At 44.5% G+C, this 127,500-nt stretch overlaps 5 protein-coding genes across 8 annotated transcripts in view; 3 read left to right on the forward strand and 2 right to left on the reverse strand.

Moving 5' to 3' along the window:
• The window catches only part of LOC136967650 (protein FAM124A), a 17,297-nt gene extending 13,659 nt beyond the window's left edge, over positions 1-3,638 (reverse strand). Inside the window, exons 1-2 of the mRNA XM_067261522.1 lie at positions 3,565-3,638; positions 106-137 (exon numbers count right to left, since the gene is read on the reverse strand). Coding sequence (XP_067117623.1) covers positions 106-137; positions 3,565-3,638 — 106 coding nt within the window. The remainder of the gene's footprint in view (positions 1-105; positions 138-3,564) is intronic.
• A 626-nt stretch (positions 3,639-4,264) lies between these two features.
• cops8 (COP9 signalosome subunit 8) lies at positions 4,265-14,444 on the forward strand. The gene is made up of 7 exons (XM_067255797.1): positions 4,265-4,373; positions 4,973-5,043; positions 5,158-5,206; positions 5,502-5,634; positions 11,293-11,400; positions 11,927-11,989; positions 13,488-14,444. Exons 1-7 carry the CDS (start codon positions 4,281-4,283, stop codon positions 13,565-13,567), a joined length of 597 nt encoding a protein of 198 aa, XP_067111898.1. The 5' UTR covers positions 4,265-4,280; the 3' UTR covers positions 13,568-14,444.
• trim63b (tripartite motif containing 63b) lies at positions 7,478-9,189 on the forward strand. The gene has a single exon (XM_067255785.1). It carries the CDS (start codon positions 7,658-7,660, stop codon positions 8,702-8,704), a length of 1,047 nt encoding a protein of 348 aa, XP_067111886.1. The 5' UTR covers positions 7,478-7,657; the 3' UTR covers positions 8,705-9,189.
• A 16,063-nt stretch (positions 14,445-30,507) lies between the features above and the next one.
• Positions 30,508-112,296, reverse strand: LOC136966408 (collagen alpha-3(VI) chain-like). 4 transcript variants are annotated; one of them, XM_067260937.1, is made up of 41 exons: positions 52,985-53,003; positions 52,116-52,697; positions 49,136-49,747; positions 48,293-48,916; positions 47,511-48,110; positions 46,729-47,337; positions 46,247-46,581; positions 46,064-46,142; positions 45,722-45,867; positions 45,536-45,628; positions 45,350-45,403; positions 45,166-45,237; positions 45,017-45,043; positions 44,882-44,926; positions 44,584-44,637; positions 44,425-44,487; positions 44,174-44,239; positions 44,015-44,068; positions 43,793-43,828; positions 42,975-43,037; positions 42,096-42,158; positions 41,591-41,653; positions 41,131-41,193; positions 40,955-41,005; positions 40,722-40,757; positions 40,466-40,528; positions 40,032-40,094; positions 39,712-39,744; positions 39,566-39,602; positions 39,461-39,472; positions 38,776-39,269; positions 38,461-38,563; positions 37,462-38,163; positions 36,744-36,840; positions 36,594-36,649; positions 35,956-36,216; positions 35,694-35,768; positions 33,621-33,806; positions 33,278-33,334; positions 31,912-32,097; positions 30,508-31,366 (listed from the first exon to the last, which is right to left on the reverse strand). In XM_067260937.1, exons 1-41 carry the CDS (start codon positions 52,986-52,988, stop codon positions 31,329-31,331), a joined length of 6,957 nt encoding a protein of 2,318 aa, XP_067117038.1. In that variant the 5' UTR covers positions 52,989-53,003; the 3' UTR covers positions 30,508-31,328. The 4 variants fall into 4 exon arrangements, with proteins under 4 accessions (XP_067117038.1, XP_067117016.1, XP_067117031.1 ...); XM_067260915.1 differs by lacking the exons at positions 30,508-31,366; positions 31,912-32,097; positions 33,278-33,334; ... (8 more) ...; positions 52,116-52,697; positions 52,985-53,003 and adding exons at positions 97,804-98,391; positions 98,493-99,116; positions 99,365-99,958; ... (1 more) ...; positions 104,410-104,521; positions 112,067-112,296 and having other exon boundaries at positions 39,424-39,472; XM_067260930.1 differs by lacking the exons at positions 30,508-31,366; positions 31,912-32,097; positions 33,278-33,334; ... (8 more) ...; positions 52,116-52,697; positions 52,985-53,003 and adding exons at positions 97,804-98,391; positions 98,493-99,116; positions 99,365-99,958; positions 104,410-104,521; positions 112,067-112,295 and having other exon boundaries at positions 39,424-39,472.
• Positions 112,297-125,391: 13,095 nt separating this feature from the next.
• The window catches only part of mlphb (melanophilin b), a 22,170-nt gene continuing 20,061 nt past the window's right edge, over positions 125,392-127,500 (forward strand). The window contains exon 1 of the mRNA XM_067261535.1: positions 125,392-125,485. The gene's annotated coding sequence lies outside the window, so the exon portion shown is untranslated. The remainder of the gene's footprint in view (positions 125,486-127,500) is intronic.

Genomic DNA, 127,500 nt, shown 5'->3' on the forward strand with positions numbered 1-127,500 from the left:
TGTGTGTGTGTGTGTGTGTGTGTGTGTGTGTGTGTGTGAGTGTGTCTGACAGATGACTGTGTGTTGCTAGCTGAGATGTTTTAATGCCGGCATTGGTTTACTTACTGCTCGCTGAGGACATGGGACTGTAATCAGACCTGCGAGAGAGAGAGAGAGAGAGAGAGAGAGAGAGAGAGAGACAGAGAGAGAGAGAGACAGAGACAGAGACAGAGAGAGAGAGAGACAAAGACAGAGAGAGAGAGAGACAGACAGAGAGAGAGACAGAGAGAGAGAGAGAGAGAGACAAAGACAGAGAGAGAGAGAGACAGAGAGAGAGACAGAGAGAGAGACAGAGAGACAGAGAGAGAGACAGAGAGAGAGACAGAGAGAGAGAGAGAGAGAGAGAGAGAGAGAGAGAGAGAGAGAGAGCACTGTTAAGAGTGATTTAAAACTTGTTTCTCAGTTCAAAGTACAATGACATCTGGCTAAACACTACTGCAGGAGGGAGAGGTTAGTGTGTTCTATCAGGACACAGCACATTACCTACACACTACCTACAAACCAGCACATCATGCGATGCATAGCCTAGCCTACACATCAGTCTAGACTGTACAAGTGGGTTTGAGGTTGACTAGTATCCATTCAGACAGGCGTTAAGTACAGGACACACACACACACAAGCGATGTCTTGCTATTTGAATGAGCAAGGTACTTCCAAACCAAATGGCAAGACAACTTCGTTTTCAGGCTTCATATCAATTATACAAATGTGGCATGGTTTCTGCATGCTCCTTTCCAAAACTGAGGAGAACAAATAAATTAACTCCACATGAAGATAATTCAAAGCATAAGCTCACCTTTAGAATGGGTTGTGTGTAGAATACACACAAACTCTAACATCTATGATATACCTTTATTTATTATACTTATTATATTAACCGATACTGCCTGTATAGCATCAAACAGAACCTACCACGCACATTGGACCTATGCTTGGAGAACGCTGCAATGATTGCATAATATGATAATGTAATAATGATTGCATAATATGATAACGTAATAATGATTGAATGATTCTTCCCAGCACTACCTGAGACAGTCCTGTGACCCAGCAGACAACCATGTGTCTCTCTCTCCAGACACAGACCCTCAGTGTCGCTCGACCCTAACCCAATAAGCCAATCGGAAGTGGAGGAAATCAAAGAGGGACATTTCCTAACGGAGGAGGTCATTAATCTGGCTAACAGGCATTAGCAGCCTAATGAGCACAAGAGATGGAGAGGGGGGGAGGGTTGGGGTGAAGAGAGATACACAGAGAGGTAGAGAGACATAGTGAAGGAGGGAGATCAAGGGAGAACGGGGGAAGAGAGTAGAAGTGAGAGGAGACAGACTAAATGACAGACTAAATACAGAGAGAAAGAAGCAAGCCCCCACAAAATGACCCGGGACACACAGCACAGGACACACAGCACGGTAGCAGAAACAGGGGGATGAAAACGCCAAGGACCTGAGGGGAAAAGAAGGGGAGAGGGGGCGCTAAAGCGCTAATACTCCAGGTTTATGGCTCCTCCGAGTGGGGGTCCGTATTGAGTGCTCTCTAAGGAGCTTTTGGCAGGCTAGATAGCGCCCTGTTAGCCACACTCTCTCGTTTCCAGTCTTGCTAAAGACCACGGCCACACCGCCTCGCTTCATCTCCGGCCAGAGAAATAAACAAAACTGAGGCTAAGTTCAACAAAAGCCAGTCATGCATATTAAGTTCCCCCCAAGAGCAAGTCGCTCAGGGGTTAACTGTGTTTAAATGGTTCAATATGAAGGACTTAGAGCCCTATTATTAGATTAATATATGTACTGTTGTCTATGCCGGAGAACAGGAGGATGGAGAGAGAGAGGTGTAGTGAGATTAAAGATGGACAAATGGAAGAGAAACTAAAACATTTAGATGCAAGAAGAACTAAATAAGAGAGAGAGAGAGAGAGGGAGGGAGGGAGGGAGGGAGGGAGAGACAGCGGGAGAGAGAGACAGAGAGAGATAGAGAGAGAGAGAGAGAGAGAGAGAGAGAGAGAGAGAGAGAGAGGGTGGGGGGGGGGAGAGAGGGAGAGAGTGAGAGACTTGGGTGGGTAAGAGGATAAATCTGGTAATATTCCAGAGAGGATCTGACCCCATGTGAGAGTCAGGTTATCAGAGGAGAATCCCTGGATTTCCCCTTTCCAGGCCTGTACAGCACCCTGCTTCCTACACACACACACATACACACCACCCCCTGACACACACACACACACACCACCCCCTGACACACACACACATACACACCACCCCCTGACACACACACATACACACCACCCCCTGACACACACACACACACCACCCCCTGACACACACACACATACACACCACCCCCTGACACACATACACACCACCCCCTGACACACACACACATACACACCACCCCCTGACACACACACACAGACACCACCCCCTGACACACACACACACATACACACCACCCCCTGACACACATACACACCACCCCCTGACACACACACACATACACACCACCCCCTGACACACACACACATACACACCACCCCCTGACACATACACACCACCCCCTGACAAACACACATTTTGTTTATTTAGCCACTATATGCTCTTTAAACTGATGAAGTCTGGATGGATGAAAATATCTACTATTTACCTTTTTGGCCAAAAACCTTTGTCGGGCATGACAAATTACAGAATGAGTTTTTGATCAAAAGAAATTGAAGAAATTGTAGAGGCTCATGGTTCTTCTTTCTTACCCTTCTCTCTCTCTCTCTCTCTCTCTCTCTCTCTCTCTCTCTCTCTCTCTCTCTCTCTCTCTCTCTCTCTCTCTCTAATCATGCACACACCCCACCCCTTAACACACACACACACACACACACATTACGGTATGACACCAAGCCATCAAAAACATACCAAAAGGCCAACCAGGGGACATCTTTGTCTAGTAGCTGAAAACAAAGTGAATTATATATTCAGATAATTTGACATTCAATCCCAATAGCCAATCTGTTATCAATTGGCATTTAATCATATTCCATACATTTTCCCTCACTAAGCTTAATTCCTCAGAAGAAAGCACTCTCATTATCCTAAATGTGTTGATGATTAAAGTAGCCTAATTTCCAACTACTTTCCATAAAAGCATTAGGGTTAAATCCCGGCAGAACAATCCGGATTTACTCATGGCATATGGATGAAATCTGAGCACGGGAACTTTTCCTATCAAAATTAAATATCGTGGCCCTGCTGCAAACATAATATTTTGCAGTCTTCAGCCCTTACGTTATTCTGTACACTGCCAACTAAAATTAGCTTCGTGAATTTGATTAGTAAATAGCTTTCTGTACTATTCTATAGGCTACATATATTAAACAGACAGCCATTGGTTGCTAGACAGTTGAATTAATTAATATCAACATATACACTGACGAACCACTATAAATATTTATGATCTTATGATCTATGAATATGATCAGAAAAACGGATTTTCAAGATTTGTTAACTTCAGTTTCCCCTCCCCTTCTCTCCCACGTTTTAACTCACCCTCCGGTCTCTGCGCCGGAATCCACGCAATCATCCTCTGTAGAAATCTTCTCCATCTCAGATGATAGAGACATTTCAGCTTTGCATTGTGTAAAAATCTAACCTATACGTTGTATGAATGAGCTACCGCTCAAACCGCTGTTTCCACTTTATGAAAGTTAAGAGGTGCAGGATGAAGGAAGAAAGTAGTCCAACTTGTATCTGCCAGCTTTGCGATGTAAGTAACGTTCCTAGTAACCTACTCTGAACGCTCAAGCAAGCAACAGGCTTTTGTTTAACTGCGTCTGCCTCGCCCGCGCCACCCTTGAGTTCATACATGTCCGCAGCAGGCAATCTGACGCCACCGTGTGGGGGAATTACATCAACGTCTTACATTTCACACCTTATTTACCGCCTTGTAGTAACGTAGACATTCCCATGATTAACGCGATATTTACGTGCTTTAGAACCATTTGTGCGATCTTCAATTTCAGCCAGTTGGATTATGTGATAGGCTACTGGAATCTGACTCTTTCCAAAAAGAAGCAATATATAAGCTTAATGCAATACATGCTGGCGTTAAAACATGCGCAAAAATACAATAAAGGCTAAATGCGATGGTTGTACACGCGATTTCGTGTGTCATTCCTACTCCAGCTCAGTAGGCGGCAGTAATTCTGATCGAATAAGTTGTCCATCCTGATAATATTCACTGAAGGAGAGGAAAGAGGAACTGTATGTTGGTACAGTCAGGCATCATGCCTGCTGCAGTGATTATGGATGAAAACTATGATAAGCTATTGGAACAATGTGAAACACAAGAACTCGAGGTAAAGTACGCCATTTGTTTTATCCATAGCAGCTAACCAGACAATCGGTATGCATTATTATCAACGCCATGGTCAGACTTCAGTTGTTTAGCTAAGCTAAGATTGCTAATGTTAGCTAGCACCACTAGCTAGTTACGTTAGCTATCGCGACCAAGACAGTGTCCGGAGCTAGATAACTACTTGCCTCTTATCAGTGTGCGAGCTCCCTTTTGCATTTCAAGAGTTATATATTATATAGGCTTACTGTAGCAGTTCATATTCTTTATTGCAGTGAACTGACTTTTTGCATGGGTAATTGACTTGTAATTGCTAAATGACTAAATGAATGAATGTAATTATAAAACTAGTTAGCTGGCGTAGTGGAAATCAACCACTAATGACAGTTCTCTTTTAAAAAGCCACGAAACTCTAGTCAAACTACATTTGTGCTGTACTTAGATGGAAGTGAACTATTAGGCCACTGGGTTAAATACATCACCCTTCAACATTAGAAGCCGTCCCCGGTGTAACTTGAAAAATGTATTCACATAGTCTAGTAATAATTCTAACATAGCTTAGCTTTGACGTTCTAACACTGTCGTTATGTATTTCTTTCCCAGGCTCCAGGTGGTATCGCGACCCCTCAAGTGTATGCACAGCTTCTGTCCCTCTATTTACTACACAATGACATGTGAGTAAATCCCAATGCTTGACAGTTGAGTAATGTCAATAAAAAGATTTGATGTTTTGCATTGTGTCGGTCGTGTACAAGGCAAAACAAAGCGTTTGTTTATCGTTTGAACAGGAACAATGCGAGGTATCTTTGGAAGCGGATTCCCCAAGCTATTAAATCGGTGAGTGGGGATTTAGAAACAATCGCGGTCAAAACAAGGAACATGTTTGTTACTGTGTTATCATTTATCATGAGATAGTGGATGATCATGCAGAATTTAATCAATTTTATATTTGTGAACGTGGCACTAAAATCACTGGCACTGAAATTGTAAATTTGACCAATTTGAAAAAATTCCTCCCCTTTCACGTGGTAACTAACATCATTGTACTATGTGTCATGTGTGCTTACTCAGTTATCCTGTACCCCAGTTTTCCTGTGTGTACATTCCTGTAAACTGATATTGTCTCTTCCAGGCTAATCCGGAGCTGACCGCTGTGTGGGCAGTGGGGCAGCGTATTTGGCAGCGGGACTTCCCAGGAATCTACACTTCCATCGCTGCGTATCAGTGGTCGGAGAACATCCAACCAGTAATGGAGGCTCTCAGAGGTACTGGAGCAACTACATGAACTACACACATCATCTACACACTTCATCTATACCCAGACTTCACACACAATCTATAAAGACAAACTATACCCAGACACATACTCTATACACTATAAACTGTACACATAAACTATACACATAATCTACACACTTCATCTATACCCAGACTTCACACACAATCTATACACACAAACCAGGGTTTCCCGCAGAAAATGTGTTAGTTAAGGTGGTGTTGGTGGGGGCTAGTTTGTGCGATAAACTAATGCGTTCTGCGGAGAAGGGAGACTGGCGTTGGTCACGGTTTGGAATGGAAAAGAGAAAACAAGACAACGGTGGATATTGCAAAAAGAAATTGACTACGTAGTTAAGGCGGCAGGCGTGTGTTGCTTAGGCGGCCTTAACTGAAAAGTGCGGCGAGGAACCCTGCAAACTACCCAGACTTCACACATACTCTCTACACTATAAACTTTACACATAAATTATACACACAAGCATTAAACAAGTACACAAATTGTATGCCTGTGCATGAGAGTCCGACTGCACACATTTGACACACAAATGATAGTATCCCTCAAGCATGTAGTAAAAGGTTGTCAGTGCCAAACAGCCTGACAGTTGTCAAGTTATTTCAGGAGGCATTGTAGCACAGAGTGATCAATAGGGGGCGCCACTTACATGTTGTTCTATACCTCTCCAAGTTATAAGGCAGTTTGGGGTAAACAAATATACAGCCAGATTATTACATCAGTTTGGCAACCATTTTGAATACTTTTATTGTTTAGGATCAACAAATGTTCCAGATGATATAAAAGGTTAAAGCAAAATACATTAAACCAATATTACTGTAATTATTCTGAACGACAAATTTGCCTCCAAATGTACAAATACTATAAACTACAGTTGAATCAAAAAAATAAATTAAAGTAAATGAATACCTTCATTATAAAGATAAAAATATTGCCTACATTTCAAAGTCTTTAGTTTGGTTAGCAGACTTGTTTCCACAATCAGACATTATTATTTCACATTTCCAGATCGCTCCAGGGCTTGCAAGCACCCAACACGTGTAGCCCCTTCTCCATCTCATCCTCGAACATGATGTCAGTCCAGTCGGTAGATGCTAAGAATAGGCTCTCGTGTTGAGAGTTGTTTTTTTGAACGTCGCACACACTGCCACATGTTCCCCGTTTGAGACATTTGCATGACCTGGGTTTTACAAACAAACACCATGATGCAATAGCAATCAAATCAAGCAATATTCTACACATGTTTAGTTATTGGATACAGAAGAACGTCTGGATGAAGCACAATATGACGCATCGGATTGTATGTATTTTACAAATAACGGTTGAATACCATTAAAGAAAAAAACAAAAAAAAAACATGTCAAGAACATGTTTTAGTAGCTCAACCCAAGATGGCTAGAGCGTCCATCGATATCAGATATGTCCCAAACAAAAACAGTTTAGTCAAGAACTCCCGGTGTGTATCGTTCCGAGAATCCTGGAAAACCAGGAAGTAAACACTGGCAAAGTTGTGTTGACGTCAAGGGCCCAGTTGTTTACCCATAAGGGGAACTCTCAGGTGTGACTGCCCCAGGGTATGTCACATGGGCTGTGTTTATCTGTGCTCAATATACCAGCCCTCTCAGGCCTCCACCACTGCAGAAAGGGACATTACTCCCCGTGCGACATGTGACACATGCAGCAGCCGGTGGGTGGGGGCCGTTTTCTCCGAAAAGACCCCGGGCCGACAAGCGGAGAGGAATGCAGCCCAGGGTTGGTCGTTGGGATCATGTGTCACCGGTTTTGAGAGGGCGGTATATAAGTCCAGGCTGGATCTAGGTTCTGTTCAGAACAGACATCGTCACCCCTCGACTCTGGAACACCAGCCACTAAAGACAAGAGGCTTGTGAATAGCTTTTGATTGCCATAGACCTTTTCAGGAACAAAAGTCTCTCGGGAGCCACTCGGTCTGCCTAAGAGGCCAGAAATAAGTTATCCAAGCTTCAAGCCTTCCCAAGATGGACGTACAGAGGGCTGGCTCGGTGGTGCGTCCACCCAGCCCCATGGAGAGTCTAGAGAAGCAGCTGAGCTGCCCCATATGCCTGGAGATGTTCACCAAACCTGTGGTCATCCTCCCCTGCCAACACAACCTCTGCCGCGGCTGCGCCAGCGACCTGTACGACTCCCGCAACCCCTACCGCTTCTCCGGCGGAGTCTTCCGCTGCCCCACATGCCGCTTCGAGGTGGTCCTGGATCGCCACGGCGTCCATGGGCTGCAGAGGAACCTGCTGGTGGAGAACATCATCGACATCTACAAGCAGCAGCAGGAGGGCAGCGGAGGATCCGGCGGCGGGAGCTCTGAGACCCCTCTGAAGCCCAAGGACTCCAATGAACCCATGTGCCAGGAGCACGAAGACGAGAAGATCAACATCTACTGCGTGACATGCCAGACGCCTACCTGCTCAATGTGCAAGGTCTTTGGCCAGCACAAGGACTGCGAGGTATCGCCGCTGGCCAGCGTCTATCAGGCTCAGAAGGGCGAGCTCAGCAACGCTATCGACACCTTGGTAGCCAGCAACGGTCGCCTGCAGGCCCTGCTGAACCAGATGGAAGAAACCTGCCGGGCCGTGCAAGACAACGCCCAGCGGGCCAAGCAAGGCCTGGGCGAGCGTTTTGACCTTCTGTATGCCGTGCTGGAAGAGCGCAAGGCTGTTCTGCTGGAGCAGATCGGCAAGGAGCAGGATGAGAAGGTCGCGGCTCTAAGGGCGCTGGCCCAGCGCTACGGCGAGAGGCTGCAGGCGGGATCCGAGTTGACCGATTCAGCGGTGAGGGCGTTGGAGCAGAGCAGTGCCGCGGAGTTCCTGATGGCTTCCAAGGGCCTCATCACGCAGACGAAGGACGCGGCCAAGGGTTCCCTGGGAGAGGAGAGGCCTGAGCCAGGCTTTGAAAAGATGGAACACTTCACGCTGGCCACAGAACATGTAGAGGCGATCCTGTCCAAGATGGACTTTGGAATTGTTGACGAGGAAGAGTTTGAAGACGCCGAGGGGGAAGAGGAGGAGTAGAGATGTTTGAAATCGCTGCAAACTTGACATTTGAAAATATTTTGAGGTTTTTAAACCTCTTATGTAATGGCAGGGACTCTAGTTGCAATGTTTTTCGAGGAGGTTTCTAAGGACGTTTTTATCTCTCTTGAAAAGGGAGAGAGGGGTTAGGTGTAATGACTTACCCCGATTCTGAGTGCACAGTCTTTTTTTTTTGTACTCAAACATTTTTGTAAACTATTTTTTTTATACTTTTCTATTTGTATATCAGATTTTTAATGATACTTGTAATATACTCACTATAGGTCACCACAACTTTGTTTACGCTCAGTAAGTAAACTGAAATTATGAGGTTTTGTTGATTTCACAGGCATCTACATTACTAGAATGTTTATGATCGTATCAGTGTTTTAATCATTGTGTGCACTTAACTGGTGAGATATTCAACAGATCAATGTCTTCATTGGAAGCTGAAATAAAGTCACCTCAAATGACAAAAAAAACTACATTTGCTTAGTTAGTGTTTATTCCTATTCATAAAAACATAAAAATCTGCAGAATTCTTTATTATAAACTGGTACTGGTAATCCCAATATATTTTTTTTCACTGACTTTGCACACACCAGCAAACAAAAACGCCCTTGCCAAAAGTCCTTTCCAGCCTGCCTGCTGGTGAAGAGCAGTGGCTATTTATAAAAGGTGGGAGGGTGAGAAGAGATAGAAGCCCTGGAATAGACCGTCAGTGAAGGGCAGGTGGTGTCCTGTTTCTCCTCCTGCCCCAACACCACCCCCCTCTCCTGCCCCCACCACCTTCCTCTCCTGCCCCCACTACCTTCCTCTCCTGCCCCAACACCACCCTACTCTCGTGCCCCAACACCACCCCCCTCTCCTGCCCCAACACCACCCCCCTCTCGTGCCCCAACACCACCCCCCTCTCGTGCCCCAACACCACCCCCCTCTCCTGCCCCAACACCACCCCCCTCTCCTGCCCCAACACCACCCCCCTCTCGTGCCCCAACACCACCCCCCTCTCGTGCCCCAACACCACCCCCCTCTCGTGCCCCAACACCACCCCCCTCTCGTGCCCCAACACCACCCCCCTCTCCTGCCCCAACACCACCCCCCTCTCCTGCCCCCACCACCTTCCTCTCCTGCCCCCACTAACCCCCTCTCATGCCCCAACACCACCCTCCTCTCCTGCCCCCACCACCTTCCTCTCCTGCCCCCACTACCTTCCTCTCCTGCCCCCACCACCTTCCTCTCCTGCCCCCACCACCTTCCTCTCCTGCCCCCACCACCTTCCTCTCCTGCCCCCACCACCCCTCTCTCGTGCCCCAACACCACCCCCCTCTCCTGCCCCAACACCACCCCCCTCTCGTGCCCCAACACCACCCCCCTCTCCTGCCCCAACACCACCCCCCTCTCCTGCCCCCACCACCTTCCTCTCCTGCCCCCACTAACCCCCTCTCATGCCCCAACACCACCCTCCTCTCCTGCCCCCACCACCTTCCTCTCCTGCCCCCACTACCTTCCTCTCCTGCCCCCACCACCTTCCTCTCCTGCCCCCACCACCTTCCTCTCCTGCCCCCACCACCCCTCTCTCGTGCCCCAACACCATCCCCCTCTCCTGCCCCACCACCCCCCTCTCCTGCCCCAACACCCCCCCCCCTCTCCTGCCCCCACCACCACCCTCAGCTGAGGCAGACCTCCTTGCTCAGCAGGCCCTGTCAGGCTGGGTAGCTGTAGGGGAGGCATGCAGACGGGCCGGCCGCCATGAGTCATCTCTGGACGGATCGTCCGGCAGGGCGTTAGGGTATAAATACCCCAGCTGCCACCGGGACCCTGTTACAGAAATCCCCTTGAGGTGACCGTCTTCACACAATTTACGTAGCAGTTTTTGTACAGATTGTTGCTGAGCTGATCTCCCTTAAGCATTCTCAAAGGGAAATATGACTGGCGGTTTGTACGTAGAATTGTACGTTGGCTGCATGTGTGGATTTGCCACTGCTACAATGACTACAAATTCACCAGCCTGATAACAATATGCCATTTCTCCCTCCCCTACAAGAAAAGCACTTTACACTAAATGGGACTTTGGTCCCTTATTCCGTTGTGAAGGTGCATACCCCAGCAAACAGGAAGCAGCTAGGACACTACCTAGCCTTGCAGCTGCCTCCTGTCATCCTGCTTGTTATTGTTAGCGCCCGCAACGCTGTTGCTGTTGAAGCTGTTGCTTCAGATGGGCTTTGATTGTTGGTACAAACAGACTGTTGCTAGGTGATAAAGCGAGGTAGGTCATGACCTCAAGCCATGTCCAACTGTATGTGGCATCTGTTAGACAAACAACATATCCCCTACACAAGGTATGTCTGGATTACCGTCAGCTGTGTGGCAACTAGGGTTGGGTAGGTGTGGGTACAGTTTCTGGAATTTGCTACCCAACAATACTTTTTTACCGGAACTTTACTATCTCTGTAACAATAACAATTTAATTTAAGTGGCAGAAAATAAATCAATTTTGTAAGGATGGATTTAACGATTTGTATGAAGCATTTTACACTTTTAACATTTGTACTTGAGCTGTTTTGCCGTGTCCGTGTTTTCCCCAGAGAGCACCCGTCGGAGGGCGTATGGTCTGGTGGCCCAGGCGTACACCTCCATCACAGCAGAGGACCTGGCGGCCTTCGTGGGTTACTCTGTGGAGGAAGCAGTGAAAGGTGGGTTACTCTGTGGAGGAAGCAGTGAGGTTACTCTGTGGAGGAAGCAGTGAAAGGTGGCTTACTCTGTGGAGGAAGCAGTGAAAGGTGGGTTACTCTGTGGAGGAAGCAGTGAAAGGTGGGTTACTCTGTGGAGGAAGCAGTGAAAAGTGGCTTACTCTGTGGAGGAAGCAGTGAAAGGTGGGTTACTCTGTGGAGGAAGCAGTGAAAGGTGGGTTACTCTGTGGAGGAAGCAGTGAAAGGTGGGTTACTCTGTGGAGGAAGCAGTGAAAGGTAGGTCGAAGCTGCACCGCCCTGAGCGGAACACGGCAAGGAAACTGTCAGCCATCGGATGTGCGGATTAAGTTATTGATTCGGCAGCACGAGAAAGTGTCTTTGTAGCTGTGTGGTTGAGAAGTTTTTATAGAGGGGAATATGGCAGTTTCTGAAGCAGTATAATTTTATGCTAAGAATTATCGGTTTGGCTGGTGTTACAAATGTTCATGCTCTCATTTCCTTCTCTCCCCTGTCTCTCCTCTCTCCCCAGGAGTGGTGAGCCAGGGTTGGCAGGCTGATCCAGCCACCAGGATGGTCATGCCCCAGAAGCCAGGTAGGGGGAGCTGTTGTTCTTCATGTCTGGTCAGTCAACCCCTCTCGGTCCCTCCCTCTCTCCCTGAATCTCTCCAGCCAATCACAGACTGTTCCTGAGCTCTCTTCACCATCGATCAACAGTCATTCCTAGGCTCTTGTTTCGTTTTTCCCATAAAGCCACAGCAGAAGGAGTTGAGTTATGGGTCATCTGTAATCCTCTCAGACTCCTGCTGTAACTCCTCTCCTGCCCCAAAACTCTCTCTCTGTGTCTCCTGCTCTGTAGTCCTCACTGGCTCACCCATCTTTGCCAGTCAGAGTGAGTCTCTACAAACACCAGTTTATCTCCAGTGTGGAGAGGTGTTCTGGCACAGAGATGAGTAGTAATGTTTTCGCTGGGTCTTAAATTAAAATGCTTCAGTTGATCATTTGCTTTGGCGTAGTGAAAATGGGCACTCAGTAAAGGGCAGAGTACCAGTAGGTCCAACACTGTCTCATGTTCTCTCACCAGCCATCTGCGCTGTGTTTGGTTTTTCATATCTGCCCTCCTGTCTTCCACCCCACCTCCTTCATTCCTTCCACCCCCTCTCCCTCCCTCTCTCCCTCCCTTTCCCCCTCCCTCCCTCTCTCCCTCCCTCTTTCTCTCTCTCCCTCTCTCGCTCTCCCTCCCTATCTCTCTTGGCTCTACCCTCTTTAAACCTTCTGTTCTCCTGTTTCATCCCACTTCATCTCATTTCCCTTCGTCATCCTTTCCTTCTCTCTCTCCCTCCCTCTCTCTCTACCCTTCTTGCATCCTTCTCTGTACACAGTACTTCCACCGCCCACCCTCTCTCCCACCCTCTGTCTCCCTCTTTCCCTGCGTTCAATCTCTCATCACCCCCCCTCTCTCTTTCCTCTCCTCCTGATATCTCCAAGCCCAGTGGGTGGCTGTTGATGGGTCATGTTTATTTATTCGTTCAGTCAGCTGCAGCCTTGTCTGGCCGTCTAATCAGTGGACCATCACAGGAGCCGGCATGTGCCACACACGTGTGCCAGTCCGGGCCTCGCCTCCTCATCCTGGATATTTTCAGTCCAGCACTCACTTTACATTCAGATCATGAAGGAGAATACTGTGACCTGTACGTGTCTTGTCATGTCTCACTGCAACCAAATTAAGCAGTTACAGTAGTCAGCATCTCATTCTCTTCTGGGCCCGCACACGTCTGAGGGACCACACCATGGTCTTAACATGATGATTACAGAGAGAAAGAGCACTGTGTTGTGGCCAGGAGGGGGAGGGGGGGGAGGGGGAGGGAGGAAGACTAATGGGGGTGTGAGGAGTTCACAAGCAGAAGGCAGGGCTTCTATTGTGATTTGTTTTCTAGCGATGCGCTTCATTCTCCAAGAGGGATGCTTCAAGAAAGAGTAAAATGTCTTTGGGAGGAATCCCCCTCTCACTCTTGTTCATCCTTCTCCCTCCCCCCTCTCTCTCTCTCTCTCTCTCTCTCTCTCTCTCTCTCTCTCTCTCTCTCTCTCAACAGATCCTCCTCCTGTTTCTCTGGTTCCAAATGAGCAGCAGCTGGCTAGACTCACTGACTACGTGGCTTTCCTTGAGAACTGATAAATTCCACTTGAGCCTGTCCTCTCGTCCCTGGCTTTACAAACACACACACCATCACACACACCATCACACACACACACACACACACACACACACTGTATATAGACATTAGCAGATACACAGTTGTGTACACACACTTGCATACACAAGCTCTCAAACATGCATAATCACACAAGATGATTTGTGGTTTGTACGTCCACATGCAACTTACATGTGATGATCATACATGTACACACATGCTCTTGTACGTATACATATATATATATATACAAGCACGCACACAGACTTGAACATCGTCTGAACCCAGGATCTCCATCTCTCGTGTGTGTATGATCCTGGACATGCTTCTGCAAGCCAGGCACCATTTCCCAACAGACCTCCTGTCCTGCGCTCATCTCTCACTCTCAGACTGTCCAACCAGATCTCCTTCACAGTCACTGTTACCTTACGAATGAAAGATCTGTGACATTTGTGACGTTTTTGGATTCATTAACCACCTGTTTTATCCAAAGAGTTTCCAGTTGGAGCAGTGCAGCCTTCCTAGATTTCCCAGTTATCCTTTCATTACTGAAATAACTTCCTTTTTTTTCTTTCAATATCTCCCCTGTTTTTATTTATATTTGCGTCCACCGTCTAAACACCTGCAGCTCGGCCCCATTTCAAATGGTTCCGGTAAACAGATCTGTTGGCTCGTCTCACCCCGACGAGTTCATATTTGGACATGTCTGACTCCTCACACAGTAAACCTGACCGGGCGCACACAAGCCCTTCTGCCTGTGACAGTGTATCTCTCTGAAAACCTTGCCGTCTTTAGACCTCACAGTTACTTGACACTTCATGTTGTAGAGTCGTTAATAAACGTTTTTATTTGTTTCTGGTTCTGAGCTTGTGTGTTTTTATTAATTCTCTGCCAATGTTCACGTGAAACACTGCCAAGTACTACTTACTATGTATCTTTGTATCTAAGTCAAACCTGCAAAATTGTAGTGGGAGCTCTCTGTAACGGCAGCTCTCTGTGTAAAGGATGGTACTTGGCAGTGTTTCACACCCCTGAGTTCATGAATGAACAACCGTAATGAATTTACATCTGTATACTGGCTTTATGACTGGATTCCATATGATGAAGTATGTTTTGGTGCTCTGCACAGCAGCCTGGATGCTGCAAGACCCCAAATAACAACGTTTAAAGGGTTGCCTATGTCTGGGTAACATGTGCTTTTCAGTTGTGTGCAATAAAAGCTGGGTCTACACAGACACGTGCACACACACACGCACAGCACACCATGCCAAAAGAAGAAGAAACACTTTTAACTCCGTTTCAATCTGCAGAGTAACTTGAAGTTCATAAAACTGAGAAAAAAGTGTTTTGTCTTGTTTTCCTAATGAGAAAGCACAAACAAGCAGATGCTCTCCACGTGGTCTTAACGTACAGGAAAACGTGTTGGTTTGATTCATGGGCCAGTTTTCATACCCATGAAGATGTGTCAGTGCCTCATCCTAACCTTCTGCCACAGGATGTGCTGCAAGACTAACATGTTACAAACCTTGAGATTATTTTCACATGAAGTGAGTGAGAAATCATTTCTTTTTGAAGTAATAAACTGAAAAACCCTCAGTGCTTTGCTTGGCCTGTTGGATCCAAAAGTATTCCAACCTACTCCCCACCACCCACATCTTCTTCTTAGACCCAGATTTTAGAAACTTCAGCTTACCTAAGCCCTTTTTGGAAAACTTTTCCACTCAACATGCTTGAATCTAAAGCTGACAATAGGCACATCATTCCAAAAGGGGTCATCTGAGTAAACAAGGTAAAAGTTAGTAGCAAAGTCTTTATATGTTTTACGACATTCAGAGACCACAGACATCCAGTCTGTCTTTAGGGGCCAGTCTGTTGACCTGTTGTCAACAGAAAGAACTGCAACAAAATTTATTGTTTTTATTTCTCGAAGATTACTTACTATAATTTATTATCTATGAATATAGCAACTTCCTAAATTGCATATCATTTGTGTTAGGATTTTATTTCATTTTCATTGGTCCCTGCCTTGCTGCTTCAGACTGCGTCTTGCCGATTCGAGTTCGCAGTAGTAGGCCATATGCCAAGTGTGAATGTGGGGTTAACCCCTCTCTCACAATGCAATGTACATTCATTGTACGTGTGAAAATATTAATACGCATGTTCGGAATGTTAATGTGATCAATGTAGATCACACAAATTTGATGCCAAGTGGGGCTGGCAGCTGGTAGCCCCACTACAGCGTAATTTCCTATTTCAGACCTGATTGGCTGTCTGTCTGGCGCCAACATTAGTCAGCAAGAAGAGTGAGTAGGGTAGATTGTCTTAGCTAGCTTGTTAGCTTCACAAACGCCAGATAACTTGAGAAAATGAATGAAGTGTATTTCATACTCGAGCACCGGTTTGAAACACTTAATTTGGAGGAGAAACTTGAAGTAAAGCGACGTGGTGCCCATCAGCCACGGCATATTGTCATCACTCAAACTGCTGGTAAAAGTAACAGCGGGTTTAACTTGTAGTGGTTTTTGAAGAAAAACTGGCAAACGGTTAGCATACAAAAGAAGGCACTATTTTCAGCTGATTGAGCAGCTACATTACTTAATTCCCAAAGTCATCAAAAATTGTGCCCAGAGGAAGAACCGCCGTGCCACCTTTCTCTTCAAGTGAGCCCTCAGCCTTGGTGAGTGAAAGCATGTTTTATCATCCTGCCTTTGTGGTGCTGGTCTGTGCATTGGTCATATTTTTGGTCTGGATCAATAGATATAACTAGATGGTGATGAGTGTCAGTGTGTCCATGCTTATCTATTAAGGCTGTTGTCATAGAATGGATCTGTATCCATAAAAAGTTGTCTTTCCACTTTGTGGCCTTCGGTGGTGTTGAGCTCATTGCTGTTCGCATATGGCCCTGTAGGCACATTGGTTCTGAGCATGGTTGCATTCCTAATTTCGGTTTGTAAATGTGACAGTGGTAATTTTACATGTGTGTGACAGAAATTACACAAAGGAGAGAAATTACACAAGAAGGTCTCTCTTTCTCCAGTATATATGTACTACCTGGTAGAAGCAAGCCGCTCTGTCGTTAAAAGTGTTTTGTGGAGCTATACGCTGTTTGTTGATGTGTTAAATAAACACATCAGTAGCAAGAGGGAGTTTTGTAGCTTTACTGGTAGATGCATGTATCCTATATTTTGAAATGGTTTGTGCCCCACCAATTTTTTACATATAAAAACGCCACTGCAGACATCTGATCACCGTCAGTAACTTGATTGATTCTCCGACTCGCGTGCTTTTCTTGCTGGGCTCGTCGATTTATAGTTCTAATTTGGGGGTTTGAATGCATGCAGGATCCTTATAGGCATTCTTCTCACAGGCACGTGGTGACGTATGTTATGGGATCTGTTTACGTACAGCACTTCCCAGGAAGCATGATAGGGTGAGCCTGGTGTAGGATGGCATCTGAACCTCTGCTATTCAGTGAATCTATACCGTGATTTCCCCCCTACCCCCCATTTGTAAATGGAACAAACTTTTAACATAACCATCAGTACACCTTTATTGATATGCATGTCATATTTTACTGTTATTTGTTTTGTCCAAAAATACAACTAAAACTGCTAAATAATGTCAAAATAAATGTTTTCTTAATCTTCAGTGTCTCCCACATAGAAAAGAGAGTCTTATGAGATAAATATGTTATTGGTAGGGACATTAATTATCTGATGGATTATACAGTATATGTTTTTCTGTTTGATTGTGAATCTTGAATGAAACAATTATTAGCCCTATCACTGGGGAGGCCTGGTTCTACCATTGCAGTGTCCCACGCTCATTACACTCTCTGGAAACTATTTGCAAAGGAGCCAGGAATTATCATCATGACTCACAGTAGTTAAAACCGGCCTGGGCTTGTAATCTTAATGATTTCCGAAACTTGATATTACCAGGTGTGGACACGAGAACGATTTTTACAACATTCAAATCGATATCAGACTGGAGATGCACTGGGGGCTGAAATCTGAAACAGAGCAGATTTGATGGAATATTGTACGTGCTTAGAGCAATCTGTTGTTTGCACAGTTGTAAACAATGATGTATTCTAGGATATATACACTCAGACACACACGAAGGCTCTCCCACAAATTCAGTTACTAATAGGCACATGTTCTCATACACACACACACCTGTATTTCCTGAATGTAAATCTATGACCAAACCTTTCCTCTGTTGTATTTACAGGAGCAACCAAAAGACTAAACATAGAAAATAACTCTGTGCTGGAAACACCAGATCACGGAAGCTTGACTAATTAGAGAAACGATCTAAATGAATATGGAAACCCCTGAAATATTGTTACATACATTAAAGTCAGATTTCACAATACCTCCTTCCTTGAAATCATGACACTGTCAGATCGAACTGCAGAGCAGTGTGATTGTGGAGAGCCATCTTGGGTTTACAGCTCTGTGCAACATCTTATTAGAAATGGGAGAGGAATGTGTATTGAGCCAGCTGGCGAGATCTTTGAAGTGAAGGAAGACTTGGAGGTCGGAGGTCGAAGGTGTGCAGACATGCAGACTGGTCCGTCTGACGAGTGTCTGGATAGTTTTCAGGTCGTTAAGGCCCCAGGTGTTCTGCACATATCATTTATATTGCAGGGGTGTCATACGAGAGTGACGTGATGTCTGATATCGCGGATACGATACAGATTCAATTATGCGGCAACAGCAAAGCAGACGCGACGGTGAAATATGTGACTATAGATATGAAGCTCTGTTGATGGAGCATTTGGCTGTGACTCAAAAGGTCACAGGTTGAAATCCCCCACCCCCCCCCACTTGTCGCTTTGGATAAAAGTGTGTTTCAGATAAAAACATTATCCAAACCGAAAAGGCGAAGAAATGCATGTGTTTTTTACTTTCAGTGGCAGTCCATCGCTATTATGTTACATCAGTGAGGTGTCTACTGCCCTGGCTTAGGCAGGTCTGACATCATGTGTTTAACCATGGGAGGTCTGCACATCACAGAGAAACAGCCTTGTTTATTTGTTAGAAAAGCTGTCTGGTTACAAGACTGTGGAGGAAACTGTTGCTAATATGTGTTTGTGTAAACAACACAAAACACAGGTAGGTTGGCTGAGTCCACATCAAGTGTATCTCTTTAACACAGATGTTCCTGAGTGCCCCGGGACGCTATTAACGAGGTCAGTGTTTCCAAGAGGGTCAAAGGTCAGGCCTGCCTAGCATCACGCTGCATGCCTGAGTAGTGATGGGAGAGGGAACCGCAAGACTCTTCTGGTGTTTACAGTGATATTCTAAAAAGGCAAACCCCTAACTCTAAAATCCTTCAATAAAAATGGACTTTCTTCTCCCATGGCTGTGTCATGTTTATGACTGAGACCATCATAAACTTAATTTTGGCCAGATTTTCTCCTGCTCGGGTATCACTTTGCACCTCTTCGGTTCAAACATCTAACGGTTGTCAACAGCAACACTGTCTTTGTTGTCTCATGATGCATGCAGTAAATGCGTCATGAGACATGCAGTAAATGCGTCAATACCTTTCCTGTTTCACGTTGTCACTTGACGTCAGGTTTAGCACATCCTTCATCCAGGTGGACTGGTGGCAAGCAGCCATATCATCCTTTTCTCTTGTGGTGTGTTTAGCAGGGAGGAGTCAGTGTCTGGATATACGTGGATCTCTGTTTCCAGAAGGTGCCGCTGCAAGGCCAGTAGAGGGCGCTCACCTCCATCAGACCACATGTAACCCTGAAGCCAACATTTGTTTGTTTTCACAGGCACTCAATTATGGAATTTGCACATTTTTATTATAGTGGAAAAACAATGAAGTAAATCACTCTAATCCCTGAAAGGTTCAATATTTTGATATGAAAAGATAAACCCATCAAAAACCTTCTGGTTGAGGTTTCCCCCCTAGTTCTGAGTTGAGAGGTTTGTTTAATTTTTCATTAACCGAAAAAAGCCCCCAACCATCTGAGGTGGAAATGTTTCCATGTGGGATGAGTCACGCTGCAGTCTGGGCCTGAGAAGGGTCCAGGAGGATGTGGGAAACTGGGAAGAGAGGGATGATGAGAAACAGGAGACAGCGAGAAAAGAACAGAGATAGAGAAAAATAGAGACAGCCAGTAGTCAGAGGACAAGGAGAGAGAGGGGGAGAGAGAGGGAGATACATAGAGAAGGAGACAGGAAGAGAGGGAGACGGAGAGAGAGAGACAGGGAGAGGGGGAGACACGGAGAGAGAGAGGGACAGGGAGAGGGGGACAGGGAGAGAGAGGCGAGAGAGAGGGGGAGGGGAAGGAGGACAATGGGAGGAAGAGGAGGAACAATGGACCAGAGAAAGCAATTGATTAAGATGCCGTAAGAATGAGCGACGGCTGAAGAGGTAGATGGGAGGTGGCATCTTATGAGCTCTTAGCTAGAAGAGTATTAGTATACAGCTGTCTGAGGGACAGATTTATGTAGTGTGTGAAAGAGGATCTTTGAAGTGTTCCACTGTTTTCAGATGTTGCCTCAAAACAACAAAGTAAGCTGCCAAAGATGCCATACCTTGTTTACTCAGCTTTATATGCTCTTAATGATTTATTGTAGGTTACTGAGCAACTGAGCCCCACGTTGGGTCAAAGGAAAAGTGCTTTTCTGGAGTGTGTACCAGATGGGCGGGGCTATTTCATAGGCTTCAATTTTCCAGGCTCAGTTAAGCACAGACTGTGGCCTAGTGATGCTAGGAAGAGGTTGGAACCCCCTGATGTGACTTGTAACACCCAAGAAGAATTGGTAGGGTGTTTTTCATAATCTTGTAAAACATTTTTAATGTTTGTCCAAGCTTCAGCAGTTTACTCTGTTTACATTCCCCGACAAGATGAATGTACACAGCTTGGCTACAAAATGCACGGTTGTTTAGCATGTAACCCAAATGAGAGATACCAGCTGTTAAGAAAATGTTTGTGAGCAATGAGCACAAGAGAAAGGTTTTGGACGAATGTGCTGGCCATTAAACAAAAAAAAAGCACCCGAAAACCGTGAGAATCCGTGAATCAATTCTTGACTTAACGAGAATGCGATGCACTTTTAGATGCAGCTGTTTTTCTCTGCGTTGGCTAACTTCTTTACTAAGACTTCCCAGAAAGTCCCCAGCTTTCACATCTCCGTTCCAGGATATTTCCTAATCCACAGTTAAAGTTGAGATGTCCTTCAGGAGTTACTTTTATAGCTCCACCATTTTAGCCTTCTGCATGGTCACAAGGGGAATCTATTCAAAAAGGGAACAGACAGGAAAAAACACAATTCGTCAAATTCAGAGCCGTGTGTGTGTTGGTGCTCAGCTTTTGAGAAGCAGTGAGGCAGAAATCTTGTCACACTAGCAGAAAGCTGTGTCATCATGACTCATGAGGCTGCATTGAAGTGTCCCGTTTTTCATGACATAAAAGATAAAAGCATGCTAGTTTCCCACCAATACAGGCGTCTGGCTTCCATCTGTGAGAGGCCTCCAAACGCGAGGCTGAGACTTGTCACGTCAGGTCAGTCTTCTGCATGAGTTGTGTTGTGGTCTTGAAACACAGACGGAGTTCATCATTTATGTCTTGTATCATTAGAAGTGTTAAGTATTTCTAATGACATAGAAATACTTAACACTTCTAATGACATAGAAATACTTAAGTATTGCTATGTCTAGCTTTATAGTAATTTATTCCTGCTCATGTCAACAACAACAGCAATCAATGCAACAACTTTGTAAACCTACACTTTACAGTAGGCCAACAACCAACTATCAAAGTGAATTTCATATTAGAAATCAAAACTCGATCACTCCTGTAAGGGCCTGAGATTATTTACTAAATATTTTTTTTAAATCCATCTTGTAATTAGGGTGACCAGATTTGAGTTTGTGAAAAAGAGGACGCTTTGCCGCATCGCCGGACGGACGGACGGGGGGAGGGGGACCTAATACATGGTCCCTGCCGGACCATTTATTAGGTCTTGAAAAGAGGACATTTCTGGGTAAAAGAGGACGTCTGGTCACCCTATTGTAATTGATTTATTTGGGGTAAAAAAACATAAAGATTCTGCAATCGTCTAGTGTTTCTCAAAGTTCTTAACAACTGGCCAACATGTTTTAGACGTAGAGACTTAAATTCAGATGTTTCCAATTCAGAACATCTTTGAAGTGTTTAAGGCCAAGGCTAATGTTGTGTGTTGTCTGGAAATCTTCCTGGATATTTGTGTTGTTGTTGATTTCTTGTCATTGTTGCCTCTCTGTAATAGTCTAGGAATTTGCCTCTTGCTGGGCCAAGATTGTACATTTGTGCCTAATTTACCTTGTAATAAATGTTATATTTTAGTTCATTAGTAAAATATATATATATAATGTATCTCTGTAGATGTAAATAATATACAATGTGAATGTCAAAACACTTTCTACATGTTGACAATATCCACGCTTCCTTCTCCTTCTTCCCTCTCCTTGCAGCCAGACACAGAGTCTGGGAAGAATCTGTGCAAGGATGCTCTTAATGGGAGTCAGATGGCTGAGCGGTGAGGGAGTCGGGCTAGTAATCTGAAGGTTGCCAGTTCGATTCCCGGTCATGCAAACTGACATTGTGTCCTTGGGCAAGTCACTTCACCCTACTTGCCTCGGGGGAATGTCCCTGTACTTACTGTAAGTCGCTCTGGATAAGAGCGTCTGCTAAATGTAAAATGTAAATGTAATGTAGTTACATTCGATTCAATCATTTATCTGGAGTAAGACTTTAAACCAAACAGACAAGCGTGATGCTACTAGTAGGTGGAGGGAGACCAGCCTGTGGAGACTACACAGTCTGCTTTTATTGTTGAACTCGTTAATTAGCGTAGAAATAAAACAACATAAGGATCCATTTCAAGAGGTTTTTGTCTCTATAGGAAAGCAACATTCACCTTCATCATGAAACCACTTAAAGCCAATTACCAAAAATACAAACACATTAAACCGGTGCTTGGCTGCGCTGACTACATTTTCCAAGACCTAATTTATGACTAGCAGCTTTTAATGCAAACTTGACTAATTTGTTTCAAGTGAAGACCTTTTTGATGAAGGAAAATAAATATTCACAGTGCATCTGGCTTTGAGTTCATTAGGTTGATAAAGAATATAAGTTTGAAAGAAAATATTTTCAAACCTCAAAATACTTTACCTTAAAAACTGGGAGTTTACTGCATATTTGTACGCACTGAGAATGTTTTCACACTCAGCTAAACAGCATGGCAGATTCATCATGGACTGAACATTATCTGGAGTAAAAGTTTTGGTCACCATGTCTTCACAGACATTCTCTAGGTCTACAATAACATGTACAAGTCTGTGCATAACCAAAGTTGTTTTTCAAACTAAAAGTGAGAAATATATTACCATTAAACCCAGGGGTGTTTTCCAGGTGTGCCTGGGTGTTTCTTCCATTAAACCCAGAGGTGTTTCTTGCTGTCCAGTGGACTGGGAAGATGGCTGCTTCTCATTGAGGATAAAAATAAGCTTCTACATCCATCTAGAGCAGATCTCAGACGATAAGCTATGCTGGGTTCAGAACCAACAGATGAATCTTTTTCACCTTTGAGGTCCATGAGACTTTATAGAACCCAGCAGCAGTTTCTCATTCTGTACGGTTGTGTGTGTTGGTTATATTTCCGGAACACAAAAGAAATGCAATTGGAAGCTGAAATAGTTTCCATTTCCCCAGCTTCTAGTGAACTTTAGCAGTGGATATGTGATGCGTGCGAGTATGAATCTCCAACGGTAAGGTTTGGACACAAACGTATTTATTTGTTTGACAGTCGGGCATGCGGATTGGCTGACTGGGACTCCTGAGGTCAACATAGATGGCTTCACAGCTCAGTCATGCAGGGTTAATAGTGGGTCGATGGTTTAGAGGTCGCACCTCTGCTGTGTTTTTTTTTGTCGGGCCTGCGGGGAGGGTGGGGTGAAGACATGACCTCACAGGGGTCAGTGGAAGAAAACACCATCCAAACCCAGTGTTGAACCTTTGACAGGAAATGAAAAGGAACCTGACGCTTAAATTAACCTGCGTTTTAGACTTGACCCTTGTTTGGGCTCTGTGTTTTCTACTGAAATGTGAGCGCTAAAATGAGGGCAAGGAAATGATTTGGAGAGAAGAGGAGAATGAGGCGGAGGAATGATGGAGAAATTAGGCTTTTGTACCAAAGAGGTGGGTGGTCTGTTCCTCATAAGACGAGTGAGTGAAGATCCAAAAGAACAGGAAATTACATCAATGTTTTCATCAGCCGAAACATTATTTATATGAATAATATGGATTAAAACAGCCTGGGTTGGATAGATGGAATGTCAGAGAAGTGTGCATTTGTAGAGATTAAAGTTTTGAAATATAAAGGTATCTTTTCAATCAATATGGAAAACTTGTGTACAAAAAGCTTGACATTGTATTTTGACAAATGTAACGATTTGAAATGTTATTCAAACCTAGTTGCGTTCAATGTGCAAGTTTTAATTAAATACCAACTCGGGTGCATATATTCACTTGAACACAAGTGAAAGAGCACCGATTGAATCCAACTGCATGGCAGCAGATCCTGCTGCAGGAAAGATCATGTGACTGCTCAGGAAGTAAACAAATTGGAAACTGTACACTCAGCTTGCCAGGCAAACCTGTAACTTTGAGCTTGCGCCAACCCTACGAAACCATTGGTGCCAACTGTCATTGATAATCTGTGCTTTGTTACTTCTGCCACAGTGAACCGATGTGTCCCTCTGATTTAAATTACATGAATGAAATTCAAAGTTTTGTACACAAGATCAAGCTGAATCTTCAAAGCTTGAAAATCCAATAGAAACTTAGCTGACGTAAATACAGCTCTGTAGTGAAGGTCGACATCTTGTTCAAGTGCTTCGCAGATGTTGCTTGTTGAAATCGATGAAATCTCCAAGTCACTGGAGACCAACATCTTTACAGCTGTACAGATCTGTATGAGCTGTGGACCGATGAACTACAGGGAGTAATTCAAATGTGTGTCTTGAAAGTATACATTCATGCAACAGAAAAAGTAAGGATATATATATATAGCCCTATAGCCTAACCCTAACCCTAATAACAATAACAAAAGAGAAAACAAATTAAATTTGTTTTCTCTTTTGTTATTGTTATTGCAATTTATTCAAATCAATTCTGTGCCAATAACTTTGGCACAATTTTTTTTTTGGGGGGGGGAATGAACTCCAGGTAAGTTAAGACAAAGAGTAACGGGTTGCAGTTAAATGCTGCAAGAAGAAGAACTCCACACAAGAAGAAGAACTCCACACAAGAAGAACTCCACACAAGAAGAAACACAAAATTGTTTCATTTGTTTGAGATGCCAACCCTGGAGTTTGTGCCCCAAAGTTGGCATCAGTTTTGGGATGGCAAAAAGTTGCAGATGTAAGTATTTCCTGTGGGGAGAAAACAGTTCCTTTTAGTCTCTGCCAATGTTCCCCTCTGTTGAAGGGCATTGAACCCACATAAATAAAAAGTGTTTCAATGATGAATTACAGCCACCAGAGACTAATGTTCTTCTCTTAATCGGTTTCATCACCACTGAAATCATCTAGTGTGGTGTCCATTAGGGCTAGTTACATTACAGCTATTACAGCTCTCTCCAATTTACCTCTTTTCCATAATTTAAAGATTTTGTTTTTTGTTTTTACATCTGAGCTGTTTATACCACACATCTTAATCCCCTGTCCCCACTTACAAGATATCAAATTCAAAGAGCGATGTTAGATTATCCATGTAAAAGATCAGTTTCATTGGTATCACAGTCGAGGACACACAAAAGTGATTCAGTGTGGAAAGAATGTTTCCCTCTTCACTGGAGTAGAAGCTTTGGGGTAGAAATACATGACTCTGATGTGGGTTTAGCTTTGGGGTTTGGCTTAGGGTTTTTAATGATTAGGGCCTTAACATGCAAATTAAAGTAAATAGGATAAAGAGACACAGCGAATTAAGTGACTGTACACGTCACTTGAGAAAGTTTAACCCAGCGCTGATATCTTTACTGTTGACACAAAATGAAAGTGTACATTTTGAAAGTCCATAATATGCGTGAACCGTGTTGTTATCCAGATACAGTTACATGTGATGTGATATTTTAGCGTAAACAGTATATCATGTACCTTTTATTGTTTTGTGTTTTTCAAGCGGGGTTTGACTCAAAGGTTGTCTGATAGAATACAGTTGATTTTGTCTTTGTAGATTGTTTGTAGAACGTAATGAGTAACGATCTCCACCCATTAGAATGTGTTTCTAATTAGTCAGGCTCTGGGGATTCACCACAGTTTCTTCGTTTCTTCCTTGACAACATGCCTGTGACCTGGAGCACAGGGGTCCTGAGGTGTAAGGAAGAGATGATTTTGCACCACACTCACAGGGACTTTGAGACCTCCGTATGACGGCGCCTCGTCCGTTAATTATAGCTGGACAAGTCATCCCTTCTCAGCGTGACAAATACAAGGTGTTGCGTTACAGCGGGAGAAATATGTTGAAATGCGTGAGTCTCACGGCGAATGCATGCGTGAGACTTGAGAGCCCTGAATACATAGTGAATTAGAAAGTAGGCTACTGATTCCAGAAAAATCGACTTATGTACAATAACGATGTATTTGTACTTAATTACTTCCCATCTCTGGGAACAACAAGGGTTTTCCACAAACCACCCATTGGAGGTTGGCGAAGCCTTTCAGAGTGGCACCGAACAAATTCAGACAAGGTCAACGGGCGAACACATTGGTTGTGGCACGGAATCCCAGGCTAAGCCCAAGAGGACGAAAGCAGAGATCAAAGAAGTGAACAAATCTGGAGTTAGTTTACACACAACTCTGGGCCTGCGGACTAAGTTAGTGTATTTACAGTGAAGGCTCCTCAATGCGAAAGCCATGTCGGGCTCTGACTTTTACGGCTATGATGGAAAGACGGAAGAGCCGGAGCAATGAGTCACCACTGAGCCCTCAGTGCGCGCTGCTTCTCGTTCAGTGGTGACGCATCTCTTCTCTCTGCTTTTCTCTCATCTCTCCTTCCTCCTCTCTTCTCTAGTTCTGACCACAAACAGAACTAGGCTACTGACAGACCAAAGCAGAAATCCCACAGTCCCACGTTACTTCTTGTACAAGTTGTATTCCACAGGATTATTCACACAGATGACTGAATTGATAATGCAGTGTGGTATTTTGCTTCAGAACTAACAAAATTATAAAATTATATTATTGTATTATATTTATTATGAAGTTCTTGTCCATACAAACAATGTAGTCATATAATCAACAATGTTGATTATATACACACAATTTTCATTGTTTTAGCCTAATAAAATGCACCCTTTCAATTACTTTTTAGCACTGCTAGTTCTGGCAGCTGTAGTTAGCTGTGACCCTGTCTTTCAATACATAAGCAGTCTTTATTACCCACTGTGACTCACCAGGCAGAGGTGGGGGAAGCGGACCACTGGTTTGGCAAAGTCACCATACTGGAGTTAAGGCCAACGAACTGAGTGTGCTGAGATTTGAGGGGGTGAGATCTCCCCTCCGCGTCTGGTTTCAATTAAGGGTTTGAATTAATCTGCCACGCTGGACGAAGGGAGAATGACACGTGAAGACATGAGGCTTAAATCAAGCATCCAGCTGCTAAAGGATTAAAAATCCAGTTGTGGAGAGACGTGTCTTTCAAAAGTGTTTTACGGATGGGAAAGCTTTGAAATAAATGCGTGCAAATGGTATTTGGGAAGTGAAAGTTGCAATAGTGTTAGACTTTCTGGGAAAGATGTTGACTTAACTGCTACATTTTCAGATGATTGAGCTGGCTGGAGCTATAGTGATCAGCTTGAACCCAACAAACAATCAAATTTTAATGATGAACTTTGGAGACCATAGTAATGATTTGAGGACTTGATAGAGCTGAAAAGTGCTATTTAATAGTGACATAATTAATTTTGAGGAGGGTGGAAAGTAAATGTTTAGAGTTTTTTTTAGCACTGTGGCAAGGAGAAGGTAGTGTTCCTAGTACTTTACTCCCTGCAGTACGGCCTACCCCGTTCTCAGTCTCTTTTCGGTGCCCAACGGAAATTCTGACGTTGGTCCCAGTTCGCGGTGGCTCTTGTTGTTCCCGACTAACCGCTGAGCTGTTAGCTTATTGTAACTAGCTCTTTTATGCTCAGTTAGAACCACACGCCTTACAGAGCCAGGAGAAACTACAGAACCTTTTCCAGAGAACAACATCTCGCTCCACTAACAACCCACATAAGATCCAAAAGCCTTCAGCAGAATGATGATCAGGAACCATTTTTTAAGTGATCATACTTAAGTTTCAGAGAAATACTCCCGACAGGCTTAAACATATTCAATAAGACTGTCCAATTTTTAACCAGTCAACAAAATGTGTGGCTTGGAGTTGATTTTGGACGAAATCCCAGTGTTAACCGGAGAGAAGTCTAATAAAAACAAGCAACGATCAGTGCAACATGCTGCTATCAGTCTGTGGAGCATCTGATGAGGGACTGCATGTGTTCCTCAAGCTGGCACTCTTGGAGAAGGGATGCAAAGCGATACTTTTAACACATGTTGGTTATTCATCACCGACTGTTAATCAATGCAGACAGTCCTTTGTGGTGTGAAACGTTGTAATGTAGTGGTAGAAGGATGTGTTGATAGATTTACAAACAAACAGCTTGCCTTGCTGGTGGGAGTCTGTTGTAACTGAAACTCTTGTGTTGAGTCTGTTTGTCGTACATGTGTCCTCGTATTTGCATAAATATACGGACGACTGCATTTTATGAGGGAGTCAGGTGGCTGAGCGGTGAGGGAGTCGGGCTAGTAATCCGAAGGTTGCCAGTTCGATTCCCGGTCATGCCAACTGACGTTGTGTCCTTGGGCAAGGCACTTCACCCTACTTGCCTCGGGGATTTACTGTAAGTCGCTCTGGATAAGAGCGTCTGCTAAATGACTAAATGTAAATGTATGTGTGTGTGTTTATTTGCATGCTAATTACGCCCCCCCCACCAGCACCACCACACATACAAGGTACGATCAACAAATCAAGGAACGCCAACATCTGTTTTTGAAACATTTTATTCCACATCTGTTCTCAACATCAACCGAACGGATATCTGCAGTCAAGCAGTTCCAGTGTCACAAGTTACAGTCCACGGGTGGACTGTTGTAACAGACGTGGCCGCGCACCTGGCCGACGTTCCCCGCACCTGGGATCGAACCTGCCAGCTCCGACTCCCCAAACGCGACCACCAACAACTACGCCAACTAAAAGCGAAAGATTCGCTGGTGAGAGTGCCTCAATACATACCTGAGGAGTGAGTTTAACCAATCTACATTAGCTACACGATCACCTGTGATTGTCAGCAGCTAGTTTTAGTTGGTATCATTTGCAAATGAACGGTCACATAAAGCCTCTTGAGCATGTGTGTCCGAGGGCTATGTGATATGCAAGTCTCTGAACACTCAGCCAGTTACATCTCACCCCACCCATGAGCAGACAGAGTATTATCATGGGCTCATTTCCTGAATGTGTCTCTAGGTACAAAAGGATATAACAGTAATGCTTACTTTTAATGTTGCTATATTCTGCAAATTGCTTGTTGTATGTCTGGCAAAACGACCAGAAAAAAGTAGTCACATTTTTGACTGTATGGGTGACTCCTATGTCAGTGATTTTTCCATCAGATAAATTATTTTGGGAGAAACAATTACTAACTAGTTCACTGAGGGGTCACCCTGTGATTGTGATGTTTATGGTCTGGAGTTGCCATGGCTATAAGTTGACAATTCATCAATGTCCTCCTATGTTCTTATAGCGGCAATGATTCCAAGGCTGGCAGCTGCTGTGAGATGAGCGAAGACAAACATCAGCATCAGTTACCTTCTGTTTTACTGATTGTGATGTTTATGGTCTGGAGTTGCCATGGCTAACAACATAAAATGTTGATCCAAATGTCTCTTTTTTGTGATATGACTTGAGCTCTTGCTCTGCTAAGGGGGCAGACTCTGGAAATCAAAACAACTTCAGAGTAAGGACATCTGGATGTAGGCTGAGTTGTAGAAGATGTCCCTGTAACCTCCCTCCTTCTAAACCCAGCCTCATAAATCTACTCTTATCCTCCCCTGGCCAGAGTACAAACTGCTGAGCCTGGACATGAATGTGACCGGTTTGTGCTGACAGACATTTTTCCAGTGTGAGAGGAACATTGGTATTCAGAAGCATATTTCTTTTCTATAAAAGTGATGTGCTTATTGTAAAATATGTGGACATGCGTGACAGGGGCCACTGCATCTTTCATACGTGTTTGGACATGATCATTGATGTGTCTTGGTGTAAATCTAACATTTCAAGATGTCTAGCGGTGTATTCCAACGGATCAAGTGGTGTGACACTAGCAAATGCTGTGTTTCTCATCCAGTCCATCAAGCACTAGTGTCAAGTGTGTGTTTTGAAGATGATCCTAGTCCAAGTCACTAGTATATTCTTATACTCTGTACTGATATTCAAGGTAGTTATTTTGCTCCAGTTATTCAAGTCCTTGTGGCTTCACGTACCTGTATCTTGCCTGTATCATTTTGTTGTGCCGAGTGTTTTGGATGCTCTCCAACATTCCTGATATGTCCCAGGCCCAAGGGACCAGGCATTACCCTAAAAGGCTATTAGCTACATATTTCACAGGCCAAAAGTTGCATTTCCCTTTTAAACTAAAATCTTACCCATTGATTTATGTTCTCAAAAGTTCAGAGATGATGAAGATACGAAGGACACATATTTTTTTAAATTCTTGCTCCTTTGATGCCTTCCTATGCAACCGTAGAAAATACACCGAAAAATGTTGCTCAGTTGGTGATTGGATCGAGTTGAAAGAAAAATCCAGTGCTCGAGTTTATTAGAAAGTCGAATTAATTTTTTATTTCCCCTTTCCCAGATGAGACACAAAAGATAAGTAAAACAAAAACAAAACATCTTTAACAGCTTGAAAAGTACATTCCTCTTTTTAAAATACTGGAACATATGTGTTTGAGGCAGTGGTTCCAGAAGTGCATTTAGGTTAAATGATGAATGCCATTAGACACTGATAATTGATCACTGTCATTATATACACACTGCCAGGAAGGACTTGTGTAAACATCAGCATGGATTCTGTTATTGTGATGGTCTTAAACATTGTGATTTGTGAAGTCTGGAGACTAGTGATTTTTTAAATCAATATATAAATTTAGGATGAGTAGGTCATTGTGGTGCTGTGTGTGTGTGTGTGTGTGTGTGTTATAAATGGTTACGGAGCTGAATAATATAATTCCTGCAAAGTTCGGATTTATTGATAATCTCTGTCCATTATATTCATACACATGTAGTTTTTAATGATAAAACGGTTTTGAACAAGTATGAAAAACAGATTGTGTAAATGTTACAATACAACATTGGATGTACTCTGCAACTCAACCCCCCCCCCCAAAAAAAAATAACTAACAAACAAAGGAAAAAACTATGTAGCACCAGTAGGAAGATAAATCATGCAGCAAATTGTGTTGCTTTCTTTTTGTGTGACAAAAAACTACTTCAAGATTTTTTTTTTTCTTCTTGTGGAATCCAGTGCAGCCACCTTTTTGCTTTGGTATAGCATCGCCTTCACGCTATTTTTAGTTGGTTGTCCTCAGAATTTCCTCAACAGAGGTATAAGTTGACAATTCATCAATGTCCTCCTATGTTCTTATAGCGGCGATGACTCCTCGGCTGGCAGCTGCTGTGAGATGAGAGAAGACAAACATCAGCATCAGTTACCTTCTGTTTTACTTCCTCATTTCCCCCCTTTCTTTTTCTGTGTATAATTATCAGACAGAAGTAGCTGAAAGAGTCAAAAGCACAGTGGAAGAACAGCACAGAGTAACAATAGGAATTTATTTATTCATCAGATGCTGTGATCCAGACACAGGGGGAATCGAACCTGCAAACCTCATGATCTGCAGTCAAATGCTCTACCCCTGAGCTCTACCCATCCTAGAAAGGATGACACATTTAGGATTCAGTCTTGATTGCTCTACTTGGCAACCTGCTATGTTTAGCTCTGACAGCAATTAGAGAAGGTACTTAAACCAACATGAGCTAAAACAAAAATACTATATTGAATAGAATGATTCAATGAATCAGCCCTGGAAGTACAGAAAACACAGAGATGGTCCTTACAGCCAAACCAACCAGACGACCTCATGCTCATGTTCCTTCCAACACCACCAGAGAGACGGCCAGACAATCAGAAAGACATTTTTATGTTTATTAAAAACCCACCTGCTTTTCCACAGGCCTTCTCACACTCCTCGTGTGTGTTGAAGCGGTTCTGGTTCCCTCCGCAGCCTCCGTACCAGAAGCGAGAGCAGCTCTTGCTCAGGGCGTCGTAGTGCCACTTGAGGACGAATTTGGCGCAGGCTCCCTCCTCCTTGGCCAGCTGGCAGATGTCACTTCCTGTTAGGGCCGCTGTGAACCGAAACACACACGGGATGTTATAATAACGATGTTGCAAACCAAACCGTTTACTGTCATTTCAACTTGGTGAGAGGTCGTGCTGACGTGATGTTTTTACAATGAGGTACATGTAGCAAATGCTGTAGATCTAGTGGACCATGGTATCAATTAGCAAGTCACTGAAACACTTGCACAATGTGAATGCAGTACTATTAGACTGTAGACACATGCATATAAAGTAGCTGTGTAATATGTAGTAGTTATGAAGTAGATGTATGTTTTTGTGAACAACAATCATGGTATAATTTGCTTGAAATCAACAGCAGCATGTAGAGGTGGGAATTGTGGGTGCAATAGACCAAAACCCAATAGTGCAAAACCCTCTTAAACTCTTTCCTTCCAACCATCATAATCTTCAAACACAGTTCAGACGTATCGTATGACACCCTCCCTGCCAATTCACTTCAAGAACTAGAATGAACTGACAGTGAAATTGTGCAATGGGCTGCGGAAATCAAGCTCCGTTTCATCCCCCAGTCCAGAATATGAACCAGCGAACAGCCCTCTGTATTCATTCACCCCACGATTATAATTGTGCCAGGTCCCATCTAGGGAATGACACAAGTTTAGCCTCTCTCTTTAACTCTCTTGGCTTTTCACTTGTTCCATAACTTACTGTGAAGATTCGAAAGGGGTTTGTGGTGGAGCACAAAAAGGGTTCTTTGTTTGCTAAATTAATGGAAGCTGGAGGGGGGGGGGGGGGGGGGGGATTGGATTGGATTGGATTACGCAACTACAGTGTAATCTGCTACATTCACAAATCCCTGTCAGCGTTTCCCGGGCATGAGCTCCCTCTCTGTCTGAGGAGGCAGGCTGGGCATGAGCTCCCTCTCTGTCTGAGGAGGCAGGCTGGGCATGAGCTCCCTCTCTGTCTGAGGAGGCAGGCTGGGCATGAGCTCCCTCTCTGTCTGAGGAGGCAGGCTGGCGCGTGAGAGAACTGAAGGCACGGTCCTCGAGGAGGAAGTCCTTGTTCTTTTAAGTGTCAGCTGTCCACAAAAAATATTTGGATGACGGACGGTGCGCACACCCCCGATCAAAGCGGACCAGATGAAAAGCGGACCAGATGGTACTTGGAATGGATTGTTCTGTGACATTATATGCTGTTAATATGCCGTTGATGATCTGAACTCACCGGGAGCTGGAAGGATCTCAGTCTTTACTTGCTCCATGTTCTGCTGAGGTTCTGGTGCTGTGGAACAACATTTAGAGTATTTTAGAAAGATATCCAGATTATGTCATTTTACAAACTAAGTTCCACAACTTTCTCTAATGCCGAACTGGTCCTACGGAATCCAGTGTCATAGTTTAGAGACAAATTCATGTTAGGATGTTCAAGTCCCCTACATACCCCGACAACTTACACAACACTACAATACAGTACTTTAACAACAGCTTGTTAGCAACACAGGTTAGGGTCAGGCAAACCAGCCAGGTGGGCTGTGTCTCAACTCAGCCTGGCGACAACCACCACGTACCTGACCTCACGCAGAGCTTCAGGCACTGGGCCTCGGTCTCGAACCTATTTCCATTTCCTCCACAACCCCCGTACCAGAACTGAGTACAGATCCCGTTCTTTCTGTCAAAGAACCACTTAGCCTGATAGTCTTTGCACGGCAGTCCGGGATCATAGTCAAGTGAACATGGGCCTGCGAGCTCGTTAGCTGGAACATGCACAACACAAGACCGTTTACAGGAGGGAGAGAGAAAGAAGGAGAGGGGTTTGAATGAATATTAGATGTACTGCATGGATCTGAAAGCATGTTTAAAGGTTACAGTGAGTTGTGAGATTGTTTACTACTGTATTGTGATGTGAGATGTAAAAACACTTGACCACAAAGAATCAAATGTAGACCAAAGCTAATATTTAAAAGAGTGCAAGGTACTGATTAAATAAAGAACTTGATTCATACATGCACTGCAAACTATCATTACATTTTTGCATTGTTTTAAAATATTTAAAGTAAACAGTTGAGAAGGAAGTGGTAAAGGATCTCTGTTGGCAAACTACTGTTGAATAAAGTGGTGCAGTGGATAGATGATTATTTGGGAATGAAAGTGAATGAAAATGCAATTAGTTTCCACCAATGCCAGGTTGTTACTTGGGTTTAATTCCTGGTTAGTAGATTTTAGTGATTTAGTAGTTCTACGGCTGAGTAGTTTCTTGAGGTATGCTGCAAAACCACCATCCGATTCTAATCCAGTCCAAGTACCCCCTGGCCAATACTGAGAGACTACATGGAACACAGGGTGGAGTCAGGTGGTTGAGCGGTGAGGGAATCGGGCTAGTAATCCGAACGTTGCCAGTTCGATTCCCGGTCATGCCAACTGACGTTGTGTCCTTGGGCAAGGCACTTCACCCTACTTACCTCGGGAGAATGTCCCTGTACTTACTGTAAGTCGCTCTGGTTAAGAGCGTCTGCTAAATGACTAAATGTAAATGGAACACACCACAGTGTTGCACATGCACAGCTGTCACCTTTACACCACCAAGCTTTTTAACCCTTGTGCTGCCTTCGGGTCACATGACCCAAAGGTTCATAACGAACCACCGTTGTGTTTACCCAATTTTACCCAATACAAAAACAAAACAAATTTTTTTCTTTTAACCATTGCAATGTGGGGGGTCTGAGACAGCCCGACAGTTAAAAGAAAATGCTTCACTTTGTTTTTGTAGGAGGTAAATTTGTCGCAATACGACGGTGGGTCACAATGACTGATGGGTCAGAATGACCCGAAGATAACACAAGGGTTAAAACAGTATCGTCCTTCAGCACAACGTAAAGTACCCTTGAGGCATCTTCTTGTTTCACCTAATACTGTTTCTGTTCACGTGACGATGACAGCATCAATGCAAAATCTGAACTGGTAACTTGCAGTGAATGTTTGTAAGCAGGTCAAGGAGAAGCCCACACTAAAGCAGAGTGACTGGCCGGTGTAGGAGATGATCTCATGCGTTAGGTATTTCCCTCCTTATGCTTCTACCAGGAGGGAAAGCCAAGGCCTCTATCCAACGCACAGCTTGGGAGACATTAATCTTCATCAATAGATTTCTTTTGCAACATGGCACTGTGGTATTTTTGGCATCAAAATGTTTCACTGATACGCAAGTTAGCAGTTCGGACTGCCTTGAAAAGTACTCTCAAAAGATTTTAAACTCTCACTAAGAAAACATAATTGACAATCCTACTGTTGAGTGATTCCTTGTGGGTAAACCGTAAGTGATTCGATACGTTTCACATTGTTGGGAGTGGTGCTTAAGCCCCACTGAGGCCCATCAACAAAGTCTATCTTTAACCCTGGCTGGAGAGGGAACAGTTGGAGGTATGTGTGTGTGTCTGGTTGCATAACAACATCTGTGTGTTTAACCAACACGTGTTCAAAGGAAATCTGTTCTGATCAGTATAAACTTACAGTACTCGCAAGCTGACTCGTTCAGAAAAACACAAATGCACATTAGTGTCCCGCCACACGCACCTAGATAATCACACAGACACACCCCAGCACACACACCCACACCTAGGTGCACACACACACACAGCTTCACTCACCTGTCTCTGGTTTGTCTAGGGGGGGTGTCAACGCAGGAACAGAGACGTGGTGGGGGACTTTGTGCTCGGCTGCTTCTGTTGGATAGATGAGGAAGACAACGTTCATATCGTCTGTTAATAGATCTCCATCGTCACATACTCAGGGTGGATTGTGAATCCACCCTTAGTCAACACATTGAATCAAACGGAACAGTCAGGTATAAAACATTCGATACATCTGAATCATCCACAACAGACAAACTCGGTCCACTCGGTTAGTTACTTGTGGTGACGATGCCCTTGTAGCTGGAGGCGGTGTTGCCGTCGGTGGTGTGGGCGGTGACCACAGCATGGTAGGTCTGTCCAGCGTCCAGGCCGTCCACCAGCAGCTCGGTGCCTGTGACGTTCTTCCTCAGCACCAGGGTGTGGTCGTGGAGGCGTGTCACTGCCACCTCGAAGTAGGCCATGAGCTTGGGGTCGGCCTCGGCCCAGCGCAGACTCAGGCTGCTGGAGGTCACGTTGGCCACGTGGAGCTCGACCGATTCTGATTGTTCAGGATGTTAGCGACGCGTGTGATTATGATTGAGGTTAACTTGGACCAAGGCTTATATTTACACAGACTGAATGATGATGGATGGAGAAGGCTGCACTTGCAAAAATATACACTGGTCGAAACGAAATTATGTAATGTGATTGCAGCTTACAAGAAATTGGATGTATTCAAATATTGTCTCATGAAATTTGTGATCACTTGATGGATGAGTAGTGTTTCTATGTTGTCTCATGCTGGACTGTCAGCCAAGCAACTTCAAATTGTATGTGAGTTACATTACAAACACACCCTCTCAAAACCAACTCTGGAAACTCATGTTTTTGAAACGATGTTCCAGATGTTTGCTGAAAACGTGTTGGACTCGTTACCTTTGTGTTTCCTTGGATGGACCTCCTGGTGATTTTCATGGTGTTTGTGATGTTTCCTTTAAGCACATAGAGAGTATTATTGATGTTGAACATTCTTAATGCAATCCATGCTTTTTAGAGTAATACACCAGCTGTGGTCTGAACACTCACTCCTGAGAAGCTTTGAAAGGGTTTTTGAAAGGCTGGTCACTCTGATACCATTGGCAGTGTTTGGAGACTTCAGGGGACATGTAGAAAGCATTCTCAACTGCAAACACAAGACAAATGCTTTGGTCTCAATGCTCTAAAAACCTTTTAAACACTATGCAGAAGCGTAAAACAAAGCCTTAATAAGCTGTCTTCATACTGACAACCAGGGGCCTGGGTTTCATTATACATATTGAAAACGGCCAATCTGTCCCCCCGCCTTTTTATTAACCCTTGTGTTATCTTCGGGTCATTCTGACCCATCAGTCATTGTGACCCACCTTCGTATTGCGACAAATTTACCTCATACAAAAACAAAGTGAAGCATTTTCTTTTAACTGTCGGGCTGTCTCAGACCCCCCACATTGGAATGGTTAAAAGAAAATTATTTTTATTTGTTTTTGTATTGGGTAAAATTGGGTAAACACAACGATGGTTCGTTATGAACCTTTGGGTCATGTGACCCGAAGGCAGCACAAGGGTTAAGAAAAGTACAGCAGCCGCATCCTCAGTTATATATATATATATATATATATATATATTTTAAAAAACCTGCCTCACCCACGTTTGAAAACAAACCCACACCCCTGCTGAAGCAAACAAGGTTACTAATATCATTAAGTGTTAGGTACCATGCGCAGAGAGACTTGGACACCAGTGGGATGTATGTGAAGCTACTCACTGTTGAGATACTTGGGCAGCAGGCGACCAAAGTTCTGGATGTATTTGTCGTAGAACTGCGAGGTGCCATCCAGCCTCTTGAAGAACACGTCGGACGGCTCGCTAACCATGCGGGACAGGACTCGCATGTCCGCGACCTGAAGCTTCTCACCCACGCCCAGGACCACCAGGAAGTACCCCTTACACTTCATCTCCGTGGCGACCCGCACCAGCCTCTCCTCGTCCTCGGCCACCGGGCCGGTCACCATCAGGATCAGCACCTTCAGGTCTCGCTGGTGAGGAGCCTTCTCGAACACCTGCTCCACCGTACTCTCGATGGCTGCCGCCAGGGCCAGGCCTCCCTCCAGCTGAGGGGTCTTCTCCAGCAGGAAGGTACGGATGTCTCGGGCTGAGTTCTGGTCCGTCAGCCGCAGGTTGATGTGGATGGGCAGGCCGCTGCTGTTGCGGAGGAACTCGTACGGGGCCTGCTGCACCACAGCCACCCTGGCGTGGTGGATGGATGAGGCTGGGCTGGAGGAGATCTCTAGCTGGTCCACCATGTGTGCCACGTAGTGCTTCATCTCGTCAAAGGTGGCGGGGTAGGTGGTCTCGGAGCTGTCCATGACGAAGGCCATGTCGATGTCCACATCTGAGGTGAAAGAGCGCCGGTCTCTGAGGGACGTTGGAGGGATGTAATCGCACATCGCATCCGGGGAGCAGAAGTCTGGAGTAAAGAGAAAAACACACGTTGGCAGAAGTTTCAGACTCGTGATGGCTTCCATTAAGTTTCCCTGAGTTTGTTTGGAAAGCTATTTTCAGTTTGCATGCAACTGTCAATGTTCCCATGAGGCAATATGATACGAATTAAGCAACAATAGAGGTACTATGGATATGGTGAAGCTGACTCAGTTCTGTTGTCTGTAATTTTCAGATTTGCAGTTTTGGAGACAGTATAAAATGACAATGCTTTGGCAGCAAAAAACGTTTGGTCTAAATCTGTGGAGGTCAAAAGAGCTCTTACCAAAGCACACGTGGCAGTTCATAACCTTCTGGATGACAGAGTTGTACTGTGCACTTCCAGGACTGGGCAGAACCACCACCTGAGCCAGGGCTGTGTTGTTGATCTGAGACAAACAGAGAAACACGACAACGTTAAAAAGGACTACCTTACCAGAGGAAATGACCTCATCTGATGATATCAGATGTTACACACACTGGTTAAATGCAGTTCCTCATTTTAGAGTAGAGTATAAAACCAATCACCACGCCTCTATAAGAAGAACAAATATTTGTCTTTTGCCTGCCAAACATCCTTTCCGGTCGCCCCTCCCAGTACCTGCAGAGCTCTGGAGAGCGCGCGATCCTCACGGTTGAGCAGGAACACGGACGCGATGCCGGTGTCGTAGAGCCTGAGTGCCGCGGCGCTGATGGCCGGATATTCTTTCACTGCCCCGTTGACAAAGAAGATGGCCACCTTTCTCATCAGGAAGCCGCTCCGCACCCTCTTGAAGGTGTTCTGGGCCAGGAAGTTCATGGCCGTCTCCAGGCTGCGCTGCTTGCGTGTCTGCAGGGCCTGCAGTCCTTCGATGCGCTGCACGAGGGCGCGGCGCTTCAGAGCGTCGGCGAACCTGATCTCGGTGGTCACCTCATTGTTGTAGAGGGTCAGCGCCACGCGCGCGCCGCGGGGACAGTTGCTCTCGGCAATGGTGATGTTGCCGACCAGCCGGAGGACAGCGTCTCGCATGTTTCTGAAGGCCGGGGCTGGCACGCCATCGGAGGCGTCCAGGGCAAAGGCCAGCTCAGTGGGATAGAGAGGACACTCTTGCTTGCCTTAGCGGAGGGAGACATCACACTTGTTCAAGATCAGTAAAAAGAAAATCTAGATTGTGATAAAAGGATTCTCCTGGTCTCGTTACAGAGAATGTGCAGGAGTAAAGAGTGAATGCTCTTAGCTGTGGTTCAATGCATTAGCAAGTTGAATGATCCTCATGTTCATAATTCTTAGGTCAGAGTTTCCTTACCGTAGCAGCAGGCTAGGGAAGGAAAGGAAAATACCGTCATTTTCCCTTTTGACTACTACAGAAATCCTTAATCTTTCTAATGAATCTCATCTTAATCATACTTACGGCAGTTATCTCTGATTTTCTTGACCAGGTCGCATTGCTGAGGAAGTACAGAACCAGGTGTTAAAATATTTTGGGGCACATCCCTCACAGAGTGTTTGGTTTCTCCTCTAACACAAATGTCCTCTGCTGATAAATGAACTTCTTACCACAACACCAGGTCCTCTCGGTCCCTTCTGACCCTGTAGGAAGAGAAACAGAGCATGACAAGGCTGGAGACAGCTGGTGTGAGACACGTCCCACTGAGAGTCTTTCTGTTACATGATATTATATACTGCATTCCGTTTGTGAAAAGACCAGATTTGGTCAAAAAGGTTGTACAAATCACTGTCCTACTACAGTGCCATACATCAAAAAGCATTAAGTTTGAAGGTCTCATGCTGTCATGGACTGAGGAAAGGTTTTGTAGTTTATAGTTATGGGATTGACCACAGATAACCACAGATAATAACAAAGAGCCTTCTCTTACGTAGGAACCAGGGTATCCGACATCTCCCTTCTGGCCCGGTGAACCAATATCTCCTGATACACCCTGGTGGATGAACAGATACAACAGTCAGAGTCAAAAACAGTGTTTATACCTGCCTCAACTTTCACCTGATACAATTACAAAATGTATACAAAGAGAGATGGTTGAACGTGAAGTTATAACTTATGTTAAAATATTTCCATCTGACTGAATAAATCACTAGAACACCTGAAAGGATGATTACGAGGACATAAGTACCATAACATTTGAAATAATAAAGCTACCATGACAAGTTTGTATTATCATCATAAGCTTACACCTATGATGAAACCCTTCTTCACAGCGATTGCGTAATCATGTTATAGTGAATTAATCAACCCAGAGCTCAGCTCGAGGTGGAGCCCTCTCCTGTCGCCCCTGCCCCACCATCTCACCGTCTGGCCGCGGTTGCCATGGCGTCCAGGTCCTCCAGGGGTCCCTGCGTCTCCTGCCGCACCCTGGATGAGGACAGAAACATAATTATGGAACCATCCAGGGTGAAACATGAGAGTTTGTGTATCAGAAAAGAGATGCTGCCCCTCAGGAAAGGTTGATGCACTTTTGAGAATTAGCGGACTACTTGTAAACCCCCCAAAAATTATACTGAATTGTCTTAACAATGCTAGTGATTTTGTTTATGGTGTCCATTACCTTTGGTCCTGGGAACCCTGGGAAGCCCTCATCACCCTGTACGAAGCAAAATGATAAGTAGGAGAATCACTGCTTTGAAATGGCTGCATTTCATCTTTTGTCTTCATATAAGGGCATAGCAATGACATGGACAGATCAAACAGAGGGATGAGTTCAGTGACGGTAGTGAGGGTTGTCAAGGTGAAGGTCATCATACTGAGGGTTGTTATGGTGAGGGTCGTCATAGTGCTTACCCTCCTGCCCTTGGGTCCCGGGATTCCAAAGCCATCCCGACCATCCTCACCCTGCGTGTAAACAACAGCTTTTAGAGTGCTGCAGAACATCTCAGCCTGGCTAGAATCGAATGCCCTAAATTGTGTTAATTTTCTTGACATTCTGAGGGGCAGAGAGGATGTGACATCATTCTTACAGGTTCCCCATGAGGCCCCAGAGGTCCCACAATGCCTTTGGGTCCGGAGTCTCCAGGCTCTCCCTGGGAGGAAGCAGAAACACACGCAACGACAGCGAGGGTTAAAGCAGTGGTAACAGGAAGAACGCTTTTTCTCTGACTGCTTTGCACATATTTCCACCGATTTTATTGCGTTCATTTGTGTTTTTTGAAGAATCACGGTGACCTGGATGTTTTCTCAAGGATCATCTACTGTTTGCTCTGATAAACCAGGAATGCATGTTCAGGAACCTGATTCCTGGGGGCCTAGGTCGATGAGTTTCTCAGTCAGACCAGGGTGATTCAACCCGGTGGCTGTTTTTCAGGTGGCCAGTCAAGTCTTGTCTTAAGCGCATTTATTTTCAATCCTCAAAACACATGGTAGATACTTATAAACTGTAGGAAGCACAACAAATGAAACGGTGCCCAGTGTTTCCCTCACCTTACGACCAACAGTCCCCCGTCGTCCCTTGTCTCCTCCGGGTCCTTGGGCTCCTCCTGGGCCCTACAGCACCACAATGGAAGATGAAAGAACGTGTACAATCCATACAGCTCCAGATTCAATATAGTACATGTATCAGGTTTTTATGCTGCTATGTATATGCAGGGGAGCAGAGACATGTACTGTCAACTGCTTTCACTCAGTGGAGTCGAACTGACACAAAGCCGTTTAAACCACAAACACGCGGTACTTGTGTTTACTGTTGATCTCGATTGGATCCATCCAGATATCTTTATTTATTTAAGTTACAAGCGTCTACGGAGCTCAAAGCAAAAGGATTAGGAAGAAACAAAATAGGTTTCCTTTGATCAAAGAGGATTGTTTGACTACAGCGAATCGTCACTCAGATGAAGTGATTGTTGTTGTTCTTCTGTTAAGAGATGAATGTCCTGATCCTCATTTGTATAACGTCACACATGATACAGCTGTGGTTGTGTGCACCCACCCTGGGTCCTGGGTTCCCATCCTCGCCTCGGATTCCTGGTGTACTTGTGGGTCCTGCTGGTCCCTGGAAGAAAACATACAAAACACATGTAGAATACTGTAAAAACATACAGAACACATGTAGTATACTGTATACTCTCTGTATTTGTCTCTCTGTTGTGTAATGTCTTGTGTTTTTACTTAAGATGAGTATTTATAGTGTAAATCTGTATAGTTCAGTCTATATTTTTGTATTTGTGCAATGACAAAGATATTCTATTCTATACCCATACAAAACACATGTAGAATCCTGCACATACAGTAGCAGCATACGTTTATTAAACTACAAAACTGAACTTTCTGCATCTTTTACCATTGCTGCACTGTTTTAACTGTATTGTAGACCAATGTGTGGATGAAGAATACTAGATGGAAATACAACAAGCAAGACTGCTATTCTATTGCCAATTGGAATTCATACAACCATTTTCCTCCAGTCACAACATCATATTGTCATGTATCTCATGCAGCCAGTAAAAACATTTGAGTAATTGTGATTTTGGTTTAGGTCCACACATTTCCTCACAAGAGGTTTAAATGTTCTGCTAAACCCTCAACAAACAAAGATACCCTCCCGAGACTGAGCAATTCATTCACGTCCACTTAAGAAACTATAAAAAGCTCTGTAATCCTAGTACTTATTCAATAACAGATGCATAACTATAACAAAAAAACTAACAACAAAACAATCTTGTGGATTTTTTTTTCTCCTAAAACCTATCTAGTAGCCAAATCCAAACACTTGAGTAATGTAAAACGTAAACATTCTAAAAGCTTGTACTTCCATGTCTCAGGAGGATGGTTGTGGACGATAGGAGGATGAATGAAAGGATGAACTCACCCTGGATCCTCCGATCCCTGGCTCTCCCTGGAGCCCGTCAGCTCCAGGCTTGCCCAAAGGTCCCTTCAGCAAAACACAACGGTAGTTAATGACCAAGAGAACAAGAAAGTATTGATACCATATGTGTAGGTTTAGAGGGATACAAATATTTTGTTCCCACCAATGTTCAAACCAAACCTACGCCCCTTGATTACATTTACATTTGATCATTTAGCAGACGCTCTTATCCAGAGCGACTTACAGTAAGTACAGGGACATTCCCCCCGAAGCAAGTAGGGTGAAGTGCCTTGCCCAAGGACACAACGTCATTTTGCACGGCTGGGAATCGAACTGGCAACCTTCAGATTACTAGCCCGATATTTTAAGAATCTTCCTTATTTAATTCTTAAAAGTCCTGGTGGTGTAATCGCCAAATATCAGCGCTCATGTAATGCCTCTTGTCCAATCAAATTGCTTGGTCAGAACTAACTGTTGTATAACTGAAGTTTAAATAACTACATGAGTGGTGATGTCATTCTGCTCATGCACATACAGGAATGAAATCAGTGATTGGTTGCAGGTGCTGGGCAAGTTTTCAAAACAACTTCCAAGCACAACCTATAGAGCGTACACGCTGGCCTGTAGTCACCCGTGCCCCTCACAGGTAATGGTGTCTCAGTGTTGTGGATTTTTGGCTAGCATTTTTATTCATTGGCTTAGAAGCTCAGTTGGAGTGAGAGGCTTGCAAATGCTCTGTGACATCACAGTCCCTCACTCGTATTTATCTCTGGGGATGAACTATGGAAACTACAGAGGGACACAATGTACGGCCAACTTACGGCTGGTCCAGGAGCACCTCTCCTACCGTCAGCACCCTGAGAATGGGAGAGAGAGAGAAGGTACAGTTCAAGAACTATCGATCCAAGATCTTTACTACCTACATATTTCGTGATTACACAGTCATTTCTCACACTGGATAAGCCGAACGTATGAGGTAAATGGCAGTACGGCCATCAGATTATCGTAAAATAACAATATATTTAATAGGAGGTGAGTCTCACCCTCCTTCCTGGTTCGCCTGCGCCTCCCCTGGTGCCATCCTGTCCTGCCTCTCCCTGTGATAATCACAGCTGTACGTCAGTGAGGGAATGGTACAGACTGTAACCCAGTGTAAGGTTGTTGTAAAGCTTAGCATGAGGAGGGGAGCAGCGAGACATTACCACTGGACCAGCATCGCCTAGGTCCCCTTTAGGTCCCGGCTCGTTGTTATCCAGCCCCGTTGCACCCTGGGAAATAAATGGACCCAATCGTTATTGTTTGTCTTATTAGGTTTAATTAGACAACCATTGAATAGTTTGAACAAACTGATTTAGGATCGGTTTATTTACCCCTATCCCTGTATGCTACTCCCACTGTAAAGACAACAAACACTGACCTCCTAACATATGTGGCTTTTCACATCAATACTTACGGGATCTCCCCTGATTCCAGTACCCCCTATATCTCCCGCCTTTCCTTTAAGGCCTTTGGGACCCTAGAACAAAAACAGTGGAAAGTCATTACATTACTGAATGTTCTTATTCAGGACCAGGATAGGTTTGTAGGGTTGTAAAAGGTTCCACGTTCTCACCCTTCTCCCTGGGTTCCCTCTATCTCCAGGGGGCCCAACAATTCCACTTGTACCCTGCAGGAGGCAAACAACATTATCCATACAATCACATTCAATAATCTTGCTGAGAGCAAATCTGCATTGCTACAACATTTGAAACATAAGGAAAATGACAGTCATTGGATATCAAGAAGGTTTTCCTGACAGAAGGCCAATCTTTAACTTCTCCATATTAAGCTTTGTACATTTAGTCTTTGGACATCCTCTTAAAATATATGTTCGTGAGGAAAATTCGGTAATCTATTAAAAAAACACTTACCTCTTCTCCATTAATACCATCCAGGCCAATCTCTCCAAAATCTCCCTGTTAAAATGCATAAAATATTTTGGGTTCACATAAAATAAATCTGAAGATTTTGATTAAGTAGTGTCTATGTAATCCACATAAACTCACCTTTTCGCCGGAGTATCCACGAGAACCCTAAAAAACACAAGAAAAAAAATCCTTTAGTCCATGCACTGATTTCATTCTGAACAAGATGACATGAATCGCTAAATATTGATTAACATGACCAGAATTCTTCATAGTTTGCGGCAGCTTACCTTGACGCCTCTCTGACCTGGACAGCCCTGGAAACCCTGAGTTCCATTCACACCAGGAGGACCTCTGTCTCCCTGGCAGGAAAAACAACATGATGTTGAACTTTCATATAAAAAGCAGAAATGCTAAATCACACAGCTATAGAAGTCAGAGTCTGAAGAGGGAACAAGAAGATATGAGACTCACAGGTCCACCCTCATCTCCAGGATGCCCTGGGTATCCCACTCCACCTGGACCGCCCTGTAATACAAGACAAACATTTCAGTTTTTGGGAGGGTTTATAGCATATTAAGATATCTACATCTATAGTCAGTAGACAGTATGTTATATTCCTATTTATAGAACTGGCACAGAACTAAATAAATGAATTACCTTAGGTCCTGGTAAGCCAACTCCACCTCGATCTCCTCTGGTGCCTGTGCACTTGCATGGTACTGCGCAGCACTCCCTCTCAGCAATATTGTCCTAAATGGGACAAGATATTACTGTCCGAGATAAGAAAAGACACAGATGATCTTCATGTGGTGGTGTATTTACTGGGTATTGGTAAAAACCTACCAGTTCCTCCATCAGCTCATAGTCCAGATCCATGATGTTGACACGCAGGGGGCGAGTGTACCGGAAACCACGGCCGAACTCCAGCAGCACTGCCTCTTCAAACCTGGGCACGCGCTCAAGACCCACCAGGATGAAGCTGCTCACACCTAGCATGACATGAACATGACTCCAGTCATATTGTACATGCAGGTTTATAAATTAAAGTTCTCGTGTTCTTCAAGCTAGAACAGACAAACTACAACGAGCAAATGAAAGATGAACTGAATGTGTTCCTCATTTGGACAGATTGCTAATCTTTTCACAGATTTTGGAAAGCAGTTGAAATCAGTTTGTTCTTCTCACCAGAAAGCCGAAGTTCCTCAACTCGTCTCTTCATCTCAGAGTATTGGCCATCCAATCCATCAGTCAGATGAATCACAACCTTCACCATTCAGAGGGGAAAATGTACACATGTACGTTTCACATGTCCATATGATTACAGATAGTCTAAACATAACAATACTGTACATTAAAAGGTATACCCACCTTAGTGGTGTCAGCCGGTCTGCTTTTGAACCTTGTGTTGTAAGCAGTGATAGTCTTGCCATTGAGAAGGTAAGGGCCGGAGTTTCTCAAGGCCTTGAACGCTTCGAACAGCTCATCTGCGTTATCGGTGAATTCCAGCATGACTGGCTCGGAGGCAGAGTCCATGGCCAGCATCCCCACATGGACAGAGGGGATCTGGCCCGAGGAGCAGCTGATAGATGCCATCTTGGAGATTCTCTGGAGGATGGCTCCCATCTTGGTCTGGAGGTTGGTCTGGGCGGCAAAAATGTTCTGGGCAGACACGTCAAAGCCCACCAACACCTCCACATTGCAGCCTTTGAGAGAGACAGACATACAGTGTAATTGAAGTAATGCTACAATGGCTGGTTTCAGAAATTCGGCATTCTATTTAGTGTACATACTCTATTTGACATTTTGAAATGAAATAGAGACAAAACCGTATTAATCTCTATGATACTCACTTTTGACTGAGTCCGGCACACCCGTGCAGAGTTTCACACCTTTCACCTCATCATCCAGCGTCTCCAAGATCTGCTCGTTGAGCTCCGATAGCTCCAGGAAGGTGCTTGCCCTCGCCACCGTGGTGGCCTCGCTGCCCAGGTCGATCAGCTCATCCTCGATGTTCCCCACTCCAACTGCGTAGATTCGCACGCCGGTAGCTTTCAGAGCGAGAGCTGCCGACTTGCCGTCGTCAGACGAACGTCCTCCAGTGACGATCATCAGGATCTGAGGGATGCCTTCGTCCTTCCTGCTTCCTTTCTCCTTGATGAAGTGGTTCTGCTGCACGTGGCGAATGGCTGCACCTGTGTTGATCTTCCGCCCACCCTTGTACTCGGTCCGGGAGATGGCACTGATGATGTCATCCTTGTCCTTGTAAGTGTTGAGGAAGAAGACGTCGGTCATGTCCGTGGAGTAGTGCGCCAGGCCAATCTGAAGCTTGTCCCTCTCGGTGAAGAAGAGGTCGATGAGATTCAGGATGAAATCCATAACCTCCTTGAAGTTATCCTTGCCCAGATTGATGGAGCCATCGACCAAAAACACAATATCAGCCGCCTTGGCTTTGGGGAGATCTGAAGTCAAGAGGAAGCAGGGTAGGGTTGGATTACAAAAAAGAGTAGAAAAGAACAAGAAGCAAGAAAGGGATATTTATCAAAATGTTCATGCTTTTAGGTGAATTTCCTCCGACACTTCTACGTGAATTAACTGTTACAATCCATTTAGGATAATCTCTAAACATACTTACTGGGGTCCTCATAATCTGTGGGGGGCTCCTCTGGGATAGTCCCATTAAGGCGGGCGATGAACTTCTCTCTGATGACAGGCAAGCCCGGGAACGTTGGCACCTGGAGAACATCTTCTGAGCTGGTGGCGATTTGTTTCAGCTGCCTGGCGTCAGCGGCCCCAGCGCCGATACCAATGCAGTTGACTCGAGACCCCTTCAGCAGAGGCCCATAAACTGACAGGTCGGACGTGGAGCGTCCGCCAGTGAGAACCACGAGATGCTGGGAGGCGTCGGCCAGACGAACACCTGCTGAGGCTTTCAGCTCATTCCGGATCACATGCTCAATGGCTTCTGCCAAGTTTGAGGACCGGCCGCCCATCTGACGAAGTCTCTTGATAGCTGACAGTACATCTGGCTTGTTGTTGTGGGAGTTGAGGGAAAACTCAGTCTTGACCTTGTCTGAGTATTGGACAACAGATACTCGCACGTGGTCTGGCTGAACATTGAGCTGCTGAACTATGTTCAGGATGAAGTCACGGATGTGGGCGATGCCGGAAGAGCCTGTGGTGTCTGATCCATCAACGAGGAAAATGATGTCCTTTCTCCCCATGTTTAGGTTTCCTGTTAAGAAGTAAATAAGGCCTTTCTTAAAATTGTACACAACTTTAAGAAAACAAGTACCATAAAATATGTTTTAGAAATATTGTTAAAATAGAAAGTTGACCAGAATGGAGATGACTTTAATAATAAACATGTGACCACTTAATTGAAAGTACAGTATGCATATATTTTTTATTACTTACGGACATCCTTTGTTGGATCAAAACTAGTAGAGATGTCAGCGGTGGTCATGGTGTTGACTGAAGTAATGAGTTGCTGCTCAACACTTGGAAGTTGCCCGAAGTTGCTGATAGTGTAGGTAAGCTCTGGCTTCAGTGCGATCTGCCTCAGTTCGTTGGGATCGGCATTCCTTGCCCCAATGGCAAGAGGAGCAACAAGGTTGGTCTTCAGCTGATTAGCCGGACCAGAAACATCATCTAAAGACTTGCCTCCAGTGACTAGGATCAGGAACTGTGGCACAGCATCCTCCATCCGACTACCTGCTGATCTCTGGTATATGTTCTTGGAGACCCAGTCAAGAGCACGCCCCGTGTTGAGCTGGTTCCCACCTCTGCTCCGCAGCCTGCTCACAGCCTGGCGGACTTCTTCTTTTGTTGAGAATTCATTCAAAAGGAACTCCACTTTGGCGTCATCACTGTACTGCACCACCGACACCCTGACGCGATCCAGACCCACATCCAGCTTTCCCACTACCCTGTTGATCATATCCCTGATAGCAGGGAACTCGTTGCGTACTGCTGTTGTTCCGTCAATGAGGAATACCACATCCCTCTTGTCTCCGCCAGTGGTTACTACTGTGGTTGTCACTGTTAAAGAAGGTAAACAAATGTTTTTTTTGTGGTTAGGAACAACTTTCAAAGTAAACATGTTTAGATAGCAAATATTCTGGAAAACAAACACTACTGTCATGCGGAAAAACAAAGTAAACAATCCTTTGGGGGGGAAAACATTTCTAACACCTCAAAAGTGGTTAGAATGATAAACATTTACGTTTCAACCTTAAAAGTACTTTAAAGAAACCTTACCATCAAAACTTGGGAATACCGGATGGAGCCTGGCAATTTCTTCATCTGACAACTCTGTCAGCGTGGAGATCAAGTTTTCCTGGACAGTGTATAGACCAGGGAAGTCGTCCACGGTGTAAGCAAATTTAGGAACGTAGGAGATAATCTGGAGCTCCTGTTGGCTAGCATCTCTGGTCCCAATGCTGAAGGGCAGAACCCCGGACTGCTTAAGCGAGGTTGCTGCCTGTCTGACATCATCAGTGGAACTTCCTCCAGAAACGACAATCACAAACTGATGGACACCCTCCTGCTTTCTGCCTCCACGTGGAGCTGTGAGCACGTCCCGACTGACAAACTCCACAGCCTGGCCCAAGTTACGCTGCCTCCCACCGTGCTGTCTCAGCGACTTCACAGCATTCATGACGCCCTCTTTGGTCGTATGGGAGTTCAGGTAGATATCTGCTGAAGGGGAGTCACCATACTGCACCACACCAATTCTAATCTTGTTCTCACCCACATTAAGGTTTTCAACAACTCTGCGGATGAACTCCTGGATGATGGGGAACTCTCTTCCTACGTTGTCTGAGCCATCAATGAGGAAGACCACATCCTTCTTGGGACCCTGAGACTCGGCTGAAAGGATAGGTAGAGGAAAAACAATCAATCACTGCTATGTATCTAAATTTTTTCTTAATCAACAAATCACTTAAAATGCATGTTTTCCAAGTGGTCTTCCACATCTTTTTTTAAGTCATTAAGTGGCTTACCTCCTGGAAGAATTAACATGGTTGCTTATAAAATCTTGACATGGCATTATGGGAATCTGAGGTGGCCTGAATATTCATATAGTTGGCATTTTATGTTGATGGTTTTTGGAACTAAACCCAGACACATGACAGTCATTACCCAGGGCCCACACTAGCACTAGACCTTCAACCAGTAAGCAAAATCTGCATCTACTCTCCTGCGAGAGTCATTGTACTGGAGGGGAGATACCGTGTTGAGGGTCTGACTCCTTTTTATTAAATGCATATAATTGCATTAAAAACGGTCTTATTATGAGCAAGTGTTGGTAATTGCAACCCTGCTGTTGTGTAGAGAACAAAAACTCGATGTAGCTTTCTAGCTACTTTATGTGGGAAGTCTCTCATTGCTGGTTTAAATTGATAAGGGCACAGATACATGTTTGCATGTATTAAGGCTGTATAGCTTACATGTATAGTATTACTGTGTATATTCTTTGCCGTTTAAAGTAAAACAGTATGTTAACTTACCTACAAAAGTAACATGTTTTAACTTAGACAGTACATCCACTAAAGTGTCTGGGAGCTCTCCAAAGTCAGTGATAGGAAAAACAAAGCTGGTATGTGTAGCAGTGGAAGGAAGATCAGAAGAATCTGTGCCAATACTGAAGCTCCAGATGTGCAGATCTTTCAGAGCTGCTGATGGTTTATGATGGTCATCGCTGGAAGGCCCTCCTGAGAGCAGGATCAGTACTTGGGGGACTCCTTCGAGATGACGACTGCCGGACAGTGTTGAAAAGACACTGTCCCGAACATAATGTAAAGCTGTTCCAGTGTTTCGAGGCCTTCCTCCTTTGTGCCTTAAAGTGCGAATCTTGCTGATGATATTGTCCTTTGTTGAATAGGAACTCAAGTAGAAGTGTACTAGAGTGTCTTTGCTGAACTGGACGACAGCAACTCTATCCTTATTTTGGGCCACATCAAGATTTTCAACGACTCTTCGCACAAAGTCACGCATGGCAGGAAACCCACTGCGGCTGTCATCGGAGCCATCAATGAGGAAAACTACATCTCGTCTTCCTGTGTGGGATTCTGTAGGAGGGAATATGTCATGCAGACTTAACAGGATGCATTTTCTTTGCCTCCCAGACCAAGTTTAACGTGCTATAGCGGTCCAGCAAAGCACAAGTAAATCAGACGAATGTGTAACGAATTATGCAAACAAATCCAGCAAAGTCAATGCAGGATGTGTGTAAATTCATTCAGAATTTACTTTATAATGTGGCATAAGAATGCAAATATTGAGCTGGATAAGGCATCACCTTATACCACAAAGGGCTGTAGTGCTTAGCTCACTGTCATTTGAAGACAATGGCAAATAGAAATAATGTACAACAAGCAAGATTTTAACCAAAGAACCTTGATCAAGAGAAAGCATCCAAAGGAGAGGATAATCAAGGCACCAAGATTGGCTTGCAGTAGGGGAAACTTCCCGTAAGAGAAAATTCATTGTTCTTAAATTCAAGAACAATGCCAATCAAAAGTTTCAGAAGTATCATTCAGGTATAACAGAAAATTGTATTTTTGATAGTTGATCAAAAAAACAGAATTTTCCTCAGCAGTTAGTGTATTTGTATTGATTGTTTCTCTAATAACCTATCAAGATCAAGGTATTCTGAGAACGTAGGTGCCAAAGAGGGTTTGAAAGAAAGGAGACAGGTTTTGGAGCTCCACATTGTCAGCATCTTTTGATCCAATGGTAATGACCATGAAATGACCATGAAACCCTGTTGAAAAACTGCAATATTCTGAACAGGTGTCAGAACTGATGAAAAGCTAGTTCCTAATACATCTGAGAGTTGTACTGGTGTTGATGAGTGTGGCCTCATGGTGTTCACTATTTCTAATAGAGGTAACATGTCCTCCTATTGGAAACTGCAATAGGACTGAGAAGGTAATCGATATAGAAACAGTGATTTGAATTACAAAAAATATAATGATAATTAGACTAAAATAGGTATATATGAATATGTCGGCCATAGTAATAGGAACATGATAGGAAGAAAATGTGAGACTAAAAGAAATAAACATGAACCAAAGGTGCATCATCAGGAAATACCTAGTTTTTCACAGTAAATATATCCTCAATACTAACAAAGCTTTATTATTACATCAAAAAGTGAGTGGAGGACCCTAACTTGCTCATGAAGAGCAAGGGCCCAGAGTATTTAAGGAAAAAACAAAATGATATATTTTACCTATTAAACTGGGACTGGAGACTTGAGTAATGGCAGATAAAAGATCCAACTGCAGGCCTGGCAAATCTGAAAAGTCTTTCGCCTGAAGGATGAGCCGTGGATCAGATGTGATTGATTGCATTTCTCTGGTATCAGTCTGTCTCATGGCAATGCCTATGCTCTTCACTTCCATATCTTTCAAATTAAAGGCTGCCTGGCTAACAGCATCGTTGGACTGGCCCCCACTCAACAGAATCAATATCTGGGGAACACCTTCCAGACGCCTGCTTCCAGACGAGGCAGTAAAGACGTTGTCCCTGACGTACTGGAGAGCTGCCCCGGTGTTGAGGGGTCTGCCTCCTCTGTGCCTCAGTCCTTTAACAGTATCAAGAACATCTTTTCTTTTGGAGTATGTGTTTAGATAGAAATTGACGTCTTGGTCTCTGCTGTACTGTACAACAGCTATCCTGTCTTTGTTCAGCCCCACGTTGAGCTTCTCCACCACTCTCTGTACAAGTTGACGCATTGCAAGGAATCCATTCCTTGTGCCATCAGAACTATCCATGAGAAAAACTATGTCTTTAGGTTTTAACAAAGTTTCCCCTAGTAAAAAAAGAAAAGCAATAATATAGCAAAATGCCATTGAAGTCATGAAAAGCATATACTAGCTTTAACTTATATAAATGGAAAGAAACCATTTGAAATTAGGCCTAAACATTCAAAGGTTTTATAAATTGATTAGAAGGACGTAGGAAAAATTCTTTGAACTGGACATACTAAAGATAACAAAAGTATGTTGTTTAAATTATTGATGCTATTTGATTTAAGGAGATTTACTAAGAAAATGTACATGTATATCTATATCATATCTTCCTTTGAAAATATCTTACCCATTGAGCTTAAATTAAAAGTATCAACTCTGGAAAGAAGCTGCTCCTGAATATTTGTAAGATCGCTGAACTCAGATACAGAAAGAGCATAACTTGGGTCATAAGATATCCGCTGTAGCTCTGTTTCATCAGACCCTTGTGATCCAAGACCAAAGATCTTAACTCCAAATTCCTTCAGCAAAGAGGCAGGGGTATCAACATTATCACTGGACCGGCCCCCGCTCAACAGAATCAATATCTGCGGAACACCTTCCAGATGCCTGCTTCCAGACGGGGCAGTAAAGACGTTGTCCTTGACGTACTGGAGAGCTGCCCCGGTGTTGAGGGGTCTGCCTCCTCTGTGCCTCAGCCCTTTAACAGTATCAAGAACATCATCTTTGGTTGTGTATGCGTTCAGATCGAAATGGACCTCTTGGTCTTTGCCGTATTGGACCACAGAAACATGGTCTTTGTTCACTCCCACATTGAGATTCTCCACCATTCTCTGAACAAAGTCACGCATGGCTGAGAATCCATTCCTTGTGCCATCAGAACCATCCAGAAGGAATACTACATCCTTTCTGGGGGTGTCATGATCAACTGAGAAAACAGAAAAAGATGACATAGCAAGACCATCAGTTTTAGTAGTAGCTAAACATAAACCTTTCCATTTTGACCAGGAAAAAGTTCAACTTAATCTATCACCGTTTCAGAAGATATAATGGAGTAGATCTGTGGAAAATTAACAAAGCATACCTAAGACCGTTGGTGTTTCTGCAGTTACTTCTATAATCACCGTCTCCACCGAGGACAAAAGCTGCTGTTGGACGCTTGGAAGGTCAGTGAAGTCAGACACAGAGAGGGCATAACTTGGCTCTGAGGATATCTTTTGCAATTCTCTTCCATCAGAGGTCCTGGTTCCTATGCCAAACACCGAGACCCCAAGCTCTTTGAGAGCAGAGGCTGGGGCATCGACACTGTCAAATGACCGCCCACCATTCAGCAGTATCAGAATCTGGGGAACGCCTTCCAGACGCCTGCTTCCAGACGAGGCAGTAAAGACGTTGTCCCTGACGTACTGGAGAGCTGCCCCGGTGTTGAGGGGTCTGCCTCCTCTGTGCCTCAGCCCTCTAACAGTATCAAGAACATCATCTTTGGTGGTGTATGTGTTCAGATAGAAATGGACCTCTTGGTCTCTGCCATACTGGACCACAGAAACACGGTCTTTGTTCTCTCCCACATTGAGCTTCTCCACCATTCTCTGAACAAAGTCACGCATGGCTGGGAATCCATTCCTAGTGCCATCAGAACCATCCAGAAGGAATACTACATCCTTTCTGGGGGTGCCATGATCAACTGAGAAAACAGAAAAAGATCACATAGCAAGACCATCAGTTGTAGGCGGAGCTAAACATAAACCTTTCCATTGTGACCAGGAACAAGTTCAACTTAATCTGTCACCGTTTCAGAAGATATAATGGAGTAGGTCTGTGGAAAATTAACAAAGCATACCTAAGACCGTTGGTGTTTCTGCAGTTACTTCTATAACCACCGTTTCCACTGAGGACAAAAGCTGCTGTTGGACGCTTGGGAGGTCAGTGAACTCAGACACAGAGAGGGCATAACTCGGCTCTGAGGATATCTTTTGCAATTCTCTTCCATCAGAGGTCCTGGTTCCTATGCCAAACACCGAGACCCCAAGCTCTTTGAGAGCAGAGGCTGGGGCATCGACACTGTCAAATGACCGCCCACCATTCAGCAGTATCAGAATCTGGGGAACGCCTTCCAGACGCCTGCTTCCAGACGAGGCAGTAAAGACGTTGTCCCTGACGTACTGGAGAGCTGCCCCGGTGTTGAGGGGTCTGCCTCCTCTGTGCCTCAGCCCTCTAACAGTATCAAGAACATCATCTTTGGTGGTGTATGTGTTCAGATAGAAATGGACCTCTTGGTCTCTGCCATACTGGACCACAGAAACACGGTCTTTGTTCTCTCCCACATTGAGCTTCTCCACCATTCTCTGAACAAAGTCACGCATGGCTGGGAATCCATTCCTAGTGCCATCAGAACCATCCAGAAGGAATACTACATCCTTTCTGGGGGTGCCATGATCAACTGAGAAAACAGAAAAAGATCACATAGCAAGACCATCAGTTGTAGGCGGAGCTAAACATAAACCTTTCCATTGTGACCAGGAACAAGTTCAACTTAATCTGTCACCGTTTCAGAAGATATAATGGAGTAGGTCTGTGGAAAATTAACAAAGCATACCTAAGACCGTTGGTGTTTCTGCAGTTACTTCTATAACCACCGTTTCCACTGAGGACAAAAGCTGCTGTTGGACGCTTGGGAGGTCAGTGAACTCAGACACAGAGAGGGCATAACTCGGCTCTGAGGATATCTTTTGCAATTCTCTTCCATCAGAGGTCCTGGTTCCTATGCCAAACACCGAGACCCCAAGCTCTTTGAGAGCAGAGGCTGGGGCATCGACACTGTCAAATGACCGCCCACCATTCAGCAGTATCAGAATCTGGGGAACGCCTTCCAGACGCCTGCTTCCAGACGAGGCAGTAAAGACGTTGTCCCTGACGTACTGGAGAGCTGCCCCGGTGTTGAGGGGTCTGCCTCCTCTGTGCCTCAGCCCTCTAACAGTATCAAGAACATCATCTTTGGTGGTGTATGTGTTCAGATAGAAATGGACCTCTTGGTCTCTGCCATACTGGACCACAGAAACACGGTCTTTGTTCTCTCCCACATTGAGCTTCTCCACCATTCTCTGAACAAAGTCACGCATGGCTGGGAATCCATTCCTAGTGCCATCAGAACCATCCAGAAGGAATACTACATCCTTTCTGGGGGTGTCATGATCAACTGAGAAAACAGAAAAAGATCACATAGCAAGACCATCAGTTTTAGGCGGAGCTAAACATAAACCTTTCCATTTTGACCAGGAACAAGTTCAACTTAATCTGTCACCGTTTCAGAAGATATAATGGAGTAGGTCTGTGGAAAATTAACAAAGCATACCTAAGACCGTTGGTGTTTCTGCAGTTACTTCTATAACCACCGTTTCCACTGAGGACAAAAGCTGCTGTTGGACGCTTGGGAGGTCAGTGAACTCAGACACAGAGAGGGCATAACTCGGCTCTGAGGATATCTTTTGCAATTCACTTCCATCAGAGGTCCTGGTTCCTATGCCAAACACCGAGACCCCAAGCTCTTTGAGAGCAGAGGCTGGGGCATCGACACTGTCAAATGACCGCCCACCATTCAGCAGTATCAGAATCTGGGGAACGCCTTCCAGACGCCTGCTTCCAGACGAGGCAGTAAAGACGTTGTCCCTGACGTAATGGAGAGCTGCCCCGGTGTTGAGGGGTCTGCCTCCTCTGTGCCTCAGCCCTCTAACAGTATCAAGAACATCATCTTTGGTGGTGTATGTGTTCAGATAGAAATGGACCTCTTGGTCTCTGCCATACTGGACCACAGAAACACGGTCTTTGTTCTCTCCCACATTGAGCTTCTCCACCATTCTCTGAACAAAGTCACGCATTGCTGGGAATCCATTCCTAGTGCCATCAGAACCATCCAGAAGGAATACTACATCCTTTCTGGGGGTGTCATGATCAACTGAGAAAACAGAAAAAGATCACATAGCAAGACCATCAGTTGTAGGCGGAGCTAAACATAAACCTTTCCATTTTGACCAGGAACAAGTTCAACTTAATCTGTCACCGTTTCAGAAGATATAATGGAGTAGGTCTGTGGAAAATTAACAAAGCATACCTAAGACCGTTGGTGTTTCTGCAGTTACTTCTATAACCACCGTTTCCACTGAGGACAAAAGCTGCTGTTGGACGCTTGGAAGGTCACTGAAGTCAGACACAGAGAGGGCATAACTTGGCTCTGAGGATATCTTTTGCAATTCTCTTCCATCAGAGGTCCTGGTTCCTATGCCAAACACCGAGACCCCAAGCTCTTTGAGAGCAGAGGCTGGGGCATCGACACTGTCAAATGACCGCCCACCATTCAGCAGTATCAGAATCTGGGGAACGCCTTCCAGACGCCTGCTTCCAGACGAGGCAGTAAAGACGTTGTCCCTGACGTACTGGAGAGCTGCCCCGGTGTTGAGGGGTCTGCCTCCCCTGTGCCTCAGCCCTCTAACAGTATCAAGAACATCATCTTTGGTGGTGTATGTGTTCAGATAGAAATGGACCTCTTGGTCTCTGCCATACTGGACCACAGAAACACGGTCTTTGTTCTCTCCCACATTGAGCTTCTCCACCATTCTCTGAACAAAGTCACGCATGGCTGGGAATCCGTTCCTTGTGCCATCAGAACCATCCAGAAGGAATACTACATCCTTTCTGGGGGTGTCATGATCAACTGAGAAAACAGAAAAAGATCACATTGCAAGACCATCAGTTTTAGGCGGAGCTAAACATAAACCTTTCCATTTTGACCAGGAACAAGTTCAACTTAATCTGTCACCGTTTCAGAAGATATAATGGAGTAGATCTGTGGAAAATTAACAAAGCATACCTAAGACCGTTGGTGTTTCTGCAGTTACTTCTATAACCACCGTTTCCACTGAGGACAAAAGCTGCTGTTGGACGCTTGGAAGGTCACTGAAGTCAGACACAGAGAGGGCATAACTTGGCTCTGAGGATATCTTTTGCAATTCTCTTCCATCAGAGGTCCTGGTTCCTATGCCAAACACCGAGACCCCAAGCTCTTTGAGAGCAGAGGCTGGGGCATCGACACTGTCAAATGACCGCCCACCATTCAGCAGTATCAGAATCTGGGGAACGCCTTCCAGACGCCTGCTTCCAGACGAGGCAGTAAAGACGTTGTCCCTGACGTACTGGAGAGCTGCCCCGGTGTTGAGGGGTCTGCCTCCTCTGTGCCTCAGCCCTCTAACAGTATCAAGAACATCATCTTTGGTGGTGTATGTGTTCAGATAGAAATGGACCTCTTGGTCTCTGCCATACTGGACCACAGAAACACGGTCTTTGTTCTCTCCCACATTGAGCTTCTCCACCATTCTCTGAACAAAGTCACGCATGGCTGGGAATCCGTTCCTTGTGACATCAGAACCATCCAGAAGGAATACTACGTCCTTTTTGGGTATCTGGCGCTCAACTAAAGGAACATCAAAATCATCAAATTAATTGCATTTCATCGATTGTGAGTGAGTAATCTTGAAGACACAGCCCCAAATGCAATGCTGTTTACACACTGATGAACTTAGTAATGAGCTGAGATGTGCCCTATGCTAGAGAAGTGCATGCTTAAATAAAAACCAGTTTTCCAGAGAACTTTCCAAAGAGCTCTCCAATACTTCAACCCAGACATTATTGAAGCTGACCTTCATGTAAAACATCTCATTCTTACCTGTCACTGTTGGAATGATTGGTGTGACGCCGACAAGTACACTATTGAGGGTGGAGGAAAACTGCTGCTGAACATTGGGGAGAGCAGAGAATTCAGCAACAGACTGGGCATAACTTGGATCACTGACAATTCTCTGAACCTCTGTGCTGGAATTACGGGTTCCAATGCCAAAGATCAACACTCCGCTCTCTTTCAGGCCTGTGGCTGGGGTATCAACATTATCACTGGACCGGCTCCCGCTCAATAGAATCAATATCTGGGGGACACCTTCCAGACGCCTGCTTCCAGACGGGGCAGTAAAGACGTTGTCCCTGACGTACTGGAGAGCTGCCCCGGTGTTGAGGGGTCTGCCTCCTCTGTGCCTCAGCCCTCTAACAGTATCAAGAACATCATCTTTGGTGGTGTATGTGTTCAGATAGAAATGGACCTCTTGGTCTCTGCCATACTGGACCACAGAAACACGGTCTTTGTTCACTCCCACATTGAGCTTCTCTACCATTCTCTGAACAAAGTCACGCATGGCTGGGAATCCATTCCTAGTGCCATCAGAACCATCCAGAAGGAATACTACATCCTTTCTGGTGGTGTCATGATCAACTGAGAAAACAGAAAAAGATCACATAAAAAGACCATCAGTTTTAGGCGGAGCTAAACATAAACCTTTCCATTTTGACCAGGAACAAGTTCAACTTAATCTGTCCCCGTTTCAGAAGATATAATGGAGTAGATCTGTGGAAAATTAACAAAGCATACCTAAGACCGTTGGTGTTTCTGCAGTTACTTCTATAACCACCGTCTCCACCGAGGACAAAAGCTGCTGTTGGACGCTTGGAAGGTCACTGAAGTCAGACACAGAGAGGGCATAACTTGGCTCTGAGGATATCTTTTGCAATTCTCTGCTGTCAGAGCTCCTGGTTCCAATTCCAAAGATCAAGACCCCGAGCTCTTTGAGAGCAGAGGCTGGTGTATCGACATTATCAAAGGACCGCCCGCCATTTAGCAGTATCAGAATCTGCGGAACACCTTCCAGACGCCTGCTTCCTGCGGAAGCCGTGAACACATTGTCCCTCACATGCTGGAGAGCTGCTCCAGTGTTTAGGGGTCTTCCTCCTTTGTGTTTTAGACCTCTGACAGCGTCAACAATATCTCCCTTTGCTGTATATGTGTTTAGATAGAATTGGGCAGCTGCATCTCTGCTGTACTGAACCACTGAAATGCGGTCTTTGCTCTCATCCACATTCATTGTCTCCACCAATCTCTGGACAAAGTCACGCATTGCTGGGAATCCATTCCTAGTGCTATCAGATCCATCCAGCAAGAACACCACATCCCTTCTTGGAACCTGGGGCTCAACTAAAGGAACATGAAAATCATGAAAAGATTACATGACATGTGTAGTGGCTGAGACATAGACCCATATGCAATGTTTTTAACACACTGACCCACTTAGTAATGAGCTGAGATAGGAGCTATGGTAGTAAGAATTTCCTAGAGAGGCAAATGCTTGAATTTGAAGAAGCTCGTTGGAAATCTAATGAGCCATTGCAAAACGATCTCCACTACACCAACCAGGGGAACTATTGAACATGAACTTTGTGTGTAAAACATCACATTCTTACCTATCACTGTTGGTGTCATGGTTGTTACTTGTACTAGGACTCTAGTCATGGAGGAAAGGAGCTGCCCTTGGATATTGGGGAGGTCAGTGAACTCAGACACAGAGAGGGCATAACTTGGCTCTGAGGATATCTTTTGCAATTCTCTGCCATCAGAGGTCCTGGTTCCTATGCCAAACACCGAGACCCCAAGCTCTTTGAGAGCAGAGGCTGGGGCATCGACACTGTCAAATGACCGCCCACCATTCAGCAGTATCAGAATCTGGGGAACGCCTTCCAGACGCCTGCTTCCAGACGAGGCAGTAAAGACGTTGTCCCTTACGTACTGGAGAGCTGCCCCGGTGTTGAGGGGTCTGCCTCCTCTGTGCCTCAGCCCTCTAACAGTATCAAGAACATCATCTTTGGTGGTGTATGTGTTCAGATAGAAATGGACCTCTTGGTCTCTGCCATACTGGACCACAGAAACACGGTCTTTGTTCTCTCCCACATTGAGCTTCTCCACCATTCTCTGAACAAAGTCACGCATGGCTGGGAATCCATTCCTAGTGCCATCAGAACCATCCAGAAGGAATACTACATCCTTTCTGTGGGTGTCATGATCAACTGAGAAAACAGAAAAAGATCACATAGCAAGACCATCAGTTTTAGGCGGAGCTAAACATAAACCTTTCCATTTTGACCAGGAACAAGTTCAACTTCATCTGTCACCGTTTCAGAAGATATAATGGAGTAGATCTGTGGAAAATTAACAAAGCATACCTAAGACCGTTGGTGTTTCTGCAGTTACTTCTATAACCACCGTTTCCACTGAGGACAAAAGCTGCTGTTGGACGCTTGGAAGGTCACTGAAGTCAGACACAGAGAGGGCATAACTTGGCTCTGAGGATATCTTTTGCAATTCTCTTCCATCAGAGGTCCTGGTTCCTATGCCAAACACCGAGACCCCAAGCTCTTTGAGAGCAGAGGCTGGGGCATCGACACTGTCAAATGACCGCCCACCATTCAGCAGTATCAGAATCTGGGGAACGCCTTCCAGACGCCTGCTTCCAGACGAGGCAGTAAAGACGTTGTCCCTGACGTACTGGAGAGCTGCCCCGGTGTTGAGGGGTCTGCCTCCTCTGTGCCTCAGCCCTCTAACAGTATCAAGAACATCATCTTTGGTGGTGTATGTGTTCAGATAGAAATGGACCTCTTGGTCTCTGCCATACTGGACCACAGAAACACGGTCTTTGTTCTCTCCCACATTGAGCTTCTCCACCATTCTCTGAACAAAGTCACGCATGGCTGGGAATCCGTTCCTTGTGCCATCAGAACCATCCAGAAGGAATACTACGTCCTTTTTGGGTATCTGGCGCTCAACTAAAGGAACATCAAAATCATCAAATTAATTGCATTTCATCGATTGTGAGTGAGTAATTTTGAAGACACAGCCCCAAATGCAATGGTGTTTACACACTGATGAACTTAGTAATGAGCTGAGATATGCCCTATGCTAGAGAAGTGCATGCGTAAATAAAAACCAGTTTTCCAGAGAACTTTGCAAAGAGCTCTCCAATACTTCAACCCAGACATTATTGAAGCTGACCTTCATGTAAAACATCTCATTCTTACCTGTCACTGTTGGAATGATTGGTGTGACGCCAACAAGTACACTATTGAGGGTGGAGGAAAACTGCTGCTGAACATTGGGGAGAGCAGAGAATTCAGCAACAGACTGGGCATAACTTGGATCACTGACAATTCTCTGAACCTCTGTGCTGGAATTACGGGTTCCAATGCCAAAGATCAACACTCCGCTCTCTTTCAGGCCTGTGGCTGGGGTATCAACATTATCACTGGACCGGCTCCCGCTCAATAGAATCAATATCTGGGGAACACCTTCCAGACGCCTGCTTCCAGACGGGGCAGTAAAGACGTTGTCCCTGACGTACTGGAGAGCTGCCCCGGTGTTGAGGGGTCTGCCTCCTCTATGCCTCAGCCCTCTAACAGTATCAAGAACATCATCTTTGGTGGTGTATGTGTTCAGATAGAAATGGACCTCTTGGTCTCTGCCATACTGGACCACAGAAACACGGTCTTTGTTCTCTCCCACATTGAGCTTCTCCACCATTCTCTGAACAAAGTCACGCATGGCTGGGAATCCGTTCCTTGTGCCATCAGAACCATCCAGAAGGAATACTACATCCTTTCTGGGGGTGTCATGATCAACTGAGAAAACAGAAAAATATCACATAGCAAGACCATCAGTTTTAGGCGTAGCTAAACATAAACCTTTCCATTTTGACCAGGAACAAGTTCAATTTAATCTGTCCCCGTTTCAGAAGATATAATGGAGTAGATCTGTGGATAATTAACAAAGCATACCTAAGACCGTTGGTGTTTCTGCAGTTACTTCTATAACCACCGTCTCCACCGAGGACAAAAGCTGCTGTTGGACGCTTGGAAGGTCACTGAAGTCAGACACAGAGAGGGCATAACTTGGCTCTGAGGATATCTTTTGCAATTCTCTGCTGTCAGAGCTCCTGGTTCCAATTCCAAAGATCAAGACCCCGAGCTCTTTGAGAGCAGAGGCTGGTGTATCGACATTATCAAAGGACCGCCCGCCATTTAGCAGTATCAGAATCTGGGGAACACCTTCCAGACGCCTGCTTCCTGCGGAAGCCGTGAACACATTGTCCCTCACATGCTGGAGAGCTGCTCCAGTGTTTAGGGGTCTTCCTCCTTTGTGTTTTAGACCTCTGACAGCGTCAACAATATCTCCCTTTGCTGTATATGTGTTTAGATAGAATTGGACAGCTGCATCTCTGCTGTACTGAACCACTGAAATGCGGTCTTTGCTCTCATCCACATTCATTGTCTCCACCAATCTCTGGACAAAGTCACGCATTGCTGGGAATCCATTCCTAGTGCTATCAGATCCATCCAGCAAGAACACCACATCCCTTCTTGGAACCTGGGGCTCAACTAAAGGAACATGAAAATCATGAAAAGATTACATGACATGTGTAGTGGCTGAGACATAGACCCATATGCAATGTTTTTAACACACTGACCCACTTAGTAATGAGCTGAGATAGGAGCTATGGTAGTAAGAATTTCCTAGAGAGGCAAATGCTTGAATTTGAAGAAGCTCGTTGGAAATCTAATGAGCCATTGCAAAACGATCTCCACTACACCAACCAGGGGAACTATTGAACATGACCTTTGTGTGTAAAACATCACATTCTTACCTATCACTGTTGGTGTCATGGTTGTTACTTGTACTAGGACTCTAGTCATGGAGGAAAGGAGCTGCCCTTGGATATTGGGGAGGTCAGTGAACTCAGACACAGAGAGGGCATAACTTGGCTCTGAGGATATCTTTTGCAATTCTCTGCCATCAGAGGTCCTGGTTCCTATGCCAAACACCGAGACCCCAAGCTCTTTGAGAGCAGAGGCTGGGGCATCGACACTGTCAAATGACCGCCCACCATTCAGCAGTATCAGAATCTGGGGAACGCCTTCCAGACGCCTGCTTCCAGACGAGGCAGTAAAGACGTTGTCCCTGACGTACTGGAGAGCTGCCCCGGTGTTGAGGGGTCTGCCTCCTCTGTGCCTCAGCCCTCTAACAGTATCAAGAACATCATCTTTGGTGGTGTATGTGTTCAGATAGAAATGGACCTCTTGGTCTCTGCCATACTGGACCACAGAAACACGGTCTTTGTTCTCCCCCACATTGAGCTTCTCCACCATTCTCTGAACAAAGTCACGCATGGCTGGGAATCCGTTCCTTGTGCCATCAGAACCATCCAGAAGGAATACTATGTCCTTTTTGGGTATCTGGCGCTCAACTAAAGGAACATCAAAATCATCAAATTAATTGCATTTCATCGATTGTGAGTGAGTAATCTTGAAGACACAGCCCCAAATGCAATGGTGTTTACACACTGATGAACTTAGTAATGAGCTGAGATATGCCCTATGCTAGAGAAGTGCATGCTTAAATAAAAACCAGTTTTCCAGAGAACTTTGCAAAGAGCTCTCCAATACTTCAACCCAGACATTATTGAAGCTGACCTTCATGTAAAACATCTCATTCTTACCTGTCACTGTTGGAATGATTGGTGTGACGCCAACAAGTACACTATTGAGGGTGGAGGAAAACTGCTGCTGAACATTGGGGAGAGCAGAGAATTCAGCAACAGACTGGGCATAACTTGGATCACTGACAATTCTCTGAACCTCTGTGCTGGAATTACGGGTTCCAATGCCAAAGATCAACACTCCGCTCTCTTTCAGGCCTGTGGCTGGGGTATCAACATTATCACTGGACCGGCTCCCGCTCAATAGAATCAATATCTGGGGAACACCTTCCAGACGCCTGCTTCCAGACGGGGCAGTAAAGACGTTGTCCCTGACGTACTGGAGAGCTGCCCCGGTGTTGAGGGGTCTGCCTCCTCTGTGCCTCAGCCCTCTAACAGTATCAAGAACATCATCTTTGGTGGTGTATGTGTTCAGATAGAAATGGACCTCTTGGTCTCTGCCATACTGGACCACAGAAACACGGTCTTTGTTCACTCCCACATTGAGCTTCTCTACCACTCTCTGAACAAAGTCACGCATGGCTGGGAATCCATTCCTAGTGGCATCAGAACCATCCAGAAGGAATACTACATCCTTTCTGGTGGTGTCATGATCAACTGAGAAAACAGAAAAAGATCACATAAAAAGACCATCAGTTTTAGTAGTAGCTAAACATAAACCTTTCCATTTTGACCAGGAACAAGTTCAACTTAATCTGTCCCCGTTTCAGAAGATATAATGGAGTAGATCTGTGGAAAATTAACAAAGCATACCTAAGACCGTTGGTGTTTCTGCAGTTACTTCTATAACCACCGTCTCCACCGAGGACAAAAGCTGCTGTTGGACGCTTGGAAGGTCACTGAAGTCAGACACAGAGAGGGCATAACTTGGCTCTGAGGATATCTTTTGCAATTCTCTGCTGTCAGAGCTCCTGGTTCCAATTCCAAAGATCAAGACCCCGAGCTCTTTGAGAGCAGAGGCTGGTGTATCGACATTATCAAAGGACCGCCCGCCATTTAGCAGTATCAGAATCTGGGGAACACCTTCCAGACGCCTGCTTCCTGCGGAAGCCGTGAACACATTGTCCCTCACATGCTGGAGAGCTGCTCCAGTGTTTAGGGGTCTTCCTCCTTTGTGTTTTAGACCTCTGACAGCGTCAACAATATCTCCCTTTGCTGTATATGTGTTTAGATAGAATTGGACAGCTGCATCTCTGCTGTACTGAACCACTGAAATGCGGTCTTTGCTCTCATCCACATTCATTGTCTCCACCAATCTCTGGACAAAGTCACGCATTGCTGGGAATCCATTCCTAGTGCTATCAGATCCATCCAGCAAGAACACCACATCCCTTCTTGGAACCTGGGGCTCAACTAAAGGAACATGAAAATCATGAAAAGATTACATGACATGTGTAGTGGCTGAGACATAGACCCATATGCAATGTTTTTAACACACTGACCCACTTAGTAATGAGCTGAGATAGGAGCTATGGTAGTAAGAATTTCCTAGAGAGGCAAATGCTTGAATTTGAAGAAGCTCGTTGGAAATCTAATGAGCCATTGCAAAACGATCTCCACTACACCAACCAGGGGAACTATTGAACATGACCTTTGTGTGTAAAACATCACATTCTTACCTATCACTGTTGGTGTCATGGTTGTTACTTGTACTAGGACTCTAGTCATGGAGGAAAGGAGCTGCCCTTGGATATTGGGGAGGTCAGTGAACTCAGACACAGAGAGGGCATAACTTGGCTCTGAGGATATCTTTTGCAATTCTCTGCCATCAGAGGTCCTGGTTCCTATGCCAAACACCGAGACCCCAAGCTCTTTGAGAGCAGAGGCTGGGGCATCGACACTGTCAAATGACCGCCCACCATTCAGCAGTATCAGAATCTGGGGAACGCCTTCCAGACGCCTGCTTCCAGACGAGGCAGTAAAGACGTTGTCCCTGACGTACTGGAGAGCTGCCCCGGTGTTGAGGGGTCTGCCTCCTCTGTGCCTCAGCCCTCTAACAGTATCAAGAACATCATCTTTGGTGGTGTATGTGTTCAGATAGAAATGGACCTCTTGGTCTCTGCCATACTGGACCACAGAAACACGGTCTTTGTTCTCCCCCACATTGAGCTTCTCCACCATTCTCTGAACAAAGTCACGCATGGCTGGGAATCCGTTCCTTGTGCCATCAGAACCATCCAGAAGGAATACTATGTCCTTTTTGGGTATCTGGCGCTCAACTAAAGGAACATCAAAATCATCAAATTAATTGCATTTCATCGATTGTGAGTGAGTAATCTTGAAGACACAGCCCCAAATGCAATGGTGTTTACACACTGATGAACTTAGTAATGAGCTGAGATATGCCCTATGCTAGAGAAGTGCATGCTTAAATAAAAACCAGTTTTCCAGAGAACTTTGCAAAGAGCTCTCCAATACTTCAACCCAGACATTATTGAAGCTGACCTTCATGTAAAACATCTCATTCTTACCTGTCACTGTTGGAATGATTGGTGTGACGCCAACAAGTACACTATTGAGGGTGGAGGAAAACTGCTGCTGAACATTGGGGAGAGCAGAGAATTCAGCAACAGACTGGGCATAACTTGGATCACTGACAATTCTCTGAACCTCTGTGCTGGAATTACGGGTTCCAATGCCAAAGATCAACACTCCGCTCTCTTTCAGGCCTGTGGCTGGGGTATCAACATTATCACTGGACCGGCTCCCGCTCAATAGAATCAATATCTGGGGAACACCTTCCAGACGCCTGCTTCCAGACGGGGCAGTAAAGACGTTGTCCCTGACGTACTGGAGAGCTGCCCCGGTGTTGAGGGGTCTGCCTCCTCTGTGCCTCAGCCCTCTAACAGTATCAAGAACATCATCTTTGGTGGTGTATGTGTTCAGATAGAAATGGACCTCTTGGTCTCTGCCATACTGGACCACAGAAACACGGTCTTTGTTCACTCCCACATTGAGCTTCTCTACCATTCTCTGAACAAAGTCACGCATGGCTGGGAATCCATTCCTAGTGGCATCAGAACCATCCAGAAGGAATACTACATCCTTTCTGGTGGTGTCATGATCAACTGAGAAAACAGAAAAAGATCACATAAAAAGACCATCAGTTTTAGTAGTAGCTAAACATAAACCTTTCCATTTTGACCAGGAACAAGTTCAACTTAATCTGTCCCCGTTTCAGAAGATATAATGGAGTAGATCTGTGGAAAATTAACAAAGCATACCTAAGACCGTTGGTGTTTCTGCAGTTACTTCTATAACCACCGTCTCCACCGAGGACAAAAGCTGCTGTTGGACGCTTGGAAGGTCACTGAAGTCAGACACAGAGAGGGCATAACTTGGCTCTGAGGATATCTTTTGCAATTCTCTGCTGTCAGAGCTCCTGGTTCCAATTCCAAAGATCAAGACCCCGAGCTCTTTGAGAGCAGAGGCTGGTGTATCGACATTATCAAAGGACCGCCCGCCATTTAGCAGTATCAGAATCTGCGGAACACCTTCCAGACGCCTGCTTCCTGCGGAAGCCGTGAACACATTGTCCCTCACATGCTGGAGAGCTGCTCCAGTGTTTAGGGGTCTTCCTCCTTTGTGTTTTAGACCTCTGACAGCGTCAACAATATCTCCCTTTGCTGTATATGTGTTTAGATAGAATTGGGCAGCTGCATCTCTGCTGTACTGAACCACTGAAATGCGGTCTTTGCTCTCATCCACATTCATTGTCTCCACCAATCTCTGGACAAAGTCACGCATTGCTGGGAATCCATTCCTAGTGCTATCAGATCCATCCAGCAAGAACACCACATCCCTTCTTGGAACCTGGGGCTCAACTAAAGGAACATGAAAATCATGAAAAGATTACATGACATGTGTAGTGGCTGAGACATAGACCCATATGCAATGTTTTTAACACACTGACCCACTTAGTAATGAGCTGAGATAGGAGCTATGGTAGTAAGAATTTCCTAGAGAGGCAAATGCTTGAATTTGAAGAAGCTCGTTGGAAATCTAATGAGCCATTGCAAAACGATCTCCACTACACCAACCAGGGGAACTATTGAACATGAACTTTGTGTGTAAAACATCACATTCTTACCTATCACTGTTGGTGTCATGGTTGTTACTTGTACTAGGACTCTAGTCATGGAGGAAAGGAGCTGCCCTTGGATATTGGGGAGGTCAGTGAACTCAGACACAGAGAGGGCATAACTTGGCTCTGAGGATATCTTTTGCAATTCTCTGCCATCAGAGGTCCTGGTTCCTATGCCAAACACCGAGACCCCAAGCTCTTTGAGAGCAGAGGCTGGGGCATCGACACTGTCAAATGACCGCCCACCATTCAGCAGTATCAGAATCTGGGGAACGCCTTCCAGACGCCTGCTTCCAGACGAGGCAGTAAAGACGTTGTCCCTTACGTACTGGAGAGCTGCCCCGGTGTTGAGGGGTCTGCCTCCTCTGTGCCTCAGCCCTCTAACAGTATCAAGAACATCATCTTTGGTGGTGTATGTGTTCAGATAGAAATGGACCTCTTGGTCTCTGCCATACTGGACCACAGAAACACGGTCTTTGTTCTCTCCCACATTGAGCTTCTCCACCATTCTCTGAACAAAGTCACGCATGGCTGGGAATCCATTCCTAGTGCCATCAGAACCATCCAGAAGGAATACTACATCCTTTCTGTGGGTGTCATGATCAACTGAGAAAACAGAAAAAGATCACATAGCAAGACCATCAGTTTTAGGCGGAGCTAAACATAAACCTTTCCATTTTGACCAGGAACAAGTTCAACTTCATCTGTCACCGTTTCAGAAGATATAATGGAGTAGATCTGTGGAAAATTAACAAAGCATACCTAAGACCGTTGGTGTTTCTGCAGTTACTTCTATAACCACCGTTTCCACTGAGGACAAAAGCTGCTGTTGGACGCTTGGAAGGTCACTGAAGTCAGACACAGAGAGGGCATAACTTGGCTCTGAGGATATCTTTTGCAATTCTCTTCCATCAGAGGTCCTGGTTCCTATGCCAAACACCGAGACCCCAAGCTCTTTGAGAGCAGAGGCTGGGGCATCGACACTGTCAAATGACCGCCCACCATTCAGCAGTATCAGAATCTGGGGAACGCCTTCCAGACGCCTGCTTCCAGACGAGGCAGTAAAGACGTTGTCCCTGACGTACTGGAGAGCTGCCCCGGTGTTGAGGGGTCTGCCTCCTCTGTGCCTCAGCCCTCTAACAGTATCAAGAACATCATCTTTGGTGGTGTATGTGTTCAGATAGAAATGGACCTCTTGGTCTCTGCCATACTGGACCACAGAAACACGGTCTTTGTTCTCTCCCACATTGAGCTTCTCCACCATTCTCTGAACAAAGTCACGCATGGCTGGGAATCCGTTCCTTGTGCCATCAGAACCATCCAGAAGGAATACTACGTCCTTTTTGGGTATCTGGCGCTCAACTAAAGGAACATCAAAATCATCAAATTAATTGCATTTCATCGATTGTGAGTGAGTAATTTTGAAGACACAGCCCCAAATGCAATGGTGTTTACACACTGATGAACTTAGTAATGAGCTGAGATATGCCCTATGCTAGAGAAGTGCATGCGTAAATAAAAACCAGTTTTCCAGAGAACTTTGCAAAGAGCTCTCCAATACTTCAACCCAGACATTATTGAAGCTGACCTTCATGTAAAACATCTCATTCTTACCTGTCACTGTTGGAATGATTGGTGTGACGCCAACAAGTACACTATTGAGGGTGGAGGAAAACTGCTGCTGAACATTGGGGAGAGCAGAGAATTCAGCAACAGACTGGGCATAACTTGGATCACTGACAATTCTCTGAACCTCTGTGCTGGAATTACGGGTTCCAATGCCAAAGATCAACACTCCGCTCTCTTTCAGGCCTGTGGCTGGGGTATCAACATTATCACTGGACCGGCTCCCGCTCAATAGAATCAATATCTGGGGAACACCTTCCAGACGCCTGCTTCCAGACGGGGCAGTAAAGACGTTGTCCCTGACGTACTGGAGAGCTGCCCCGGTGTTGAGGGGTCTGCCTCCTCTATGCCTCAGCCCTCTAACAGTATCAAGAACATCATCTTTGGTGGTGTATGTGTTCAGATAGAAATGGACCTCTTGGTCTCTGCCATACTGGACCACAGAAACACGGTCTTTGTTCTCTCCCACATTGAGCTTCTCCACCATTCTCTGAACAAAGTCACGCATGGCTGGGAATCCGTTCCTTGTGCCATCAGAACCATCCAGAAGGAATACTACATCCTTTCTGGGGGTGTCATGATCAACTGAGAAAACAGAAAAATATCACATAGCAAGACCATCAGTTTTAGGCGTAGCTAAACATAAACCTTTCCATTTTGACCAGGAACAAGTTCAATTTAATCTGTCCCCGTTTCAGAAGATATAATGGAGTAGATCTGTGGATAATTAACAAAGCATACCTAAGACCGTTGGTGTTTCTGCAGTTACTTCTATAACCACCGTCTCCACCGAGGACAAAAGCTGCTGTTGGACGCTTGGAAGGTCACTGAAGTCAGACACAGAGAGGGCATAACTTGGCTCTGAGGATATCTTTTGCAATTCTCTGCTGTCAGAGCTCCTGGTTCCAATTCCAAAGATCAAGACCCCGAGCTCTTTGAGAGCAGAGGCTGGTGTATCGACATTATCAAAGGACCGCCCGCCATTTAGCAGTATCAGAATCTGGGGAACACCTTCCAGACGCCTGCTTCCTGCGGAAGCCGTGAACACATTGTCCCTCACATGCTGGAGAGCTGCTCCAGTGTTTAGGGGTCTTCCTCCTTTGTGTTTTAGACCTCTGACAGCGTCAACAATATCTCCCTTTGCTGTATATGTGTTTAGATAGAATTGGACAGCTGCATCTCTGCTGTACTGAACCACTGAAATGCGGTCTTTGCTCTCATCCACATTCATTGTCTCCACCAATCTCTGGACAAAGTCACGCATTGCTGGGAATCCATTCCTAGTGCTATCAGATCCATCCAGCAAGAACACCACATCCCTTCTTGGAACCTGGGGCTCAACTAAAGGAACATGAAAATCATGAAAAGATTACATGACATGTGTAGTGGCTGAGACATAGACCCATATGCAATGTTTTTAACACACTGTGACCCACTTAGTAATGAGCTGAGATAGGAGCTATGGTAGTAAGAATTTCCTAGAGAGGCAAATGCTTGAATTTGAAGAAGCTCGTTGGAAATCTAATGAGCCATTGCAAAACGATCTCCACTACACCAACCAGGGGAACTATTGAACATGAACTTTGTGTGTAAAACATCACATTCTTACCTATCACTGTTGGTGTCATGGTTGTTACTTGTACTAGGACTCTAGTCATGGAGGAAAGGAGCTGCCCTTGGATATTGGGGAGGTCAGTGAACTCAGACACAGAGAGGGCATAACTTGGCTCTGAGGATATCTTTTGCAATTCTCTGCCATCAGAGGTCCTGGTTCCTATGCCAAACACCAAGACCCCAAGCTCTTTGAGAGCAGAGGCTGGGGCATCGACACTGTCAAATGACCGCCCACCATTCAGCAGTATCAGAATCTGGGGAACGCCTTCCAGATGCCTGCTTCCAGACGAGGCAGTAAATACGTTGTCCCTGACGTACTGGAGAGCTGCCCCGGTGTTGAGGGGTCTGCCTCCTCTGTGCCTCAGCCCTCTAACAGTATCAAGAACATCATCTTTGGTGGTGTATGTGTTCAGATAGAAATGGACCTCTTGGTCTCTGCCATACTGGACCACAGAAACATGGTCTTTGTTCACTCCCACATTGAGCTTCTCTACCATTCTCTGAACAAAGTCACGCATGGCTGGGAATCCATTCCTAGTGGCATCAGAACCATCCAGAAGGAATACTACATCCTTTCTGGTGGTGTCATGATCAACTGAGAAAACAGAAAAAGATCACATAAAAAGACCATCAGTTTTAGTAGTAGCTAAACATAAACCTTTCCATTTTGACCAGGAACAAGTTCAACTTAATCTGTCCCCGTTTCAGAAGATATAATGGAGTAGATCTGTGGAAAATTAACAAAGCATACCTAAGACCGTTGGTGTTTCTGCAGTTACTTCTATAACCACCGTCTCCACCGAGGACAAAAGCTGCTGTTGGACGCTTGGAAGGTCACTGAAGTCAGACACAGAGAGGGCATAACTTGGCTCTGAGGATATCTTTTGCAATTCTCTGCTGTCAGAGCTCCTGGTTCCAATTCCAAAGATCAAGACCCCGAGCTCTTTGAGAGCAGAGGCTGGTGTATCGACATTATCAAAGGACCGCCCGCCATTTAGCAGTATCAGAATCTGCGGAACACCTTCCAGACGCCTGCTTCCTGCGGAAGCCGTGAACACATTGTCCCTCACATGCTGGAGAGCTGCTCCAGTGTTTAGGGGTCTTCCTCCTTTGTGTTTTAGACCTCTGACAGCGTCAACAATATCTCCCTTTGCTGTATATGTGTTTAGATAGAATTGGGCAGCTGCATCTCTGCTGTACTGAACCACTGAAATGCGGTCTTTGCTCTCATCCACATTCATTGTCTCCACCAATCTCTGGACAAAGTCACACATTGCTGGGAATCCATTCCTAGTGCTATCAGATCCATCCAGCAAGAACACCACATCCCTTCTTGGAACCTGGGGCTCAACTAAAGGAACATGAAAATCATGAAAAGATTACATGACATGTGTAGTGGCTGAGACATAGACCCATATGCAATGTTTTTAACACACTGACCCACTTAGTAATGAGCTGAGATAGGAGCTATGGTAGTAAGAATTTCCTAGAGAGGCAAATGCTTGAATTTGAAGAAGCTCGTTGGAAATCTAATGAGCCATTGCAAAACGATCTCCACTACACCAACCAGGGGAACTATTGAACATGAACTTTGTGTGTAAAACATCACATTCTTACCTATCACTGTTGGTGTCATGGTTGTTACTTGTACTAGGACTCTAGTCATGGAGGAAAGGAGCTGCCCTTGGATATTGGGGAGGTCAGTGAACTCAGACACAGAGAGGGCATAACTTGGCTCTGAGGATATCTTTTGCAATTCTCTGCCATCAGAGGTCCTGGTTCCTATGCCAAACACCGAGACCCCAAGCTCTTTGAGAGCAGAGGCTGGGGCATCGACACTGTCAAATGACCGCCCACCATTCAGCAGTATCAGAATCTGGGGAACGCCTTCCAGACGCCTGCTTCCAGACGAGGCAGTAAAGACGTTGTCCCTTACGTACTGGAGAGCTGCCCCGGTGTTGAGGGGTCTGCCTCCTCTGTGCCTCAGCCCTCTAACAGTATCAAGAACATCATCTTTGGTGGTGTATGTGTTCAGATAGAAATGGACCTCTTGGTCTCTGCCATACTGGACCACAGAAACACGGTCTTTGTTCTCTCCCACATTGAGCTTCTCCACCATTCTCTGAACAAAGTCACGCATGGCTGGGAATCCATTCCTAGTGCCATCAGAACCATCCAGAAGGAATACTACATCCTTTCTGTGGGTGTCATGATCAACTGAGAAAACAGAAAAAGATCACATAGCAAGACCATCAGTTTTAGGCGGAGCTAAACATAAACCTTTCCATTTTGACCAGGAACAAGTTCAACTTCATCTGTCACCGTTTCAGAAGATATAATGGAGTAGATCTGTGGAAAATTAACAAAGCATACCTAAGACCGTTGGTGTTTCTGCAGTTACTTCTATAACCACCGTTTCCACTGAGGACAAAAGCTGCTGTTGGACGCTTGGAAGGTCAGTGAACTCAGACACAGAGAGGGCATAACTTGGCTCTGAGGATATCTTTTGCAATTCTCTGCCATCAGAGGTCCTGGTTCCTATGCCAAACACCGAGACCCCAAGCTCTTTGAGAGCAGAGGCTGGGGCATCGACACTGTCAAATGACCGCCCACCATTCAGCAGTATCAGAATCTGGGGAACGCCTTCCAGACGCCTGCTTCCAGACGAGGCAGTAAAGACGTTGTCCCTTACGTACTGGAGAGCTGCCCCGGTGTTGAGGGGTCTGCCTCCTCTGTGCCTCAGCCCTCTAACAGTATCAAGAACATCATCTTTGGTGGTGTATGTGTTCAGATAGAAATGGACCTCTTGGTCTCTGCCATACTGGACCACAGAAACACGGTCTTTGTTCTCTCCCACATTGAGCTTCTCCACCATTCTCTGAACAAAGTCACGCATGGCTGGGAATCCATTCCTAGTGCCATCAGAACCATCCAGAAGGAATACTACATCCTTTCTGTGGGTGTCATGATCAACTGAGAAAACAGAAAAAGATCACATAGCAAGACCATCAGTTTTAGGCGGAGCTAAACATAAACCTTTCCATTTTGACCAGGAACAAGTTCAACTTCATCTGTCACCGTTTCAGAAGATATAATGGAGTAGATCTGTGGAAAATTAACAAAGCATACCTAAGACCGTTGGTGTTTCTGCAGTTACTTCTATAACCACCGTTTCCACTGAGGACAAAAGCTGCTGTTGGACGCTTGGAAGGTCACTGAAGTCAGACACAGAGAGGGCATAACTTGGCTCTGAGGATATCTTTTGCAATTCTCTTCCATCAGAGGTCCTGGTTCCTATGCCAAACACCGAGACCCCAAGCTCTTTGAGAGCAGAGGCTGGGGCATCGACACTGTCAAATGACCGCCCACCATTCAGCAGTATCAGAATCTGGGGAACGCCTTCCAGACGCCTGCTTCCAGACGAGGCAGTAAAGACGTTGTCCCTGACGTACTGGAGAGCTGCCCCGGTGTTGAGGGGTCTGCCTCCTCTGTGCCTCAGCCCTCTAACAGTATCAAGAACATCATCTTTGGTGGTGTATGTGTTCAGATAGAAATGGACCTCTTGGTCTCTGCCATACTGGACCACAGAAACACGGTCTTTGTTCTCTCCCACATTGAGCTTCTCCACCATTCTCTGAACAAAGTCACGCATGGCTGGGAATCCGTTCCTTGTGCCATCAGAACCATCCAGAAGGAATACTACGTCCTTTTTGGGTATCTGGCGCTCAACTAAAGGAACATCAAAATCATCAAATTAATTGCATTTCATCGATTGTGAGTGAGTAATCTTGAAGACACAGCCCCAAATGCAATGGTGTTTACACACTGATGAACTTAGTAATGAGCTGAGATATGCCCTATGCTAGAGAAGTGCATGCGTAAATAAAAACCAGTTTTCCAGAGAACTTTGCAAAGAGCTCTCCAATACTTCAACCCAGACATTATTGAAGCTGACCTTCATGTAAAACATCTCATTCTTACCTGTCACTGTTGGAATGATTGGTGTGACGCCAACAAGTACACTATTGAGGGTGGAGGAAAACTGCTGCTGAACATTGGGGAGAGCAGAGAATTCAGCAACAGACTGGGCATAACTTGGATCACTGACAATTCTCTGAACCTCTGTGCTGGAATTACGGGTTCCAATGCCAAAGATCAACACTCCGCTCTCTTTCAGGCCTGTGGCTGGGGTATCAACATTATCACTGGACCGGCTCCCGCTCAATAGAATCAATATCTGGGGAACACCTTCCAGACGCCTGCTTCCAGACGGGGCAGTAAAGACGTTGTCCCTGACGTACTGGAGAGCTGCCCCGGTGTTGAGGGGTCTGCCTCCTCTATGCCTCAGCCCTCTAACAGTATCAAGAACATCATCTTTGGTGGTGTATGTGTTCAGATAGAAATGGACCTCTTGGTCTCTGCCATACTGGACCACAGAAACACGGTCTTTGTTCTCTCCCACATTGAGCTTCTCCACCATTCTCTGAACAAAGTCACGCATGGCTGGGAATCCGTTCCTTGTGCCATCAGAACCATCCAGAAGGAATACTACATCCTTTCTGGGGGTGTCATGATCAACTGAGAAAACAGAAAAATATCACATAGCAAGACCATCAGTTTTAGGCGTAGCTAAACATAAACCTTTCCATTTTGACCAGGAACAAGTTCAATTTAATCTGTCCCCGTTTCAGAAGATATAATGGAGTAGATCTGTGGATAATTAACAAAGCATACCTAAGACCGTTGGTGTTTCTGCAGTTACTTCTATAACCACCGTCTCCACCGAGGACAAAAGCTGCTGTTGGACGCTTGGAAGGTCACTGAAGTCAGACACAGAGAGGGCATAACTTGGCTCTGAGGATATCTTTTGCAATTCTCTGCTGTCAGAGCTCCTGGTTCCAATTCCAAAGATCAAGACCCCGAGCTCTTTGAGAGCAGAGGCTGGTGTATCGACATTATCAAAGGACCGCCCGCCATTTAGCAGTATCAGAATCTGGGGAACACCTTCCAGACGCCTGCTTCCTGCGGAAGCCGTGAACACATTGTCCCTCACATGCTGGAGAGCTGCTCCAGTGTTTAGGGGTCTTCCTCCTTTGTGTTTTAGACCTCTGACAGCGTCAACAATATCTCCCTTTGCTGTATATGTGTTTAGATAGAATTGGACAGCTGCATCTCTGCTGTACTGAACCACTGAAATGCGGTCTTTGCTCTCATCCACATTCATTGTCTCCACCAATCTCTGGACAAAGTCACGCATTGCTGGGAATCCATTCCTAGTGCTATCAGATCCATCCAGCAAGAACACCACATCCCTTCTTGGAACCTGGGGCTCAACTAAAGGAACATGAAAATCATGAAAAGATTACATGACATGTGTAGTGGCTGAGACATAGACCCATATGCAATGTTTTTAACACACTGTGACCCACTTAGTAATGAGCTGAGATAGGAGCTATGGTAGTAAGAATTTCCTAGAGAGGCAAATGCTTGAATTTGAAGAAGCTCGTTGGAAATCTAATGAGCCATTGCAAAACGATCTCCACTACACCAACCAGGGGAACTATTGAACATGAACTTTGTGTGTAAAACATCACATTCTTACCTATCACTGTTGGTGTCATGGTTGTTACTTGTACTAGGACTCTAGTCATGGAGGAAAGGAGCTGCCCTTGGATATTGGGGAGGTCAGTGAACTCAGACACAGAGAGGGCATAACTTGGCTCTGAGGATATCTTTTGCAATTCTCTGCCATCAGAGGTCCTGGTTCCTATGCCAAACACCAAGACCCCAAGCTCTTTGAGAGCAGAGGCTGGGGCATCGACACTGTCAAATGACCGCCCACCATTCAGCAGTATCAGAATCTGGGGAACGCCTTCCAGATGCCTGCTTCCAGACGAGGCAGTAAATACGTTGTCCCTGACGTACTGGAGAGCTGCCCCGGTGTTGAGGGGTCTGCCTCCTCTGTGCCTCAGCCCTCTAACAGTATCAAGAACATCATCTTTGGTGGTGTATGTGTTCAGATAGAAATGGACCTCTTGGTCTCTGCCATACTGGACCACAGAAACACGGTCTTTGTTCACTCCCACATTGAGCTTCTCTACCATTCTCTGAACAAAGTCACGCATGGCTGGGAATCCATTCCTAGTGCCATCAGAACCATCCAGAAGGAATACTACATCCTTTCTGGTGGTGTCATGATCAACTGAGAAAACAGAAAAAGATCACATAAAAAGACCATCAGTTTTAGGCGGAGCTAAACATAAACCTTTCCATTTTGACCAGGAACAAGTTCAACTTAATCTGTCCCCGTTTCAGAAGATATAATGGAGTAGATCTGTGGAAAATTAACAAAGCATACCTAAGACCGTTGGTGTTTCTGCAGTTACTTCTATAACCACCGTCTCCACCGAGGACAAAAGCTGCTGTTGGACGCTTGGAAGGTCACTGAAGTCAGACACAGAGAGGGCATAACTTGGCTCTGAGGATATCTTTTGCAATTCTCTGCTGTCAGAGCTCCTGGTTCCAATTCCAAAGATCAAGACCCCGAGCTCTTTGAGAGCAGAGGCTGGTGTATCGACATTATCAAAGGACCGCCCGCCATTTAGCAGTATCAGAATCTGCGGAACACCTTCCAGACGCCTGCTTCCTGCGGAAGCCGTGAACACATTGTCCCTCACATGCTGGAGAGCTGCTCCAGTGTTTAGGGGTCTTCCTCCTTTGTGTTTTAGACCTCTGACAGCGTCAACAATATCTCCCTTTGCTGTATATGTGTTTAGATAGAATTGGGCAGCTGCATCTCTGCTGTACTGAACCACTGAAATGCGGTCTTTGCTCTCATCCACATTCATTGTCTCCACCAATCTCTGGACAAAGTCACGCATTGCTGGGAATCCATTCCTAGTGCTATCAGATCCATCCAGCAAGAACACCACATCCCTTCTTGGAACCTGGGGCTCAACTAAAGGAACATGAAAATCATGAAAAGATTACATGACATGTGTAGTGGCTGAGACATAGACCCATATGCAATGTTTTTAACACACTGACCCACTTAGTAATGAGCTGAGATAGGAGCTATGGTAGTAAGAATTTCCTAGAGAGGCAAATGCTTGAATTTGAAGAAGCTCGTTGGAAATCTAATGAGCCATTGCAAAACGATCTCCACTACACCAACCAGGGGAACTATTGAACATGAACTTTGTGTGTAAAACATCACATTCTTACCTATCACTGTTGGTGTCATGGTTGTTACTTGTACTAGGACTCTAGTCATGGAGGAAAGGAGCTGCCCTTGGATATTGGGGAGGTCAGTGAACTCAGACACAGAGAGGGCATAACTTGGCTCTGAGGATATCTTTTGCAATTCTCTGCCATCAGAGGTCCTGGTTCCTATGCCAAACACCGAGACCCCAAGCTCTTTGAGAGCAGAGGCTGGGGCATCGACACTGTCAAATGACCGCCCACCATTCAGCAGTATCAGAATCTGGGGAACGCCTTCCAGACGCCTGCTTCCAGACGAGGCAGTAAAGACGTTGTCCCTTACGTACTGGAGAGCTGCCCCGGTGTTGAGGGGTCTGCCTCCTCTGTGCCTCAGCCCTCTAACAGTATCAAGAACATCATCTTTGGTGGTGTATGTGTTCAGATAGAAATGGACCTCTTGGTCTCTGCCATACTGGACCACAGAAACACGGTCTTTGTTCTCTCCCACATTGAGCTTCTCCACCATTCTCTGAACAAAGTCACGCATGGCTGGGAATCCATTCCTAGTGCCATCAGAACCATCCAGAAGGAATACTACATCCTTTCTGTGGGTGTCATGATCAACTGAGAAAACAGAAAAAGATCACATAGCAAGACCATCAGTTTTAGGCGGAGCTAAACATAAACCTTTCCATTTTGACCAGGAACAAGTTCAACTTCATCTGTCACCGTTTCAGAAGATATAATGGAGTAGATCTGTGGAAAATTAACAAAGCATACCTAAGACCGTTGGTGTTTCTGCAGTTACTTCTATAACCACCGTTTCCACTGAGGACAAAAGCTGCTGTTGGACGCTTGGAAGGTCAGTGAACTCAGACACAGAGAGGGCATAACTTGGCTCTGAGGATATCTTTTGCAATTCTCTGCCATCAGAGGTCCTGGTTCCTATGCCAAACACCGAGACCCCAAGCTCTTTGAGAGCAGAGGCTGGGGCATCGACACTGTCAAATGACCGCCCACCATTCAGCAGTATCAGAATCTGGGGAACGCCTTCCAGACGCCTGCTTCCAGACGAGGCAGTAAAGACGTTGTCCCTTACGTACTGGAGAGCTGCCCCGGTGTTGAGGGGTCTGCCTCCTCTGTGCCTCAGCCCTCTAACAGTATCAAGAACATCATCTTTGGTGGTGTATGTGTTCAGATAGAAATGGACCTCTTGGTCTCTGCCATACTGGACCACAGAAACACGGTCTTTGTTCTCTCCCACATTGAGCTTCTCCACCATTCTCTGAACAAAGTCACGCATGGCTGGGAATCCATTCCTAGTGCCATCAGAACCATCCAGAAGGAATACTACATCCTTTCTGTGGGTGTCATGATCAACTGAGAAAACAGAAAAAGATCACATAGCAAGACCATCAGTTTTAGGCGGAGCTAAACATAAACCTTTCCATTTTGACCAGGAACAAGTTCAACTTCATCTGTCACCGTTTCAGAAGATATAATGGAGTAGATCTGTGGAAAATTAACAAAGCATACCTAAGACCGTTGGTGTTTCTGCAGTTACTTCTATAACCACCGTTTCCACTGAGGACAAAAGCTGCTGTTGGACGCTTGGAAGGTCACTGAAGTCAGACACAGAGAGGGCATAACTTGGCTCTGAGGATATCTTTTGCAATTCTCTTCCATCAGAGGTCCTGGTTCCTATGCCAAACACCGAGACCCCAAGCTCTTTGAGAGCAGAGGCTGGGGCATCGACACTGTCAAATGACCGCCCACCATTCAGCAGTATCAGAATCTGGGGAACGCCTTCCAGACGCCTGCTTCCAGACGAGGCAGTAAAGACGTTGTCCCTGACGTACTGGAGAGCTGCCCCGGTGTTGAGGGGTCTGCCTCCTCTGTGCCTCAGCCCTCTAACAGTATCAAGAACATCATCTTTGGTGGTGTATGTGTTCAGATAGAAATGGACCTCTTGGTCTCTGCCATACTGGACCACAGAAACACGGTCTTTGTTCTCTCCCACATTGAGCTTCTCCACCATTCTCTGAACAAAGTCACGCATGGCTGGGAATCCGTTCCTTGTGCCATCAGAACCATCCAGAAGGAATACTACGTCCTTTTTGGGTATCTGGCGCTCAACTAAAGGAACATCAAAATCATCAAATTAATTGCATTTCATCGATTGTGAGTGAGTAATCTTGAAGACACAGCCCCAAATGCAATGGTGTTTACACACTGATGAACTTAGTAATGAGCTGAGATATGCCCTATGCTAGAGAAGTGCATGCGTAAATAAAAACCAGTTTTCCAGAGAACTTTGCAAAGAGCTCTCCAATACTTCAACCCAGACATTATTGAAGCTGACCTTCATGTAAAACATCTCATTCTTACCTGTCACTGTTGGAATGATTGGTGTGACGCCAACAAGTACACTATTGAGGGTGGAGGAAAACTGCTGCTGAACATTGGGGAGAGCAGAGAATTCAGCAACAGACTGGGCATAACTTGGATCACTGACAATTCTCTGAACCTCTGTGCTGGAATTACGGGTTCCAATGCCAAAGATCAACACTCCGCTCTCTTTCAGGCCTGTGGCTGGGGTATCAACATTATCACTGGACCGGCTCCCGCTCAATAGAATCAATATCTGGGGAACACCTTCCAGACGCCTGCTTCCAGACGGGGCAGTAAAGACGTTGTCCCTGACGTACTGGAGAGCTGCCCCGGTGTTGAGGGGTCTGCCTCCTCTATGCCTCAGCCCTCTAACAGTATCAAGAACATCATCTTTGGTGGTGTATGTGTTCAGATAGAAATGGACCTCTTGGTCTCTGCCATACTGGACCACAGAAACACGGTCTTTGTTCTCTCCCACATTGAGCTTCTCCACCATTCTCTGAACAAAGTCACGCATGGCTGGGAATCCGTTCCTTGTGCCATCAGAACCATCCAGAAGGAATACTACATCCTTTCTGGGGGTGTCATGATCAACTGAGAAAACAGAAAAATATCACATAGCAAGACCATCAGTTTTAGGCGTAGCTAAACATAAACCTTTCCATTTTGACCAGGAACAAGTTCAATTTAATCTGTCCCCGTTTCAGAAGATATAATGGAGTAGATCTGTGGATAATTAACAAAGCATACCTAAGACCGTTGGTGTTTCTGCAGTTACTTCTATAACCACCGTCTCCACCGAGGACAAAAGCTGCTGTTGGACGCTTGGAAGGTCACTGAAGTCAGACACAGAGAGGGCATAACTTGGCTCTGAGGATATCTTTTGCAATTCTCTGCTGTCAGAGCTCCTGGTTCCAATTCCAAAGATCAAGACCCCGAGCTCTTTGAGAGCAGAGGCTGGTGTATCGACATTATCAAAGGACCGCCCGCCATTTAGCAGTATCAGAATCTGGGGAACACCTTCCAGACGCCTGCTTCCTGCGGAAGCCGTGAACACATTGTCCCTCACATGCTGGAGAGCTGCTCCAGTGTTTAGGGGTCTTCCTCCTTTGTGTTTTAGACCTCTGACAGCGTCAACAATATCTCCCTTTGCTGTATATGTGTTTAGATAGAATTGGACAGCTGCATCTCTGCTGTACTGAACCACTGAAATGCGGTCTTTGCTCTCATCCACATTCATTGTCTCCACCAATCTCTGGACAAAGTCACGCATTGCTGGGAATCCATTCCTAGTGCTATCAGATCCATCCAGCAAGAACACCACATCCCTTCTTGGAACCTGGGGCTCAACTAAAGGAACATGAAAATCATGAAAAGATTACATGACATGTGTAGTGGCTGAGACATAGACCCATATGCAATGTTTTTAACACACTGTGACCCACTTAGTAATGAGCTGAGATAGGAGCTATGGTAGTAAGAATTTCCTAGAGAGGCAAATGCTTGAATTTGAAGAAGCTCGTTGGAAATCTAATGAGCCATTGCAAAACGATCTCCACTACACCAACCAGGGGAACTATTGAACATGAACTTTGTGTGTAAAACATCACATTCTTACCTATCACTGTTGGTGTCATGGTTGTTACTTGTACTAGGACTCTAGTCATGGAGGAAAGGAGCTGCCCTTGGATATTGGGGAGGTCAGTGAACTCAGACACAGAGAGGGCATAACTTGGCTCTGAGGATATCTTTTGCAATTCTCTGCCATCAGAGGTCCTGGTTCCTATGCCAAACACCAAGACCCCAAGCTCTTTGAGAGCAGAGGCTGGGGCATCGACACTGTCAAATGACCGCCCACCATTCAGCAGTATCAGAATCTGGGGAACGCCTTCCAGATGCCTGCTTCCAGACGAGGCAGTAAATACGTTGTCCCTGACGTACTGGAGAGCTGCCCCGGTGTTGAGGGGTCTGCCTCCTCTGTGCCTCAGCCCTCTAACAGTATCAAGAACATCATCTTTGGTGGTGTATGTGTTCAGATAGAAATGGACCTCTTGGTCTCTGCCATACTGGACCACAGAAACACGGTCTTTGTTCACTCCCACATTGAGCTTCTCTACCATTCTCTGAACAAAGTCACGCATGGCTGGGAATCCATTCCTAGTGCCATCAGAACCATCCAGAAGGAATACTACATCCTTTCTGGTGGTGTCATGATCAACTGAGAAAACAGAAAAAGATCACATAAAAAGACCATCAGTTTTAGGCGGAGCTAAACATAAACCTTTCCATTTTGACCAGGAACAAGTTCAACTTAATCTGTCCCCGTTTCAGAAGATATAATGGAGTAGATCTGTGGAAAATTAACAAAGCATACCTAAGACCGTTGGTGTTTCTGCAGTTACTTCTATAACCACCGTCTCCACCGAGGACAAAAGCTGCTGTTGGACGCTTGGAAGGTCACTGAAGTCAGACACAGAGAGGGCATAACTTGGCTCTGAGGATATCTTTTGCAATTCTCTGCTGTCAGAGCTCCTGGTTCCAATTCCAAAGATCAAGACCCCGAGCTCTTTGAGAGCAGAGGCTGGTGTATCGACATTATCAAAGGACCGCCCGCCATTTAGCAGTATCAGAATCTGCGGAACACCTTCCAGACGCCTGCTTCCTGCGGAAGCCGTGAACACATTGTCCCTCACATGCTGGAGAGCTGCTCCAGTGTTTAGGGGTCTTCCTCCTTTGTGTTTTAGACCTCTGACAGCGTCAACAATATCTCCCTTTGCTGTATATGTGTTTAGATAGAATTGGGCAGCTGCATCTCTGCTGTACTGAACCACTGAAATGCGGTCTTTGCTCTCATCCACATTCATTGTCTCCACCAATCTCTGGACAAAGTCACGCATTGCTGGGAATCCATTCCTAGTGCTATCAGATCCATCCAGCAAGAACACCACATCCCTTCTTGGAACCTGGGGCTCAACTAAAGGAACATGAAAATCATGAAAAGATTACATGACATGTGTAGTGGCTGAGACATAGACCCATATGCAATGTTTTTAACACACTGACCCACTTAGTAATGAGCTGAGATAGGAGCTATGGTAGTAAGAATTTCCTAGAGAGGCAAATGCTTGAATTTGAAGAAGCTCGTTGGAAATCTAATGAGCCATTGCAAAACGATCTCCACTACACCAACCAGGGGAACTATTGAACATGAACTTTGTGTGTAAAACATCACATTCTTACCTATCACTGTTGGTGTCATGGTTGTTACTTGTACTAGGACTCTAGTCATGGAGGAAAGGAGCTGCCCTTGGATATTGGGGAGGTCAGTGAACTCAGACACAGAGAGGGCATAACTTGGCTCTGAGGATATCTTTTGCAATTCTCTGCCATCAGAGGTCCTGGTTCCTATGCCAAACACCGAGACCCCAAGCTCTTTGAGAGCAGAGGCTGGGGCATCGACACTGTCAAATGACCGCCCACCATTCAGCAGTATCAGAATCTGGGGAACGCCTTCCAGACGCCTGCTTCCAGACGAGGCAGTAAAGACGTTGTCCCTTACGTACTGGAGAGCTGCCCCGGTGTTGAGGGGTCTGCCTCCTCTGTGCCTCAGCCCTCTAACAGTATCAAGAACATCATCTTTGGTGGTGTATGTGTTCAGATAGAAATGGACCTCTTGGTCTCTGCCATACTGGACCACAGAAACACGGTCTTTGTTCTCTCCCACATTGAGCTTCTCCACCATTCTCTGAACAAAGTCACGCATGGCTGGGAATCCATTCCTAGTGCCATCAGAACCATCCAGAAGGAATACTACATCCTTTCTGTGGGTGTCATGATCAACTGAGAAAACAGAAAAAGATCACATAGCAAGACCATCAGTTTTAGGCGGAGCTAAACATAAACCTTTCCATTTTGACCAGGAACAAGTTCAACTTCATCTGTCACCGTTTCAGAAGATATAATGGAGTAGATCTGTGGAAAATTAACAAAGCATACCTAAGACCGTTGGTGTTTCTGCAGTTACTTCTATAACCACCGTTTCCACTGAGGACAAAAGCTGCTGTTGGACGCTTGGAAGGTCACTGAAGTCAGACACAGAGAGGGCATAACTTGGCTCTGAGGATATCTTTTGCAATTCTCTTCCATCAGAGGTCCTGGTTCCTATGCCAAACACCGAGACCCCAAGCTCTTTGAGAGCAGAGGCTGGGGCATCGACACTGTCAAATGACCGCCCACCATTCAGCAGTATCAGAATCTGGGGAACGCCTTCCAGACGCCTGCTTCCAGACGAGGCAGTAAAGACGTTGTCCCTGACGTACTGGAGAGCTGCCCCGGTGTTGAGGGGTCTGCCTCCTCTGTGCCTCAGCCCTCTAACAGTATCAAGAACATCATCTTTGGTGGTGTATGTGTTCAGATAGAAATGGACCTCTTGGTCTCTGCCATACTGGACCACAGAAACACGGTCTTTGTTCTCTCCCACATTGAGCTTCTCCACCATTCTCTGAACAAAGTCACGCATGGCTGGGAATCCGTTCCTTGTGCCATCAGAACCATCCAGAAGGAATACTACGTCCTTTTTGGGTATCTGGCGCTCAACTAAAGGAACATCAAAATCATCAAATTAATTGCATTTCATCGATTGTGTGTGAGTAATCTTGAAGACACAGCCCCAAATGCAATGGTGTTTACACACTGATGAACTTAGTAATGAGCTGAGATATGCCCTATGCTAGAGAAGTGCATGCGTAAATAAAAACCAGTTTTCCAGAGAACTTTGCAAAGAGCTCTCCAATACTTCAACCCAGACATTATTGAAGCTGACCTTCATGTAAAACATCTCATTCTTACCTGTCACTGTTGGAATGATTGGTGTGACGCCAACAAGTACACTATTGAGGGTGGAGGAAAACTGCTGCTGAACATTGGGGAGAGCAGAGAATTCAGCAACAGACTGGGCATAACTTGGATCACTGACAATTCTCTGAACCTCTGTGCTGGAATTACGGGTTCCAATGCCAAAGATCAACACTCCGCTCTCTTTCAGGCCTGTGGCTGGGGTATCAACATTATCACTGGACCGGCTCCCGCTTAATAGAATCAATATCTGGGGAACACCTTCCAGACGCCTGCTTCCAGACGGGGCAGTAAAGACGTTGTCCCTGACGTACTGGAGAGCTGCCCCGGTGTTGAGGGGTCTGCCTCCTCTATGCCTCAGCCCTCTAACAGTATCAAGAACATCATCTTTGGTGGTGTATGTGTTCAGATAGAAATGGACCTCTTGGTCTCTGCCATACTGGACCACAGAAACACGGTCTTTGTTCTCTCCCACATTGAGCTTCTCCACCATTCTCTGAACAAAGTCACGCATGGCTGGGAATCCGTTCCTTGTGCCATCAGAACCATCCAGAAGGAATACTACATCCTTTCTGGGGGTGTCATGATCAACTGAGAAAACAGAAAAATATCACATAGCAAGACCATCAGTTTTAGGCGTAGCTAAACATAAACCTTTCCATTTTGACCAGGAACAAGTTCAATTTAATCTGTCCCCGTTTCAGAAGATATAATGGAGTAGATCTGTGGATAATTAACAAAGCATACCTAAGACCGTTGGTGTTTCTGCAGTTACTTCTATAACCACCGTCTCCACCGAGGACAAAAGCTGCTGTTGGACGCTTGGAAGGTCACTGAAGTCAGACACAGAGAGGGCATAACTTGGCTCTGAGGATATCTTTTGCAATTCTCTGCTGTCAGAGCTCCTGGTTCCAATTCCAAAGATCAAGACCCCGAGCTCTTTGAGAGCAGAGGCTGGTGTATCGACATTATCAAAGGACCGCCCGCCATTTAGCAGTATCAGAATCTGGGGAACACCTTCCAGACGCCTGCTTCCTGCGGAAGCCGTGAACACATTGTCCCTCACATGCTGGAGAGCTGCTCCAGTGTTTAGGGGTCTTCCTCCTTTGTGTTTTAGACCTCTGACAGCGTCAACAATATCTCCCTTTGCTGTATATGTGTTTAGATAGAATTGGACAGCTGCATCTCTGCTGTACTGAACCACTGAAATGCGGTCTTTGCTCTCATCCACATTCATTGTCTCCACCAATCTCTGGACAAAGTCACGCATTGCTGGGAATCCATTCCTAGTGCTATCAGATCCATCCAACAAGAACACCACATCCCTTCTTGGAACCTGGGGCTCAACTAAAGGAACATGAAAATCATGAAAAGATTACATGACATGTGTAGTGGCTGAGACATAGACCCATATGCAATGTTTTTAACACACTGTGACCCACTTAGTAATGAGCTGAGATAGGAGCTATGGTAGTAAGAATTTCCTAGAGAGGCAAATGCTTGAATTTGAAGAAGCTCGTTGGAAATCTAATGAGCCATTGCAAAACGATCTCCACTACACCAACCAGGGGAACTATTGAACATGACCTTTGTGTGTAAAACATCACATTCTTACCTATCACTGTTGGTGTCATGGTTGTTACTTGTACTAGGACTCTAGTCATGGAGGAAAGGAGCTGCTCTTGGATATTGGGGAGGTCAGTGAACTCAGACACAGAGAGGGCATAACTTGGCTCTGAGGATATCTTTTGCAATTCTCTGCCATCAGAGGTCCTGGTTCCTATGCCAAACACCGAGACCCCAAGCTCTTTGAGAGCAGAGGCTGGGGCATCGACACTGTCAAATGACCGCCCACCATTCAGCAGTATCAGAATCTGGGGAACGCCTTCCAGACGCCTGCTTCCAGACGAGGCAGTAAAGACGTTGTCCCTGACGTACTGGAGAGCTGCCCCGGTGTTGAGGGGTCTGCCTCCTCTGTGCCTCAGCCCTCTAACAGTATCAAGAACATCATCTTTGGTGGTGTATGTGTTCAGATAGAAATGGACCTCTTGGTCTCTGCCATACTGGACCACAGAAACACGGTCTTTGTTCTCTCCCACATTGAGCTTCTCCACCATTCTCTGAACAAAGTCACGCATGGCTGGGAATCCGTTCCTTGTGCCATCAGAACCATCCAGAAGGAATACTACGTCCTTTTTGGGTATCTGGCGCTCAACTAAAGGAACATCAAAATCATCAAATTAATTGCATTTCATCGATTGTGAGGGAGTAATCTTGAAGACACAGCCCCAAATGCAATGGTGTTTACACACTGATGAACTTAGTAATGAGCTGAGATATGCCCTATGCTAGAGAAGTGCATGCGTAAATAAAAACCAGTTTTCCAGAGAACTTTGCAAAGAGCTCTCCAATACTTCAACCCAGACATTATTGAAGCTGACCTTCATGTAAAACATCTCATTCTTACCTGTCACTGCTGGAATGATTGGTGTGACGCCAACAAGTACACTATTGAGGGTGGAGGAAAACTGCTGCTGAACATTGGGGAGAGCAGAGAATTCAGCAACAGACTGGGCATAACTTGGATCACTGACAATTCTCTGAACCTCTGTGCTGGAATTACGGGTTCCAATGCCAAAGATCAACACTCCGCTCTCTTTCAGGCCTGTGGCTGGGGTATCAACATTATCACTGGACCGGCTCCTGCTCAATAGAATCAATATCTGGGGAACACCTTCCAGACGCCTGCTTCCAGACGGGGCAGTAAAGACGTTGTCCCTGACGTACTGGAGAGCTGCCCCGGTGTTGAGGGGTCTGCCTCCTCTATGCCTCAGCCCTCTAACAGTGTCAAGAACATCATCATTGGTGGTGTATGTGTTCAGATAGAAATGGACCTCTTGGTCTCTGCCATACTGGACCACAGAAACACGGTCTTTGTTCTCTCCCACATTGAGCTTCTCCACCATTCTCTGAACAAAGTCACGCATGGCTGGGAATCCATTCCTAGTGCCATCAGAACCATCCAGAAGGAATACTACATCCTTTCTGGGGGTGTCATGATCAACTGAGAAAACAGAAAAAGATCACATAAAAAGACCATCAGTTTTAGGCGGAGCTAAACATAAACCTTTCCATTTTGACCAGGAACAAGTTCAACTTCATCTGTCACCGTTTCAGAAGATATAATGGAGTAGATCTGTGGAAAATTAACAAAGCATACCTAAGACCGTTGGTGTTTCTGCAGTTACTTCTATAACCACCATTTCCACTGAGGACAAAAGCTGCTGATGGACGCTTGGAAGGTCACTGAAGTCAGACACAGAGAGGGCATAACTTGGCTCTGAGGATATCTTTTGCAATTCTCTTCCATCAGAGGTCCTGGTTCCTATGCCAAACACAGAGATCCCAAGCTCTTTGAGAGCAGAGGCTGGTGTATCGACATTATCAAAGGACCGCCCGCCATTTAGCAGTATCAGAATCTGGGGAACGCCTTCCAGACGCCTGCTTCCAGACGAGGCAGTAAAGACGTTGTCCCTGACGTACTGGAGAGCTGCCCCGGTGTTGAGGGGTCTGCCTCCTCTGTGCCTCAGCCCTCTAACAGTATCAAGAACATCATCTTTGGTGGTGTATGTGTTCAGATAGAAATGGACCTCTTGGTCTCTGCCATACTGGACCACAGAAACACGGTCTTTGTTCACTCCCACATTGAGCTTCTCCACCATTCTCTGAACAAAGTCACGGATGGCTGGGAATCCATTCCTTGTGCCATCAGAACCATCCAGAAGGAATACTACATCCTTTTTGGGTATCTGGCGCTCAACTAAAGGAACATCAAAATCATCAAATTAATTGCATTTCATCGATTGTGAGTGAGTAATCTTGAAGACACAGCCCCAAATGCAATGGTGTTTACACACTGATGAACTTAGTAATGAGCTGAGATATGCCCTATGCTAGAGAAGTGCATGCTTAAATAAAAATCAGTTTTCCAGAGAACATTGCAAAGAGCTCTCCAATACTTCATCCCAGACATTATTGAAGCTGACCTTCATGTAAAACATCTCATTCTTACCTGTCACTGTTGGAATGATTGGTGTGACACCAACAAGTACACTATTGAGGGTGGAGGAAAACTGCTGCTGAACATTGGGGAGAGCAGAGAATTCAGTAACAGACTGGGCATAACTTGGATCACTGACAATTCTCTGAACCTCTGTGCTGGAATTACGGGTTCCAATGCCAAAGATCAACACTCCGCTCTCTTTCAGGCCTGTGGCTGGGGTATCAACATTATCACTGGACCGGCTCCCGCTCAATAGAATCAATATCTGGGGAACACCTTCCAGATGCCTGCTTCCAGACGAGGCAGTAAAAACGTTGTCCCTGACGTACTGGAGAGCTGCCCCGGTGTTGAGGGGTCTGCCTCCTCTATGCTTCAGCCCTCTAACAGTATCAAGAACATCATCTTTGGTGGTGTATGTGTTCAGATAGAAATGGACCTCTTGGTCTCTGCCATACTGGACCACAGAAACACGGTCTTTGTTCACTCCCACATTGAGCTTCTCCACCATTCTCTGAACAAAGTCACGCATGGCTTGGAATCCATTCCTAGTGCCATCAGAACCATCCAGCAAGAACACCACATCCCTTCTGGGTATCTGGCGCTCAACTAAAGGAACATCAAAATCATCAAATTAATTGCATTTCATTGATTGTGAGTGAGCAATTTTGAAGACACAGACCCATATACAACTTTTAGCACAGTACAAATGTAATAGTCTAATTGTATACCATGCTATATAGGTGCATGCCTAAAGGGAAACATGAGGCTTCTTGATTTCCAACCTACAATTCTATTAAGGTCCAGTACGTCAATCTAAGTAAATATGAGTTTAACATTCATACCTATTACTGTTGGTACCATCTTTGTTACTTGTACCAGGACAGTCCTCATGGCGGAGAGAAGCTGCTCTTGAATGCTCGGGAGGTCAGTAAATTCAGACACTTTGAGAACATAACTAGGGTCTTGAGAAATCCTTTCTAATTCTCCACTATCAGAGCTTCTTGTTCCAATGCTGAGAACAATAACACCACTGTTTTTTAGAGAAGATGCTGGTTCATCTACATTATCCTTGGATTGCCCACTGCTGAGCAGAATCAGAACTTGTCGAACACCTTCCAGGTGTCTGCTTCCAGAGGATGTTTGAAAAACATTCTCTTTCACAAACGTAAAAGCTGTTCCAGTGTTAAGGGGTCTTCCACCTTTGTGAGATAGGCCTTTCACAAAATTCAACATATCTTCTTTCCTTAAAAATGAATTCAAATAGAAATTTGCCACTGCTGTATTGCTAAACTGAACCACAGCTATCCTGTCATTGTTTTCTCCAACATTGAGTTTTCCAATGAATTTGTAAAGAAAGTCTCGTACAGCAGGAAACCCAGCTTGTGTGTTATCAGAAGCATCCAGAAGAAACACAATGTCTCTTCTATTATCTCCTTCCTCTGCGGATACAGAATGTAAGATAATTTAGAACATTTATATAGCAAATGTAATTACTTAATCTCACCTAATCAGTACAATTTAGGTTTCGAAATCACTGATATTATTTCAAATGCATTACATTTCTGTCTTACCAATACTAACTCCTTCTTGTGGTCTCACTTGTGCAAGTCTCGTCTCCAGACTTTGTTGGATAATAGAAAGGTTTGAAAAATCTGGGACTGAGTAAGCATTTTCTGTATGTGAGGAAATAGCTTTCATCTCCACCAAATCAGTCATTTTGGATCCAATTGCAAATGTCACAACACCCATCGTCTTGAGGGCCCTCGAAGGTCCTCGTGGTGAATCTCTTGACCTGCCTCCAGCTAGAAGGACAAGGATCTGCTGGGCGCCCTCAAGATGTCGGCTCCCAGCACTGGGAGTGAAGACATTGTCTTTCACAAATTGTAGGGCTGTGCCAGTATACTGAGGTCTCCCACCTTTAGGTCTTAGGTTTCTGATGGTGTTAAGCACATCCTCTTTGTTTGAATGTGTATTTAGGTTGAAGTTAATTGCAGCATTGTTGCTATACTGCACAACAGCAACTTGATCTTTTTGCTCATCCAAGTCAAACTTTTCCACCACTCCTGCTACAAACTCACGCATCTCTGTGAACCTACTTCTCAGATCATCAGAGCCATCAAGAAGAAAAACTATGTCTCTTTTCACACTGGGCCCTGAAACTTAATTGAAAATGGTCTAGAATTAGTGACATGCGACCAACTAGCCCGACAAATCCTTATTAGTAGCAAGCTTGTACTTATAACTCAACAACAAGAGTCATTTAACAACTGATTTAAATATCAGATATTTCACGTACAATTTATGCACCAATAATGTTAAACCAAAGTTAATCTTACCAATGATAGATGGAAATGTAGGTGTTTCCTGAACACCACTCAATACTGCGGATACTGTGGAGTCTATGCTGTCCAAGTTATTAAAACTGGCCACAGAAAAAGAATGAGCTGGTCTAAATGATATTGTCTGTAATTCCAACGTATCAGCATTATTTGTTCCAATGCTCAAGGTTTTTATTCCATTAGTTCTCAATGATTGTGCTGCCTCCCTTATATCATCACTGGATCGCCCACCACTGAAGACAAACAAATATTGAGGCACCCCCTCTGAATGTCTCCCTCCAGCTGAGGCAGTAAAGACATTTTCTCTGACAAACTGTAACGCTGTTCCAGTGTTGAGTGGCCTTCCTAGTTTGTGCCTCACAGATCTTATGGAATTGAGCACATCTGTCTTAGACGAATAGGAATTCAAATAGAAGTTGGCCGTGGCATCTCGGCTGTACTGAACTAGGGCAACTTGATCCCCTTTTTCTCCTACATCCAGTCTCTGCACTATTTTCTCTGCAAAGCCACGGATTCCTTCAAAGCCATTTCTACAATCGTAAGAGCCGTCAATGAGGAACACCACATCCTTTCTGTCAGAATCTGAAATGTAAACCAAAGAGAAGTTGCAAAATGCCTTGCTGGGGTTTCTGTACCGTGGGTACAGAAATGTAGCAGCAGGGGTAAAGAGCAATTGATAACAAATGTACATTATTCCATCAGGCTACTCAAATGAGACAGGTCAAATTGTTGTCCGTTCTAAGCTACATGGTAATAAAAATATAAAAACAAGCAGTATCTTACCAAAACTCATAGTTGGAACAGTTGGCTTTGGTTCATTGTGTACCTCTCTTAACAATGACAACAGTTCCTGTTGAATAGTAGGAAGGTCCTCAAAATCAGTGATGGACAGGGCATAGTTTGGTTCATGAGATATTGTCTGAAGTTCGAGTGTGTCAGCATCTCCGGTGCCAATGCCAATTGAAAGAACTCCCATTTCTTTCAGTTTTGATACTGATGCTCTTATGTCATCTTTGGATCTTCCACCACTCATTAATATCAGTATCTGTGGAACTCTTTCCAGGTGTCTACTTCCAGGGACTTGTGTAAACACATTGTCAATGACAAACTGGATGGCTGCTCCAATGTTAAGGAGATAACCGCCTTTGTGTGTCAGGCCTCTTATGGCATCAACAACATTGCTGTTTGTTGAGTGCATGTTCAAATCGAAATTGATTTCTGCTGTATCACTGTACTGGACCACAGATACACGGTCTTTGTTCACTCCTACATTAAGTTTCTCCACTACTCTCTGCACAAAGTCTTTGATATCTGGGAATCTCCCCCGAGAATCATCTGAGCCATCAAGTAAAAATACAACGTCCCTCCTGTTCTTGATGTTATCTGCTGTAATCATAAGCAGTCAGGAGACAGGTTAATTATCATTCAGAGGAAACATAACAACCGACCACTAGTTTGGTAACAAAATGCAACAACCTTATGCTAAATTCCATCAACATCTTACAGTATCACTATCACTGTTATGTTCATATCACATCAGTTGTATTTGTCTTACCCATTACTGTTGGCAGGTTAGTGGACATTGCACTCTCAATGGCAGAGAACATCTGCTGTTGAATGCTTGGGAGATAATTAAAATCTGGGGCATGGAAAGCATAGCTGGGTTGAAATGAAATCATTTGTAGCTCAAGTTCATCTGCATTCTTTATTCCCACTGCCAATGCCATCACACCAATTCCTTTCAAGTTTGTGACTGCATTACTGACATCATCACTGGACCGCCCACCATTCAGCAGTATCAGAATCTGGGGAACACCTTCCAGACGCCTGCTTCCAGATGAGGCAGTAAAGACGTTGTCCCTGACGTACTGGAGAGCTGCCCCGGTGTTGAGGGGTCTGCCTCCTCTGTGCCTCAGCCCTCTAACAGTATCAAGAACATCATCTTTGGTGGTGTATGTGTTCAGATAGAAATGGACCTCTTGGTCTCTGCCATACTGGACCACAGAAACACGGTCTTTGTTCACTCCCACATTGAGCTTCTCCACCATTCTCTGAACAAAGTCACGCATGGCTGGGAATCCATTTAGAGTTTCATCCGTGCCATCCAGTAAAAACACAACATCCCGTTGAATTGATCCAGATATGTCTGGCAATATATAAATAGAATGACTTTGTCATTGAGGATTATAAATGCACTGCTACATATGATTACTATAGTGTTGCTAATAATGTGCAATGGATTCTTTCCATCAAATGCAGGTGAATGAGACGAAAAACAAGCAGGCTACATTTTCAAAAGAAAACACACAGCCTAGGAACAAAGTCAAGGACACAGGAAAGAGATAATAATAAAAAACACCTTACCTACTACAGTTGTTTGATCCAGTCTTGGTTGACGAGGCACCCCTTTTACAAGTGCCAAAAGTTGCTGCTGGATGCTTGCAAGGTCATCAAACACAGGAACAGACAGAGCATAGGTGGGAATTTGTGTAATCATCTGGAGCTGGAGGATGTCAGCATTACTTGACCCAATACTGAACGGCACAATTCTATCCCGTTTCAAAGCCATCGCAGCACCTCCAACATCATCTCGAGATCTCCCACCACTCAGCACAATCAATATTTGAGGGACCCCCTCATGATCTCTGCTTCCAGAGGTGGCAGTGAAGACATTAGTCCTCACATATTCAAGAGCTGCCCCAGCGTTGAGGGTTGGTCCCCCTCTGGGCTGCAGACTTTGAATGGAACTAATAACGTCTTGTTTATCATGGTATGAGTTTAGAAAGAAATGGGCCTCAGGCTCTGTGCTGTACTGGACAACAGCAACACGATCTTTGTTTTCCCCAATACTGAGTGACTCAACTATTCTTTGCACAAAGTCACGCATTGCGGGAAATCCACTCCTTGTATCATCAGATCCGTCCAATAGGAATACAATGTCTTTTTGTGCTGCATCTAATTCCACTAAGAAAAAACATTGAAGGATCGGTTTATAAAAGCTCTATGTACAGATTATTGAATGCAAAATTAGGCTACATCAACACTGTAAGGTGTACTACAAAATTATTAACATTCCATCCATGCAAAATAATACATAAAAATGTAGTTGGAATGAACATTGTCTTAAATGGCAAAACATTTAAGAGTTTGCAGATGAGGAAATTGGAGTTGAATCAAAAAGAAGTTGAAATGAAATGATCCACTTCCACGAACAAGAGGAGGAAGGGAAAGTGTACGCAGAATAAGAATCTAACGGAATTTATAAACAAGTCAATGATACTAGTATCATTGGCCCAAGGAAGAGCTTAAGCTGAAAGAATACGAAGACTTTTCTGATGTCAAACAATCAAGATTTCGATTGTTACGATTTGTTGAAAAGGATAATGCCACGGATATGACTGGTCATTTGACTAGTCATGATATCTAGCAACTAATCTTTGGTTTACACAATAAGTATGAATGCATACAGCTTAACCATTCAAAGAGTTGGCCTCTAGTCAAAGCAGGCAGTTTGAGGGAAATGAAACTGATCCACTGATTTTTCTTCAAATGAAGATGCAGTTTCATGTGAATTCAAACCATTCAAGGCCAATAGAGTAAATGTTTGGAGTCATCTTGATTTTCAATTCAAGAGAATCATAAAAGATCTTACCAACAATGGTGGGGGGCTCAATTCCCATTTTTGAATTTACAAAGGCGAGAATTTCCGGCTGTATAGATAAAAGTTCACCAAAGACAGGTAGATTGAAAAGGAATCTTGAGGAGTAGGCTATTTGTTGCAGCTCCACCTCCTTTGCATTTTTCATCCCAATGGCAAAAGAAAGGACCCTGAGACTTTTAAGATCAGAGGCCGCAGTTGAGATGTCATCGTTCGACTCTCCACCAGTTAACAAAAACAGCACCTGAGGAACTCCCTCTAGGCGTCTGCTACCAGCCGAGGCCGTGAAAACATCGTCCCTGACAAACTGAAGTGCGGCCCCTGTATTCCGGAGCCTTCCTCCTTTGTGTCTGAGACTCCTCACGGCATAAATAACAGCCCTCCCGGTTTTGTGACTTTTGAGGTCAAAGTAGGCCACTGCATCATCACTGTATTGGACTACAGAGATTCTAACATTTCCCCCGTCGATGTCCAGTTCACTGGCCATTCTTCGCACAAATTCTCGGATGGCTGGCAAACCATTTCTGGAGTCGTCTGAACCATCAAGGAGAAACACTATGTCCCTTCTGTCGTCCACTGTATCAACTAGGTTGTGACAATAGAAATGAAACACATTGGCCACAGTTTAATTCAACATTATTGAATCCTAACGACAGCATCATTTCTGATCACAGGATACTCAAATATAGTTATTGATGTTGTTTCTTGTGTTGTAAGACACTCACAGTACATGCATATCTGCATGAACGAACAAGGTGGAATATTGAATGCAGGTTTCATGAGCCAAGCTACTGCTCTACAAGGTATCATCACAAGTATAGTGAGGGGAATCATCTTTTTATCGAAAAAAAAGATGTCAAGACTGGAATAAATTCTCAACGTCGCATTGAGGTAAGAATGAACAAACGTAAAAAGTGGTGGAAATAATTTTGATAAATGAAATAAAAGGCTTTTTGATCACTCTTGATAAAGACGGATCTCATTTGTTGCAGAGTTGATCAGAAACAGAGAAAGTCAATGAAAAGTTTGAGAGGAAAAAGTGGAGTAGAAAGTATTGTAGCATCTTCTGTCATGCAATTTTTTTAGTTTGTTTTTTATCATTCCAATTTCTGGCATTGTACCAGAATTAAATAATGTAGTATGCTACTTGTTATTAGCATACTCTTATCAAAATGGAGGTTCTTACCTACAACTTCTGGGATTCCAGGAGTCACAAATTCCTCTGTGTCATTTGTCAGGCTTTTAAGAGTAGAAATAAGCTGTGCCTGGATTGAGGGCAACTCAGAGAACTCTGTCACCTTGTAGGTGAAACCAGGTTTGAAGGAAATTACCTCCAACTCAGGGAGATTTGCATCTCCAACTCCGACTGCCATAGACACAATTTCAAGATCTTTAAGAGCAATCGCAGGGCCCTTTACGTAATCTCTGGATTGCTTGCTACTCAAAAGAATGAGGATCTGGGGCACGCCCTCGAGACGTCTGCTCCCTGAGGAGGAGGTGAAGACGTTGTGCCTCAGGTACTGGAGGGCTGCACCTGTGTTCAGGGTTCTTCCACCCTTGTGTCTCAGATTATTAATGGCATTGCTAACCGCATCCTTTGTTTTGTGAGAATTCAGATAGAAATTGGTTTGTGGTTTGTCAGAATATTGAACCACTGAGACTCTGTCTTTGTTCTCATCCACATTTAGTTTCTCCACTACACTCTGAACAAAGTCTCTTACTGCTGGGAATCCTTTTTTTGTGCCATCAGAGCCATCCAGCAGAAATACAATATCTCTTTTTATAGGTTTGTCATGGACTGAGACAACAACAACAACAGAAGTATATTTAGACGAACAAGCATCCAAGAACATCATCAAAACCATGATTTAGAGTGTTGGCAAAGCTTCAAATCAACACGCGAAAAGAGATAAGTTTTGTCTTACCTTTAAGGAGGACTTCTTGGAGCTGCTCCTTGGGGAGGCTCACATAGCTGTTGAGCTTTTGGGGGATGGTGCTCAGCTCACTGAAATCCTTCACGTTGAAGGCAAAGGAGGGGTTGTGTGAAATGGCCTCAATCTGTTTACGGTCCGCATCCTTGACACCCACACCAAACGGTACCACTCCATCAGTCTTTAAGGCAACGGCTGACTCCTTGACACTGTCCTTTGATTTGCTGCCACTCAAAACAATCATGAACTGGGGTACATTCTGAGCTGCACGGCTGCCATGTTTATCTGACAATATGGTATCCTTCATGAATTTCAAGGCAACCCCCGTGTTGAGACTTCGACCACCAGCCGGAGTAAGTGAATTTACAGCTCTCATTACTTCATCTTTATTCTGATAAGTGTTTAGGTAGAAGTTAGCCGTTGGCCTCTCACTTTGTTGGACAACTGAAATCCGTACTCTGTCCATTCCAATGTCAAGAGGCTCAATGACTTTGAGAATGAAGTCCCGGATGTAAGAGAAATCTGCTCGTACATTATCAGAGCCATCAATCAGGAAAGCCACATCCCTCTCTCCGCCTGTGACTGAAATAGAAAAGGAAAAGATTTAGATTTAAATGTTTTCATGTTAAAAAAAAAAGACTTTTGAAAAGAACAATTATCATAGAAAAAATCTCTGAACTCACCTTCCTCTATGACTTCTCCCTGAGTCACATCAGTATCACCCACCACGGTGATCAGAGGGGTCATGATTTCCCCCACAACATTTGCCAGTCCAGTCCAGCTCCTTTCATGGTAAGCCAAGTTAGGAACAAAAGCAACCGACTTCAGTAAAGCGCTGTCTGCCTGGCCAGAGCTGACTGTGAAGGTCAGTACGCCTGCCAGAGCCACTTTGTCGGCTATCCTCTTAACCTGGTCCTGGGATGGGCCACCGGTGACCAGAACCAACACCTGTTGAACACCCTGTCTCTTCCGGGACCCTGTGGAGGCCTGGAACATGTTGGCGAGGGCGTAATCCATAGCAGCTCCTGTGTTCAGAATGGAGCCTCCAACCCCCCTGAGTTGGGAGACACTATTCAGCACGTCTTGTTTGCTGGAGAAGCTGTTGAGGTAAAACTCGATCTTGGGGTTTCCTGCGAATTGCATGAGGCCGATCTGAACCCGGTCTGGCCGAACATCCAGCTGGTTGACGACTTCGGCGATGAATTCTTTCACGTAACGGAAGTTGCTCTCAGTGTAACTTGAGCCATCAACGAGGAAGACGATGTCTCGCACCATCCGCTGAGTCTGCACTGTCGTAATCTCGACCACTATGGAGATCAAGCAAATGCAGAGGAAACAACAAACCATGACTTCACAGCTCTTCACATCCATCCACAAAAACACCACCAACTCCTTATAACGGCCTTTCAGTGCGGATCACATCTATAGATCACATCTGTAGATAACAGAGTTCCTTCTCAAAGGTCATCTTTGATTAGGGGAAGATTAAATTCAACCTGGAACTGGAAGCGTCAAACATACTGAGAAAGACGTGGTCAATTAATCAATATTTTACCTGGTTCTGTGGGTCCCTCAGTCACAACCACCCCGGTCAGAGTGGAGAGCGGCGAGACGATCAGCTTGGGATTGCGCAGCAGTTGGCGGAAGTCCTTTAACATGAACACCAGGCTCTCGGCAAAGGCAATGCGCTTTAGCTCCTGCTCGTCAGCGGTCTTGGAGCCCGCGGCCAGGGTCAGGACTCCCATGCGCTGCAGTTCCTCGGAAGGCTGCTCCACGCTGTCGCCGGACTTCTTAGTTGTCATCAGCAGCACCAGCTGAGGAATCCCCTGCTGAATACGACTTCCCTTCTCTTCCCGCAGCATGTTGGTTCTCACAAAGTTCAAGGCTGCTCCGATGTTCACCACCTGGCCGGGTCTTGGTTTGATTCGGCCAAGAGCGCTTATCAGGTCCTCCTTGGTTCCAAAGGCGTTCAGGTCGATCTCCGATCGGGGAGTGCTGCTGAACTGGGCCACGCCCACTTGCACCTCGCCCGGTCCGATTGGCATTGTCTCGACAAACCTTTTGATGAACTCGCGTATGGCGTTGATAATTGTGGCACCCATGGTACTGTCAATGAGGAAAATGATGTCCCTATTTCCAACTTCCAAGGCTGTAAAATAAGGCAGGAGTGTTAGTCTTAACTTCAAAGTTAAATATGGGACAAGCTTTTGAAGTGGTGCATGATATTATCAACTACTAATATTTTGACTTGATTAATTTCATAATTTCTTTCAAAATTGGATGATGGGACACTACAATAAAGAAAAATATTTGTCATGTATAATAACCTTTTTTTTTATTTTTATTTCAATGAATGACTGATGGTTGCCACGACTGCTAAAATAATATTTAAATCTGTTAGTTTAAAACCTGTTTGCTATGACCCATTCACGTTTTACTTAAGATTTTCAAAATTATATGATTTTAATGTGCCAGTGTTTATGTAGTATTAGTGCTTAGCTATGAGCCACTCATTGCATGGGTTCTATTGAGTTTTTGAGTGTACAGTATTTGATACCACATGATGACGGCAATCAGTTCGCAAAGCTACAGCTGTGGAAAACATTACTTCCACTGCAAGTCTTCTCATCACCCTAATTAATAATAATAATGCATTGGTAGTATTTAGACTACAATTACAGCATGCTGTCTGATAACAGTGGCCCTAAGGTCTGTTATAACAGTGGCCGTAAGGTCTGTTATAACAGTGGCCGTAAGGGCTGTTATTAGCAAGATTGATTCAAAAAGCATCAACATCAATTATTTATCATTAATTTCTATTAAAAAATGTCTTGTCATGTTCTTACCTTAGTGCACCTACTAGAAAGGAATTCACATTGCTGTCTGCTAGATGTAAAAGTGCCTTCTGTCTTATTTAGTTTCCCATGTCCCCAAACCACCAACTCCCTCCCCACCTTGCATAAGAGTACCTACCTTCCATGAACTCATTCTGAATGACAATTGTGCGTTGGGCCACCCCGTTAATGTATGGTAGCAGTTGATCACCCATGACAGCCACTGCACTGAAATCTGGGGCCGACAGAAGAAAGCTCTTATCTGTGGTAACCGTCTCCAACTCAGCTGTGGCCTCCGCACCCACCACCACACCAAATGTGATAACGTTGGACTGCTTAAGCGCCCTGTCGCCCACGCCAGTATCGTCCGTGGATGGACCGGCACTGATAATCACCAGGGCCTGGGGCACCCCCTCCTCCGCCCTGCCCCCGGCCACCTGGATCAACAGGTGCTCTGCCACTTCCTCCAAGGCCGCACCGAGATTAGCCTCGTCACCTCCCATGAAGGTAAGGGCCTTCACGGCATCCAGGACAGCGGCTTTGTTTTCATAACTATTTAGATAGATCTTAATCTCAGGGTTGGCGCCGTACTGAACCACGGCCACCCGTATTTTGTCCCTGCCCACATCAAGGCCCTGTATGATTCTTATAGCCAAATCACGCACAAGGGGGAAGTTAGCCGCTCCAACGTTTTCAGATCCGTCAATTAAGAGAACTAGGTCGGCTGATTCTTGTGCTTTGAGGGAAGAGGGAGAGAGGAGAGAGACAAAACAGAACAAAATGCGATGTGATAGCGTTAAAACAGTGAAAGAGAAAGAAAAAGACAGCGTGCTGGCACATCATTGCATGTGTAAAGTAACATTCATGGTGAACACAATCCATAATAAAACATCACAAAAGCAGATCATACTGCATGTCGGCTGAATCAAGGAGCTACCAAAGGTACAAAGTAGTTGTAGACTAATGAGGAATCTAAATTAGTCTGATTACTTGTGTGTTGTAGAGAAACACAATACTGTGATGTTTGAGTGGCATGTTTTGTACATTAGAGTATGTAGAAATAAAACATATTGTTAATGTAATTACATAAACGTACTGTAGCTAATAGTCAAGTCTATTCTTCAGATACAAAGCTATGTGTGTGCATATATGATGTTATATACTTAATATGCTACATACTCTAAAATAACCCTTTCATTATACTATTACAGACTGTGCCTCAAACCAGCTCCATTGAGTTCAGCCATCCCATGCAGACTCCTGTTACAGACCTCAGATCATGTGACCAGTCATGACCCTGTGGCTCATCCTTGATGCTTCAGAGTCCCTACGTGAAATAAAAATGTAGGTATAGAAGTTTTATCCTATCTGATTGTGTTGTGATAAACCAAATATGCAGGTCTTAATTTGAGAGATTGTTAATGTTCTAGGAACAATATTATTTTGACATTAGACCATGTTAACCTTTCAATTCAATGTTTTATAGTGAGCTAACTATCTTGGTGTACTGCTGTGTGTTATACATTTTGTCAATAAATCTTTGACAAAAAAGGTTTGTGTTATGTGATGGTTAACCATTGACAACAGCTGTTGTGTTCCGCTGCAGAGCAAGGATGAGCACAGGCAGGTTCATCACTGTTTCCGTAGTAGAATATTGCGCACATATTTTACACAGTTATGTAGACATTAACTGATAAACACAGAAACATACACACAAACATAAACAAGACATTCAAGCAGTGGTGGGTGGTTGGTTAGCCATAATTAAAAGCTAAAAAAAACAACTGGTGTTGTCTCGTCTATGGAGTTGTCTAGGCAACACGAGAGCTTGAGTTTTGGTGGGAATCAAAATTGTAGGTTAAATGGTCTTTGCTTATTGTATGTACTGTATACGGATAAGATGTCATAGACAAAAAAGAGAGAAGTAAAAATAGTATGAAGGTAGAGATGAAGATGTTGTAGCTCTACTATGGTGTTGATCTGAAATACGGGTCTTAAAATGGAGTCTTCAACATGTCATAATGTTGTGTAGTAAAGTGAACTCTGTCTTCCTTTAAAAGGGCAATCTCATTATTTTCCCCTTTCTGGTATTAACTTTCAATATTAATATTACCATTGACTGAGATGGTTGGCTCTCAGTTCATGCTCAAGCATTATTACACAGCTTGGCTTAGACATACAATAGCAGCAACCTCTCTCCTCTGAGAAGCATTAGGGGTGTCAAAGACATGCAAACCTTTCGCTGTTTTTCAAACTGTTATGGACAAAAAAAACGTACCGGAAAACCGAGTGATGTTAATGGGTTGGATGAATGCTAAATTAATGGTTATTGTCATGTTAAAATACCAAGTCCATTCACGGCTGCATTTACAGCTGAGTTTCTTCAACACGAGGGCATTAGTATGGTAGTGACACAGGCCCCCTTTGCATTACCTGTCACATCTCCAGCCAATCGTCTGACTTCAACCGACATGGGTGCTGTCAGCGCTACAGGAGCCCCGCCCCCAGCCAGGGTCACGGCACCACACAACCCCACCACTAAGTCCTGGATAATGCCCGCCAAGGCCGTGAAAGTGTCTACGCTGAAAACATGAGCGTCTCGTGGCTCGCTAGCCATCTCGCCGAGCTCCCAGTCCACCGCGTCCTGAACGCCCACTGCAAAAACCTCCACGCCCGCCAGACGCAGCACCTGGGCTGGTTCGGCCACGTCGTCCTGGGAAAGTCCATCCGTCAGGACCACCACCACCTGGGTCACGCCGTCGCCGGCTCGGCTGCCCGAGGCGGCGTTCAGATGGGCCCGGATGAGGAAGTCCAGGCCCAGCCCCGTCCTGGTTCCCCCGCCCCGGTAGACCATGGCCTCGATGTGCCCAAGGACCTCCCGGAACGACTGGTAAGTGTTGAGTTGGAACTCGGTTTTGGGCGAACCGCTGTACTGCACCAGGGCAAACTTAAACCTGCTCCCGCCCCCCTGTTGCAGAGCTTTTACCACTCTGTACAGAAACTGTCTTACGTACTCAAAGTTCTCCTGTCCCATGCTCCATGATGAGTCCACTAGAAAGTATATATCAGCTGGCAGGCCTTGTGCGCAATCTTCAAAAGAGAAAACCTGGTTTTGAGGACCCTCACAGAGCACCCAGATATTCCAATCCCATGTGAATTGAACACCAACACTGCAGAATAATAGTGCTACGAGCTACGATACAGAACTGCTGGGACTATACAACCAATACTAACCTCAGCCCTATAGACTTGCAATCAGTCTACAGCACAATCCACAGGTAGACCCTTTAATCGTGTCAGGAAACCCATTGCTCTTACTGCTTCACAGCACAAACAACCCAATATTTGTATTTATAAAATTGAAACATCAACACATAAACCAACTTCCAACTTGACAGCAAAGATCAGACTAAGTACAGTCATCATTGTTAATTTGATTTCATTTAATATTGTTTGGCTGATACTACCCTAGTATATCCTGTTTAAATGTACAAATATCCTATTGACCTTTGCCCTTTGAATTGCTTGGAAGGTCACAATTACTGAGCAGATGAAACCTTCCAAGTAATATCATATAATGTAATATGATGATATTATATTATATAGTCAAACGCAATGAAGGTGATGCTCCTGGAATGTTGAGCATTGCTGATATGCTGGTCATCCCTAAAACTCAACAAACTCACATTTTGTCACAACAGATCTGGAATCTTTAGAGACTAGTACCATGTAAGTTGTCTATGGGTGCACTGTGAGGTAAACTTACCTTCCTGAGCATCAAGTTTGGTCAGCAGTCCTGCGAACAGGAAGCAGACGAGAGCGCACAGCGGCATCAGCCGACGCTTCGCCATCTTCTACTGAAGCGCTGAAAAGATCACCTGCAAATGAAACGGACATGTCATCATCAGGGGCCTGTTTTGTAAAGCGCAATCATAAAAAGCCAGGTTCAAAGACTCAAACCTTACTTGTACGAACCTACCAAACCAGGCGCAGATAAAGCCATTCCACTTTTAGCTCACACAAGAAGACGAATTTGACCCAGGTTGACATCATTGACATTTTTAAAGGCTTTTTAGAACAAAAAAGCAACTTTAAAAAAATCTAACCCCCAGCAGTGTGTATTTTCTTTGCCTCCCCTTTTGAATGCAACGTTCAAATCACTCGACAAAAAATTATATCCTGAGAAAAGTGGACTTTGAGGGGTAGGCCTATTGCTCCATAGACCTCCATTCTGCACTCGCCTGTGAGCGCCCTCATATGGAACCTCGAGTGGGACTGCAACCAGTTCAGAGAGCGGAAGTTTCACGAGAGTGGCAGTTCTCCCCTTATGAGACATTCTCTGGTAACACTATAGCTAGCTAGCTCTAGCTGAATGGTACAAACGAAAGTATGTTCGTTGATCTTAAACGGTGAATGGGGCCGCCACCCCGCTGGAATATTTCCTCTGTGACTGTGGAAAGGGGTACTCTAGGGGTACTCTAGGGGTACTTGTTGTCAGACTTGCACTTTTTACAATTTCGCGCCGACCGAAAACTTGAGCTAGGTTTATGTCAGTTAGCTAGTCCTTCTGAAAGTAGTGACCGGATGCTGATAGGATTGGTCAGGGCTGGGTGGGGGAGGGGTTTTGCGAAAGGTACTGTTTAAGCTGCGATCATTCTAATGTATTGGGCAATTTAGATTGCCCAATACATAGCTGATAGCTGAACTTGCTTAATGGAACCAAATGAACTGAAAATCAGACAAACTAACCTATAGCTTATTTGCTAAACTTGCTTTATGGAACAGGCCTCTGATATGGTTTATAATCATGTTGGTCCACACATATAATGTAAACTTGATACGCTTAGTCAGAGACTAATTTGTCAGTTGTTAGTGTCACTCCCATCCTTTGCTCTTTCTAACATAAACACAAGGTTCTGTCTACATACTCCCTACTACATACTACACTACACTACCACAGCATCTAACCCACACCAGACGCCACATTTGACTCAAAAAGAACAGTGCTCATTAGAATCAGAATCAGAATGGGATTTATTCGCCATGAAAGTTTGCACAGACAAGGAATTTGCTTTGGCAGGAAGGTGCATACAATAAACATATACCTACAATTTTAATATGTGGACTATCTATACTAAGGGTACATAAACTAGCAGTACTAAGTGGGATTAGAATAGAATTAAATATACAATAAAATAAAATATAAGTTGCCGTAAATGACAATATAAAAATACTAAAATACTAATATTACAAAAAATACAAATGTACAAGATACCATTATTGTAATGCAGTGCAAAAAGCAGTGTGTTATTAGCATACTGTAGTCCTGCTCTAATGGAAACATTACATTAGACCAAGGTTGGTAGATGACAACCTTTTCTTCTGGAATAACATTTATTTTTATTTTATATTTTTGTTTTTATCTTTGTTTATGTTATCCTCCCTTTCCCACATGCAGAACATTCTGCAAGCATATTTCCAAAAGCCAAGTACACGTCCAGAGTTATATTTAACCTTCAACACACCATAGGAGGAGGAGAAAAGCCTCAGTCAACATCTCTTCACAACGTGTACTGAGACATGTGATCTGCAGCCACCACAGCGTCAGTGCACGCCAGCCAAGCCCTCACAGCTGTCTAACATTGAGGTTTCACATGCATTTCTCCCTTAACCACATCAACATGACGCCCAAGACAGAAAATACCTCCAGTTCCGGGTTCAAAACAACAACAGCAGCACTTGTGTCGTTCAGATCACCGTTCAGACAGTGTATATTTGACCTTTGCCTGTCCTAGTTGGTAACATTACGGGTATTGTTGAGCTGGAATGGTGGGTATCTTTGTGCAGAGTGGATTGGCAGAATGAAAAACACTTGTAAAAACAACCAGCCTACATCAGCAATTATCTGCTGTTGGCAAGGAATACATTTTCCCTCTTCTTAATATTTTGTTATTTAAAGAGGTGTTGGACTGGAAAGTCCAGCTTCACAGTTGGGATTTAGGTTTCTGTTTGGACAGCTTTTCTCTTATTGTATCCTTAAGTAATGTCCAGGGAAATTAAAACATTTTGAAAAGGGCACACAGCCTGCACAGTTTATGGTGTGAAAAGGTTGCCTCAGAAAAAGTGCTTGGGAGTGAGTGTCTGCCTGCCTGCACAAGTGCGAATCATAAAAATGAAAAGGTCAATGAAATCACCATAGGACTTTGTGAGAACCGTGTGTTTTAATGTAGATAACAAGCACATTTTCACTTGTGTGCAAACGCAGGCCTACCATCAAAATTCTGTCGCAGCATCGCTAGCACACCATAAAGCTGGGATATTTACCAGATAACCACCACCCCCCTGAGTGTGCGAGGGCCTCGGGGCTAGACAAAAAGACTTGTTGCAGAACCATTAGCATCCCCGCAGACACCATTTATACAGTCGGGCAGAAGGGTGGTAATCGTGGTGGAAAGCACTCCTAATCACACTTATGAGATGAACAAACTCAAGAATTTGTGTTGATAATACCACAGTCGTATTGTACACAAATTAAATGTTAAAGAGCCGCACATTAAATGCTGTATCAGCAGTGTCATGCGAAACCCTTAACCACATTCAAACCATAAATCTGACCATGAAACCAACTTTACAGTCGTCCACTTGGCAAAAGCCGTTCTGCCATAAGAAGGAATTTTCCCACAGAAGAATGAAACGCTGGCCCCTAACAACGAGAGGCCTCGGAACATAAGAACAGTGTTTGCTGGTTAACAAGCCTGCGCAGGTCTACGCCATTAACCTAACAATGGACAGATAACACAGCCAATTGTTTGCAGTTGAAACCTGGGAGAGTTCAGTTTTACCAGCTTCAAGCGCTCCCACACACTGTGCTCTCCCTAGCCAAGATCAGAGATGCAGGAGAATGCATGAATGCTAGTGCCCTCTTGTGGTAGGTAGAGGTACTACAGCCACATACAGGAGACTGAACACAAGCCTGCAATTTCACTCTCTCCTTACTCTACACTCTCTTATGTCAATGTAATGCTGTAATTGTGCACTCTTTACACAGAGGTCTGAAACTGGTCGAGTCAAACATCTCTCTTTAACCTGTTATCTTGAACTGGTCTCGGAGGGTTTGATTCCACAGGGAATGCCAGGGAATCTACCAACCTTCTACTACTTCCAGTATGTAACGTTGGGTTACTATAATTGTGTGTGAGACACTAACAGTGTGAGACAATTGAAACATGTCAAATTAAATGGAGCATTCAACTCTTCTAAGGTTTCTGGTTACAATCCTTCTAATTCAACTTGGCCTTTGGCTGAAGCTTCTTTGAAAGGATGGTGAATGAAAGTAAGAGGAAGTTGGAAGCAAGCCACACAGTGTGTCAGTTCCATTATGCACTGTGGAACACAAATAAGGCTGAAGTGATTTGACGCAATAGGTCTGAGTATTCAAACTGTTTATACAACCGTTAACTAAGCGTATCATTGCAGAAGGATGGATGGATTTAAATGTCCCAAGCTTAGACCAGACAGGGTTTTTTATTCATATGTGAACACATTACACAAGTCTATACAGTAATACTACTATAGTGAACTGCAAATGGCAAAATGTGAACAAGCTGTGTACTGGGTCTACTTGAGGTTGAATCAGTCCAAAGCAAAAGTGACGCTACAAGACTCACTGAACCATCAGATGCTCATCCTGGCTCCAGACAGGTTTAAATTATTTATCTGTTCTTGATCCAGTTGTTGTCAGATCCTAACCGATATGTTACTGGATCCCATTTAAATTAAGTGAAATTCAGCCACTGCCGAGAAAGACGCCAAAAGACTCTTTCAGAGGGATGGAAAAGCCGGGGTTAAGAGCGTTTGAATCAAGGCCATCCACAATACCCAGCAATAATGAAGTATAAACACTCGCCCAGTCCGGACAAACGCTGCAGTGTGAGCATTGACTAAAGTTTAGTTGGCTCGTTTACCCTTCCCTTAGCTTACTGTTTATCCAGACCCCACTGCACAGATGAGAATGTAGCCTTGCAGTTGATGAGTGTGCTTTCGTCTCAGTGTTAGGACAGTAGAATCACTCATTACTTTGTTTAGTTTGAACACCCGGACCCCGAGGAGAGTAGAGTAAGAGTGGGCAGATGATTACTGTACACCAGTACGAGATGAGTTTCGAGGCATCTTCTTTAACCACCCATACGGTGGGCCTGTCTTCTACACAGACAGGTACACCTACAGCTTTAACTAGAGTCTATCATCAGATGGCTGAGTGGTTAGGGAATCGGGCTATTAATCAGACGGTTGCCGGTTCGATTCCCGGCCATGAAATTGACGTTGTGTCCAAGGCTGTCCAAGACACTCTACTTGCCTTGGGGGGAATGTCCCTGTACTTACTGTAAATCGCTCTGGATTAGTGCGTCTGTAAAATGTATAATGGAGGTACAGTATCTTCAGCCTCCCATGGAGTTGGAAGCCACTAGGCTTCTATGTTCCTGCATGTAAGCTGCCAGTCCTGAAACACAAAACTGTATGCCACTCTTGCGCAATCTGTCTGCTCTCTCGATTCAGAGCCACCCCTCTGGAGGGACAGCCAAGCTGCCCAACATGTCATCATGTCATCACCGCTGAGGAGGACGACGTGCTTCAGCACACACCCACTCAGGTCAACAGAAGTGAAATACAGAAACATACTACAGGGTGGGGGGGTGGGTGGAGGGAAAACAACATACAATCGTCTCGACAGTTCATTCACAAAACAATTTAAGTTTCAGGGAAACATGCCAAGTCGGCGTATTGAGTCATCGTCTGAGCAGATGTTTTGATCTAAAGCATATTCTCTTCCAGGATGTAAAAAATGTCCAAACCACAAATCGCTCCCTGGGTGTAATGTACTTGTATTCCAGTCACACATTAACCGCTACACCAGCAGCAACTTTAGCAGTCCTCCATCCCACCTAGTAGGCTGTCTCATGTCTCATGATGTGGTTGAATGTTTCTCCTCTTGCATGTTCACTTGCATTGTACACCAGGTCATCTTTGTAACCTTTAGCTCTAGGTAGACCCTGCAGACAGTCTAAGCACGCCTCATAATTCAACATCAAAAAGAACAAAGCCAACCACAACTGCTCTCATCAGTCAGAATACATGTCTAGCCAATCACGTGGCCTGGCTGGCCCACAGGTGTTTCTGGCAGGAAGTGACATGTGCGCTGCAGCTGAGAGGAGGATCAGTGATGGAGTTAAAGGAGGACAAGGATGCAGGCGGGCCAGTTCCTCACAGCTGGCGTCTGTAAGCCCGTCCAACACCCAGCAGATGTGTGACCCATCGCCTCAGGCCTGGGACAGGCGGACCCTCATGTGATCCAGCAGGTGTCACTTATTAGGAAATGGTCATGTGGAGGACGTTGGATATGAGTGATGGCGCTGAGCCAGATGTCCCACCTCAAACACAGCCTTCGGAGGTTGTGGTTTTCCCCAATGAAAACTCGAAGTCTGAGGCTGCATGTAGGCATTACTGTAGATTTCGTAGTTTTTTTTTTCTCTCCAAAGATTAACCACAAATGTGACAACCAGGACAGCTACCCCGGCGTACATTCAAGCTCATTAGTGGCACTTGTGCAGTAGGCTAATTGTTTTACCGAGTGAGCAATGGCCTTTTAACATGAGTAATATTGAATTACGTGGCCATTAAAGTGGCACATAAGTATCCCCAAAGACAGAGCTGAGCTCTGACAGGTCCAGAAGATGTATGATCTACTTTTTTCTTCTTCTTCCAATTCGTCTCATACGCTACACTGTGGAAAAACTGAGAGTTTGCTGGAGAACACAGAAGACCCATAAAGCAAAGGCAGGCAGATTCACAAAGCTAATCCTGCAGAGAATTTTCCGCTACTTATTTCTGCCAATACGATTCCTGATAAGGGCTATCCAAGATATTGTGAGTGGGAGTACAGTTATGACAGAACATTGTCTTGGGAATTTAGAGATAATTGTCCATGTACCCCTTCACTTCCTTTATCACAAAGTTGCACGTCCCACTGAACTAGTCATAGCGAGGGAGTGCGATTGATGTGGTTTCTGATCATCGTACACTGAGGGCAGAGTGGACCTCCACTGTGGTGAGACTTAAGATTAATGTTCTCCACCTGGTACAGCCCCCCCCCCACACACACACACATATCTGTCTCTAACAAGGGACCATCCCCCACAAGTTCCCCCAAGCCTGGTCCATCTGGCCAGTAGTGTGGAAAACGCTCTCTCTCTCCCCCTGTCTGTTTCTCTTCACACTTTCCACTCTCACATTCGCACCGGAGGGTGTGGTCCTGAGCAGGGCCGCTGGTGAAAAAATCTCAGCTCCACTGTCGCTCAGCTGGTGGTGCACAGCTCAGGGTCTCCTGTGGGAAACTGGAGCCTGGAGCTGATGGGGATCTGTCTCTGGAGGACCAGGCTACAGCCACATTCATTGTCCTTAGAATATATATATATATATATTTTTTTTTTACAAATTTACCTCAAGAGTTTTGGGGTGGGGGCAGCAAAGAAGACAATGTGCCTAGATGACAATAGATTTTATTCCTACAACTATGAAATTGAATTTCTCCTCCCAATTTAAAATGTTTCTCTTGGGTTTTTCCTGAGAGTTTTTTCTTGTCTTTTTGAGGCTGGTGTAGGTGCAGTTTTCTGGGCTTATGTGAAGCCCTCTGTGACATGGCTTGTAACAAAAGGGCTGTGCAAATAAAATCAGATTTGATTTGAGAGCAGGAAAGAAATATGGGCCCCACACACTCCACAGAGCGCGTCTACACTCCTCTGTGGAATGCAGCTCCTTATATGTTCACAGCCCTCAGATAAAGTATCTCAACTTCAATCTTAATTTTGATGACAGCCTTTCAGGAAACACGCTCAGGCTCAAAGACTCGTACTCATAGACTGGTGATTTGGTACGAATCGTCCTGCAAAGCGACAGAGACGATGCAATCTGACTGCGGAGGTGCAGCAGTTTGAGAGTCGGTCCTAAGCGAGACCATGCACGCCTCTTCACGCTCTCCTGTGTGTCTCTCTAGTTCACATGTGCTGCAGCCCTGAGCACTCCCTCCCTGGTCGTAACTGCTGCTCACCTCTAACCCCTCCACTCCCCTCGACCTCTAAGTATAGGTCTCACCCTGCCGTCAAACACGGCTCTCTGATATACATGAGCGAAAAGTCGACTTGTCAGAGAAAACGTATTATTGAGGCACATGATATACTCCCGTGTTGAAATGAGGAGTCTTACTGTGCACAGTCTCAAGTGTAGTATCTGAGTAAAAGTTACGGAAACCGTAAAATCTTTTAAAACCTACAGGTTAACACTAAACAAGACATCCAACTTTCACTGTTTTCGCAAAAAAAAAAAAAAAAAAAGTGATATGAAACATTCCAGGCCAGTCCGCCACTTACCCTTCGCTGAAGAAGCTGTATTCCACAAACTCTGGTTGAAAAACTGAAACGTAGCAAAAGACCTTTAGGTCATTATCCTCCTGTTATTTCCTCTGGAGTTGCAGGCCTACCCGGCTTCTCCCAGAGGAAGGATGATGAGCACGGCGGAGGTGGCGGGGATGGAGGCTCTGATGGAAGCGCAGCAGAGAGACGGAGAGAGAGAGAGACTGAGAGGAGAAGGAACTGACACAGCCGTGCAGAAGACAGACACCCTCTGAGCTTCTCACCAGTGGAGCTGTGACTCAGATTGTAGGGCTGAGACTGGACAAACTCCCAAACTCCTGGAGAGCTGCCACCCCTATTTTCCTCCTCCTCCCACTTTCTCCTCAGAGGCAAAAAAAAAAGGATAGGAAGAGGAAGAAAAAAAAAAGAGAAAGAAAAGGAGTCTAAACGAGAACCAGACGCACAGCCCTGTTTGGTCTGGATGGGAGCAGTGGGGAGGATGATGTCACGAAGCTGGAGCGGGATTCTCTCTCTCTCTCTCTCTCTCTCTCTCTCTCTCTCTCTCTCTCTCTCTCTCTCACTCTCTCTCACTCTCTCACTCTCTCACTCTCTCTCTCTCTCTCTGTCTCTCTCTCTGTCTCTCTCCCTCTCTGTCTTTCCCTCTCTCTCTGTCTCTCTATCTCTCTGTCGCTCTCTCTCTCTGTCTCTCTCTTCTCTCTCTCTCTCTCTCTCTCTCTCTCTCTCTCTCTCTCTCTCTCTCTGTCTCTCTCTTTCTCTCTCTCTCTGTCTCTCTCTCTGTCTCTCTCTCTCTCTCTTTCTATTGCTCCTTCCATCTCCACTTTTTTGGATAAGCTGATGATCTGGAGATCTAGATTTAAAACAGCAGGGGATTCTAAAACAGCATGATTGAGTTATCACTCTTTACCCCTTTTGTTATTGCTAGAGAGGTTACAGTTGATTGAAGTTTTACTGTAAATGGTTTTTGACTAAGTAAGTACACGGACCGCCATTTGGTGGTGCTGACGTTCCCCTTGGCCAGTCCCAGGCTAACAGCATCAATTCTGACTAGAAGGACAGGGCTCTTAGACAGATGGGAAAGGGGCCTTCTCCTGGCTGGTCCATCAGGACACAAGCCTTCGAGAGAGACAGAGATCGAGAAAGATATAGAGACATATAGACAAACACACACAAAGACAAATTGCTGTTATTTGGCTATCGATTTGAAACACTCCGCTGAGCAGAGTCTGGACTGCTGTTGTTTTGGTTGACGGTTTCCTCCAAGTCCTCCAGCTGAAATGATAACGGTTGCTGTTCTGATATCCCACTGTGTGGTGCTAGACTGTGTTCTGGCTTGATGCTACTGGCAGCTGCACATGCAAGACGCCGCTAATGCGACCGCAAACTACCATAAACCCAAGAGACATTAGACTCGGCTTATCACCCTGCCCGTACCCCTGATGATGATAATAAATATAACAATAATAATAATAAACTGAACCTGTCAGTCAAAACCAACTCCAGGTTTTGATTCCTGTAAATAGGCCAAACAGGCCAAAATAAGAGTGTGATGTATTCTGCTGCGTTTCACTATTCCATAGAGGAGGAACATTGCAAAGCTTGATTTCGACCAGATCTTTGCGTTTAAACAAACCTTCAAGCTGTGGCCTGGAAGGTTCACAGGCCTATTCAATAAGTGGTTTCTAACAGCCCCAACCACTATAGAGTTTCTGACTCCATGTTCTGTGATCTGGAGGCCATAGCCACCCTCCCTCCTCTCCCCCTCCCTCCTTTCCCCCCCCCCCCCTCCTCTCCCCCTCCCTCCTTTCCCCCCCCCCTCCTCTCCCTCTCCCCCTCCCTCCTCCCCCCCCCCCTCCTCTCCCCCATCCCTACCATATTTCCTGCATTGCGTTGCGCTGTTATGGCGATGCTAGGCAACAGCTGCCTGGAAATGTTGTCACATCCCATTGGGTTACAAGCTGTTTTATGTTCTGACACAACATGAATCTGTGGGTGTGCTGTCCAGCTAAGTAAATTCCAAAGGCTGAAAAATGGAAATCCATCCATTGGCAAAATCCCAAGAATATTTAAAGAAAGGAATGACATAGTTGTCTAGTTGCATTCTTCTACAGTACATACAGTATAGTACCTTCCTGTTTGTTAAAAACAATTCATGTGGACATGAATTGTCAAAATGCTGTGGGGGTTTTGAACCTGTGACCTGGTCTGCCGTCAAAAGGCTGTAGGACGGAACTGTACACTTCCCCACAGAGATTGTCCTCTAAAACATTCCTAATCTTACAGACCTACATGTTTGAAGGTGAACATGTCACCAAGTTGTAGTGGAAACAGGGGAAAACACATCTCTGGGACATTACATCATCTCCAAGCGTATTTCCCTTTGAGACCATATGCTAACCTAAGTCAGACGCTTCAAAAACGACATCCTCAATGCTAGCAATGTGGTGAACGCTAATGATTAGTACGGTTGTGCTCTACGCATGTCTCCCTCACAACTGTCAGCGATGTATGTGTCTCAGCTGACGTCTGTGCTAACAGGGTCGTTTATCCCGCATCAGGGTTAGTGACCTCATCAGGACAGAGGAAAGTATTGTATTGACAGTGCTTCTCAAAACCAGCGGGACCTCCATGACTTCATCGTAACAAGGGATCAGCTTTCAAACGTAACATGTGCAACACTGTACTGTCCACGGTACGGAGGTACGGAGGAACTGAATCCAGGTAATTGGGTGGGTGTGCAAACAGGGCTTAGTCATGTGGAAATTATGAAAAGAAAAGTTAGGCCACCAAGACATAGTTGTGTGTTTTTGGAAAACTATTATTTTCTTTCTCCTCGTACAACAACCTTGGACTTGTCTTGGCTATAATTGAAGTATTCACACCGTGCTGATGTTTCTGGTGGTTCTTTTCCCTGCCTGTCTCCTCTAATAGGACATTACCAAAAGGAACAAACCGTTCAGTGGGGACTTCTGGGTAAAGTGACTGTGTCAGTTGTACCAGCTCGTTTATTGCCTTTGGACTGCAAACCAGTGCAAATATGGAGGTGCCAGCAAACTCACACCATGTTAAAAATATCCTGGCTATGGGAGACAGCACTCAGTTGAGGAGATAGGGTTAGCTCAGGAAGAAGATGCTAATATTGGAAAAACTTAAATTATATGACATTTTTACATTGTTTTACTTTTTGCTGACAATCATATGAAAATGTATGAACTGTAATGCCAATCGGGAGAATTGGCATTACAATGTCCATGTATCACATCCTGATTAATATTCAGGCTCCATTTTGTCAAGAGGAAAATAGACATGTCTGTTCCTGTGTTATTCTATACTCTACCCAGCTGTTCAGATTAAGTGGGTCTAAATTGCAAACATCTGTAGTCAAACCGTTGACTATTTAGTTGACTCTGTCATGCAATGTTTTCACTCCAGGTTCACTAGACTCATGTACGAAACATTCATCTTTTTCAAGTGTGGTCTGCCCAAAAAAGAACGCTTTTCAGCCTGAAAGTGTTTTGACGAGATTCGACTGTTTATTCACTGTCTACAGGATCAAGAAACAGCCTCTAGAAGATACAATCATGGCCACGAAAGAGTTGAGACTGTTTCTAATATCTTCAATGGATCTTGGAGTAAATGCATAGCCATCTCATCCATCGTCTCTCATGGACCCCCACCAGACACGACAACACAACCCACGCCAGATCACGGAAGGACTTAAAAAGCAGCATGTGAAAGCGGCCTGTCGATCAGTACAGCCTGAGAGGGAGATCAGAAGTTACATATTCACTTTCATCATGAGCCAGGTTCAATGAGGTGAACCCTTTACAGCTCCACAGGGACTTGAACCGCAGTTCTGAATGATGGACCCTTTAAACTGGGATCTCTGCACTTGGGAGTCTCCAGGGATGTTTAAACACAGTCCGTCTCAACAAGCCTGCAGTGAACTAGGACCCAATTGGATCAAACCAGGCTCAAACTAGGCTCCCTGCCACAGTCTGAATCCACAATTTCACCAGTCCACCAACAGCCTAAAGATAATGCTGAAATCGGTCAAATGATCTTAACCTCAATCACGTTTTGGTCACTCTCACTCTGTTCATGTTTCTTCTTCTCTGGTTCTAGAAGGTTTGAGGATGGACAGATGCACCGAAGAAGAAAAAAGGAAGAATTTTATGATCAAGAATTAAGGGAGGAGGAAATACAGTGGCAGGCAGTTGTAGGTCTTAAAGGGATTCAAGAAGAAGAAAGAAAAAAGTATGAAGTTCTCTTAAGAAACACTGAATGGCTTGCAGAAAATGAACTAAAGGATCAAATCCATGGCATCCATTCTAACCAAAGAAGGGAGAACTTTCCTACTCGTCAGAAAGACCCACAATGTGGAAGCTTCACACAGCAGTGAAAAGGTCATTATCATCAATTCCCTGCTGTGGTTGTCATGATCTCCTAAGCTTCACATACAGTACAGTTGACTTCTACAGAAACACAGGCGCTGTACTTTCCACACTCCTCAACTGATGAATGGAAATGAGTCAGAGAGGCCTGGAGGGAAACACCCATATGCTACACCTCAATGAAAATGTGAAACACCAATAATATTCTACAGTGTCTTTCACATAATTTCTCCCCACAGAAAAATATCATCCTGTAGGTACATTTTAAAATATGCGTGCAAGACAAAAGAATCAAACACATTTAGCCAGGTCGCTAACTCTTCTAGAAATTAACTCTGAAATGTTAGATTACTTTACTATAATGTACAATAATGTAATATTATAAAAGAACATCACAGACAGTGGACCACAAGACAGGGAGAAAGCGTTAAAAAACCTTTATGAGAAGTCATGTGCAGAGTTTGAGCAGAGAACTCTTTTGGACTTTGTTCCTACCCCAGGTGGACATTTCACAAACCCAAGCTACTGTTCATTTCCTGAACTCCAGCAAATTTAACCAAACGGTCAAGACATCTGGACACCCAGGCTTATGCCTCAATACAGGGCTCATCTCGGTAGGATATAACTCCCTTTGAGACTTACTTCTGTGAAATAACCAGATTAAGGGTTTCTTTTGTAGTGACTAAGAGTGTGCCAAAAGAGTGCTTAGCAAAATCACCTCTTATCGCGGTCTGGAAGGGGAGTGGGGCTGAAAGTGAAGTGCAGAATATTTACACGCAGGAGAAGTTGCACAGCAGGCAAAGGGTTCTGCTGCAGTCTACAGCTGATAAAAGCCATTCATTAATTAATAGAGAATTCCAGGAAATTAGGTCATTTCAATTTCCCGCCTTTCTAAACTCCTTTCAATTCAATTGCTATGAGGCTTTCACCTTTTCTAGGCTGCCAAGGCTAAGGGAGATACATTCTGCAATGTTGTTTTGTATTTGGTAGTGGTTCTGGGCTCCAGCGTGCGTATACAGCACGGCCTCCAGCTGGGTCTCTGCCTTCAGCTTCAAGCTGCCTGCTCATTAAAGTTTTGGAGTTGAGTAATTCCATAACTATAACGAGCCGTTATGCTTGGAGTTTTAACTCACAGAAAATAAATCAGGGTTGATTGTCATGCATTGGGCCCCGAGTAATGTTTCTTTGTTTTCAACCTCCTGTGAAGTAAGCTGGAGGAGGTTAACCTTTTCATAATCCTGTTAAATTTGCCTGAAAACGCCTAAACAGCATACCCAAAGTAAATTGAAAGCTGTTCTTGAACCATTTGGAGTACATGCATGTAAATTATCTTTTTTGAAAGCTGACACTCTGAAGTTATTTCCCCTGTTGTCAGGACCCCTGTCAGTCCTACTGGTGTTGAGTAATAGAAGCTTGAACACAAGGAAAGTGAAAGTTTCTATTTCCGCCTAGATTTTGTTTTTGAAAACAGAGGCCTGAAGAGGCCTAGAGGTGGTAGGTATTAGCTGGAAGACTAAATTGGACCACAGGTTGAAGCCTTATCCAATTCAAATCAAAAGTCAAACATAATACCACAATATATTCATTCAGGACGCACAGACCTAGTTGGCTTTAGAGGGCTGTCAACGGGGCACGGAAGCTCCTATTGGGTCAAACAAGGTGTCAATCAAAAGGGGAGGGTTCAACGGACATTTTGATGCCTTCAAATCGTAAATACTCCGTTGCTAACCGGAGAAAAGAACACTTTTATGTGAACAAGTTGTTTCTTCCGTCGGCTAACTTGCATAATGAAACAAAGGATAATGGCTATTCATGAACGTAAAACATTGTATTTGGACGAATTACTTTACATGGTTAGATACTTTGAACCCTTGGGAATGTACGCAGATCAAGTTTTGATGTGTTGTTTGCATACCTGGACGACACAGAACCTTTGAGGGTAAGTAGAGACGTTTGGCTTTGTAAACAACACCTAAGTGGTGACTGGACAAGACAAGTTTAGTCAAGACGTTGACTAAACTTGTTATTGTGACTCGATCTTGAAATGGTTTACATATCTACAAGCACAAGAATCGTAGCTTTCCAATGATGTATAACATGTGTAGTAGTCTAAAAAATATATATATTAACATTTAGTGCGTAGTAACAGGGAGAGTAGGGGGCAGTGTTTCGGTCCCGGACGAAAAACAGGTTGGCTAGTCCCACATTTATACTGCGCAGAATTTGAGTTATTCTGTATTTGTCAATATTCTAATAATATCAGCATCCGATTCCAAGTTAAAAAATAAATATGTCCATCTAAAAGCAAATAACGATTATTCAGTTTGAAGATCTATGTCACATTAGGCTACACAGCCAAATTGTTTCTCTTGTAGCTGCTACTAGAGCCGTGGATAATCTATCCATTTCAATAATGAACATTGTGCCTGAGTCTGCAAACTTCATTATGCAGCGTAATGTGCTTTTCAGGCAGGATCCCTTGTGTAACATCTGGTATGAGTGAAAGTGAGTCAGTGTAACTGAATAGGTGAGCTGATGAAAGAGTGAGAAAGAGAGTGCATTTGAGAACTAACATGTGCTCAGAAAAACCAAAACAGTCATAACCGAGTCAAGCAGAGATCCTGTTGAAATAGCTGACAAGCTATGTTTTGCACTGTGTGTGACGGTGTGTTTGTGCGTCTGATTTCTTTTCTTTTCTACAAAGCGACAATGATAAGTTGTTTGTTTCTGTTTTTTAGAACTTCCTTGATTTTGAAGCAGGAAAGAGGACATCAATGTTTCATTAGTCTGAACTGTTCATGATTGGTTCATCCAACAATGTATACATTTAGTTCAACACTGGTTGGAAACCCACCAGCCACTGATTAAGATCAAAACTATCCGTACTGGGTTTCCTGTCAAAATAAAAGTTCAATTGACGATGGATCTCAAAACTCACAGAGCGTAGGAAGAAGTCCTCCCGCTGAGCTAAATGTAGGTGTAACGGTATTTTTAATGGCATCTACTTGTCTCTGGGGTGCGGGAGAGAGGGAGAGCGAGGGAGGGTGAGAGAACGAGAGAGAGAGAGAGAGAGAGAGAGAGAGAGAGAGAGGAGAGAGAGGAGAGAGAGAGAGAGGAATTTTAAAAGACAAAGGCTAAATGGAAAGCAGACATCCCTAACAGCCATCCAAACGAGAGAGAAAAAAAATACGATTTTTTTTTTGCCCCGCTCTGGGCCAGAGAGGACGAATAAGTTGGAAATGTGTGAAGCACATGGGGAGAGCAGCTGCAAACCATCTCTCAGTGAACCCATTTCCTTTGATTCCCCTCATTCTGAAAAGGATTAAACACTGATAGTCTGGAAGGACACCAGGTCCCCCAGATGATGCTGCTGGTCAAAGAAGTGACGTGGCCAATCAGTCCTCATGTACACCTGGTCTCATGTATACCTGGTCTCAGGTACCCAGAGATACTGCACTATACTGTAGGGAAGAAAACTCCCATATGCTCTCACCCCTCACATTGACTTGTTGCAGAATCATGGCCACCTGACACTTGTGTCCTTTCAGATCATATCAGACACGGTCCAAAATTCCTTGTTTTTTAGCGCAGGTCTACCTAGATATATAGCCAGGCATGCATGGTTCGGTATGGTTCAGCTCAACGCAGAACTGTAAAACATCTTTATTAATTAGGGGTTGAAAGGGGTGCCGTTACAACCAGTATGAATCCTGGAACACTGATTGGGCATACAGTACAGCACACGAACAATATGTTTCAGATTAAACAGTCAGTTCTATGTTTAGGTTTTATCACTTGGGTCATCGTGACCTCTCATCACTCTTCAAACAACAGCCACAAAAATGTTTTATATCCTGTGTGAAGCATCCTGTCTTGATTCAGCCTATAAAACTGTTTTAAAACATCAGACACACAAACAGTTTGTGTCTCAGAGGATGGTGTTTCCCAGCGTTGCTCCCCTCCATCCTCCTCTGTGGCTGTGCTTTCTTTAGAAAGACTCAACACCAACTGTAGCACCTATAATATCAGACGCATTTGTAGATCGAAATTTGCAACAGCATCGGAACCAATTCCTGGCCTGAAATATATGTGCTTTTGTCATAACCTAAAAATAAACAAATATGTTTGTGTTGGTTGAATTCTAGTTTAACCCGTTTCAATAAAAAAGGAAGCTCGAGTCGACACAATAATCACACCAAAAATCCTGTGTGTGTCTCTAGAGTTTGACGCCTATTTGCATTCAAAGCTTTTGATGACTTTTTAGGAACCATTTATTCCTAAAATGTCCAACCGTAGAGTATACTGTACTCTACGGTTTCTCCATAAACTTAGTGGCAGGGGGAACCAATAATCAGGGTTATACCACCAAACGGTTGGAACATCATCAGAAGGGGACAACTGTTGTTTCTGAAAGGGCCCAAAGCATGTTTCATAGGAGCTCATGCTGACCTACAAAAGATATGCGGACAAATATTAGACAGTCATACATTACATAACATACATGTGGCCTCAATCTGGGCCTAGTGGTAGACGCGCTGTATGTGAAGAGTAATAAGGTCAGGGATTGAAAACATATGTTCTTTGGTTTGTTTGCCAACTGTGGACACCCGAAACCTTCTGAAGTACTTCCCACCCTGGCTTACCTCATTCGCAGGTGTAATTCAGCACAAACAGTGGGATCAAGATCAACCCATGTCGGAGAAAAAAGATAATTCATTGTGAAATCAATTCTGTTGTTGTTTATCTGACGTGACTTCTACTTTGATTGAATGCACAAGCAAACTCAAACAGCCAAAAGTCAGAACAGTCCAAGTGTTATTAATCGAGTGTTTCTCTTTGAAATTAATTCTCATGACTTCAAAGAGCGTTTCTTTTTTTTTCTTTTTTATGAGGAAAAACCCCGGAACAGAACAGAAAAGCCATGAACATGCCATATTTCTGGTTTGGAGGAGTTTTCTGGAATATTCCTCTGAGCTGTCTTGTGGCCATGTCTCAGGCCCAGTTGAACCTATTCCTACATGACATCAATAGCGGGAACCACCACCACACCTCCCACACAACTCCACCATTCTTACAGGGAGGTAGACTCACACGGCCAATTTACAATTAGCCTTGATTGCAAAGCTCCTTATCGACTAATTGGCTGAAGGTCTCACAATGCCGACTAAATCAAAGGCAATCGTTTTACAAGAGTTTTGTCTACTTCTGTGAACATCCAGGCAGGATATGAACCCTTCTGAATGACTTGGCCCGCTCAAGGCTTGGACCAAATAGCTTTCCAACAGTAACTGCAGCAGCAAAATAGCTCCTGGAGTATCATGTCTCTCCCTTCTCATGCCAAGGGTAGCCGCACAGTCTTACCCTGCCTCTGGTTCTTCTCTGACTCACCAAATCGACCGAACAATGCTCACCATTGAAATCTCAACGGGTGTCTTTAATTGACAGCTGGAATTTATTAGCGCAGTCCAGGTTGCCGTGGTAACTCCACAATAACTGGAATACATACATACATATTCATGACTAAAAATATTTAGTAAGTAAAGGAGCAATGGAACATAAGATGGAAACATGGGACTTTGTTCGGCACAGTGACTAAACAGAGTGAGGGCCGTCTTGAAAACAGCCTTTCAGTGTTGTGCGTGTTTTCGAGCTGAGTCACTATGCTGTCGCCTTTTCCACCCTTGGTTTGTGAGTGGTATTTACCTTTTAGGAGTTATAATTTCCATGATTTGGATAAATGAGGAGGCTAGGGTACATCTGGAAGCCATTTTGCTCATCAGGCTCTTAGTTATGTTCAGTTCTGTTCTATGTTGTCATGTCAGTCTAATCTAACGAGTTTCTGTGTAAACCTCTAGCTATATACAGTCCACAGGTTTTTATGCCGTAAATGATCCTAAATGCTTGAAATCTTTTTTTTATTTTTTTTTATTTGGAAATGGCTGCAGGAACCAATTAATCAAATATGTCAAAATAAACCTCCATGACAAGATGCTGTTTGAGTGGAACAGATGGTGCATCAGTTGTACTGTATATCCTTTAGTTCACTGCATTGGACATTGTCCAACCAGACAAATGCATCTCTCTTTGTGCACCATACAGTCAGTGTAAATGATTTGTGCATATTGTTGAGTCTAGTTGTTAATGCAACTGTTTGGCTATACACTCAGTCCCACAAATGGAGAAATTATGTCAGTGAGACCTAGAAAGTTCAACTTTAGAGGGTGACTGAGGTGATAAATGATGTAAGCTCACGGGCACTGCAAACAACTTCAACATGTGCGTGAAGGAAACAGTCTTTGAAGTGATGGATGCCTCAGAACACCCAGCTGAGAGGTTGCCATGCCAATGAGCTATGAGTCATGGCTAAGTGAATCTGAGTTTGGTTACCTGATTAGACTGTTTATCTTACCAAGTTGTGTTTTTTGTCATGATATGGATCAATAATTGGCCTACAGGATGTGGTACTGGTTAATAATTTTTGCAGACTGGATACCTTGTTTTTTAAGTTATTTTGTTCTTTGTATTGTTGAATGATGGAATGTCAGTGCAGTCATCCAAAAACCATGAGTTGGTTTTAACACTAAATTCCCATGTGAAGGATGTGCCCATTGGAACGCCAGAAGCAACATTTGTCACTTTGTGTCTCAGAGTCTCAGTTTGATTTGTTTTGAACTTTGAAACCTGGGAAATGTGACACCATGCTAATATGTTAATACACACAATGCTACACACAAATACACACACTTAACAGTACACACCCTTAAGTTCAGTTATGAGAGTCCAAAACTTGACAATTTGTCTACACAGTTTACCAAATTGGGATTTTTTTTCTTCTTAATATTGTTGGGAGCATGTGATTGTATTAGAACTTGAGTCTGGAGTCACTGCTATAAATGCTTTTTACTTTGGTCAACTGTTCCTAATTCTTTTTGTTTAAAGCAGCCAGAAATGCCCAGCTGGATGTATGAGAATCCTAACCCATGAAATTATTATTTTGAGCTAAATGCCTCCCATATTCCCACAGAAACACACCAGGAATCTCTGACATAAGGTTTTCTGTCAGCAAGAGCATTAAATCCACATTAACTTCACGTAACCCATACCATATGCTAAATTAAAAAAAACACACCAGAACAGCCCTCATTAATATAATATTCGTGTCATTCAAGTGGTTAACTAACTCTGAGTGATATCCATTGTGTTACATTGTGCGTTGAATGGACCTTGAATGGACTCACAAAAGTCAAGCCAGCAAAGAAGTGAGAGAGAAACGTTTCTTGTTTCATTGTGCAGAAGAGAACTTCAGATAATGTTTCTGTTTGTCTTGGAGCCAAGGGAAGGAATGCTCTGCCACTTCCTGCTGTTATGGTTCAAATTGATAGGCATCACTTACTTTTCATCAGCAGCGTGGAGGAACCAGGCTTCCTTCCTGCTGTACACTGATTCCACGACAGAAGTCCTACACTTCTGAGGGCACACCAGCAAAACACCATCGACAGACATGGTACAAATGAGGAATGTTGACTGAAGCAATAGACCCAGAACATGAGCATGTTCTATGTATCACTATCAGTACAGTAGTTGATTAAAAATAAATGCTTTAGTATTTGACAGAGTAGTCTTGGAAACTCCTCCAGAGGCCAGGTAAAGCAGCGCAGAGAAGGATTAAGATGAAGTGTGAGTAAATAAATGTTTATTGAATTTCAACCACCCACGTTTCTTTGGACAAAAAAAAAGTTAATTCAGTCCATCAAAATGCTGTTTTCATAGTGATGCAGTGTGCTTGTTTATCCAATAGGGGGAGTCTCAAAGCTGAGTGAGAAGCTGGTTACCTGAGGGGAACTTGATTACAGGGTTACTATGAACCATAGAAATCTTGGCTGATTTTTAACTAAGAATTACATTGTCATCACCATAAACAAAAGATTTTCAGAATCTTTTGAAGTTGGTTACGACCTATGAAGATGAATAGTAGTGTGTGTGTGTGTATTAGGGGCCGTTTAGGAAATAATTCACACTTCTTTTTGGAATGACTTGATGAGGGCTCTACTGTACTCTACTGTAATGTATTGTACTCTGCTCTGTTATAGGCTTCTCAGTTCTCATCTCCCCAATCCTCCTCTCTCCTCTCCTTTCAGGTCAGAATTCCAACCCTATAACAATACAGGAAATACTTCAGACCAGAAACAACACATACAAAATGCTGTAAACTTGGCCTGTTTCAAAGGCTTATCTGTTTTAATGGGATGTGAGCCAAAAAAAGGGACACTGGTGTTCAAAAACTTTAAAGAAACAGGCTTACCAAACCTTCACCAAATGAGGGTTATACAGTTGATCCTACAGCTTCCAATCAGAGCATCTATGGCGATGCATTTGTAATGTCTGAGTGCTTGGCCAGTCTAGGTTCTACTGGGTAGGCTTCTACTGTCAAACGTAAACAGTTGTTTGCTCATTTCCGACAACAGGGGTGTGACAGTCCAGGAAACGAGAAGATTGTCTAATGGCAGGTCTCACATGGCCCAAATCAAGGTTAAACAGGCAATTGAGTTTGTCTGTTTGAGAGGAAATGAGTCTGCCCCAGGAACCTCTCTGATTGTTCTTGTAATTGTATTGTGATGCCATTAAACTTGACACGAATAGTGAATAAATAGGCATCTATCAGCATCTATATGGTGGTATGAGCAAACATGTCTAGCTCACAACTAACACAGTGAAAAGACAGAAAAAAAGAAAGAAACAAGACAATAATAATAATATAAATCCACATATAAATAAAATATTAATCCATATAAACAAAGCAAAGCTGGCATTCCTTATGATGTAATGTGTGCTGAGCATGGGTCCTGACCTTCAGAGGGGACGACAGGGAGGTGGGACGAAGTTAGACTTCAAGTCTTTTCTTCCCCTAGTTAACAAGACATGTGATTAAGCAGCGCTGCAGGCTTCTTAGCTCCACTGCAGTCGGTCTGGCTACTTCTCCAGAGGGAATACAACCACAGGCTACCAAGCTAACACAGAGGTCAAGGTAAGCAAGGGAAGATTGTAGCTTAAAATGTAGGTGCTTTTCCAAAAACTGTACAGGGTTGAGTTGAGGAATTCTGTGGAAGTTTGTAAGGTTTTATTTTAAATAGGTTACCTATTGACTTTTCTTACTGGAGAGGTCTGCAGGCCTAGAGATGGCATGACATGCATTTCCACTTGTGGTTTCAAATTTCATGTTACTACCAGCTCAGCAGTATGTTTTGATGGTAATCTGTTATCAGTATAGTGCTGTGGACTGTCCTATATCCTGGTTTAATCAATTTGATTCACTTGTGACTTGAAGGCATTTTATCTTAAAAGTGGAATCTTATAGGTGGACTATTTTGAACTGGAAGACTGTCCACAGTGTCCAGGCAAAAACAGACAGATTTGACATTTTTATTGCAATTCTTGACAGTCCATTGTTTTCATAAGTGCTTAATAACTTTAGAAATGTGTAATGAGATTAGTTCATGGCCAAAGCTCTCACTTTATAACTCAGATATTCAACAACTAGAGTGCATTGCTGCAATCTGTTTAACGGAACCTACAATCTGTCCGTATTTCAGATCAAATTAACTCATTTTGGTTACTGAACCAGTTTGGATGCTTTGTACGTGTTCGGAACATGGTTTCAACTGAGTCACAGTCTTACACATCTTGTTATCACCCCAGCCTTCCTTTAGCAAATACAACTGTAGTTGAGCAACAATACACCTGTTGTAGGCCCTACTGTACACTGTAGCTGACACAAAACAGGAGGAAAACATTAAAATCATGTGAGGAGCCTCTGATTCAGGAACAGTTTATAAGCTTCAGTATCAATATCATCTTGGAAAAGTACTAAAGGTTTTGAAATTCTCAAAGGATTTCCGAATAGTCAAATCACTCACACCCTGTACGCAAACACACAGAACCATACAAACTGCTCCATTCTTGTGTGTTGGAGATTAGCAGTCAGAAAGCAGAGAAGGTCCATAATACATTGAGTGTATTGTTATGACGAGTCATTATTTGTCTACCAGTCAGTGGTTAGCAAGACTCTGTTCTACTTGTTGTCATAGCAGCATGCTTACTCTTTGGATTACCAGTCAAGTTGCTGAAACAGAAAAGCGATTACGGTGTCTATTTTCCTAATTATGCAGTGCCTTGTGATAAACAGGAGCGTTTTGAACACTTCCTTGGTTTCTGTCTTTAAATAAAATGTTTTTATCAATATGAGTCTGAGGATGTCATTTTGTGTACAGCCTGTGTCTCTCTGTGTGTGTGTGTGTGTGTTTGCGTGTGTGAAAGTGTGTGTTCTGCATCAGTGCAAGTTACCTAATTTTCAGCAAAACTAAATACATTTATTGTGAAGCAGCAGCCTGGGAAAAATGTGGCCTTGCGTAATTGTGTGAAGCGCAGACAGGCCGACTACTCTCCATGGCGATGTGATGGTTGTGCTTGAGCCAGGTCACAGGGTAGCTTGTACTAGCAGTCTGAGCCCCAAGAAGGAACTACAGTATGTCCTATTTACAGTGTCTGAGTTACTACTGTTCAAGAAAGGGATTAGCCAATGTGCCCACACCACCGATTTAAATCCTATCTGGTATTTGAATATCTGCTGGAAAACAGATATCTTCTGAGAACCTGCTCGCGTGCGTGCCAGTGTTTGTGTGTGTGTGGGTGTGTGTGTGTGTGTGGGTGTGTGTGTGTGTGGGTGTGTGTGTGGGTGTGTGTGTGTGGTTGTGTGGGTGTGTGTGTGTGTGTGTGTGGGTGGGTGTGTGTGTGGGAATTTTTGTGGGTCTAGCTGTCTTTCGTAAGGGAACTCTGCACCTTGTTGGTGGAGCTCGCTCGGACGAGGAGTGTCACCAAAATACTAGTTTAAGGGATGAAGCGAGAGCCCATAAACCCAGGGTTAAAGAGAAGAGCTGGCAGCAAACATGGTTGCTTTGTGGGTCTCAGTTGCTTTGTGGGTCTCAGATCATAGACCCAAGTTGCTTGCTAATCACTCAAACTGGTCAGTGTAATCATATACAT

Source organism: Osmerus mordax, chromosome 2, assembly GCF_038355195.1.
Source record: "Osmerus mordax isolate fOsmMor3 chromosome 2, fOsmMor3.pri, whole genome shotgun sequence".
Taxonomy (NCBI): Eukaryota; Metazoa; Chordata; class Actinopteri; order Osmeriformes; family Osmeridae; genus Osmerus; species Osmerus mordax.

What these genes read in the sequence shown, in the direction of transcription:
- cops8 (XM_067255797.1), top strand. Translation starts at nt 4,281, where the DNA reads ATGTTGGTACAGTCAGGCATCATGCCTGCTGCAGTGATTATGGATGAA. An exon ending in TTCCCCAAGCTATTAAATCG is followed by an intron (nt 5,207 to 5,501) that starts GTGAGTGGGGAT and finishes TGTCTCTTCCAG; the next exon opens with GCTAATCCGGAGCTGACCGC. An exon ending in AGTAATGGAGGCTCTCAGAG is followed by an intron (nt 5,635 to 11,292) that starts GTACTGGAGCAA and finishes TGTTTTCCCCAG; the next exon opens with AGAGCACCCGTCGGAGGGCG.
- trim63b (XM_067255785.1), top strand. Translation starts at nt 7,658, where the DNA reads ATGGACGTACAGAGGGCTGGCTCGGTGGTGCGTCCACCCAGCCCCATG.
- LOC136966408 (XM_067260937.1), bottom strand. An exon ending in CTGGAATCAGGGGAGATCCC is followed by an intron (nt 44,240 to 44,424) that starts GTAAGTATTGAT and finishes TTTATTTCCCAG; the next exon opens with GGTGCAACGGGGCTGGATAA. An exon ending in TCGGATACCCTGGTTCCTAC is followed by an intron (nt 39,745 to 40,031) that starts GTAAGAGAAGGC and finishes CTCTTCCTACAG; the next exon opens with GGTCAGAAGGGACCGAGAGG.